This window comes from Symphalangus syndactylus, chromosome 11 (genome assembly GCF_028878055.3).
Source record: "Symphalangus syndactylus isolate Jambi chromosome 11, NHGRI_mSymSyn1-v2.1_pri, whole genome shotgun sequence".
NCBI lineage: Eukaryota > Metazoa > Chordata > Mammalia > Primates > Hylobatidae > Symphalangus > Symphalangus syndactylus.
In genome coordinates, this window is record NC_072433.2 from 86,178,703 (window position 1) to 86,322,881 (window position 144,179).

Below are 144,179 nucleotides of genomic sequence, written 5' to 3' on the forward strand. Positions count from 1 at the left end.
AGTTTTCTTTCCCTGGGCTTCAACTCGAGCTTGGAATTGAGTCTGGGACAAAAGACCTGCCTCAGGGGGTTGCATGGTCTCTTTATCATAAGCTGAATGCTAAGGTGAAGCTGTGGAATTCAGTCCTCCTCCAACAAGGAAGAGAAAAGGAATTGGGGTCCTGACCTGGTGAAACGTCTTCTAAAAGGAAAAAAAAAAAAAAAAAGACTTACATAAAAGTTAACTCCTGAGAGGGTGGAGAAAAGAAAAAAAAAAAAAAACAACAGCTTAAATACAGGGCTGGAAAGATGCCTGAAGGAAGAACCTCTTATTCTTATGCAAATGGGTTTCTCCAACAGGGAGAGAATTTTTTTTTTTTTTTTTTGAGACACAGTTTCACTCTTGTTGCCCGGGCTGGAGTGCAATGGTGCTATCTTGGCTCACTGCAACCTCTGCCTCCCAGGTTCAAGCGATTCTCCTGCCTCAGACTCCCAAGTGGCTGGGATTACAGGCACCTGCCACCACGCACAGCTAATTTTTTGTATTTTTAGTAGAGATGGGGTTTCGCCAGGTTGACCAAGCTGGTCTCAGGTGATCCACCTGCCTGAGCCTCCCAAAGTGCTGGGATTACAGATGTGAGCCACTACACTAAGCCAAGAGAAACTTTTAATTGCTGTTTCTTCCCTGGGGCTTGGACCAAGCTGGAGCCCTCGGTTGGGGGAAGGGAAGACTCTGCGGGTACTTAGCGGGAAATGCTGTCCAGATGGCCACACAAGGCCCGGGCCCCCAAGGCCACCTTGGGCTGGGCGGTGGTGGTGGCTCATTCCTGCTCTGCACGGCCACTGGACATGGCATGTACATGCGGTGGACACTGCCATGCACCTCAGCCGAGAGGGAAGAGGAGCAGGGAGCCACTGTTCACCCATTTGTCCCACATGTGCAACTGCGGCCATTGGGGTGGGAGTGGAACACCCCCAATATTGTAAAAGAAAAGATAGGTGACATTACAGTCCCGAATAAAAAGAAGCAAAATGCCATAGAAAAGGCTGGGTTGGACCGAGACCAATATTCCTGAACCCCAAGAGTGACAAGGGGTCGGGGGTCGGGGGGCAGAGTTTCCTCTACCCTCAGAAGAAGTCTTAGGACAACAAAGCTCAGAAATGAAAGGGAAAGAAATTTTTTTGTTCACATTTTACTCACCATGTCTCATAGTTCCAAACAGGCCACCAAAATGATAGAGAATTTAATCTGGGTTCTTATCTCACAACTAGGAAAAATTAGGCACACTGAAGGGTGAGGAGTAGGCAAAAAGAAAGCTCTCAGCAAAGAAAGAGGTGGCCCTGCCAACAGGCCTCCACCTCACAGACTGAATAGCAGGCCACCATACACAAGCTGAAGAGGCAGACTCCATCCCCTGCATAAGGTGTGAATCCCTGGTGTCTCCACCCCATTCTCCCAGTGCAAGCATGCAGGCCCCCAGTCTGTTGCGGGCATGCCCAGACAAGGCCCTGTGCACCCTTATATGCCTCCTGCATCTATCAGTATTGTACAGGATAAGGTGATGTGACCCTTTTTATAGGACACCAAAGGCACAATCCATGAAAGAAATAATAAACTGGACTGGACTTCATTAAAATTAGTTTAGTTTTTTGTTTGTTTGTTTGTTTTTTTACTCTGTGAAAGACATTGTCGAGAGAATGAGAAGACAAGACACGGACTGGGAGAAAATATTTGCTGAAGACATATGTGATAAAAGACTGTTATTCAAAATACGTAAAGAATGCTTAAAACTCAACAGTAAGAAAACATACCCAATTTTCTAAAAAGGGGGAATTAAAGACCTGAACAAACACCTCACCAAAGAAGATGTACACACGGCAAATAAGCATATGAAAAGATGTTCCGTATTATATGTCATCAAGGAAATGCATATTAAAACAAGTGAGATAACACTAAACACCCATTAGAATGTCTATAGTCCAGCACACTGACAACACAAAATGCTGACAAAGATGTGGAACAGAAACTCATTTACTGCTGGTGGGAATGCAAAATAGTATAGCCACTTGGAAGACAGTTTGAGAGGTTCTTCCGTAAGTAAACATACTCTTAGCATGTAATCCAGTAATTGCCCTCCTTGGTATTTACCCAAACGAGTTGAAAATGTATGTCTGCCGGCAAACCAACATGGCACATGTATATGTAACATATGTATATGTAACTTATGTTTGTTACATATGTAACAAACCTGCACATTGTGCACATGTACCCTAAAACCTAAAGTATAATAATAAAATAAAAGAAAAGAAAATGTATGTCTGCACAAAAATATGCACATGGATGCTTATAGCAGCTTTTTTCATAATTGCCAAAACTTGAAGACAATCAAGATGTCTGTCCTTCAGTATGTGAAGGGATATATAAAACTATGATACATCCAGACAACAGAATATTACTCAGTGCTGAGAAAAAATGGGCTAGCAAGTTATGAAAAACATGGAGGAAACTTAAATGCATATAACTAAGTGAAAGAAGCCAGTCTGAAAAGTCTAGCTACATGCTGTAGGATTCTAACTGTGACACTTGGAAAGGTTAAAAACTATGGAGACAGTAAAAGGATCAGTGGCTGCCATAAGTTAGGGGATTGAGGGAGAGAGGAATGAATAGGAGGGGCACATAATTTTTAGGGCAGTGGAAATACTCTGTATGATACTATAATGAAGGATACATATCATTATGCATTTATCCAAACCCAGAGAATATACAACACCAAGAGTGAACTATTGATTTTGGGTGACAATGTGTCAATACAGATTCACCAATTGTAAGCAAATGTAGCACTCCGTTTATGGGGAGGTTATATATGTGTGGCGACTAGAGAGTATATGTCTGTACCTTCCTCCCAATTTTGCCATGAACCTAAAACTTTTAGACTGACCACAGTGGCTCCTGCCTATAATCCCAGCACTTTGGGAAGCTGAGGCAGGAGGATCACTTGAGGCCAGAAATTAAAGCCAGCCTGGGAAACATGTGAGACCCCTTCTCTACAAAAAATTAGCTGGGCATAGTGGTGCATACCTGTAGTCCTAGCTACTTAGGAGGCTGAGGTAGGAGGCTCCCTTGAGCCCAGGAGTTCAAGGTTACAGTGAGCCACGATGGCACCACTGCACTCCAGCCTGGGCAACAAAGCAAGACTCTGTGTCTCAATAAATAAATAAGCCTTAAAATATATATATTTATAAAAAGACAAGCAATAAAAAATAAAATCAAAAGCTGGTTTTAAAAATATCAACAAAATTGGCAAACCTCTAGTTAGGCTGAATAAGAGATAAATGATTAATATCAGAAACAAATAAAAAAAGGAAAGATCACTACAGAACATACAGACATTTAAAAGTTAAGGTGAAAGAACATATCACCTCAACAGACAACATTTATGATAAAACTTCTCTAAAAACGAAGAATAGAAGGTAAATTACAAAACCTGATAAAAGGCATCTATTAAAAAAACCTAACTGCTAAGATAATAATGAAGAAAGGCTAAATGCTTCCACTGTAAGATAAGGGATAAGCCAGGATATCCACTCTCCACCTCTCCCCCAGGTCAACATGGTATAGGTGGTCATACCTAGTGCAGTAAAGCAAGAAAAAAAAAGTATACAGATTGCAAAGAAGAATTAATGCTGTCTTTATTTGCAGACATGATCGTGTGCATAGAAGAACCTAAGGCACAAATAAAACTTTTCACTAAAGACATGATCATTTATGCAGAAAATCTTAAAAGAATCTGGAACAAAATTATTAGAGCCAATGAGTCATCGAGCAAGATAAGAGGACACAAGGTCAAAGAACACAAGGTCAAATCCAAAACGTGAGCACTTAAAAACTGAAAACAAGAAAACATTTAAATAGCACAAAAATATAATTTACCAAAGATAAATGTAACAATATGTTACAAGATTGTATACATTGAAAAACTATGTGCTGATAAGAAAAATCAAAATACCTAAATAATGTAGACATATTTTTTGTTCATGGGCTAGAAGTCTCAATATTCTTAAATTGTCAGTATTTCCCAAATTGATTATGTAAACAATGCAATCTCAAAATCCCAGCATGCTTTCTAATTTAGAACAAAACATTGTAGTTTATTGAGATTCAATTTTTTTTTTTTTTTGAGATGGATCTTGCTCTGTCACCCAGGCTGGAGTGCAGTGGCGTGATCTCAGCTCACTGCAACCTCTGCCTCCCGGGTTCAAGCAGTTCTCCTGCCTCACCCACCCGAGTAGCTGGGATTACAGGCGCACACCACCATGCCTGGCTAATTTTTGTATGTTTTTAGTAGAGACGGGGTTTCACCATGCTGGCCAGGCTGGTCTCGAACTCCTGACCTTGTGATCCGCCTGCCTCAGCCTCCCAAAGTGCTGGGATTACAGGCATGAGCCACCACGCCCGGCCTGAGATCCAATTTTTTTAATATTAAATAAAGAGAAAGCCAAAACAATTTTTAAAAAGCAAAATAGGACTCACGACTATCTGACTTTATGGTTTACTATAAACTACAGTAATCACCATAGTGTGGTGATGGCATAAAGACAGAAATATAAATTAATGGGACAGAATGGAAAGCCTAGAAACAGACTCACGCATATATGGACAGCTGATTTTCAATAAAAATCAAATAAGCCAGGCGAGGTGGCATTCAGCTATAGTCCCAGCTACTTGAAAGACTGAGGTGGGAGGATGGCTTTGAGCATGGGTGTTTGAGACCAGCCTGGGCAATATGGTGAGACCTCATCTCAAAATAAATAAATAAATAAATAATAAAGAAATATAGTGGAAAAAGGATAGTCTTATTAACAAATGGTGCTGAAAAAATTGGATATATAATATTTAAGCAATAACAAAAACCACAACTTTATGTGTTCCACACAACATACAAAACATCAACTCAAAATGAATCAGACATACTTAAAAGGTCAAGGCTGCAGTGAGCCATGATTGTGCCACTGCACTCCAACCTGGGAAAGGAGGATCACTCAGCAATAAAAGGAAATGAACTACCGATAAATGCAAAATCATGGATAATTACAAAAGCATCATGCTAAGCAAAAGGTAAACTCAAAGGGCAACATACAATATGATTCCATTTATATGACATTATGGGAAAAATAAAAATATAGGAACAAATCAGTGATTGCCAAGGGCTTGGTATAGGGGAAAGGAGCAAAAGAGAACTTACTTGATAAGATGGAAATATTTTATATCTTAAGTACACTGATGGTTACAACAACTGCAAAATCTGTCAAAACTCATCATGCTGTTCACCTAGAGAAGGAGAATTTAACTTGGGTAAACACGATGTAAATTTCTTAATGGGAAAAACCTAGCAAGTAACAGCAAGAGAGATTTTTTTGTTTTTGCAATTTTACTTTAAAAACATCGGAAATACAACACATTTCTCTTAGTGTTTTTACAAGTTGTGTTCTTGTGCGTTAAGAAACATAGTGTATCATGATACCTAAAAACTTACTTCCTTTCAAAAGATAAGGGAATAGACAACCCAGTTACTGTGGCTTGAGTCTGTAATCTCAGCTACTTGGGAGGCTGAGGCAGGAAGATTGTCTTGATCCCAGGAGTTTGATACCAGCCTGGAGCAATATAGCAAGACTCCACTTCTAATTTAAAAAATAATAATGAAGAAGGTTCATAAGAAAGGTAAAGCAATAGACAAATCAAAATGTTTTATATTTTCCTATTATATACCACGTCTCTGCATCTCTTTGCAAAGTATCAATTATATTTCCTAAGTAGATAGTTACAGAAACCAGTTTTTCATTTAAGCATTAGTGTATTATTTATAACAGTGGAATTAACCTCTGTATTAATTATTCAGGTCAATGAAAGAGATATTAAAACCCCATTACTTGGAGCATTTCCCTGCCATTTTAATTCCTAGAGATGAGGCTTACGTTTTTCTATATTTCTCAAGTACCCCCGGTGATTTTTATTAGTCAAGTTTAAAAACTGGAAGTTAGTAAACAGACTCAAGTAATCCATGAAATAGTAAGGCATACGATAATTTCCAATACTAACAAATCAGGTTAACAATGGTAAGACAAAAAGTTTGGTAATGCTGGCCATTTATAGGGCACAGCATTTCTGGGAAGGACATTTAAAAAATGAAAACGATATAATTGATACAAGGCATCGTTTTAAGTACTGAGAATATAGCAGTGAACAAAATAAAGTCCCTGCTCTAATGGAACTTATATTCTAGTGGGGAAGCAGTCAATGGCAAATGAACCAAATATATAAGCAGTGGTAATGCTAGAAGAAAATGCAACATAAGGGATTTTTTAAAATGATGGGGCAGGGTACTAATTTCAAGACTTAAAATGACATTTGAGCTGAAAGAAACCTGAATTGAGGAAACGAGTTTTGTACAAGTCACAAATAAGCATTTTTAATAGAGGGACAACAATGCAAAGATCAAAAAGTATTTTCTTTGCATTGAGAGGAGTGGCTGAAGTGAAGCAAAAAGAACAGAAATAGCTAAGTAGAAGTGCCTTAGGTAGAAAGCTGTGGATGCATTTACCAAAGACTCTAGTTTTTAAAACTTTCTCTTTTTTTTGAGGCAGAGTCTCACTCTGTCGCCCACGCTGTAGTGGTGTGATCTTGGCTCACTGCAACTTATTCTTCCTGGGTTCAAGCGATTCTCCTGCCTCAGCCTCCCGAGTAGTGGGGATTCCAGGTGCATACCACCACACCCAGCTGATTTTTGTATTTTTAGTAGAGACAGGGTCTCACCGTGTTAACCAGGCTGGTTTCAAAGTCCTGATCTCAAGTGATCTGCCCGCCTCGGCCTCCCGAAGTGCTGGGATTACAGGAGTGAGCCAATGCACCCAGCCTTGTAGTTTTTAAAACTTTTAATGTCTTAGTGTAAAAGGGTTGAGTTTGGTTTTACATATTTTAATATTACATATCTACTAGCTGTCTAAGTGGAGATGAGTTCAGGGTAGTGGTTGAAGCTGAAGATAGTCAGCACTAGAAACAGGAAGAGAAAAATAGTACAGCTGTTGAGAAAGAGAGAGATCAGAAATTAAGTCTTATGATAGCAATGATACAGGATTCCATAAAGTAAAAAGAAGTGGGTAAGAGGCAACAGCTGATCAAAAAATAAATTAAAAAAAATAAAATAAAACCACCACACCAGGACTTAATATAGTCAGCCTGCAGAACACTAGAGACAAATCAAAGATTTGAAAAGTAAACAGAAGGAATAAAAACAAGTAACTAGTGGCAGTTCCATAGCTCATTCTAGATTGGAAATCTAATTAATATTGGTCTACAATAATGAAATGACAATACATCACACATTTTTCAGTCAGATAGTTTGCATATCACCAAATGCAAACAATATCCTTAGCTCATTTAATAGAATCATTAGGAGTTTTAGACTGTTCATACCTCTTCAGTTTCATATTTAGATCAGGACTCAAATGTGGAGTAGAACATGAAATTAAAATGATTTCATTCATTTGGGAGTTGGAACTACAAATTTTGTTTCAAATATAGATGTAATTTTTTTTTTAAGCTGAAGGGCACAGTGGCTAGTGGCCTTTTAGTGTAGAAAATCCAGCACATGAAGCTCCATTAGAGAATTTGTATAGGTACTTGGAACAACCTTTTAACATTTTTTATTAATCCTACTTTCCCCAGTAATCTCATCTTTCATCCTTTTACACCATAGCTAAGATTTTCTATTCCTAGATCTTCCTATGATAATTCAAGGAATTTCTGTAACGGAGTCAACCTATTAGGTCCTAATTTTTTAAAGAAAATTAGCATGAAGTGTTCTACAAAATCAATTACTAGCTATTGTCAGAAAATATAATCTCAAACTTTCAAGTATCTGTAATTGAATGTCTTAGAAATTTTAACACACATTTTGACACTATCTCAAAATATTTGTTGTTGCATTACTATCTAGTTGCGTCCTCTATAACATCCTCCATTCACTACAATTATTGTACAGTGCTAAAACGTATCTAAGTTTTGTCTGCATTTTCAAATTGAGTAATGTATATTTAAGAGGCATCTATATTAATGTGCTTTTACATATTAACTCAGAAATATTTTAAAATATTTTTGCAGTTTCCTATGAAGCTGAAAGTTGTTTTAAAAATCTTGTATTTAAATATTAGTTGCTCTTCCAAATCCCTATCCCCTTTTAAAGCTGTTGTATTTATAAAGCTATTTGTATTTATAAAGCTATGACAGCTAATTTGGGGTGCAAACATTATTTTCTAGTTAGAAATAGTAACGGGGTAGAGTAAAAATCATGCCATTTGCCCCTAGAGCATATTCTTGATAAACTTCATGAAAATGAATAACCTACTCAACCTTTTCATATTAACTACAGAGAAATTATATAATTTATATTACATAAAATTAAAAAGGTTCTCATTAAACTACTCACTCTGAAAATAAATGAAATTATTCAAACTCATTTTACATAGTCTGAAAATTAATTTCTAACATACCCTAAACAAAGAATATCTTTATAAGCAAACAAGCTATTGCTTTTAGTAAATTTATTTATTGTATAAGAGTGGAAGGTTAATTGGTACAGTACTATGCATAATCTCTCACCCTTGAAAAATTAAACATAACTGGATAAAAATAACAAAGCAGAATGAAAACAGAATATTTTATGGCGAATGTTCTGCTGTATTTATATACTAATGTGCTTCACCATTGTGTCTTAATTTCTTTTCTTACTGATTTCTTACAAAAAAAGAACATATTTTGTCATTTGATAAATGTACACACAGTTCTATATTTTTCATTCAACTCAGCTAACTAACTGACTGAAACTTTCAACTAAATGTAGCACTATTTAAAAAATTAGAGCCCATTCCCTTATCTCAGAAAATGCAACATTGTCCTGTGAAATTTGCACAATGGAATATAATGCAAATATCTCAGCTACAAAGTAATAAATTAAAAAATGCCAGCCACCTTCTTATGACTTAAGCATTATGAATTAGTCAAATGCTATATTGTGGAATAAAATAGTCATACTAAATGTAGAGAAAAGTGATAAAAGTTTCAAAAATGTGTGCCAGGACTACCTTCATTACTTTTATATTTAATTGTAAATTAGATGTTTAAAAAACTGAGCTACTCCCTCACATGTTATCTTATATACCAGAAAGGAAACAAAGCATCATTATTCTTCAGGGTAACTGTATCAGAAAGAGAAATTACTGCAAAACAAAACAAAACAAAAAGCAAAAAACCCCACAAGCTTTTATACACATAAACCTAATTGGACAAAGGAAAATATTTAAAAATACATCTATCGACAAATATCTGTTAGGTTGCTCCCCAGAGCTAACAGTGACACACATAGCAATACTATAGAAATTATGTCCACATACTTATATTCCTCAAAGATTCAAATTTGTTACATCAAAGCATACATGCAAGAATGTGTGCCACATGACTTAAAAACTTCCCGTTGAACATAAAACAAAATAAAAATCTGTGAATAAATATAAAGCATCCCATAATAATATCTATAGGAAGCCAAAAGGGGCCAACAAAAATGTCTATGACCTAAGTTTTACTTCATAGGAATATTCAGTCTCCAAAACAGATTTAGTTGTAATGCTACACATTACAAATATTCAACTGCTTACCAAAATACTTTTTCTGGCAGCAAAATGTTACTTAAAAAGTGGGGGGGCGGTGGTGGTGGTGGTAAGTGCTTGAGGGAATAAGAATGCAGCAGAAAATTACAGGAGCCCACATATCCTTTTTCTTAAATTTAATTTGTCATATATAAGGTTTTTATATACAATCAGTGTGCATTGTAACAGTTTATATTAAAAGTCAATCAAGTTTATCTAAAATGTTAACCTGGCTGCATAGCACATTTGACATTATTGCCCACATGAAACGGGAAAACAAACGGATTTACAATAACTTTTGGCCATTTTGGATTCTGAAAAGTGTTTATACACCTACCCTTTTAAACCAGATGCATCTGAAAAAAACGTTTCCAGAGCATGCAGTTTAGATTTTACATATCATCTTGCCATTTTTTTAAAACTATAAACACAATATTGACTAAAAAAGGAAAAAAAGGGAATAACATGTATCTAATAAAATATTCAGTATAAAAAGAGGACTAATGGAATTAAGTGGCCCCTTTCCCCATTTTTACATTCTAAACAATGATTCCATCAAGACAAATCATTAAAAAGTGTTATTACACTGATTTTTTTTTTTTAATAAGAAAGCCTGAGTTGGTAGGGAAAGGAACAGTCAAAAAAAGCCTGAGAAAGGGAAGGAAGTAAGGAAAGTTCCTTTAATATTTACAATAATTTACAGCCATTTTTTTTTTTGTAAAAAGGCATAATAGATCACAAACAGGAAATTCCTGGCTATTTTACAGATATAAGTACAGAATTTAAATATTCAAGCTTGTGATGAAAAGCGGCAAGGTGGTCGCAGTGTACAATGTAAACAAGTAGCTTTGGAAATGAACAAAGTCCTTGAGTGTTTTTCTTTATTAAGAAAGAACTCTCTTTCATTCCTTCCTGAAACACGATCACAGGTCAGAGTAAAGTTCATATATAAACATAATTTAAATGGAGGTCAGTCTAAAATCACTGACTTAAAAACAGTTTTATCCAGCCTGTATGGGAGGGCAGTGTTGAGGTCCCTGTAATAGTAAACATTTTCCATTTCTTTAAAAAAGAAAACAAAAAAACGTACTACAGTTTTGTAGTACAGTGCAGCATAATCCTTAAATATAAAAATATTTTCTCTTCTGTTGGGATAATAGACCTTGCATCCTGGAAAGAAGTAACAATACTGCTACTGATAGAAGATCTGTTTATATCTTTCAAGTCATGTAAGGCAATTACTGTGTTGGTTTATGATATATGGCTAAAAGAAAAGTCCAGAAAAACGAAGTATCAGTTTTTGTTATGTTTTCCGACTACTCCAGGTATGCTCCGGTGTACTTTTGTGTTCAACTGAATGTTCAAATGGAGATCTGGAGCCATAAGGAGATCTCTGATCTAGTGGTGACCTAGGGCCACTGCTGGAAGCTCTGTGGTCCATTTGCCAGTCTGAGTGATACCTATAATCCCTGGAAGATTTATGGTGCGTATATTCAGAACTTGACCGGTGGTCTGAATGTAACCGATGATCTGAGTGAGAACGATGATCAGAATGAGATCTATCTTTTAAACTTCCTTCCAAATTTGACCTGTGATCTCTACTCCTGTGATCATCCAGTTTTCTGTGTTTCTCTCTGTCACTGTAATATCTAATAAAGAAAAATTGAGAATTTTAGACAAATGCAAATTAAAATGTTTCCAAATAAAAGATAACTAAAAAACATAAAAATACCTTAAAACATGTTTTTAATTGTATACAAGCTCAGTGTTTCATTATAAAACTTACTAAATTAACTCAAAAATCACTGGAAATATCTCTTTGGAAAAACTATTTGATTCATAAAACTAAAGCGAACCATACAAAACCCCTAAAATAGCATCTAATTTCACATGGCTATTTTAGATAATTAGCTGCTTTTAATTTTACACATCATTTACATGACTGCATCTTAATTGTCTGGAAGCTGAAATTAAGATTATTACAACTATCTGAAATACTCCTGAGACCAGAGCCTTTTATCAACCTCTAAGCAGGAAAAAGTTTAAAAATGCTAGAATGCAGTCTATGAAATAATCTGAAAAATTTTTCACTGGTTGCTGATGCCTATTAAAAGCTTCCTCAAGTTTGACTAGTTATATAGTAAGACTTAACACATGAATCATTAAGAAATTTACTCCATACAAACATGTGACAGCTTGATAAAAAATAAATGTGGCAGTTCAATGAGAAGTATTCTCTAAAATGAGTGCCTTTTCCAAACTGACACACACACAACTGTAACTATATTGCATAAGCCTGTGAAATATACACTACAAATCTGCCTTTTCCTTTTAATTATTTGACCCTTTCAAATAACAGCCATTCTACAACTGATGTGTTCACAGTGTTGACAGAGGTTCTCAAAGAAATTATTGTAGTGAACACAACTAAAATACAAAGAATGTCTTCTAATTTGTTTCTCCTACTTACTATAAAAGCATAAATACTATAAATCTGTTTTCAAGTTTACTTTTATAGTAGTGATCATTAACTACCGAAAATACTTCTTTATCAATAAAGGAATAAAAAGTATTCTGATGTTATTATACTGAGGTTGCTTACTGTTCAAAGGCTTCAAAAAACAACAATAAACAAAAAACCTTCCTGGTTCCAATAATATTCCAGATTGCTGAGGTTAAGTTTTACCTCGATGAGATGTGTTCACATATATTAATTTTTCCCGACTTTTTAAAAATATGGAATGCAAAATTTCCTAAACCAAACCTGAATCACTGTATCAAGCTTTATCACATTTATTATATTTTAAAGAGTATTTGAGCCAATATTCTTCAAAACCAACAATGAACCCCATGCAATTTATAATTATACAACTCCCTATATCAGCTTTCTTACTACATATTTTGATCTCAATTTTATAATTCAAAATCCATTTTAAAGAGAAATTCAGTTCTTAAAATATATTTTTCTTAATTATATACAACAACTTTATTTCCCAAGATTTGTTTTGACTGCATGAAGATTGAATTGGCTGATAGGTCAAATACAGGAACATCATGATAAGGAGAAAGACATGCATAAGCAAAATTTCTAAAGTGACTGCCAAGTTTACCTGCTGTCTTGCTTGTAGTGATCCCAATCACGATGGTCTTTACCATTACTAAAAGAAGAATAGGGTCTTTTCCTGGAATCACTTTTTTTGTAAGAATCTCCCTGATGTCGGTCTTTATGATGATCATGGTACTGAGTTAAGTGTCTATCAGAGGAATAACTGTCCCTGCTGCTATCATCGTGATTTGTATTCTCTTTTAATCTTTCCACATCTGTTAGATAAGTACAACTTTTATTAATGACCTTAAAAATAATACGTGGCAAAAAAAAACTTAGTTGATAGATAACAAGAACTCGTTTCAACCCTTGCCAAAACAAAAATCGGTTCCCAAATGCAAGCAGTTAAAGCATTTAGAAATGGTGTATAAAAGCAGTACTAGGGATTAATTAAAAAGGGTTACTTGATTGAAATGTGACAGAAACTAAAAAATATGGGACCCATTCCTTTCTCAGACTATACTTTTGTGACTCTCATACAGAAAGAATGCATTACTATTCCAAATTACATAAAAAAGAATATTTGTTCATTTTAATAGTCATTCTACAATTTCTAGAAACTGAGAAAAGGATTAAAAGGATAAACTAAAATGAACTATAAGAGAATACATTTTACATAATAATGTAGCTATGTATCAGAATTATTGTATCTCCTTAATATAAAGGTACTTATAAATAAAAACAAGGTAAGAACCTTTTTTATCATTTGGTTTATTTAAAAAAAAATTAAAAAAAATTTTTTTTTAATTTATTTTCCCAATCAGTAAGGCTTACATACCTGGATTTCTAATCATGTGAGGATTCAAGTTGCTGTTTTGATCATTGTTTTGCTAAAATAAATGCACACATGTGTAAGAATCTTTAGGTGACTTCACAAACTTACAAAAAAGGAGAGATAATTCTTAGAAAATACTGATAATGAAGTCTTCACACAAGATATTAGAATGTTTATGTGTATATATATGTGTGTGTATATATACATGTATGACATTTACAGATCTCCACTTTTAAAGTATGAACTACTTGTCCCATGACTTAAAGAGATTTTTTCACTTTGAAATAAATTGACTTAACAGAAAAGTTGCAAAAACAGAGTTCCCACATACCCTTCATCTAGCTTCTCCTAATGTTAATATCTTATATAAACATAGTATAATGATCAAAACCAAATAATTAACATTGGTATAACACTATTAATTGAAGAACAGACTTCATTCAGATTTCACATTTTTCCACTAATATTCTTTATCTGCTCGGGGATTCGATTTGGAAGCCCATATTACACTTAGTTGTCATGTCTTCCTCTGGGATAGCTCCTTAGTCTACTGCATGCTCTTAACACTTTAGAAGAGTAGCAGACAGTTATTTTATAGAATATCCCTCAAGTAGGGCTTGTCTGATATTTTCACATAATAACACATATATTTTTGGCAAGAATTCCACATAAGTGATGTGCCTTTCTCAGTATCAGAGGGTTCATATGATGATATGTCTTAACTATTGGTGACATTAACTTTGATCACTTGTTTAAGGTGGGTCAGGCAAGTTTCTCTATAAAGTTATTATTTTCCCTTTATAACTAATAAACATTTCAGAGGAGATCTGCCAATATCCTGTTTTCTTGCGCATTAATTTTACCTCCCTTCTGTGAATCTTGCCTGCAACAATTATTACTGTGGTATTCAATGGTGATTTTTAAAATTTATCTTACTCATTCCGTATTTATTAATCAAAATGCTCTGTAAAAAGAATGTCTCACGGTTTTAATTATATAAATTCAGGGAAAAAATATGATGGCAAGTTTACCTGAGATTCCTGCCGTTTTTTAATAGCATGCTTATATAATTTATGTAATTTTCTTGCATCAAATTCAGTAAACTTAGATACAAAAATCCACAGGTTTCTAGAAGAATTTAAAAAAAGGCAAATTAAGTTAGTCTGGTGGAACATATTTAGCTTTTTTCATGGAAATCCTTCCCTCCAGGCACAAACACATATACACATACACAGCCCTCTATGGAACAAACTCTTAAGGATATTAATTTTCCTATGCATTTTTTCAAAACTTCATATATGAATAAGACTCCAGTGAAACTAAACATTAAATTTTACTTCTCTTCCAAATCGCTTCATTTTATAGTATTTAGAGTGAAAAGCAGTACAATCCTAATTTGAAATGCACCAAAGACATAAATTAAATCAGGAAGTGACTCAGATTCATATTGTGATCCTGATTATGCATATAAGGGGCAGGTATGTTAATAACTGGAGTGGAAATACCATCAGATAATATGGATTATGCTTGTAAAGAATTATCTTAAATAATGCTTTATTAAAAAGTAACTGTCACTTAATAATGGTAATGTAATGGTCCCAAGAGTAACACGACCAAACCCATAAATGGGGTACAGCTTGCTATCTCTTCCCATCCCAAGGTAGGCATCAGTAATTAATCAGAGACTGTGATTATTTCACAATGCATGTGTGTATCAAATCATCAAACTGTATACCTTAAATATATAACTGTAATTGTCAAATATACCTCCAAAAAGAAAAGGAATGTTAAATTCTAAGGTAGGGTAGTAGTCCCTAGAAGATTCAAATATACACTAGAGGTATAATATTTACCTTGAAATATATTTTTTAAATGAACTTAGAGAATATATTGAATGATACCTTACTGAAATGAAATCCACAGAAGGGGGAAAATTCATCTAGCCTTTATATAAATTCACAGACTATCTCGGACATATCTACATTCTATGGTTAACTCATAGGGGTAAAAGGTAGGAAGTTAATAAAGTACCTTTTTGTTCCTAAGTAAATACCTTATAAAAATATATTTTCCCCCCAAAAAATCTAGTCAGGAATGATTCTGGTCTTAATTATATCATCCAAACGACTGTCTGATCTTGAACAAAGCACCAGAGCTGAGGCAAGCATCAGCACTTACACAAACCTAAGAATTAGTGCCCCTTTTAAACAGTTCAGGTCCTAGGTGTTTCCTTTGTCATTCTCCAGTCCCAGCCCTAAAATGCTTTTCATCTGAATCCATTTTTTTCTTCTGTAAAATGGTATAGTAAATATCTGTTCACACTTCCTACAAGTAATACTATTAAAAGGATCAGCTAGAATGAGGCATATTTGATAAGACAAATAAAATACAAATATACATTCTATTTTGGCCATCACTTTATTACAGTGATCTGTAAGTAAAAACTAGTGTTGCATTTCAGTTGTTTTTAAGAAATCTGGTCAAAAAATATATTGAAAGAAATTGTAAGCAAAAAACAAAAAGATCATTATGGTAACTACGGTAACACTTGCTTAATGCCAACCATTCTGTAATTGTGGTTTAGATCTCTATGGTCTTTCATTCTGTACAATTCCCCAGATGGGGAAAGAAAGGGAAATATCCCATAAAGCAAAATAGCTGCAACCTCTACCTCCTGGGTTCAAGCGATTCTCTTGCCTCAGCCTCCTGAGTAGCTGGGTCTACAGGCACATGCCACCATGCCCAGCTAAATTTTTTTTTTTTTTTTTTTTTTTGTATTCTTAGTAGACCACCGTCTTAGCCAGGATGGTCTCAATCTCCTGACCTCGTGATGCACCCGCCTTGGACTCCTGACATGCTGGGATTATAGGTATGAGCCATTGTGCCCAGCCCACAATGACTGTTCTTGAGGGGATCGGGTCAGCCAATGATAGGTCTTAATATAAGGTACTTTTTTTTCTTGTTTCTGCATTAAAAAAAAATTTCCCCCAGCACTTTGGGAGGCCAAGGCAGGCAGATTGCTTGAGGTCAGGAGTTCAACACCAGCCTGGCTGACATGGTGAAACCCCGTCTCTACAAAAAATACAAGAATTAGCCAGGCCTGGTAGTGTGGGCCTGTAGTCCCAGCTACCAGAGAGACTGAGGTGGAAGGATAGCTTGAGCCCAGGAGGTGGAAGATGCAGTGAGCCGAGATTCGCCACTGCATTCCAACCTGGGCAACAGAGAGAGATTCCATCTCAAAAAAACAAATAAATAAAAATAAAATTTCTCCAAGATAGCAAAAGATATTTTGCTTTATGGGATATTTCCCTCTTTTCTTCCCCATCTCCCCTTTAAGGGAATTTGGTTTAACCAGAGAGAGTGGCAGCAGGAATGAACAATAAGGAATATGAAATCAAAGTAACTGAGAACCAAACAGGGGACAACCAAAAAGGTAATCTGCCCAACTGAGTAAAGAAAAGTGAGGTGAGAGCATAGCCTTAGGATGTAAAGTGACAGAACATAATGACAAGGTTAAGTCTCCTGGCTATTAGTCTCTCTTCTTCCAAAGGTTTCCCCACCCTTTCCTTATAACAAACCGAATTTGAAATGGTACCTATTTGTATTAGTCACTGTGTAATTTTTTTAATTAAAATTTTATTTCAAATTCTTTAATTCTTTGCTCATTTTAAAATTTACTTTCAACCAAATTCACTGCGTAATTTCAATAAGATGTTCCTTATTTCTCATCTAGAAAGCAGAAAAGGTAGACATTCTAACTCTTTGAACCTCAAAAATCTAAGCCCTAATTATAAGGATTCAAAAAATTGGTGAAGATACAACTAAGTATTTTCATTCAGTGGTCCTCCAAAAATGATAACCCATTCTTGGCAAAAGGCATTATTTAAACGAGAAGTTGCCAGGCTTTCAAATTTTATAGTTCCAGTTAAATGTAAAAGATAGAAGCCAAGCATTTTTACACTAATAAAAGTAGAGAAGAATTTTAATATAATCCTTTAGATTAGCTAAATTTAGCTTTAAGAACAATTTGCACTACATTACCTTCATTTTCCTAATTTTTTGCATTTTACATTGTGTGACGATGTTAATTTTTACATCTTTATACATGTATCCAGGAGGTAAATTGCTAAATTCATGCAACAATAAACTTTGTGGGAACACCAACTTCAAAAGACATTACTGATAATAATTAGGTAAATTGCAAAGACTTTTTCAAATAAAATGCAATCTGAATTTTAATGAAACAGCTTTCACTATTTCTTTAAAGGCAGAGATGCCACTTGTTAAATACCATGGTATATAAGTAACCACTCATAAATAAAAAACTTTAACGTTAAAGGGAGAAAAATTAAAACAATCATCTGTAGGTTACCTCTTTAAAAATTATCTTGTTACCTAAACTTCAGGATCAGGAAAGAAAAAACAAAAGACAATTACATAATATAAATTTAACACTTCCTGAAATGTGTATCACTTACTTTCTCCATTGCTTAATTTGTTCAGGATTTGTATACTCTTTTAGACATTCTGTGATATGGTCTCCAATTTTTATTAAACATTGTCTAGTATGTTCTAGTTGTTCTCTTTCTGAAAGGCCTTTCTCAGGCCTATCAAGTTGTTTCAAAGCTGCTTTAACAGGCCTCATTCTTTCTTTACACTTTAAAATGAGAAAACAAGAATATAAACACATGTATTAAAAACCTAAATTCAACAAAATCTACCTCCTTCAATGATATTTACATGAGTATAACAGTTTGATAGCAAAATAAACAATTAAATCTCACACTTCACAAATCTTATACATCAGGGTTCTTTCCCCTTTAGATTTTCTTCAGGAAAGCAAGCCTTTCCGTTATCATTTAAAATCAGTCTTTGAGTAAGTAAAAGTTTTGGATTTTACTTAGCTTCTACAAAAAATGGTTATTTTTTATACTGTAGCACACTATTATAAGGAGTCTTAAATATAGACTATTAAAAGATAGTAAAATATTTCAGAGTATAACTTAATACCCTACTATCCACTAAATACAGGGTAAAATGACTTTAACAAAACTATTAAAATCAATATAGCTAGATATATAAACTGTATTCTTCCAAACCTCTGCGACAACAGAAGGTGGCGATAATGACTTGCTCTTCATATTTTGGGTGGTTGGGGAGTAGAGGGTCAAAGGGTAACTTTTTCCTTGGCCTATACATTCCTGACATGCTAATAGAAGGATGACATATTAAGAACTGTATGTTTTATTGTAGCAATAGGAACTATAACCTTATACCAAAATCAGAATAAAAATATTACTAACAAGGCAACCTTCAGATAAAATTTGTAAATGCAAAAACAAATTAAAATTTAACATCATATTCACAGAAAGCATGCTGGTTTAGTTCTAGCAATGTAAGGATGATGGGTCAACATCAGACAATACATTTAGATAATCCAACAACATTTATTAAGAAATTGGGCCAAGCGTGGTGGCTCATGCCTGTAACCCCAGCACTTTGGGAGGCTGAGGCGGGAGGATCACTTGAGTCCAGGAGTTTGAGATCAGCCTGGGCAACAGTGAGATCCTGATTCTATACCAAAAGAAAAAAAAAAATTAGCCAAGCATGGTGGCGCACACCTGTAGTCCCAGCTACTCAGGAGATCAAGGTGGGAGGACTGCTTGAACCCAGGAGACTGCAATGAGCTGTGATCATGCCACTGGCACTCCAGCCTGGGCAAGAGTGAGACCCTATTTCAAAAAAATAAAATAATAAATCCTCACACCACTGCTCTGAAGGACCTCTCTTACTACAAATAAAATTAAAATTCAGTCAGATCTGATGCTTTAAGAAAGGGAAAATCTTTAATTTCCTTTCTAACTTTTAGTTTATTCATCGCTGTTCTTTATGTTTCCTATTTTTTGTTCAACTTTGGCAGTTTATATTGTTAGAAAATAATTTATCCAACATATGTAAGTTTAGTACATATTATGTTCTAGGCATTGTTCCAGATCCAGGAAATAGAGCTGTAAATAAAACAGATCCTGCCTTTATGGAACTTGGACTCTAGTATAAGAGAGCTAGTAAAAGAACAAGAAATAGTGTGTCAGATGACAACAACTGTGATAAAGAAAAATAAAGGAAGAAAGAGCAAGGAGCTTCCTATCTTATCATAAGCAAGATTTCAGAGAAGGGCAATGTTTGAGAAGACACCTAAAGAAAATGAAGGAGTAAGCCATTCCAAGTAAAGGAAAAAACAAACATGAATGTCCTAAAACTTGTTTGACATGTTTTTTAAAAAAGTATGAATGCCAGTGTCGCTGGAACCAAGTAAGTGAGAGAAGTGGCCGGCAATGATGGGAGGTGACTAGATGCTACGAGGCTGGTTTCAGGCTAAGAATCTTTTCTCCTAAATGAGATGGAAAGCCATTGGAGTGTTTTAAGCACAGAAATATAACGGTGTGACTTTATTCTCCCTCTAAGTCATGATTATTCTGGTTGCTATGTGGAGTACAAACTGAGGTATGAGTAGGATGGAAGCAGTAAGAATAGACCCTGACAATAGTCCTTTGCAACAGTATTTAATCTATTTTATAGAAGAAACTGAAACTTAGAATACAATGACATCTGTCAAACCCAGCTCTAACTGACCTCAGACTCTGCTCTTTCCTGACTGCTAAATTATACTGTCATTTAGGAAGACAACCAGTAAAAGATAAGGAAAATCAAGGTGCCAAACGAAGCAAATATGTTTAGTGACGACCTAGAAAAGACCATTGAATTTCATAATTACTTAGAGCTATTCCCAAATACAACAGGATTCCTTACTTAGAGGTAAAATCCTATACAAGCCGGAAAGTCTGGCTACAGAGTCCATGTTTAAGAACTATTCCAGTCTTCATTTCCATGATACACACAATATCATTTAAGATTAATGGAGAGGAAATTCATGCATTGTGTACAGAGGGAATTTTTCCATTCCAGCAGTTATATGAAAAAGTTCGAAGATTAAAAAATAAATGTAGGGAAAAAAAAGTGGCAAGAGATACAATTTCACCTAATTCATTAGTAGACCACATAGAGAAGGGGAAGTGAAAAGTTTAATGTTTTCACTTCAAAAAAGCAAAAGAATACCACCTACCCTGACTCCCACCCAATACAGAGTAGGTAAAAAAACAAAAACAAAAACAAAAAACAAAAACAAAAACGGTTACCCTTGAAAAGGAGAGAAGAAATACCAGCCTGTGAACCTGCAGAGGAGATAAAAATAAAAGTCCAGAGATAAAAAATATGGCTCAAATAAATAAAATGGAAGATAGGAGCTGCAGCAGCTTTGAATGTCTCCAATACTCTCAGTGACTGGAAGAATGTCAACAGCTCAAAGTATGGAGAACAAGAGGACTGGTAAGAACCAATATATTTAAAGAGCATGAACAATATTTGAACTATATTAGGGCATGTTGTGGAATCAGTAGGAAATACATTAGTGGGTTCATTAAATCAACATTGTCTAGTCATGGTGCAAAAGAAGAGAAAGTAGGACAAGAGGATAAGCTGGGGATCTAGAAGGACATAATGGGTTGAAAACAAATACAATTTTAGAAGGTGAAATTTTCCATCTTTGAAATATAGCATTTGATTAATACTAGTGATAAAACTGACACCCAAGTCTAACAAGTGACTGAAGTATGTTAATTGCTCCAACTAGTATAAAAGACTCAGATGCTAGAAATCTCTAAAAAGGAAATATAGGAATATATATTTATATATAAATTTGTGTATATTGTAACTATATATAAACATGATACATTTATATATCAGACTATAAGTGTTTCCTTCAGTTGTGGCTTGTAAGGAAACATTTCCTAGTCCTAGTTAAAGCCAAACTACATATCTGTCTCATATCACTCAGCCTTTTTTCTCTAACATTATTATTTCTTCCTGGTTTTGCTCTGCAATTGGACTTTTTAGTCTCACTCTATCTGCTTCACATGTCTGAATTTAGGAACAACATCTACAACAATCACTATCAATTTCTGAGCTTTCTGAGCTCTTTTGAAGACGGCACTGATCTGCAAACTTTACATGTACCAATTCATTTAATCTTCATACTTACTTACCAAATAGCAGCATTCTGCCTCAAGAGTCAGTACTATTAAGCACATACATACTGTTATATTATGTAATTACATAAGTATATAATTATATTCAGTAAATAAATTATGAATATATACATTGAGTAAATCATAAATACATAAATTATAATTATCTTCAGTAAATAAGTCTTTAGAATAAAGGCACAGATAGTTTCTCCCTCACTTTGAGGAACACAAAGGCATGACAACATGCAGAATCAGTATATTTGACAAGAGATATTGCCAGTCCAAAACAACATCGGTACAAAAACTGAGCCTGTTTAGAAACTCGTAATTTGACAATGCAACTTTATAGCTACTGCATCTACTAACAAAACATTAGGCTCATATTTTGTACATAATTTTTTCTTATTTCACTTATCTAGTGAAACATTTCATTCTTATTGTATTTTTTTAAAAAATATTGGTCTGCAAAAGACTGGGAAAAAAATTAGTCCTTCACCATAAATAAGAAGCACTATTACATAGGTGTGTGTGTGTGTATACATATTTATTTTTTAATGGCGCTTGGGAATTAAAAAATTTGAAATACAAGCTGGAGGAAAACAAATTCACTCAAAGTACTCGTTAAACCCCTCTTCTTAAAAGTCTTTATTAAAAAGTCTGAGTTGCTTTTAAATTTAAGACACTAGCTGGGTGCGACAGCTCATGCCTGTAATCCCAGCACCTGGGCCCACCTTGGCCTGCTTTTATCTCCCTTGTCTGTTTTTTTTTTTTTTTTTCGAGACAGAGTCTCGCTGTTGTCAGCCCAGGCTGGAGTGCAATGGTGCAATCTCTGCTCACAGCAACCTCAGGCTTCCGGGTTCCAGCAATTCTCCTGCCTCAGCCTCCCAAGTAGCTGAGATTACAGGCGCTCGCCAACATGCCAATTTTTTTTTTTTTTTTTTTTTAGTAGAGTGTCACCATGTTGGCCAGGTTGGTCTCAAACTCCTGACCTCAGGTGATCCACTGCCTTGGCCTCCCAAAGTGCTGGGTTTACAGGTGTGAGCCACCACACCCAGGCTTTTATCTCCCTTTTACGCCAAGGAGTTCAAGACCAGCCTGGGTGACGTAAAAAATCCCCATCTTTACAAAAAACTAAAAATTAGCTGGGTATATGGCACATGCCTCTAGTCCCAGCTACTTGAGAGGCTGAGGCAGGAGGGGCACTTGAGCCCAGGAGGTTGAGGCTGCAATGGGCCGTGACTGCACCACTGAACTCCAGCCTGGAAAACAGAATGAGATGCTAACTCAGAAAAAAAAAAAAAAAAGACACCCTTCAAATTTCAAATACATTGCTTTTATCAATCTAATCTATAATAAATTCAAATGCAGTTCTAAATTAAAAGCCATAAATGACAAACTTCAACTTAAATGTTTTATGAGTTAATACTAATAATCACAAAGTCTAAGGCTTACAATGCTGAATGTCTTCTGATCCAGCTCTTCAGATTCTTCAGAAATGGGAACTGGTTCACCACTTGCCGTGATATGAACTGGAGCATCTGACACTGAAGATTTCTTGGATCTTTCCCTACCATCAGACTTGGATTCACTCAACTAAAGAAAAAGTGAAAAGAAAACAAAAACAAAACCCCAATAGCAACAAAGGCAAAATGACTAACACTTCCAGAAAATAATTACTGTCTCATTTTATTCTACAAGTGCTCATTCTCATTGAATATCCTCCTCTATTTTAATTTGGTTTTTTTCTCCAATTTTATTTGGGGAAACAATCAAAGCTACTCTGTAATGTTACTCTGAAGGTAAAGCATTAAAGAGTGTTCAGACCTATTATTCTCCTCTACTGCATACCCAAACATGCTTCTGAAGAACTCAGTTATTGAGACTAATATGGGCTGATATACAATTTAGTCTCCTAAAATGTAAATATGCTGATTGTTTTTACTTTCTAAATTTTTTATTATGATTTGCATACCTTTTCTTCCTTTATGTCTTTTTCTTTCTGTATAGCTTCTTTTACTTTGTTTTCTCTTTTTTCTTTAAAATCTTTTTCCTTTATATCTTTCTTATCCTCTTTTTCTTTTATCTCCCTTTTAAGTTCTTTTTTATTCTCTTTTTCTTTTGCTTCCCTCTTTTCTTCTGGTTCCTTCTTTATATAAACATCTGGCTCAGGTTTTTCTTCACTGTCTCTTTCTGTTTTAAATTTTTTATTTGGATGTTTCACAGAACTGATCTCATCCTGGAAAGTGCAAGTATGGCCAATGTATTACTAACCAAATTTTAACAACGACTAATTTTTCTTCATATGACTACAGATTGCATGTATGTGGATTCTGAAAGACAGCCCAGAATCCCCCTAATAATGATACATGCAATGTTTACCTTCCTATAAACTAAAGTAAGCCAGTCCCATTCAAGTTCATAATACAATTAAAAGAGACAGAAGCTCATCGAACTGGCAAATGTTTGAAAAGGAAGGACCTTTGTTCTATGCCTCTAGTGCTATATAGTATCTACTGGACAGTTAGAATTCTGTTCTATAATTGAGACTGTTATGAACCATAAGCGTGTGCGTGCGCACACACACACACACACACACGCAGACTTCGGTACCTAAAATATAAATTTTAAGGGACTAGTTCAAATTTTAAATGTAAAGTACACAAAAACATGCCATATTCCCTTTCCATAGAAAAGGTTGTTGTTCTAAAACACATTCTTACTTTATCATCATCTTCATCAGACTTCTCTGAAGGCAGAGGAGAAGAATCACTCTTTATCTCCTCTTTCACTTTTATAGACTTCATTGCTTTATTCTTCTTAGCTCTTGCTTTTCTCCTCTTTGAACTTCCCTAAAAATCATTATTTTAATTTTAACCAATTCTACAGATTTCATTTTTAAAAACTTCATAAACATTAAATCCAATGGCTAGGACACATATTCCTATCTGATCCTTAGTCTATTGGTAATAAGCTGTACCAACATAAGAAACTCAATAAAGGTGATATAACTTAATGAGTCAAATGTAATATTAATGTAAATAATAAATACTAGCCAATTATTATTCCTTTAAAAAAAGGATCAGAGAGAAGTAGAAACAAATTTTTTACCCTCTGAGATTATTATCGCCTTCAGCTTAATTCAATAGCACAAGAGACTGCATTAGGAATGATTTTTAACACTACACAGGTAGTTATTGACATTATGGTCATAGGTAAACTTCTAACAGTTGCTCTAAGTTTCCAATCACCTCCTTTTTGGTGTCTTTTTCCTTCTTTTTCAGTAAGCTTGGCAACCTATGATGCTGTCCCTTAAGCATTCTAATGACTCCGAGTAAAACAGTCATGTAGGCTATGTAAGCTTGACTTCTCAAAAAGTACTCCGCACGCTAAACGAGTTTTCTCTATCCCTCTCCAAAACTAGAAAAAACAGAATCCTACTTCTAAAAGCTATGATTCACCAGTTTTAACATGTATGCTGAGATAATTTAAGGTAAAATTTGAATATGGCAACATCAAATAAAACTACTTAATTACAGAAAAATCCACTTATATAAGCTCATATTGACTTCAGATGTTTAGCATGGTGAAGTAAACAAAATTTACCTTACTAAAAAGTAAACTGGTCTTAGGCATGTGGGCTTTAACTTACCGCACCAGAAAGAGCTTCTTTTTTTGCAAGATCTCTACTAAGTAATTTGATGAGGTAGTCTGCACGGGTCTGCAACTGTTTTGCTTGTGGTTTTTTATCAGGATCATCTGGAAGAATCTGAAAAAGCAATTTTTTCAGATTGTCTTAATAACATGAGAAATGTATTGGCTAAAAAATGCTTAACCATTTTAAAAAAAAAAATATATATATATATATAATTCACCAATGTTTCAATTATTAATATTTGTAGGAATAAACTCAATGCAAAATGTATTTTTTACACCTATGCCAGAGCCAAAAATTTAATTTTTCTGAGAATGAATTCTAAATATACTTTAAAAACCCTCAGATTATCTTTCAAAATGAAAAGTATGAGATTGTAAATTTCCTTCAAATATACAAAAGTGTACTTAACATCCACTATTAAATGTTATATAATCCTCAAACACCTTCCCTTCTCAGTAAAAGTGTATAATGTACGCAAAAACTCCTAGAATACAAGATGTCATCTTTCTAGAAGAAGACCTAAAGCATACACTGGTAGGAAAGTTTTACAGGGGAATCTAGACTACTTAATTTTTTCTTCACAGTAACAAATGACAAAGCACCAATATCTAAAGGTTCCCAACACATAAAGATAAACAATAAGGAAGTTCTCCCAGTGTTTCCCATTTTAGGCAAAAAAAAAAAAAAATGGATTTCAGCTAGCACAGTGCAACCAAATGACCAAAAAATAATAAAATGCCGATATTTTTAAAATATATATATAGAAGATTTTAAGGATTTTGTCTTACTGGAATAATAAAATTAATGATGAATGGGTACAAATACATAGTTAGATGCAAGAAATAAGACCTAGTGTTTGATAGGTGAGTAGGGTGACTATAGTTAGCAATAACCTATACATTATAAAATAGCTAGAAAAGAATCATTTGAATGTTTCTAGTGTAAAGATAAATATTTAAGGTGACAGATGTTCCAGTTACCCTGATTTCATCTTTACATATTATATGATTGTATCAAATTATCACACGCATCCAAAAATATGTATATTATGCATCAAAATTTTTTTTAAAGCTAATGATGGAACAAAACTTTTAACCTAATAATCTGGGAAATAATACACCTAGTGCCTTAATCATATAGTTTCACAGTAATGCAAAATCTCAGAAATCATTTAAATTTGATCCTTTCATGCAAAGCATCTTCTAAATGCACCAAGGTCACACAACCAGCTAGTGCCTTGGTTTCCAGATTTCCATTATTTCCAACATAATTTAAAAGCAAGAATTAGAATAAATTAAATTCAACATGAATGGTCAACAGAATCAGAAATAGATAAGTACCTTGTGTGTTAGACTGAGGTCAGGATCCATTTTAATCATTTCCCAGCTTCCATATCCATATTCATAGATGCCAATTAACAAATTGGAATCATCTTCTTTGCCCCAGTCTATATCAAAATGAGCTGCCTTTGTGTGGCATGGGATAGTATACCTGGCATTAAAGTTAATAACTAATGGTAAGTTTGTAATTGCTTTACTGAAAAATTAATTTTGAAAAACGTTGAATCATTAGAACTTCAAAATAATATGCTTTCTTTTCTTTTTTTCAAAACTAGCCAATAACACCATAAAAATTCAGCACATTCATTTTGCAATTATTGAATAACAATAATCTTACAATGGAGAAAATAAATCACTCACTGCTTTCTTTCTTCTGGATCAGAGGGAATGGATTTGTGCAAAGGTATTAATTCTTCTTCATGGGAGATGACTAGCTTGGCATTCACCTGTACTCCTGATATTCGGAATGTTGGACCCTTCACTTTTCCGAGTCTACCACCTTGATTTTTTTTTAAAAAAACAGTATTTTTAAAAGTATAAAACATAATTCTATAAAACAAGCAGCCGATGCTATTACTTACGTTATTTAACAGTAAGTATTCCTTATTTATATTATTAAGAGATTATTGGAAAACTTTAAATTTCATTACATATGAACAAGTGATTATAATCTAGCAGATGCAGATTCACAAAAAGTATTTATCTAAGTGTTTTACCAATTACATAAGATGGATCAATCTATTAATACCGTCAGCCTCTAAATAAAGAATTATAGGATGTTGACTCAGGGTCTCACTCTGTCGCCCAGGCTGGAAGTGCAGTGGTGCAATCATTGCTCACTGCAGTCTTGACCTCCTGGGCTCAAACAACCCTCCCACCTCAATTCACAAGTAACTGAGACTACAAGCACGCACAATCACACCCTGCTAATTTTTATTTTTTCATTTTTCTTAGAGACAGGGTCTCACTATGTTGCCCAGGCTGGTCTCAAACTCCTGGGTTCAAGCTAAACTCCCATCTCAGCCTCCTAAAGTGCTAGGATTACCGATGTGAGCCACTATGCCTGGCCTGCTTATTAAATCTTATCTAAATATTTTTATTCAGGTAAATGAACAGCAAAATAAGCATAATAATAAAATAATTATGTCTCAAACCAATATCATATGTGTATATTTGCATTATATTTTCCCAGTCATCTATACTAAAAAACCTATAGATACTATACATATTGTATTATGTGTGTGTGTGTGTGTGTATATACACATATATCTATGAATGTATATATGTGTGTGTATAAAACAGTAATTTCTGACCTTACCTCACAGACAGAAAATGTCAGGGGAATTAAAAACAGATTCTACTGCCTTCAAATTGCAATTCTGTTCTCCATTTCCTATTACCGAGAATAGCTTTACTTTGTTTTATAAATAACCTTTTGAGACTGATGAATAAATAATTTAAGATATAATACCTAGCTCAATATAGCATATTTTGAAACTTTCATTTACTTCTCTTTTAAATCACTCTCATTTTAATGTTACCTGTTCGTTCTGTTCCTGAAGAACTATCCTTTAAAGCTTTAATGCAACCATTATGTACCAATTCTCCCAGTCGTCTAAGGTCTGTTTCCGACTTATCAACTAATTCAGCATCTCGAGCAATTGCATCTAATCTGTAACAAAATAATCCAATTTTCAGGTAAATATGTTAAATGAAGTGGCGCCATTTAAGATTAAGTTTCACTCTATTTCAAGATCTGAATGTCACTCTACTGCATGCTCTACATATTCTTGTTCACATAAATGGCAGGAAACACATAAAAACCAGGACAATGTGGCAGACAAATAATTCATTTATATATTCAATAATAATAAGTTTAATTCATTATAGAGCAAATGGAAGATTATATACCAATTCTGTAAAACCTTTTAATAACTGATCAAATTTTAAGATGTTCAAAATGAAGTGGTAAAGCTTTATAATTGTAAACACAAAAGCTGAGTAAAGTTCTGTAACTTTTTATTACTGTGCACCAAATAGATAATATGAATAATATTCAAGACATTTTTTCATCTAAAATAATGATGCAAGTATTTCATTATATTTTAAATATGCCATCTCAAAATAAAACAGAAAATATATCTATTTTTGAAAGGATTTTTTAAGAGTGAAAAAATAAACTAATTTGAGTCTTTGCTGATCTATATTCAGACAGTGGGTTGGCCACAACAAAGGGAAAAGAATATCCAAATCACAATAATTATTGAGATTATCTGGTAACTGCAAAAAACTGTCTTAATTTGAATTTTAATATAGTTTGTATAATAAGAGAACGAATTCGAGAAAATTAAGAAAATATCTCTACTTAGGGAAAGCAGAGCTGGTTAAAAGGCTGGGTTAGCCTTTGGGAGGCTGAGGCGGGCGGATCACCTGAAGTCAGGAGTTCTAGACCAAGCTGGCCAACATGGTGAAACCCTGCCTCTACTGGAAAAAAAAAAAACTTAGCTGGGTGTGGTGGCACACGCCTGTAGTCCCAGCTGCTTGAGAGGCTGAAGCAGGAGAATCACATGAACCCAGGAGGCAGAAGTTACAGTGAGCCAAGATTGTACCACTGCACTCCAGCCTGGGAGACAGTGAGACACTCCATTTCAAAAAAAAAAAAAAAAAAAAAAAAAAAAAGGCTGGGTTAGCAACTCAGCCCCTCTATGGATAAATCTGCTCATGCTACTTTTAAGTTATTGATGAAAAATGAGATAAAGATTGTAAAAAGTGCCTTACAGTAATAAAAGTGCAATTTAAACATGTATAGATAACTTAATTTACAGGAAAGAAATTTGAGACTAGAAATTAAAGGCAGTATAAAAACTTTTTTTTTTTTTTTGAGACAGAGTCTCACTCTGTCACCCAGGCTGGAGCGCAGTGGCGCGATCTCGGCTCACTGCAAGCTCCGCCTCCCGGGTTCACGCCATTCTCCTGCCTCAGCCTCTCCGAGTAGCTGGGACTACAGGCGCCCGCCACCATGCCCAGCTAATTTTTTGTGTTTTTAGTAGAGACGGAGTTTCACCGTGGTCTCGATCTCCTGACCTCGTGATCCGCCCACCTTGGCCTCCCAAAGTGCTGGGATTACAAGCGTGAGCCACCGCACCTGGCCTATAAAAACATTTTTAAAAACAATCTGAAATTTCCCTTGTACATTAATTTTGTGAATGCCGATTAAAAGCAAATTTAACAAAGTAGCTAAACAATGTTAATACAAATAAATAAAGGTGACAGCATGTAACACATTCCATTATTCTATGAGAATAACAAATGTATTTACCTTTCCAGAGGACCACCAAATTTCTTATAGCTCTTGATAAACCTAAGAGAAAATAATTGTTGGGTAAATGTGAGCTTCAGTATTCACTAAAAATATATATATTTCTGATATTTACAGATATAAGAAAATACTTGTTAGTATAAAAATTCAAGGCACTGTTATCTAAGAAGAATGAATAAACTATGCTAAAAACAAAAATGTTAAAACATTAAGATACACCAGGTAAGACAAGGTATATTAACACCCAGGATGATGTTTAGATATCAGTATAAATAAAACAACAGAAGCTAAATTTTGTTTAAAAAATTACTTTATTATTTTCATAAGACCAAAAAAGGTCTGATGTGTGTCTCCACAATAATTATCAATTATATTACACTTCCTCACATTCCAAGTGCTGATAAAAATTTACTGAATGGCTTTAATTCAGATGTGTGGTATTACACCAACAATGCAAAATTAAAATTTTACTTAAGAAAGCTACGGAAGTGGTTAATAAATGAGGAAAAATATCCAAGTAAAGTAGAAGTCGAAATGCTTCCTCAACTAAAGACGAAAAGTCCAGCAATTCAGGTGGTCACGAAAGTGCCTTTTAAAAAGGCTAACAATGTATTAAATTTTCTGGTAGAAAGAATGAGGAAGAATTTTGTCAGGTCTAAGATTTAAAAGAAAAAAGTTACAATGGCTTCAAAGAAACAAACTTTCAAAATACGAAACTGAACAAGATTTTAATAAACGTCATATCCAAAACTATTACATAAACAAAAGTAAGCTGTTATCCCATTCCTCTAAAATAAATGTGTATATATAAACATATTCTGAATGGACACTACAATATATCCTGCCTGGCCAATCTTACCTCATCTCAATTCCTACTCGAACATATCAGAAATGCTTTTAACAGGGTTACTTTCAAAAAGGAAATTACCCTGTTGTTAAGAAACTAGAAAAATACAGAATTTCCAAAAAAATTAGTAACTTTGGGAGTCACAAACGCAGTGAGAATTTTTAAAAATAAAATGCATCAAAAATACTTTTATTATTCAAAAGGATCACTATTCTGAGTCAAATTAATAAAAAATTTTGTGTAGTCTAACTAGTTTAGCAATAAATAAATAACATGCAAAGATCAGACACCAAACTTGTTTTGTTCAGTTATAATACCCAAAAGCAGAACCACCCAATTCCTACTCAAATAACATACATTTGCCTCTTCAAAAACTTCATCACAATTTTTGAAAATGATGGAATTTTTATATTTTAGTTTCACACTCTACTAAAACCAAGTTGAAGCGACTGTCTTATATCATCTTACCGCCTAATTTCTGCATCACTAAATCCTTTAATATTCTCCCGAGGAATAGTCCGTGGTCTTCCACGTTTCTTTGGCCTTTTCCCTTCTGAGATGGAATCACTGTCAGATCCAGAGTATCTCCTACTTCTACTGCGCCTCCCTTCACTTCCATTGAAACTAATCTGGAATTGGAAAATAAATATTTACCCAACCTTAGTGTAAAAACAGCTTGTATCTTAGAAGCAAAAACCATTATAAAAGATGGTAAGAATCTTAAAAATGTTATTCAATGTATCAAAAACATTCCATAAACAAAATTAAAGAGCAGAGAAAAATATATACCTCTGGTGGGTATTTTGATTTAAAGGGTAATTAGACATTATATCAAAAGCCTCAAAAGTTATTCTACTGACCCAGCAACATGGGCATTTTTCCTGAGGAGATCAGAACTGTGAAAAAACATTGATCAATAAAGTTATTTACATCATAAAAGAAAAATGTGGTTGAGCGCAGCAGCTCATGCCTGTAATCCTAGCATGACTGGGAGGCCAAGGCAGGAAGATAACTTGAGCCCAGGAGTTCAAGACCAGCTTAGGCAACATAAGTGAGACCTGTCTCTACCAAAAATTTAAAATATTAGCCAGGTATTTTTGTAGCATGCACCTGTAGTTCCAGCTACTTGAGAGGCTGAGGTGGGAGGATCATTTGACCCCAGGAAGTTGAGGCTGCAGTGAGCCATGACTGTACCACGGCATTTCAGCCTGAGCAACACAGTGAGATCCTGTCTCAAAAACAAAAAGCAAATAATCTAAATATTCATCAAAGAGAGACCAGACAAATCTATAAGACAGAATGCTGAGAGACCATTAAAAACGGGGTTGTAGAATAATTAACATTCAGGACATACTGTCAAAAAGAAGAAAAAGTTCCAAATTAATACAACTCCAATTTAATTTGGCAAATGATAATGAATTTTTAAAAATTAGAATGATGTACACTGTGATAATGTTATTAGTCCTATCTCTGGATGAACAGATTGATTAGCTGTCCTTTTTTTTCCATTCTGCTTAATATCCACATATTGCTATTCTAACTAGACAAATCAGATATTCGAAAGAAAAAAATGCCAGTTCAACCCACATAAAAGGCCATTTGTAATATCCATTAATTTTAATGGGATATATCAAAACATATATTCTGTAAGTCTTGGGAGTTTTTCCAAAGCCTTGGCACATATTCTCAACCTCTAATATGCTGAAAGTTAGATGAAGTAAAAAATGGTATTTAGACCTTATTTTTTCTAACCTCCCTTGATCCTTTCACAGGATCTAATGCAATGCTGCATTCTCACACACTCTAAAACAAAACTACTTAGGGGTTTGAAGAAATAAACAGAAACAAGAAATAACATGCATGGTTACTTTCAGGCCAAAAGCATTATTTTTGGCTCCACTTCTGGCTGTTATGTAGAAACTTGGTAGGTACACTGCTCCTACTCTAACAACAAATCTGATCTACAAAATCATAATTTTTCTGTTTAACATCAGAGAGATGAAATCACAGGGCAACCTACACATCTAAATGTAAGGATATATAGGAGATTACAAAAAGAGAAAAAGAGAACTTGAACAGTGGCTCATTTGTGAAGAGCACAGGTGACAGAAATCAAGTACCATACAAGCAGGCAAGAGGAGATCAGCTAAAATCTGCTAATGGCTGAGTGTACGCTATTGTGAGATCACAGGACCTAACAGCCAAAACTACAGCCTTGGAGAAAGTGAGCAGTCACCTTTGTGTTAATAGGAAGGAAGCCTTGCCAGACCCTTCTCATCTGGTCAACTGAGGGCACAGAATAAGATCTAATATGGTTGCAAGAAAAGAAAAAACAAAAAGCTACCCTTGGGGGAATGGTAGCAGGGCAGGGACTAGAGTGGGGCAAGCCCTCATTTGCCCCAGGTTTAAAATTTAAGGAAGCACCAAAAAACTCAGTAATCAAGACAAATAATCTTATATCCTAAAAACCAAAGGATACCAGAAAAATAAATTAGTCTTAGAATTTTTTCCTTTTTGGCAATATAGCTTGGCATGGCACTACTACAGTTATTTAAAATTTTGGTATTTGTTTATTTAGGCCACTGAATAAACACCAACAAATTTTTAAAAATTAAAATTACATAAAATATGCTTTCTGAACATGACAGAATTAAACTACCAATGATTAACAAGGATAGTTGAAAAATCTCCTAAATATCTGAACATTTTAAAACATACTTCTAAAAAAACCTGTGGGTCAAAGGTAAGTCATATGGGAAATTTTAAAATATTTTTAAATTAAGGAAAATATAAAAATAGATTTGGAAGATTCAGAAAAAGTAACGCTTAAAGAAAAATTTGTAGCATTAAATGCCGATATTAGAAAAGAGAGATTACATTTCTATATTTAAGCTTGCACCTTAAGAAACTGAATAAAAGAGGTCAGGTGCAGTGGCTCGTGCTATAGTCCCAACACTTTGGTAGGCCAAGGCGGATGGATCACTTAAGCCCAGAAGTTCCAGACCAGCGTGGACAACATGGCAAAACCCCATCTCTACAAAAAAGAATACAAAAATCAGCTGGGTGTGGTGCGGCACACCTGTAGTCCCAGCTATTTGGGAGGCTGAGGTGGGAGGATTATCTGAGGCTGGGAGGTTAAGGTTGCAGTGAGCCAGAATTGTGCCACTGCACTCCAGCCTTGGCAACAGAGCAAGATGCTGTCACCAAAGAAAAAAGAAAAGAAAGAAAACAGCAAATCAAAAGCAGAAAGAAATAATAAATTGCGGAAACTCATGAAATTAAAAACACACACACACAAAAAATCAATGAAACTACAGGAGCTGGTTCTTTGAAAAGATGAATAAAAGAGGAAGAAACACCTCTCAACTCATTTCATGAGGCAAACATTATCAAATCAAGGCCATTACAAAAAAAGAAAACTATGGACTGATACCTCGTAGAAACAAACAAAATCAGCCCAGGTTGAATACTCTTACTTTATAGAAATATCTTTAAAATTGCAAAATCACCTGTTTTGCACAATTTCTCATTCTTGGGAGCATATAAATTTCTTCAAGTTCCTTCTGTCTTTCTTCTTCTTCTAATCGTCTTCTTTGATCTTCTGGAATAATTTCCTCCCAATTCTTTGAATTTCTTTCAGGTTCCAACTCAATGTCATCCTCATCCATATTTGAGAAGTTGGCAACCTGATAAATTTCAGAATTTTAAGAGTAACTGTTACAGAAAAATTGATCCCTAAAATTTTTTTTTTAAGGGGAAGAATTGGCATGCTCCTTAGGATAATGAATATGACTGTGGACTAAACCAAATATAACTTCTGAACAACCTAGATTCATTTCTTCATTAGGGCAAAGCAGATCAAACCAAATGACATCTAATAATCCTCTAGGAATGATTTTATTTTGCCCTACTGCTCAACAAAATTAGTAGCATCACAGAACTAAGAGTAGTTAACAGAACAACAAAAAGTAATTTATACTACTAACATGCTAAATAATCTGCAGAAATTCTCAGACCAGTCCACCTATCAAGTATTGTAGAACAATCTAATATCATTTTTATCATCGCAAAAACACTATCTAAAGAGCTACTGGCAGAGACATAGAGCTCTTTGAGAGCACACTAATTTCTGTGAGGATTACATAAGATAGCACATTTAAGGTACTATGCAAGGTCTGGTACACAGAAAGCACCCATTAAGGCTATCACAGCCGGGCGAAGTGGCTCACGCCGGTAATTCCAGAAACCTTCACCTCTTAACCAGGATTACTCAACATTCTATCCTATCTCCCCCTGCTATAGCTCTTTCCTCACTACAGTCAATCATCCACAAAGTAGTCAGAGTGATTCATTAAAATTATAAAAGTTTTTTATTCACTGTGTGGGGTACACTGCAGATGTTCCATAAATATTTGTCAAATGAACACATGAAATGAATTGATCTTTAAAAACCACAGTTCATAGAAAATAGCTAAGATGTAGAGCAACCTGTTTCTTCAAACAAATGGCACTTAACTTACTCCATGAGGTCAGTTGACTTATGTTGTTTTAGGACTCCTTTCAACTCATTGGCACTCAACAAACCAGGGATATTAAGTATCAATATATGGTAGCTTACTGCTTACTTTGACTGATTTACTTGAGTTTTCTTATTTGTGATAAGTTAATGTCAAAAACTGCTTCAAAATAATATCAGCTGAAAGCTTTCAGTCATGGAAATCTAAATAAGAGATCACACTGATGCATTTATTTACCCAAGTATTTAAGGACATGTTATTTGCCAAACACTATTCTAGTTGCTAATTAGGAAACAACAGCTCTTTCCACCCAACTAAATGTAACTTCATAAATGAGTTTGGTCTCTTTCAAATCAGTTTGCTACTGGTTTGTCTGAACAAGAGAGAGTAGTTTTTATATAACACAGCAATCTTCCTGATTATGCTTAAAGAAAGATTAACAAACCACTAAATGACAATAACTCAATTCCTCTCAGTTTATGTAATTATAAGGAAAATTTTGTTTAAATCTACCTTGAACTGGGAAAGTAATTCATCTCCTACAGTTAAAGGACCTGGTTCATTTTCATGAGTTTCAGCTCTCTTCAAGATTTCATCTATATCCATTTCCTATAATTAGAAAAACAATATTTAAATATACTTGAATCCTTTCATCCTGTCAAATACATGACAAATATTCTGAAGCAGGCTTTTTTTTTTTTGTTTCTACCTGGGGCTCTTGTTCTTCTCCTTCAGGTTCCTTAAAAAGTTCCTCAGCACCAAACTTTAAAATGGCTGATAACTCTTCTTTATTGAAAGGAGTAGAACTAAAACAGGAAAAACAAAAATGCTTAACATTAACAGTTAGAAATATAACATTTACATAGCACTTTTATTAATTACTGACATTTTCACCTTTACAAAAGTTACATGAAGAAGTTAGACGAATCAAGTATTAGCATCCTTTTTTTTTTTTTTGGAGACAGTGTCTCACTCTGTCACCCAGGATGAAGTGCACTGGCACAATCTTAGCTCACTGCAACCTCCACCTCCCGGGTTTAACTGATCCTCCCACCTCAGCCTCCAGAGTAGCTGGGACTACAGTTGTGTGTCACCATGCCCAGCTAAGTTTTTTATTTTTTGCAGAGGTGGGGTTTCACTATGTTGCCTAGGGCAGTATATTTATTTTAAAATAAGGAACTTGAAGCATAGAAGTTAAAGAGATTACCCCTAAAATTACAAATCTGTAGTGATGAAACCAGGTATTGAAGTATGTCTTCTGACTAGAAATTAGTCCAAAGTCTTCCAAAATATAAAAAGTACAACTCTGAATACATTTCCTCAATGATCTACAGTGATGTAACATATCAAAAAAATGAGTTTACTGACTCTAAAATGACATTTTTTAAATAATCAAATAACCACCTTGATGGGGCAGAACCTGTATGTAGTACTGTCTTCCCAGTTGTGTCCATTCTTTGAATTACAAGGTGATCTAAAACCATCTTCTTTTTGGCCCTTTCAAGAATATCTTCTTCAACTGATCCCTTTGTAACTAGACGATAAATATTCACCTGTAAAAATACACAAGAGGAAACAAATTGCAGTATAAAGGATTTGTTTTGCTAACCTCAAGTGCCTAAACACTGGCACACAAACTGAAGCTCATTCTACATGAAGTTTTCACTGGTTAAAAGCAAAATGAAAATTTAAAAAACATGTTTAAAGCTAGAGTTCCTCAACTTAAGAGACTATTTTGAAACTATATCCTTCCTTCCTTCTTAATATTTTGATAAGGAGATTGCATTTGCTTATTTTTGTTTTTTTAAAGGAATGACAGTAATTTTTAAGTTATGATTTAGCTGGGGAAAATGGGGGGGGCATGTAAACTTCTGATAGCCTTATTATACTCGTTGCCTTGATTCTAATGTTTCATACTCTATATAATGCAAAATTCCATGAACTACTCCCCAAGTTAATAAGAAGCCCACTATAAAACAAACTCTCCAAAATTGAAAAGAATTGGTGTAGTAAATTTTCCCTATTTCTCTAGGTCAAAGATTCTGCAGTAAATTTTCCCTATTTCTCTAGGTAAAGGTTCAGTACCACCATTTAAGGGTATTTTGTTACAATTATAAAATGGGGTCACATTTGCATGTGGAGAATCTTGTAAGCAAATGGACAAAATATAGACTAACAGAAAGGCAGCATATGATACTCAAACTCTCAAGTTAAAATAAGCAAGTAAAGACATTTTAAAGTTTTTATTATAAGACGAAAAACTGCATTATATAGTTACGACTAGAATACAGGATCAAAACAGAATACATGATCCTATTTATGCATAGTTATCTCAATTCTGTCAGACTCTCCAGGTGATTTTGGTAAACCAAGTTCCTCAGTATCCTATCTGTTAAACAGCAGTACGACTGTTACAGTGATCTTATCCTCTAGAGGATAAACTGAACTCACTTCCAAAAAAAAAAGAATTCTAAAACAGCAACAAAATATAAATTAAAATTAAAAATACCTGTTTCTTTTGCCCAATTCGATGGGCTCTAGCCTGTGCCTGAAGATCATTCTGTGGATTCCAATCGGAATCAAATATAACAACAGTGTCAGCAGAGGCTAAATTAATCCCTAGACCTCCAGCTCTTGTGGACAGCAAAAAGCAAAAATCCTGTAAGAAATTGAATAATCAAAATGAAAAATTTTCAACTGATTTTCTGAATGTAAACAGTATGTTACTAATTAAACAGAAAGACAGTTTTTAAAACTAATACATAAACATCTAGCAAGACCAATCAACAAAAAGACTCCAAAATCAAATACATATGTTATTAACATCAAATTCAATACAGTGTTTACTTCTGGTGAAAAAGAAAGAAAACGGGATAGGAAAGGAATGATGCTTCAACTCTAACTGTAAATTTTATTTCCTTAAAAAATAAAAAGCATATATCAAAAAAAAAAGAACTCTATGGAAAACAGTGTGGAAATTCCTTAAAGGAACTAAAAGTAGAACTACCACTGGATCCAGGAATCCCACTACTGAGTATCTGCCCAGAGGAAAAAAGTCATTACATGAAAAAGATACTTGTACACACATGATTATAGTAGCACAATTTGCAATTGCAACAATGTGGAACCAGCCCAAATGCCCATCAATCAACAAGAGGATAAACTGTGGTATACATAAACAGTGGACTACTACTCAGTCATAAAGAATGAAATAATGGCATTTGCAGCAACCTAGATGGGATTGGAGACTATATACATATATATGTGTATATATATACATATATACACATATATATGTATATATATATATTTTTTTTTGAGACGGAGTCTCACTCTTTTTATCTTGGCTCACTGCAACCTCTGCCTCCTAGGTTCAAGCAATTCTCCTGCCTCAGCCTCCCGAGTAGCTGGGATTACAGTCACGCACTACCACACCCAGCTAATTTTTGTATTTTTAGTAGAGATGCGGTTTCACCATGTTGGCCAGGCTGGTCTCGAATTTTTTTTTTTTTTTTTTGAGACGGAGTTTCGCTCTGTCACCCAGGCTGGAATGCAGTGGCGCAATCTCGGTTCACTGCAAGCTCTGCCTCCCGGGTTCACGCCATTCTCCTGCCTCAGCCTCCCGAGTAGCTGGGACTACAGGTGCCCGCCACTATGCCCAGCTAATTTTTTTTGTATTTTTAGTAGAGACGGGGTTTTACCGTGTTAGCCAGGATGGTCTCGATCTCCTGACCTCGTGATCAACCCGCTTCAGCCTCCCAAAGTGCTGGGATTACCGGTGTGAGCCACCATGCCCAGCCTGGAGACTACTATTCTGAGTGAAGTAACTCAGGAATGGAAAACTAAACATTGTATGTTCTCACTCGTAAGAGGGAACTAAGCTATGAGGATGCAAAGTAATAAGAATTATACAAAGGACTCTGGGGACTCAGAGGGAAAGAGTAGGAAGGGGTGAGCGATAAAAGACTACAAATTTGGTTCAGTGTATACTGCTCAGGTGAAGGGTGCACCAAAATCTCACAAACCACCACTACTGAACTTACTCGTTTAACCAAATATCACCTGCTACCCAAAAATCCACGGAAAAAAAAAATTTTTTTTAAAGGAAAGTGGGCTAATTTGTTGTTTTGGGGGCTTTTTCTTTTCTTTTTTTTGAGACAGAGTCTCATTCTATTGCCTGGGCTAGAGTCTAGTGGCGTGACCATGGCTCACTGCAGCCTCAAATTCCTGAGCTAAGTGATCCACTCAACTCAGCCTCCCAAGTAACTGGGACTACAACCGAGTGCCACCATGCCCAGTTTAGTCTTTTTACTTTTTTTTTTTTTTGGTACAGACAGCAGTCTCACTGTTTCCCAGGGTGGTCTCAAACTCCTGATCTGAAGCGATTCTCCTGCATTGGCCTCCCAAAGTGCTGGGATTACAGGTGTGAGCTACTGTGCCCAATCTGGCTAATTTATTTTGAAGCAAATTAAAATAACTGTTCCATGCTGAAACAGTATTGATAATAAAGAGTAAAATTCTTGGCTGGGCGCAGTGGCTCATGCCCGTAATCCTAGCACTGTGGGAGGCTGAGGCAGGTGGATCACCTGAGGTCAGGAGTTCAAGACCAGCCTAGCCAACAAGGTGAAGCCCCATTTCTACTAAAACTACAAAAACTAGCCAGGCACAGTGGCACGCGCCTGTAATCCCAGCTACTTGTGAGGCTGAGGCAGGAGAATAGCTTGAGCCCGGGAGGCAGAGGTTGCAGTGAGTTGAGATCGTGCCACTGCACTCCAGCCTGGGCAACAGAGCGAGACTCTGTCTCAAAGATAAAATTCTTAGGTTTAAACTAGAATAGTGACTTTAAAACCTCGTTTGCTAATTAAAGGTGGCTAACACTACTCTTTTTTATCAAACTAGATATGAAGATTAAAAATGTCTGAATACAATAATGTAATATACTGATACTAAATCAAAATTATTTATAATTTTAAAAGCATTAATACATACCTCTGATCCCTCAGCATTAAAATGATCTAGAGCTTGTTTCCTCAGTTCTCCTTTTATTGATCCATCTAATCTCTAGAATAAAACACATTAAAATACTGCATATAACAAAATCAAAATATTACAAAGCAATTAAAATCAGTTATAAAATTAAGTAGAAATGTGAAGCATGTCCTTTGCTAAAACTGTAATAGAAGGTACTTATTAGACAGTAAAATAATGCTCAGGCATTCTGTCTTTAGTCTGTGCTCCAAATCACTAAGACTGCACCCTCGAGAGTAAATACAGCATAGGCTGTCATACTATTCTGCCTGAGTCCCCATTCTAAAGGTATGTGATTGAGTACATAGCTGTTTACAAACACCTGAAACAAGTTTCATATCATGACATGATATACTATGTTATACTCTGATGTTTTATCATTTTACTTTCAAAATGTTGGTGCAACCCATTAAACTGATTCACAGATCCATTAACAGGTTACAATTCAGTTTTAAAAACACTGATTAAGTCCAGTGTGGTTACTAGAACAGCATTAGTGTCACCTGAGAACACAGGCAAATTATTGAGCCCTACCCCAGACCTACTGAAGGAGTTTAGCAAAGGCCATCCAGTTAATTCTGATGCACACTAAAGTTTGAAAATTAATGATGTGAAGCATCATGGGTTCTAGTTAACAGCCAGCAAATGAGTATCTTATTCACTGGGTATCTTGAGCAAGTGATCTGACTTTTCTCCACGTCAGTTCTGCTTTAAACAAAACAGACATAATAGTAGTCCCTCCTTCAGACTATAGAGAACTCAGTGAGAGAACACAGGAAAACATGTAGCACAGTGCCTACAACATACTGAATGCTTATTAAACATTAGCTACTATTTCACTTTATAAATGGCAATGATTTTATAATTATTAACTGGTTATAGACTAGAAATAACTTGTCTACTATGATCCATGCATTTAACCGATGATTTAAACTAGTATTTTGGGAAGCCATATGCCTACCTTTGCCTTGATACTATATGAATTTTAACTCTGCGAAGAAAAATATAAACATTTTAAATGATGTATTCTAAGTGGTTTAAGTGAAATGCTCTTACTTATCACCTACTCAAAGTAGGAAAACAGATGTCTATTAAGGTTTTAAAAAATTAAAATAATTTTTCTTTTCCACTTAAATACAAATTAGTACAAATTTTAAGAATAGTGGCATCTCATTACTGTGGCATGACCTAAACCAAATAAAATTAAAAATGATTCTCTCCAGGAAGTGACCTAGGAATGAGAAGGGATTAGTGGCAGAGAAGTGGTGCTTATAAACACTCAAAATTAGTCAAACTAATTTTTTGTTTGACCATGTACACAATAATTTGTTTAAAAACAAATCACCACAGGGCAAGAGAGGAAGGCAAATGAAAGGACAGGAGGAATAGCTAAAGGGCACAGTTTCTTTCTGATGAAAGTGTTCTAAAACCACCTGTCGAGCAATTACACATATCTGTGAACATAGTAAAAACCACTGAATTGTATACTTTAAATGAGTAAACTGTATGATATGGGAATTACTATCAATAAAGGTGTTTTCAAAAACCTCAACTAATGGTACTCTTCTACGTTTTCCCCTAAATGACTGCAATTATTTCTCAATGATATTCATATCACCAAATACCTGTCCTTCTTCACAACACTTACCAGAATTGTAATGTTACATTTATTTGTAATCACCTGCTTGATGTCTGCCTCCTGTAAGAAATTATAAGCTCTGACAAAGCAGGGATTGTGTGTTCAGTCCCATTATCATAATTTTACTGCTATTTTACTATCTGCACTAAATATACACCATTTACTAGCTGTATCTACATAATGTCTGCTATGTTCCTAGTACTGTTCATAAAATTGCTTCGAGAATTAAATAATTAGATGTAAAGTACTGAAAACAGCACCTGACTTTAAACACTCATCGATATTAGCTTTAGTTATATTGAATGAACTTCAATATAAATTTTGAATACATGGAAGGGAATTCTGGTCTTTAGTTTCTCCTCTAAAGTTGTCTAGTTTTACTCAACAAACTCTGTGTCAGATAACTATGAGCACACCAATCATCAGAATCTTGGCAGCATTCACATTCAGAGACTACTGGCTGTTTTCCTCATTCAGATTAAAGACTAAAGACTCCCCTGCTTTTAGATCTATCCAATCAAGAAAACTCTGCCTTAGTTCAGTTTTTAAAATCTAAAGCAAGCATAGAAGGAAAAAGACAAAATCAAAAGAAAATAAAAATTACAGGAAAGGAAGAAAATTTGTTTTGTTGCAATATGTAAAGTCAAGAAAAAAGGAATGACAAATATTTTTTAAAGCAGATGTATCTTTTTAAAGAAAAAGTATAGTTTATATAAAAACCTAAACACTTATAAAATAATTTCAAAGTTAATTCTGTAAAATATGCACAGGAATTAGATAAAATTTAAAACAACAAATACAATTAAATGCTTACTTGAAAGGGGAATTGACGATATTTCAAATATTCTGCAAGTATATCTAACATCCGCACCATTTGTGAAAAAATAAGAACTCGATTGCCTCGTTCTCTTAGGCGAATTAATAGCTTGTCAAGAAGAATCAATTTTCCGCTACTACGAATTAAGTGCTACAGAAACAATAAATTCAAGTTGTTATATGTTAAAAGACATAAATGATAAGTTGTCCATGTAACACTTTAGTTGCTTGAATTATTTTAAATTGAGATTTTAAATTTTCATGTTAGAAAACAACTTATTTCACTTTTCAAAATTTTCTAAGACCTTTACCATTTCACTCCATGACTTAAGCTAAAATATTCTTTGCCATATTACACCTAGGTTTTGTTATATTGTCGGGGAGGAAAAAAGTACTGTTCGCTGTTTGCTAGTTACTATACCACAGTGTTTCTCCAAAAATCTTAGCTGAAGAACAATTACATTGGAAGCAGCAGCAACTAAGCAACCAAAGGTTTAAAAAGAGTAAGCAAATGCATTCTAATGCATTAATTCTAGATGCTGATCCTAGCCCTTCAATGCACTACAGTGGCTGGATTGCACCTGTGCCTTCACACTTCTGACTTATCTTCCAGAAGTACCAGGAAGGGTTAAAATGTGAGGTCAAGATGTCCTTTAGACTACCATTTACCAAATCACAAATGCAGCACAATTACTATTAATGATTTTTTTCATAAGTATGAACATACTGTGGGATTTTCTTGCTGGATAAGTTATTATAGGCCATGGTTTGAGAGACCTATTTTTAGAAAATTCATCAAAATAATTACCTAAATTAGAATTTTAAAATCTTTTCTACAAATTAATAACTGAGACCATTATAGAAAGGCACTACTAACTAAAGAGAACTTTTAACCAATATATTAAAGCACTGAGCCATTTTCGATTGTAAGTGAAATCAACATTTCTAGAACTTTATCACAAAGTAACAACATTTAAAAATTCTTACTTGTAAGGCCTCCTGTTTATTATAGAATTCATTATTATCTGGTGGTTTAATGAGGTAGCAATGGTTACAACATTTCTTTAGCTCCATCATAATGTTCAAAAAGCCTGAGGTACTGCCCTTGGAACCTTTGCTGAGGGCCTTGTAATTCCTAGTTAAAATCCATCTTAAAAAAAAAATTATGAAAATGATGTTTAGCAGAACAATTACCAGGATAAATTCTAAAAGCATTAAAACAAAAAAAAAAAGGCCAAAGGTAGTACCAAAGTAAAACTGTACCATTATGAAATTCACAGCTGGATATACAATGGACCAAATCTCTTTCATAATACTCATGAGAACACAACTTGTTTTCTGAACCATTAGCTATACATAGAACAGGCTAATGTAACATAATTATTACAGTGTATTAATCCTTTTCCCCTCAAATTTGCTAAAAAGATAGTCAGCTGCATTATTTATCTTAATCTTCTTATAACTTTTACTGCATTAGACAGCTAATGAAATTGAATATTTTGCATGGACCTAAAAGAAACCTGAGGATACCTCATTTTAGCCATGACTGTCTTCTCTAGATTGCAATTACACAATACATATGCAACTTATAGAAAACATCTTGGTGCTATTTTTTTTTTTTTTTTTTTTTTTTTGAGACGGAGTCTCGCTCTGTCGCCCAGGCTGGAGTGCAGTGGCGCGATCTCGGCTCACTGCAAGCTCCGCCTCCCGGGTTCACGCCATTCTCCTGCCTCAGCCTCTCCGAGTAGCTGGGACTACAGGCGCCCGCCACCACGCCCAGCTAATTTTTTGTATTTTTAGTAGAGACGGGGTTTCACCGTGGTCTCGATCTCCTGACCTCGTGATCCGCCCGCCTCGGCCTCCCAAAGTGCTGGGATTACAAGCGTGAGCCACCACGCCCAGCCTCTTGGTGCTATTTTACTACTCCAAACTATATGTAACAATTCCTGTGCTCACTTTGGCAGCACTTACACTAAAACTGGACCAATACAGAGATTAGAATGGTCCCTGTACAAGGATGACATGCAAATCCATGAACACTCCATATTTTTGTATATATACCCCATGAATACTACACAGCCACAGAAAAAAAGGGATGAAATAATGCCCTTCAAATAAAATAATGTCCATGGATGGAGCTGTAGACCATAATCTAAGTGAATTAACACAGAAACAGAAAACCAAACACCACATGTTCTCACTTATAAGTGCCAGTTAAACACTGAGCACATATGAACATAAACATGTAACAACATTGTGGACTACTAGAGGAGGGGAAGGAGGGGAACATGGGTTGAAAACTACCCACTGCGTACCATGCTCACTACCTGGACGCAATATTACGCATGTAACTAACCTGCACATATACCTCCAGTATCTAAAATAAAAGCTGAATTTAAAAAAGAAAAGAAAAACTTCCTCTCACCATGACCTTTTCCACCTTTTATTTTCTTCCTTTTTACAAGGTCAGTTTTTGAAGGGCTTGAAAGTCTCAAATATCTAGTGTACATACTCTTTTATTACCATTCTTTACCACTAGTTATACAGGCAGTTCCCCCAAACTGGAATGAAAAGCAAAACAAAACCCATGGACAATGCTCAATGCCCTAAGAGTGGACAATGCTCAATGCCCTAAGAGGGAATCAAGAATAAAGAATTATTTTTCCTTATCCAGAAAAAATTTATTATTAATTTCTCTAGAGGTAAAAATTCTAAGAATTTTTTCCAGAAGTTTATGGCAGTATCTTATTACGTTAGTTGCCAAAAAGTACCCTGAAGAGTTTAAATTCAACATCCATGATATATGACTAGCACTGAGAGAATTACAGGTGAATGTATCTTCTTCCTACTTTGACTTTTCTTTCCAAATAGTCTACAAAATGCATTACTTTTTTTAAAGAACCCCATAACAAAATTAGATAATCGCCATTGTGTACTACAAAATATACTCTTAATTATTAATTTGAATATTATCAAGCACCTAGATCTACCTACCAATCTATAGGAAATACAGGGGATACTGTTAAACTACTTTAGAGGGAAGTACTATGCAAAATTTAGATTGTGGAAAAATTCTACAGAATAACTGTTTTCCCCATCGTATATATTTTAAAAAGAAGTACCTACAGATAATAAACTCAGAGACAAATCAATTGCCATATATGAACCTATCTCAATCCCAATTCGAGTAAACGTAAAAAAATTTTTTGACAAAACTTGAACACTGATACTGAATAATTGGTATCAAGAAATTCATTCTGCTGAGAGAGCAATAATTTCCTAAATTGTGAAAATTTTAAAGTGGGTTATTTATTTATTTAAGATGGGGTCTCACTCTGTCACCCAGGCTGAAGTGCAGTGGCATGACCTCGGTTCACTGCAACCTCTGCCTCACGGGCTCAAGCGATCCTCCCACCTCAGCCTCCCAAGTAGCTGGGACCACATGCACCCACCACCACTCCTGGCTATGTTTTTTGTATCTTGGGTAGAGACAGGGTTTTTGCCATGTTGCCCAGGCTGGTCTCAAACTCTTGAGGCTCAAGTGATCCGTCTGCCTCAGCCTCCCAAAGTACTGGGATTACAGGCATAAGCCACCGTGCCCAGGTGATACTAGTACTTTTAAAAATCAATTATTAGAAATACATAGAAAAATATTTATGGAAAAATTTCTGATCTGCTTCAAAAGGATAGGTACTGAGGGAAATGGGGATGACCAGAGATACATAAAAAGACTGGCATGAGTTGGAAGTGAAGCTGGGGCTGGGCATAGTGGCTCATACCTGTAATCCCAGCACTTTGGAAGGCTGAGGTGTGTGGATCGCTTGGGGCCAGGAGTTCAGGATCAGCCTGGCCAACGTGGCAAAACCCTGTCTCTACTAAAAATAAATTAGCAGGGCATTGTGGGGCACACCTGTAAACCCAGCTACTTGGGAGGCTGAGGCACCAGAATCATTTGAAACCGGAAGGTGGAGGTTGCAGTGAGCCAAGATCGTGCCACTGTACTCCAGCCTGGAGTACAGAGGGAGACTGCGTCTCAAAAAACAAACGAACAAACAAACAAACAAAGTGAAGCTGAGTCATGGGTATAAGAGTTCATTAAATTATCCTATTTTTGTATATGTCTGAAATTTTCCATAATAAAAATAATTATGCAGTAAGTATATTCTTTCAAATGTATGGCACCTATAGATTTACCACAGAATATAAATGTTTCTGAAACTCCAAATGCATGTAGCAATATATTTCCTTTTATGCAATTAAATGTTTAAACAGATATTAGAACAGATTTTCCTTTCTGATTCTTTGAAAAGTCCTACTGTATAGATCTTGACATACAAAATTTATACCACCTATGATTTGTTAATACTCTTCAAAAAGCAGCAGGGCCTAAAATTTTGTTCTAAGTTTCTTTTTTTGGCCTCTATCTGTTAATTGTCATAATCATATAATAACTTCATTATTGTGGAAATCCTAACACTTAAACTCTTTATAAGGTAACAGTATGATATATAGGAAAGCAACTAATTATTGTTAGAAGATGAATTACTCAGTGTCGTCACTCATAATTTTGGATATGTCATTAAATCTCCTTTTGCCTCCTAATGACACAGAATAAATTTATTCTGAAACTCGAGAATTGCAACTGCTCTAAGACACTATTGTAGAGAAGGTGGGGGCACCAACAGCAGGACACAGACATGGAAGGTTTTCAGAATTAAAAGTTCAGAACATGTGTTCTGTGTACAGCTTACTTGTAATATTGTTTCTGTAAAGCACTCATTTCCATTCTTAAAATCTGCTCAACCTTGGCAGGAAGAGATTTTTCCACATCTTTCTTAACTCGGCGTAACAGAAATGGCTCAAGCTCCTTGTGAAGGCTTGCATAACCATATTCTCTCCCTTTGCCATGTTCTTCTTCAAAATCTTCCCAGGAAGAAAACCTTTAAAATTTAAGAAATTGGAACAATTACTAGAAAAAGTCAAATTGTGTATGAGCTTTTTTTTTTTAGAGGAGTCATTTATAAACAAAATACTACAGATTTTTAGAAAAAAAATTAGCTAAACTTAGTTACTTCTAAAAATCTCCCTCCCAAGAAGATGCATGATGAAATATAATTAGTTGTTTTATAAGTTATGATTCTTTTTTTTTGAGATGGAGTCTCGCTCTGTCGCCCAGGCTGGAGTGCAGTGGCGCAATCTCGGCTCACTGCAAGCTCCGCCTCCCGGGTTCACGCCATTCTCCTGCCTCAGCCTCTCCGAGTAGCTGGGACTACAGGCGCCCGCCACCACGCCCGGCTAATTTTTTGTATTTTTAGTAGAGACGAGGTTTCACTGTGGTCTCGATCTCCTGACCTCGTGATCCGCCGGCCTCGGCCTCCCAAAGTGCTGGGATTACAAGCGTGAGCCACCGCGCTAGGCTAAGTTATGATTCTTGAATCAAGTGAATATGAAGTATTTTGAAGTATGGGATAATTATCACTAAAATATTTCTCAAAAAATATACTTTTAAAGTTCTGGACCTACTGAAAGAGAACAAGTAGTGACCTTTGGGAACTTATTTTAGCCTTGTCTAGTCTAGTTTTCCTCATTTAGAAAAAGGGATTACCAGCACCTCATTGTTGTTACTCCTACTATTAAATACAAAGAATGGTACGGTGTTAGTTTTTCAAACAAGGTATATTTCGAACATGTGCAAAATCAACTGTTGTGATTTATTACACATGGCTTAAGTTTATTAACAAAATTGAAAAATTCAAATAGTATTACAAACTACCTGACCTCATTTTCCTTTTTAAAAAATTCTTAGTAATCTGTGACCTAATCTTTTAGGGCAATAAAAACTCTTACTGACCTTATTACCTGGGTTTCTTCCCACTAAACATAACCACACAATATGATTAAAATTGTAAATTTGTCTTACTTTTCTGGCATAATGAAATGTAGCAAAGACCAGAGCTCTTTGAGGGAATTCTGTAGAGGAGTTCCAGTGATAAGGAGACGATGATTGGATTTAAAATCTATTAAAGTTTTATACAGAAGGGAGTCATCATTCTTTAATCGGTGTGCTTCATCAACACCTATAAATGCCCAATTTAGACCTCCAAGGAATGCCTTAAAATAATAGAAAAACAATATTTTGAGACAAAAACGGAATTCAAATTTAGCCTTCCCATTTAATCTGAACTCATTAAAATGAAACGAAAATTAAAAACAAACTTTGTCTAATTTTCAAATAAATTGTAATCTGAAGATTACAATACACAAGTAACTCAGCACATATTCCTTCTATGACAAATTTAACCACTAGAATGTAATATCAAGCCAAAGTTTTTATTAGCTTATAAACTGGTAATTAATAGACAAAAATCAGCAGTGTCATTTAAAATTTTTACAAAAGATTTTTAGCCCAACCACAATAGAAGCCTCTATTAATGTCAATATGAAAAAAAACTATGACACAAATTCAGAACAGTGTCTTATTTCAAGTGTAGGTACAATTCTTTGTACAACTTTTATAAACGGTAGAACTCTCTTAAACTTAGGTCTCTGAGTTAGAGCAGGCCTGATTCCGCTACTTAAGAGCTGTGTTACCATAGCCAAGTTCATTAAATTCTTAGAGACATTCTTGAGACTGATTTTCTTTTCCATAAAGTAGAGAAACTGAATATAAAGTAGATGGAGGAATTAAATAAGGCAGTATCTATCTATAAAGCCTTCATTGCTTCACACAGTGGTAGCTTAATCCTGTTAGGTATCTTCCTCTTCTTTAAAGAGCTTACAAATCAATACACACTATAACAAACTGGTTTCATTAGATTGAGTTGGCAAGCCTTTTCTAAGAAAAGCCAGATAGTAAATATTTCAGACTTTACAGATAAATATATGGTCTCTGTTACATATTCTTTCTACGACCCTTTAAATGTAACCTTTCAAAAAGGTAAAAACCATTCTTAGTTCAAGCACCATTAAAAAAATAAGAACACAGGCTATAGTTTGCTGACTCAGGATTTAGGCTATTCTCTCATCCTGTCCACAGCATATGATAAAGAAAAAACTGATACACAAGAGACAAAAACACGTGCGAAATAACTACATACCTTATCCTTTAATAAAATTTCGTAAGTTGTTAACAGTATATTAAATTTTAACCGTTTGGTCTGATGATGTGTCCATTCATGAGTTCTTATCTATTAAGAAATTTGAAGGACAATTTTAAGACAAACATCAAGCAAATTATACTTTTACTTACGTATCTAAAAATTAAAATCCATTCAAATATGTAAATAACTATTAATATATGTTTATGTAATAAAAGAGTTTTCGTGGTTTTTTTGAGACAGAGTTTTGCTCTTGTTGTCCAGGTTGGAGTACAATGGCGTGATCTCGGCTCACCACAACCTCTACCTCCCGGGTTCAAGTGATCCTCCTGCCTCAGCCTCCCAAGTAGCTAGGATTACAGGAATGCACCACCACGCCCAGCTAATTTTGTATTTTTAGTAGAGACAGGGTTTCTCCATGTCGGTTAGGCTGGTCTCGAACTCCCAACCTCAGATGATCCACCCACCTTGGCCTCCCAAAGTGCTCGGATTACAGGCATGAGCCAGCGTGCCCGGCCAGATTTATTCTTTATATAGTCCAAAATGCTATGTAAATCTTATAAATAAAACACAAATACCACAGCATTTCTTAAAAAATGAAGTAAACACAATTTTAAAGCACATCTTTCACAAAAGGTCTTATTTAAGAAAACGTAAGTGATTAATTCATTTAATAATATAACGTTTATGGATGAAATATGATGTTTGGGGTTTGCTTCACAGTAACTACGAAAGTAGTTGTGTAGAGGTATAGACAAAACAAAACTAGCAGTAAATTTGTGAAACTTGAGAACATGAGGGTTTATTACATTCTTCGATCTGTTCTCACGTATATTTGAAATTTTCCATTAAAAACGTAAAATAGGCTGGCATGGTGGCTCATGCCTGTAAATCCCAGCACTCTGGGAGGCCAAGGCAGGTGGATCACTTGAGGTCAGGAGTTTGAGACCAGCCTGGGCAACATGGTGAAATCCCATCTCTACTAAAAATATGAAAATTAGCCGGGCCTGGTGGCAGGTGCTTGTAATGCCAGCTACTTGGAAGGCTGACGCAGAAGAATCACTTGAACCTGGGAGGCGGAGGCTGCAATGAGCCGAGATCACACCACTGTACTCCAGTCTGGATGACAGACTGAAAAGAAAAAAAAAAAAAAAAAACCACCAAAAAAAAACCAGTCAAATATATATATGAAGTAACAATAAACCAAAACTGACTTTGTTATAGTCAATTAAACATGTACTGAGAACTTATTTGTGGCAAGTTCTATGCCAGAAACAAAGATTGTTATACAGACCAAAACAAAACAAAACCCCTCATCCTCGTTAGGCCAAGAACGGTGGTTCATGACTGTAATCCCAACACTTTGGGAGGCCAAGGGAGGCAGATCACTTGAGCTCAGTTCAAGACCTGCCCGGGCAACACAGCAAAACCCTGTCTCCACTAAAAAATACAGAAAATTAGCCAGGAGTGGTGGCGTGCTCCTGTGGTCCCAGTTGCAGTGAGCCAAGATCATACCACTGCACTCCAGCCTGGGAGACAGAGTGAAACCCCATCTCAAAACAACAACAACAACAATAAAAAACACTTGATCTCAAAGAAAAGTATATTCTGATTTCTACATTTACAGGGAAACAACTTACCATGTTTCTGCTGTTAATATCACCTAAATAAACCACAGCATTCATTTGAGAAGCCCATGTCTGAATTTCCCTTTGCCAGGAAGTAAGAGTGGAGAGCGGTACTACCAATAAAAAAGGTCCATATAATTGATGTTCATGAAACAAATAATTCAGAAATGAGATCGTCTGTATTGTTTTTCCAAGGCCCATTTCATCAGCGAGTATGCAACTATTTCCTCTACAAAGTTAAAAAAAAATTAGCATGCAAGGAAATACTCAAATATACAAAGAAACCTTTTTACACCGTGTATATGTTTACATGAAGTTAAATAAAATTAATCTGATAGGTATTATATAGAATATATCACTTTTATTAACTACAAATAATAAATGTAAAGGTATCTGGCTAAAGACTTAATCATTAATGCTGTAAGAAAAGTAAAAGGAGATGACCGTTCTGGGCCAGAAGAGGCTTAAAGATTAATTTAGTATTATGTTTAATCAATTATGAAGCCAATAATGCAATTCACCTACTAGTAGTAGAGTCCAGATATATTAAATAAGTAAAAAGTGTATAGGAAGAACATACACTTAAAAAAACACTATAGCTAAATTGCAATCGAGATTCACAAAAGTAGAGTGGGTGCCACAGAAGATAGAAAAAAAATGTAGAAGAGTAAATGGATGTTAAAATAACTAGGAAAAAGAGAAATATTCCAGGAATAGCATGGGATGAGAACGGATATGCATTTTGATTTTTAAACTGAATAAAAACATATTTTAAAAAGTCAACAATCAAGTTAAACTCCAACTCCACTGGATTTTCTTCCTAGTATGTAGTATTGTTTATATAAACCAGGAAATAAAAAGACTAGCATATAAACTGCCAAAGAGTCTTATCCTTTATGTAAATGGAAATCTTTTCTGAATCCTGTATTGGTAAAATTCTTATTCTGTCAAATCAAATAGATGATTCAAAATATACTTACTTGCACCAAGAATGAGCAAGCCAATTTAAACCATTTAGTTGATAATCTCTTAATTCTAAGCCCTCATGTCCTCCAATATAGGATGGCTGCTTCTTCAGGGCTACAAACCTTGGCCTTTGTTTTAATACCTTCAGTAGAAATAAACATTATTATGTAGAATTATTAAATATAAGAAATTATACTAAAAGATGAAAGCCTCAGCTTTACCATAAATTCTTAAATTTCATCTCTAATCATCAAGCTCAGAGATTCCATTACTCAAAATGTATCTGAGGATTCAGTCAATACTGTTTTCTACTACTCTACTAAAATGAACAGTGAAATATTTTGCCTTCTTTTTTAAACAAAAATTTAGAGAAAATTAACTTCCTGCCAAAATATGAGTCTCATGTATTTCACAAGCAAAACCTATGTTAAATTGTTCAAAACCATCGCTCCAGCCTTAAGCTACAAACAAGCATAAAACTGGCTTAGCTTACCATTCAATTTCTGAATTCCAAGTTATCCCTATGAAGAATGTAATTCTTGTAATAAGGAAATAAAGTCTAGTAGTCCATAGATCTCAACACATCACTAGTAACTCTGGGTAAGTTACAAGGATGCAGAAAGTATTGTGCAAGGTAGTTCTGGATACTTTCCGATATCACTCTCCTTTTTCTCTACCTTCTAAGAAAATATCCACCATCTTTAAAATTGAGCATATCTCGTTTCCAAGGGTTTTTTTCTGTTTAGTCTCCCAACCCTTCCTGACAATCACCATAACCAACTTATCTTTCTGACATAGTGATGCTCAATAAGATAAAAGATAACACTTGAGACGATACATTGACGAAAACATCAGTTACAATTTTTTTAAAAGAGAAAGTTTGAAATAAAAAATTATAAAACTAAAACTAAAAAACACACAGCAATTGCGGGAAGTTCACTTCCTGTAAGATCTATTATCCAAGAAATATTCTCCCTTAGTCTATCTGAAATCAGGATCCAACTCTTGTATTTAGGCTTGTAAATATTTATAATGCATAAATATATTTTTAATAATTTAAAATGTTAGACAATACTCACTTTGCAATCTTTAAAAGGAGTGGTTTTTGATTGGTTCCTGCTAAAATACTCATCAATGCATGCTTGAAACTTTTTGGAAATGAGAGCTCCATCTTCCCAGCTGCACTCTGAGTATGGAAGGCCCTGCCATTTGCAGTAATAATCAGGATAACCAGCTGCTGACTTTTGATTGGAATGAGCTGTGAGAGAATCAGGCATTTACTTATTTTTTTTTTTTTTTTTTTTACATTTAATCATCGGATACGTAATTCTCAGTAAAGGCTACACAAGTAAAATTTAGCTATCTAGTTTACAATACTGTTTTAGTAAGAGCAAGCTACTGTGTTTGATATATAAGTGGCAAACTTGACTTTTTTCAGATTATTTCAAGCATAAAAAGAAAGTTTTTTAACCAGAATCATTTATCACTAACCAATTATACGTTCCACTATTTGATACTGTTTATGTAGATCATCTGTAAGTTCTTGCTGGCAATTATAATATTCCACATCTTCTGGAGAGGCATTTTTCAACCTGAAAAATTATTAATCCAGGAATAGACTTAAAAATCTCCCATAAATAACCTGTCACTCCCCCATCCCCAACACTATTTGTAGCACAAAATCTCCCATTTCGCCACTGTGTGGGTCAAGTTTGAGTAATAAAGAAACTCAAACAGGAATAAAGCATCATTAGCTTTTAACTAAAAATTTGTAATTTATAATGTATGAGACACAGTCTATGTGACTGTTACCAAGGATAGGTTTAGATAGGTATACCCCTAGGAGTTTTACCTTGAGATGGAATAAAATCATCCCTCAGTACCTGCAGGGGATTGGTTCAGGATCCTCTACAGATACCAGAATCTGAGGATGCTTAAGTCCCTTATATGAAATGGCATGGTACTTAAAACATAACCCACACACATCCTCCCCTATACTTTAAATCATCTCTAGATGGTCTTATAGTACCTAATTTTACATTTACAATGTAAATGCAGTGCAAATAGTTGTTACATTGTATTGTTTTTAATTTGTATTATTGTTGTTTTTTTTCCCCTCCGAATACTTTCAATCCATGGTTGGTTGAAACCAAGGATAGAGAAGCTGTGGACAAAGACAGCCAACTGTATTATAAAGTCTATAGTTATTTTAGGCTATCATTTAATGTTACTATGTATTCTTTATTAACACAAAGGCTTAGTAATCTTTGAACTATTAAAAAAAAGTATATGACATACAGCATACTTACCATCTTTTTGTTTCCTGATCTTTTTTCTTATAATTATCCAATTTTTTCATTCCTCTAACATTCTGCTGCTTGAGGGTTTCTTCTGTCTCCCAAGTGTTGTGGATATGGGACCATCCTTTCCATTTAATTAAATACTGAATCTCTCCTGGTTCTTTGTTTTTTTCAAAGCCTGCATTTGGGTCACCATCTGCTTCAACTGCATAGATGGTTGTAGTAGCACCAGTAGCTGAAAACAAAAGCACAAGATCCTTCCATGTAATTAATTCTGTTGTAGGATTATATTTCAACTCAAAATTTCAAAAATATGAGTACAAAAATATATACTCTTTTAAATAAAGTATCAGGGGTATAGAAACTTATGGGAAATTCTATTGTTCATAAATAAAACTCAGAATTTCAGAATTATCTAATATAATCCCCTCCTTTTTCAAATTAGAAAAAATAAAAAGACAGAGGTCCACCTGAGATCCCACAGCATTATTCTATAATTATCCACAATATATGAAATGTGGTCAGGTGGAGGCCCAGCACGGTGGCTCACGCCTGTAATCCCAGCAATTTGGGAGGCCAAGGTGGGCGGATCACGAGGTCAGGAGATCAAGACCATCCTGGCTAACACAGTGAAACCCCATCTCTACTAAAAATACAAAAAATCAGCTGGGCGTCCTGGCAGGCACCTGTAGTCCCAGCTACTCGGGAGGCTGAGGCAGGAGAATGGTGTGAACCTGGGAGGCGGAGCTTGCAGTGAGCTGAGATCGCGCCACTGCACTCCAGCCTGGACAACAGAACGAGATTCCGTCTCAAAAAAAAAACAAAAAAAAGAAATGTGGTCAGGTGGTTATTAAGAAGATACTCAGGCTAAGCAAATTATGCTTTATAAAACGTAAGTAAAACAACAACAAAAAATCCACCCTCTTAGCTTTCAACATTGTAGAAAAATCTTAAATACTTCACCTTTTTTTTTTTTTTTTTTGAGATGGAGTTTCGCTCTGTCACTCACGCTGGAGTGCAGTGGCGCAATCTCAGCTCACTGCAACCTCAGCCTCATGGGTTCAAGCAATTCCCTTGCCTCAGCTTCCCAAGTAGCTGGGACTACAGGCGCACATCACCTCACCTAGCTAATCTTTTGTATTTTTAGTAGAGACGGGGTTTTGCCATGTTGGCCAGGCTGGTCTAGAACTCCTGACCTCAGGTGATCCATCCGCCTTAGCCTCCCAAAGTACTGGGATTAGACGGGTGATCCACTGTGCCCAGCCCTTTACTCCTGTAAATATTATTTAAATAACCAAACAATAAATGGTTTTTTAAAAACTACCTCCTTTTCTCCCAATCCGACAATCCATAAATCTTTCTATGGTTTCAAATTCCTCTTCCTCAGGTTGAGGAACATCCTCTCCACAGACTTCCAGTAGGTCATCAGAATCTGTTTTCATTTCTTCATCCTCCTTATAGCTAACATTAACAGTTGCTTGGCGACGAGAACTTCTTTTATCATTATCATAATCTTCTTCATCATCATCCTCCTCAGATGAATCAAGCTGTCTCTTTTTTTGTCCAAGAATCTTCTTTCCATTTTTTGACTTAGATCTAGGAAAGCGCAAGGAGAAAAAAAAACAAGATTTGACTATATACAAAAAGAATGAATACTTTCCATGATAAATTTTCAGCACCAACCTGAGACCATACCTATTTTGAGGTTTTCTGCTTTTGACTTTGTTTTTTGGCTCGTAATCAGATTCTGTTTCATCGCAACTGCTTTTATCTCTCTCTTCTTCAGATTCTGAATCTGAACCAGACTGAGATGGAGATCCTGACCCAGACATTTGCCAATCTTCACTGTAGAAAAAATTTATAAAGTATTTTTATTTGTACTTATATGGCAAATTTTATCCCTAATACAAAGATGATCAAATCAACCAAACTATATTCACTATCAAAAATACTGCTGCTTTTACTCATGCTAAAAATGGAAATATTTATAAAATAAAAACACTCTGGAAAATATTCTTCATAGATTTCTCTCACAACTCTAGTTTTGTTAATCACTTAGTTATACATCAGTGAACAGCAAATAAATGATTATTTTAATTTTCATTATAGATGAAAATCTTGTAAAATTATTCTACTTGCCCTCTCAAGAGATACTAATCCATGCCATTTTTATTCTCAAGAGGCTGTGATTTTGAAAAACACCTTTTTAAACTGATTTTTTAAATAGTGCACGTTCATTAAGAAACATAGAAAAATGTAAAAAAAAAAAAAAAAAAAAAGAGCAACAGTAGTACCATCTCAAATATTCAATCTGAGTACCTTCCCTGTATTATTATTTTTAGTCAATTAAGTCTATTTCATTCCAATCAATATGTAGAGAAAAATAATGGATGTTAATATTTTGCTATCATAAGAAGTTCAAATCAAAGGCACATATTGAATTCTTACAAATACACTATATCCTATTTCAGCTATGCTTCTGCTTCGTTGCTCTGTATCTTTTGCACCAATTGTAACTATGATGAAGGCTACATAAACAAGCATATATGATAAAATCTGCTTATGATAAAAACATAGTAGAAGTAAATTTTTTACTTTGAGATCTTTTCAGGGCTTGCATACTGAAAAAAGTCTCCGTTGTATATTTTTATAATGGGGAAAAAAAAACCGGATGATCCAATATACATCTATTAATACGAGGACCAGAGAGATTTGTAAAAAGAGAAAGGAAAAAAAATCCAAAGATAAATGATTGAATTTTCAGAATAAAACACAGAACAGACTAATAAAAGATACGAATCTTCACATTAAAAATGCACGAATCTTTTGGGAAAAATAAGTAACAAATCTAATATGCAGAATATCAAAGGCAAATAGAAAAATAAAAGACAAGAAAATGGAATAATGTTTCCAAACCATTAAAATAAACATGGATTGAGAATTTGAAGTATTCTTAATACCTTCTGGGTCAAGATCTTTAGGAAATTACAGTGAGTTTCTAAAATGAGTTCTACAGTCTGAAGTAAATTTCACATGCAGCTGAATAGTAAGGATAGCTATTAACACAACTATAAGAATCATCCAAAATCAGTCACCCTGTCATCCCTATACTCCTATATTCCCAAGTTATTAAGACTTTCTGATATTACAACTAAGGAGATCATTAAAGTTTAAAAATATATAGGGGGAGTTATAAGAGATAAAGAAATGGCATAATACCCTCAGGTGGTCCCAGAAAGATAAATGTTAAAGATTTATCCTTAAATTGTGTAATGGTGTAACTTAACTTTATAAAATGCCATGAACTAAGAATTTAGAAGAGTCTCCTTTTGGCAACAATTTTCATAAAGAAAGAAATAGGAAATAATCAGGATTTTTCTAAAATAAGAAGTCAGTTGTACAAAATGACGTACTCTTTATGCTTTTTCCTTTTGACTTCACTTGATGAGTCATCGGAATCTTCACTGCTAGAGGAATCCTGTAGAAAAAAAATAAAGTCAGTATCATCCACTAATGATTAGAATTTAACCATATCAAATTTTTATTTGCTATACTATTTAACATTCACTTTACGAATAACAGCACTTGTGAAGCCTTTTTTCAATGTAGTTTTATGTTAACTAGCTGAAAGTAGTAACATTTTTATTGCAAATTAATATAGCCAGTGAAATTAAGTAAACAGCAAAATGTCAGCATTTTGTATAAAACCTTAAAATCTACCCTCACTGGAGACCATTATTGTTGTCTAGTATAGCCAAAACAAGAAATCTTAGGTGCCAACATGCCAAATTTTGAATTTTTCTTCACCATTTTGTTATAATTTTTCCTGAATGTTTTTGTGCAAACATACATGTATGCATGCTTGCACAAACACAGAAACTACATTGTTTATAGTGGCCATCTACTCTTTCAAAAATATTATGTTGAGATTTCTGTTATTATTTCGTACAAATATGATTTAATGGTATAATATTCCTTCATTCATACATGTATAAGGATATATCCGTGTAGGTGCATATCCCATTTACCTCCCACATTTAGTTTATTTCTAATTTTGCTGTGATGAGCAAATGCACACAAATGTCCCACTGCTTATTGTGGATTAATCCCTAAAATTGGAATTATTGGATAATGCAAAATCTGTATTTCAAGATTCTTGATATATACACTTAAAGTATTTCCTACTTATTCTTTCAAAGCACTTATTTTTTGTCATTTCACAAATACTAGTTAAGTGATTCAGCAGCATGTCCACTTTTAAAATAATAGCCTCTGATGAAAATGCACCTCTTCTGATCCACTATTAGATGAGGCTTGATGTTGTTGTTGTTGCTGCTGCTGTTGCTGCTTCTTGAGGATTGCAGATCTCTGAACGGCCAGAATACTAGGACTAGATTTCCAAAACTATAATAGAAATATAAACCAGTGAATGAAGAAGTATTAAGAAAACTGCAAAAAAAAGGTTAATTTATTGAAAAACTGTACCACCATCTTTACTGCCTCAAAGTAATAAAGACTATATTCCTTACCTATATGTAACACAATTATCATTGCAATATAATTAAAATGCTGAGCTTTAGTTATGTATAAAAAAATGGTGTGTTGAGTTCCACAGACAATATTAATCAATATCCTCTTGATGTTAAGAGCATTATTTTAAACAACGAAGTGATAATACACTGTATTAGTGCTACTCATAGTGTAGTTACCTATTTTATCAGTGTGAGGTGAAGAGGCTGAGTCAGAATATACATCAACGATGTCACTAGGCACACTGTTTTAGTTCAGATTGGGGGGGGGACGGTAGCAACATTTTCCTCTATGAAGGAAGCTGTGTGTCGATGTATATTCTGGCCCTCAAGATCTTATCTCATCACAGACTGGTACTCTGAGTAACACTGTATACTACCATGAAGTATAGACAAGTTTTTGTATCTCTTGTAGTTTTTTTCAAACAGAATAGCCCCTTACCCTATTCTATCATTATCTTTGAGGAATCTGAGTTCCATTAAATTATTCTGCTAGTAGCAATAAAGTATCTCCTTTGAAGATCTTGAAAGCAGAGATCATACACATTAAGGTTAACAAGTAGACCTCACAAAGTCTTAAATTTGTATCTATGACACAATGGATATTTATGAAACTCAATTTCTGCCTAAGAGGCAGAAAATGTTTTATTTGCCTGCGTGTAATTTATACTTTGTGTTTTCTAGTTTAAAAACGCATCTATTCCAAGCCAGTTAGTCCACAGGTGTACCACCATGAATGTGAGAATCACTAAAAGTAAATTTCAATTTAAAAATGTTGTCTTCTCTAAAAGCTAGATTAAGAATGGTACAAACCAATCCTCTAAATTTTCCCAAAGTAATACAAGCAATCTACCTTTCATTGGGTATTTTATTGATTACCTCAGCTCCATCAACTTTCGGTGGTTTTGCTTGAACTTTGTTTTCTCGGGAAGTGTCTGACTCAGACTCTGACTGACTGCCTGATTCAGATCCGGAGTCAGAGTCACTGCTACCTGACTGGCTACTGCTTCCATCACTACTGCTTCCAGAACTCGAACCAGATCCAGAGCCTGAAGCTGACCCAGAATCATCATCCGACTGGCTATAATTTGAAAATAAACAATTTCAAACAAAATTCATTAGGAATTTAATTTTTCTTAGACGTCAGCAGAAAGCCCCAAATCATTAAATTTTACTTCATACTTAATATTTCAACTATCTTTGGCCAAAAAAATAGAAAAAGGAATTGATTTAATCTACAGTAACAACTGCCATAGTTGATAATTTATTTATACGTGATAGATTATTACATACTTGATAGATTTATGATATTTTATAGATTATGGCTAAAACATAAGCAATAAGATTGTAATCCTCTTCTAAGACAATATGCAAAATCTACTAAGTACAAAATCCTGGGTTAGAAACTCTGAGAAGTCAAGAAGTTAAAGGCATGGTACCTACCTTTATAAAGCTCTAGCAATAATAAAGTAAGAAATGTGTGAAGAAAAGATTAAATGTGTTAAAAAAAAAATGCTTACAGTAACAGGCAGAAATTCATTTGTAGTTTCTGCTTGTTTTCAAGTTTCCATCTCTATCACTCCAGGAGAATATAATTTATTATTACTGAGCTATGATAAAATATAATTTATTTTAAAAAATCAGTAACACTGCTTGTCTGAGAAAATCACTTATTAATAAGTTCTTCGTGGATCTGTAGCAATAAATCTGAAATAGCAAATTCTCATATTTCCTAACGTGTACACACATACATAAAAAAGCAACTAACATTTCATAAACTATCCTTTTTTCCACTTCTAATTTTTAGTCCAAGATAGAGCAGAAATGGTCTGGACTAAACAGTTGATTATATAATTATCCCCAAGGTCATTTGTTTATATGTTGAAAACTAGGGCATTAAATTTCTGGTACATATGGTTGACTCCGCTTTTGATGTAATTTCATTTGGCTTTATGAGAAACCACAGGTAATATAGTTTACAGATACACAAGAAAATACAAGCTTCCTGTCCTCTTCTGTAATTTTCTAAAATGCCACCAGATGGAGGTATTACTCTAAGACAACACAGTAATTCTCTTTTTCCAGAGCAAGAATTTAATAATTTCTGCACGAAAAAACAGGAGTAAAAGTTTGCAGGAAGAATTTTGATTCTACAGGTGAGATATATAAATGCTTAAAGTATGAATAAGCATTGTTGTGTTTTTCAATCTAATGGAATAAATGTTGTATTCATAGAAACAGTAAATTAAAATTTGCTTCTTAAAGGCGTATGCTATGAAGATCATTTTTGCCATCATGTCTCCTCTCTGGTCACATAGTTTTGAGTTCCAAAAACAGCATATTAAATTTTAATTTTTAAGGCCATATTTTACTTGCATCCCTTGCAAGAAATTTTAGCAAGGATATTAGAAGATTTTTTTTCCTGACATACAACTTTATTTTTCCCTTAACACAACAGGTAAGCAAAATATTTCATTTACTCAATAAACTTTACTGAGAACTATCATGTGTTAGGCACTGGAGACAGACTGAGATGAGATGAAGTCTTTACCATTAAAAGAACTATTTAACCTTGAGACAGTTATATAAATGAATAAATATCATTCTTTGCTATGTTTAAGACAACTGATTCCCATGTATGGGGAGCACTAAAGATACAACCAAGTTTGGTACAGTAGTCAGAAAACACTTAGAAGAAAGTGCTGTTAAATGAATTCTTCAGCAAACAAATAAAAGAGTATCTCTTTCTTTTGAGGAATGTGAGTTCTATTAAATTAATCTGCTACTAGCAATAAAGTATCTCCTCTGAAGATCTTGAAAGCAGAGATCATACACAGTAAGGTTAACAAGTAGACCTCATGATGTCTTAAATTTGTATCTATGACACAATGGATATTTATGAAACTCAATTTTTTTCCAGAGTACCTAGCAGAGTGCCTCACACAGATGGGTGCTCTATAAATATGTGAAAAGTAGACAGATGAATGACTGAATTGTGGGGGTTATCATGGGCCTGTAATTCTTATTAGTCATTAGTCATTCCAAATGCATAGCTAGTAAAAACTGCTTGTTAACAAATCAAAATTCTTAAATGAATATAGAAATCTTTCCTTTCATATTCTTTAGGCAGTAGTACTGGCTGGAGATAAAAGCAACAGCCCGAGGTTAGGCTACTCTAGTTGCACAGGTTTATTGTTAGAATGCCTTTACCTTGGGTATTAGAAATACTGAATAAAGTATTTATTTTATTGAGTTGTTCTTTAGTAGGATAAAGAATATGCAAAAAGAGCCAGGAGCGGTGGCTCACGCCTGTAATCCCAGCACTTTGGAAGGCAGAGGCGGGTGGATGACCTGAGGTCGGGAGTTCGAGACCAGTCTGACAACATGGAGAAACCTCGTCTCTACTAAAAATATAAAACTGGCCGGGCGTGGTGGCGCATGCCTGTGATCCTAGCTACTTGGGAGGCTGAGGCAGGAGAATCACTTGAACCCTGGAGGTAGAGGTTGCGGTGAGCCAAGATCACGCCATTGCACTCCAGCCTGGGCAACAAGAGCAAAACTCCATCTCGAAAAAAAAAAAAAAATATGCAAAAAGAGTAAGGAATATCTTATTTACCGCTATAGAATGATCCAAGATACAGTTTAAGTGAAAAAAGATACAAAATGTTTACAGAATGTTTCTTTTGCATAAGAAAAATATTTATATATATTCACTTGTATTTTTTGAAAAGTAACAATGGCAGAATAACCCAACTAATTCGAAAATGATCACCTAAAGAGAGAGGGAGAGAAGAGTAGAAGGAACAGCAATTGAAATGAGTTCAGTTTTGGAATTACGTGAATGTTTTACATGATTTTTTTAAAAAGAGAGTTTTAAAAATGAAAGATAAATATATATGGGGCCAGAAAAAAAATTATAGACTTAAAACTTTGAGCTAAAATAGGTGAAAAGCCTCTCTCTAATAAAGTAATTTTATTTCCACCTACTGCTGCAAATGCTCTTTCTAAAATAAAAAGCTGATCGTGGCCTTTCTTTTTTAAGTCTTCTGTTCTATAACAACAAAGTTCAACAAACATCTATGAGACCTTTAAGGATCTCTCTCTAATTCTCCAATCTATTTTCAACTAGTTGCTCACTTAAATCCCTAAGTTCAAGCTATGGCAAGCTACATGTAATTCTCTGAAAGACACTTACTCTTTCCACTTCCTGCCTTTGTACCATTCCTTCTCTTTTCTTTTTATTATGTAATTTTTTTGAGTCCCACCTCGCAGCTACTCCTCCAACAAATCTCTGTCAACTCTATCCCAACCCAATGTTAAATCAGGTATACTTCCTCAGCACTCCCAAAACTTCTTGAATATACATCTCTATCTTGGTTACGAGCAAACAATGTAATAATCACTGTAGTGTTTTTTGTTTTCAGGTACCCTACCTAAGACCTTATGTTCCTTGAGCGCTGGGATTGCTTTTTGCTGCTCTTACATTAAACATTAAAAGTACAATGTTTCTCGGAGAGATGAATGACTAAATAAGTAAATCAAAGAGATCTAGGAGACACGGTTTTACATATTTTATGTAAAACTCACAAATTCGGCTATTAAATCTCTGATCTCCAATTAATATTTTATTTTAGGTAATAACCAGTATTACTAATCTTTTATAAAACTGAAATATCTGTACAACACCTGAATTAACCTTAAAATGTATTAAATCTCACCAGCATAACAGTATTAAAGTGGTAGGTAGATTACTAAAAACACTGAATTCTTAATTCAGATAATACACCCACAGAATAAATAAATAAACCCATTGAATTCTTTTCCTCAATTCACGAAAGAAAAACCACAATTAATAGGTACTGTGATAAAATTATAGTGTTTTCTTAGGGTAAATTAAGGAGAAATACCACATTTAAAAGATAAAATAGTAATTCAAATTAAAGTGTCTTTTCAAGTTTATTTTTATATACAATTTCAAATATAAACTATAGAGCAATATGATGAATTATCATGAATCTATCACCCAGCTCCACAATTAGTAACTCATAGCAATCTTGATTCAACTAAGAAACTATTTGTAAACATTTGCAATACCAATATCTCTTAAAAGATCACTTCGTTAATATTACAGACATTTAATATTATTAAACATTAAATTAAGTACACTGAATATTAAATATCCAAGCAGGCTATTCCTTTAGTCTCATAATTGTTTCTTCCACTTTTCTGCTTCCCAGATTTTGCTAAGTGCACCCTTGTGTTATCATTTAACATATTTTTCTATCCCTTGTATTTCTTATAAACTGGCTATTATATCTAGAGGCTTGATCAGATTCAAATTCAGTTCTTCTTGACAAGAATAGTTTATACGTGGTGTTGTGGACTTCTACCAGATGGCATTTAATGTTTTGTTTTTTCTTTTGTGTGAGATTTAGTATAAATCTGTGGATTCAGGTACTGCCAGCCTTATCCATCCACTATAAAGCTCCCCATCACTTCATACCTAGTATTTTTAGCAGCCATTGATGATCATGTCTTCCTCCATTAATCAGAGGCAGTAAAATGGTGACATCATTAATCAGTTACCCAAAACATCTTTTCTTCATTACTAGGTGGAACACTTCTATAAAGAGAAACTTTCCCTAATCATATTTGTTAACTCTGAGGTATAGTTCATGAAGAAAAGGGGTTTTATTTCTTTTCCTTATTTACCAGTTTTCAAAATGAGTTAAAACGCCAGCATCCTTCAAAGTAGACCAATAATTTTTTAAGTCCCGTTATGAACTCATGGATTTGAACTTATTTTATAAATTTTAATCCACTGTCAGCATCTTTGTTGATTTCTAAACTCTCCCATCTTTTGCCAACAGGAAACCCTTTATTAGCTCTTAAGTCCTTCTGACAAGACCTGAGGTAGTCTTTGATAACCTACCTGCCTTTCTAGTATCACAGGATGTACCAGGCTCATCTTGTGTATTTCTTGCCTGAGGCTGTAACCCAGCCATTTTATCAAAAAGCCCTTCTATTTATAATAAATTAGAAACTAAGTTGCAATCTAAGTACTCGGTGAACCTATCACTACTGGACTGGTTGCCTTATTTAGGATGTTTCAATGGAATGAGCTAGGATGTGTGTATTTTTAGACAAACTACATTAAGAATTCATGTAATTCAAATTCAAAACTGCAAGCTTTTTACTTCCAGTGTATGTTCATGTCATCACTCGGGTTGAGTTGGTTGCAAATGGCACTAATTATTTATTTGCTTTATTTCATTTTTAATAGTTTCAAAATAATACCATTATCATAAACAATATCATTATGAAAGTTAAGATGACTACGCAATTCTTTTTGTTTTCAGGACTACTCACTTCTACAGTCAAATAACTGCTATAGTCAGGTAAAATAATTTATCTCTGTGTGACCACCAATTTGGCACAGTTAGGACCATTTGCTTTTTTAAATAGAGACTGCTTTCTTACTAATTTTGATTTTATGTTGCTTTATTTACTTGGATCCAACTTCGGAGCTACAGAACAAGTTATGGTCAGAAGTTCAGCTTCCATACTTGACTCCTCTACACTATGTCCTCTCTTCCCCTATAGTAACCATTCAAAAATTTTTTATCTTCTCCTTTTTTAACATAAGCAAATTATGAATAAGAATGTTTATATTCCCCTTTCATAAATAATCATTAACATATTTAACACTCTTAAATAAATGGTAGCAGATTATATACACATTATATCCTGGAGATCATTTCTGCAGTAGTAGACACATTATTTTTTGTGAAACTGCATATACTCCATTTTGTAGATGCACCATGGTTTCATGTGCCTCAAGGATGTACATGTTGTTTTCAGTTCTTTGATTTACAAATAGTGATAGAAAAAAAAAATGGCCCTCTGCAGATCTTTTTTATTTATGACAGTGTGTATTTTGATGTGCTATTTATCAACCAATGTAAACTCATCCTCTCTGAGGTTTTAAATTTACAATCACCTAGCACCTAGATCCTGACTTCTAAATACTACTCCACACTTTAATAAACTACAGCTCCTTTGAGAAATGGCAGGCTCTAAGGCTGCAATGGGGAAGATACAAGATGAGTCTAACAATCTTCCTGTGCTAAAACGAAAATATATATATATATATATATATAAAAATATATATATATATATGGAGGCATGTCAAAAAGGACAGAGGAAAAACAAAAGGACATGAGAGCCAACTTGAAGGGACTTGAAGGGGCTTCCATTGACCAAATCTGATTTGAGCATAAAAATAAAGACTGTTAAGGATCACCGCTCAGTAAATAAAACAGGAACCCTTGAGTCTGTGCTGATGACAGAAACAGACACACAGAGGAGGGCTCTGATAGAGCTCTGAGTGTCAGCTGGTAAGGTTATTAGTCTTAGAAAACCATACTTATGCAGTCATCACAGAAAATGCTGGTTTGGGCAAAAAGTCGTCAATGGATACTAAATCTAGGGGAAGTTTGCTGAGGGATAATTTACATAGACTCAAAGTGTCTTCTCACAAATTGCTTCTTAGCTGTAACAGATGAACTAGAAATCACAGTGGAGAAACCGGACACCACGTCCTGGTGACTGAATGTAGCATCACTAATGGGGACAGACAGACAATGTGAGCTCCAGCTGTGAAACACTTTAGAAGATATATCATTACCTACACAGTTCTCCAGCCAGGTACGCAGAGTAAGGAATGCATAATTTGGATCTAATGGTAAGTGAATACCAGAAAAACCCAAATTGAGAAATATATTCTATAAAATAACTAGCTTATAGTCTTTCAAAATGCCAATGTCATGAAAGACAAAGAAAGAGGAACTGTCCAGAATGAAGGAGATTAAAGAGATATGACAGTCAAATGCAATATGTAATCTCTGTACGGAAAGACGATTGACCAAACTCGAACCCAGACTAAGAATTTAAGTACTCTTAAATCAGTGTAAATTTTCCTGAACTTAATAAATACAGGCCTTGAGTAAAAGAATTTTTTTTATCCTAAAATACATATTGACTTATAGAGAATGTTCTAAAAGAAAAAAAAATAAAAAAAATATACTGAAGTGTAAGAGGTGTGATTTTTGCAACCTACTATATCACAAGTTTTCTTTATTAACATCCAAGACAGTGAAACCTTCTTTGCAGGTAGTGAAAATGTACAATGATGCAAAAATTTAAAAGCCACAGAAGTACAGTGAACATAACAGGCAAGTAAACATTCAATGTATGAAAAATGAAAATACAATTATCTAATGTATAATGTGTCAATAAATTGGCCAAACTAGGCCAATAGAAATAAAATAACTTAACAACACTTTTAAAAACAAATCTGAAAAGATAAAAATGAACATTAAAGAAGGCAAATGTCAAACTGGGCAAGGTGGCTCACACCTATAACCCAGCACTTTGTGGGAGGATGAAGCAGGTGGATCATTTGAGGCCAGGAATTCAAGACGAGCCTGCCCAACATTGTGAGACCCCTTCTCTACTAAAAATACAAAAATTAGCCAGGTGTGATGGCACATGCTTGTGTTCCCAGCTACTCAGGAGGCTGAGACACGGGAATCACTAGAACCCAGGAGGCAGAGGTTGCAGTGAGCCAAGATTGGGCCATGGTACTCCATCCTGGGCGACAAGGCAAGACTCTGTCTCAAAAAAATAAAATAAAATAAAGAAGGCAAAGTCAAACGTATACAAAAGCCACCTCAGCAAGTACTAGTAGCACTAGAGAAGAGACTGTTTATGTGTATTTAAACATTATATGTAAATTAGACAGCCTATACCAAAGCCTTAGATCTGTTATTTATTTTCAATTATATTAATAACATATACATTTATTTACTTCTGTCCTTAGCACATAAAGATTTTCTTTCTTGTATAATTTCCCTACTTTTTCTTTATTTTTTTTAACCTGTTAATAGTGATTAGATGAATTAGATTCCAATTGGGGGTGCTGGGGAAACCCTGATGGAAGGTAAACTAATTTTCCACAGAATTATAATGGAGGACTGTGTGCTTGACAAAGAGAGCTGTAAATAAATCAAAGAATTTTATTTACTGAAGAATACAGCATAGTGCACTCAATTCTGATCCTACGCCTCTTGTTCCCTTCCACCTATAGCTGCTAAGTGTCAATGTCATTCGAAAGAGCTTCTTGCTAGGCATGGTGGCTCACACCTGTAATCCCAACACTTTGGAAAGCTGAGGTGGAAAGATCACTTGAGGCCAGGAGTTTGAGATCAGCCTGGACAACATAATGAGATCCCATCTCCACACAAAAAAAATATAAACTTAGCTGGGCAAGGTGGCATATGCCTTCAGTCCTAGCTACTCAGCAGGCTGAGGAAGGAGGATCGCCCAAACCCAGGGGTTCAAGGCTGCAATGAGCTATCAACTGTGCTACTGCACTATAGCCTGGACAAGAGCCAGACCCTAACTCTTAAAAAAAGGGGAGGTGGCCTTCTTTTAGGGAATTCTTGAAAGAATTTTTGGACGCACACTTATAGGGTAAATTTGGGACTAACTTGATGTTCTGAAGTTCAACCATAAATTACTTTCCTCTAGCTCTCTAGCCCGTTCTTCTGCTTATAGTTGTATTTATATCTGTACACTGGTTAGATGAGCCTCAGGTTTCTGCCACATAAAACTAATTATTTAATTATTTAATAAAAAAAGGAAAAGATGTTATTAGTTGGTACTATATGCCAGATATTAGGTTCTTATTTAATCCTTTTATTTTCATAATACAGACAAATACATTCAAGCTGAGAAGGCTGTGTAAATAAATGCCAACACTGTAATAACAAGTGTACAAATTACGAATATATATGGAGAACTGAAAGGAAGTTCAGAAAAATAGAAGCCACTAATTTCTTAGGATGAGAGGAGTAGTTTATTTTTTAAAAAATTCCTTAATGTTTGTGGCAGAAAATGTGCCCCTCCCTATCCACCCAGTATCTACTTTGTTTGTCCTCTAGTATTAACAACCATCCCCCCAGTTTAGGTTGACACATGCCCACCCACCTAGATTACCTTTCTCAGTATCTTCTACAGCTCAGTGTAGTCATGTGAGTAGGTTCTGGCCAATGAGATACAGCTAGAAGTGATGGTGATGTGTGATTTCTACATCATAGCCTTAAAAATGAAGTGGCTTGCCTTAAATCCTCCCCCTTTGCATCTTCTCCCTGCTAGCTGAAAAGGGCAACCACTAGTATTGGAAGCCATACATTAAGAAGAGTAAGGCTGTCCAAAGGTTTGAACTCCCTTACCTGGGAGTGAAAGAGAAGTAGTTATATTTAAGCCCCTGTGTTTTTAGTTCTCTAATATAGTACCCTGTTTCTCTAGCTAACACACTGTACTAACATTTGTGAAATAAACATTTTGGAAAGAACAGGTTTTATACATACACAATTTTAACTCACCTGCTCAACTCCTCAACTAATGAGTATTGAGCCAGAGTTTCTATTGGGAACAAAATGCCATAGAAAAAAAAATACCTTCTGTGAAAGTAAAAAGATAAAATACAACTGGTCCGATTCCTGATTGAGGAACTGGAAATAGGGGAAATGCAATTACATGCATGGTTTTATGGGGAATGATTTCAGAATTCAGCAACGGTATCTTTCTCCATACTTTTCCCTCTGTCTGGAGAACGCTTTCTCTCCAAAGCAATCAATGAAACTTTTCACTCTTCAAGACTATTCAAAAATAAGACTATTCAAAACTATGTCCTTTAGGTAGCCATTCCCTGGTTTCCCCAGGCACAGATCATTGCTCTAGCTCATGTTCCCACAATACTTTGCTCATGTTACTAATAATTCCTTCACAATATTACAATTATTATTATTATTATTATTTTTTTTTTGAGACGGAGTCTCGCTCTGTTGCCCAGGCTGGAGTGCAGCGGCGCGATCTCGGCTCACTGCAAGCTCTGCCTCCCGGGTTCACGCCATTCTCCTGTCTCAGCCTCTCCGAGTAGCTGGGACTACAGGTGCCCGCCACCACGCCCGGCTAATTTTTTTGTATTTTTAGTAGAGACAGGGTTTCACCGTGGTCTCGATCTCCTGACCTCCTGATCCGCCCGCCTCAGCCTCCCAAAGTGCTGGGATTACAAGCGTGAGCCACCGCACCTGGCCCTATAATTATTTTTATACATATATCTCTCTCCTAACTAGGTCTTGAAGATCATTAAGTCAGGACCTTTAGTTATTTTATAGACCACTGTCCACTTTAGCATGACTGTAGAAAGAATCTGGAAAGTAGTAGGCAATGACTAAATGCTAAGCATTAACAACAACAAAAAAAACACAATTAGTGGCCAAAGTCAAGCAATGGCTTTCAAACTTTTTGGACCATGACCTATATAATACATTTTACATCATGATGAAGTATGCACACACATAAACACAAAAAGTTTGATGAAATAGTACAAATAAAAACTATAAAAGGTTTCAGAAAACCTGGAAAACATCTTCTCATTTGTACAACTCTGAAAACCAGGTAGTTCCACTGCTTTGTTAAGCACTGACCAGCAAAAACAACAGTTCCTTTCAGCATTCTAAACTACCAATCCAAGACAAAACTGTATTATAAACTCTTCTTAAAGTACAATATGATTCTATCTCCTTAAAGTTTCTAACTGAAGAAATTTAAAACTGCTAAAAGTGGAGAGATACTAGGAAGAGTAACTTTTAACATGACTAATTTCAAAGATGATTACTTAGTTGTGTTGAACCTGGGGTAAACTCAAAAGTAAATATTTTCTAGTAAGCAGAGAATGATCAGATGAGAAATAAGGGCTATGGATACACACATTGAAAAGTCACTGAAAAATAGTTTCCTAACATACATCTAAAATTTATTACAATATCAATGACATGAATGAAAATCTCTAATTCTCTAATTTATAGTTATAACAATGCAAACCTTAATGACTTTTTCCCCCTTTAGTATATTATCAGGCAGAAGTCTAACACAGAGAAATTATGTTTCCAAAAAATCAAGTGAGATGGGAGAGGGTAACAGGAGTTAAGACATTAAATTAGATTGGCTATGAAATGAAATATGTTGAAGCTATTTGGTGTGTACATGGGGCTCATTTTACTACTGCCACTACTTTAATATAAACTTCAAATTATTATTAATAATATTTAAGTTAACACAAATAATGCCTACATTTAAAAGTTCAATTTTGGCTGGGCGCGGTGGCTTACACCCAAAATCCCAGCACTTCAGGGGGCTGAAGTGGGTTGATCACCTGAGGTCAGGAGTTCAAGAGCAGTCCGATCAACATGGTGAAACCCCGTGTTAACTAAATACAAAAAATTAGCCAGGCATGGTGGCACATGCCTGTAATCCCAGCTACTTGGGAGGCTGAGCCACGAGAATCGCTTCAACCCAGGAGGTGGAAGTTCCAGTGAGCCGAGACTGTGCCACTGCACTCCAGCCTAGGCAACAAGAGCAAAACTCCATCTCAAAAAATAAATAAAAGTTCAATGTTAAAGAGATTATTGATATTTAGTTTGCTTTTTAAAAAAGGTGTTGGCAGGGCGCGGTGGCCCACGCCTGTAATCCCAGCACTTTGGGAGGCCAAGGAAGGCAGATCACCTGAGGTCGGAAGTTCGAGACCAGCCTGACCACCATGGAGAAATCCTGTTTCTACTAAAAATACAAAATTAGCCAGGTGTGGTAGTGCATGCCTGTAGTCCCAGCTACTCGGGAGGCTGAGGCAAGAGAATTTCTTCAACCCGGGAGGCAGAGGTTGTGGTAAGCCGAGATTGCACCACTGCACTCCAGCCTGGGCAACAAGAGTGAAATTCTGTCTCAGAAAAAAAAAAGGTTTTAAAATATTTATATGCTTTTAAATTACTTTAATGAATACTGCCACAAAAAAATGAAGTTACCAGCAATATATAATTTTAAACAAAACTATTTGTTATGTGGCATTTCAACTGTCTGCACATACCTATGGGTGTGTACTGCACCTAAAAAAAAACTTCTTTTATTGTGAGTCATTTGGTTAAAAAAAGTGAAATAAACAATGTAGTATGTATCAGACACTAGGTTGGACACTGAGTTAATCCTTCACTATAAAATACATTCTAAAATTGGAATAGATAAAAGATGATTAGGAATTTTGGTATCCCATATACAACTAATTCTGATTCTCTTATTATAAATTTTCTTTTCATATCCAACCTCTGCCTTTTACTAATGTAACTGAGGACTGAATCATTTAGAACTGTGAAAACAGTATTACAGAAGTAATAATAATCAATCTCAAGCATAAAAACAAAAAGACTCCTTGTTTTAGGCTTGTAGGAATTTAGACTGTTACTTCACTCTTTTCCAATGGCCCCATGCCTTAACATAAGGCATGTTATCTTTTACTAACATACTTTTATCTCGTTATCTTTTACTAGTATCTTTTACTAACATACTTTTCCTTAGTATAAAAATTAAATAAAGTATCTTTTACTAACAAACTTTTCCTTAGTATAAAAATTAAATCACTCTGCTTTTTGCCTAAGCCTGTCTAAATGCCTTACCAGCAAAGTCACATCACCAGGACATTTTTAACATATGTGAAATTTAAGATTATCATGGTTTTAAGCCCATTTCTCCAAAAACAAAGAAACAAACAAACAAAAAAAAACCTCTTAATTAATATTGGGCTTCATACTTGTCCTTATGATCAAACTTCACTCCTACATTTGATCGGCCACAGATTTTGGTATCTCTCTGCATTTACAGTATCCACCTGACATATACATGTATTTTTGAAGACTTTTATCTCTTTCTTGATTATAAGCTTTAAAGGAACTCAAATTTTAGAATCCCATGATATCTACCACATAGTAATTGCTCAATCATCTAAATAACTATCTGAAAACAAACACTTGTATTTTTGAAAGCAACAACAGTAGAACTGAGAAATAGCTATTTGGAGTCATTCTCATTAAGCAAAGAGTACCCCACTATTCTTGTGCCTTACGCCTCAGTTCTGAGAGATACTGTAGACACTGAATTCCAGAAGTCAGTACTGTTTGAATAGAACTTTGCACATCTCCCGCTTTGTCTCTACATATTTTAATGTCAGTAACTTAGATCTCAATCTATCTACACCAAAGAAACTTCCGAGTGCAATTTAACATTTAAAGTTGACTTCTGACTCAACAGTCACCTCATACCATAGTGATACATAATATATTTTCAATTATAAACACTAATTTTCTCAGTCATATATATAAGTTGATTCTGGTATGAGATTCCTGGAATCTCTCCCTAAAACTAGTGGTTCCAACCCATTCACATGGGGAATACACTCCCCATTGGCAGTGTTTTTTCTGCTATGCTCCCTTTTTTTTCCTTCCTTCACCTGGAACTAAGTCACAGAAAAACTTTTTTTTTTGAGATAGAGTCTCGCTCTGTCGCCCAGGCTGGAGTGCCATGGCGCAATCTTGGCTCACTGCAAGCTCTGCCTCCTGGGTTCACGCCATTCTCCCGCCTCAGCCTCCCGAGTAGCTGGGAACACAGGTGCCTGCCACCACGCCCAGCTAATTTTTTTGTATTTTTAGTAGAGACGGGGTTTCACCCTATTAGCCAGGATGGTCTCGATCTCCTGACCTTGTGATCCACCTGACTCGGCCTCCCAAAAGTGCTGGGATTACAGGTGTGAGCCACCGCGCCTGGCCAAAAACTTCTAACAATGAATAAACCTCAGGTAAAGAACTGCAAAGCTAGATGTCAAATACATTCTCCTTATTAGGGGACTTGCATACTTCTTTAATGGGGGACTACGACTTCTATAAACATCTTCCTGAGGGGGGCGCGGTAACTCACGCCTGTAATCCCAGCACTTTGGGAGGCCAAGGTGGGCAGATCACGAGGTCAGGAGATCGAGACTATCCTGGCCAACATGATGAAGCCCCGTGTGTACGAAAAATACAAAAATTAGCTGGGCATGGTGGCGCGTGCCTGTAATCACAGCTACTTGAGAGGCCGAGGCAGGAGAATCACTTGGAGGATGCGGTGAGCCAAAATCATGCCACAGCACTCCAGCCTGGCAACACAGCAAGATTCTGTCTTTTAAAAAAAAGAAAACTTCCTCTCCAACACCCTTCTGAATATATATCATTTGTTCTTCCTTCCTTTTCAAATTACGTTTGTCATCATTATTAAAATTACAAAAGTTAAAGCATGTTATGAAAACTTTCAAAATAGCTCATCAAATGACTCTAGTAATGTACCCTCCATTTTCTTTTTACCTCAGTTGCATGCCCATTTGGCCCCACAAATTTGAATATACTCAATAGTATATTTAAACTGGCTATTCCATTATCACCCCTAGATTATAATAATCTTTCTTGAAGTTAATTTATAACCCTGAAACATGGCAAGATGCTGAATGACTATAGGTGAATAGCTTCATATACATGCATATGAATTTAACATGAATACAATTCTCCTGGGAATCTTATTAAAATGGAAATTCTGGTTCAGTAGATCTGGGACCTTTTAAGATGAAGGAATTGTTCTGTACATTACTGGAGTACAAAATAAATGATTCTATGCACTTGTCAAAACCCACAGAACTGTGCATCATGGAATAAGCATTAATACATGCAAATTTTAAAAATCAACCAGTATGATGATCACAGGATGGAATGCAGATTGTCACAAATGAATCTAATTTTATCACAAATTTATCACATAATTACACTCAAAGGGGTGAGGGAAAAATGAACTTGACCAACATCAGAAAACAGTGTTTTGACTAGAAACTTAAAGGCTAAATATTAAAGCGTACTGTACGTAAACACCATATTTTAGTTGCAAAATTAGTTTCTCTTGATAAAGTATATCCTAAAAATTCTAAAACTGCTTTACATATATATATTAGGAGTGAATATATAAGCACATAAATGGTGGATGGTCAGTGCCAGGTTTCTCATTGTTGAATAAGGAAGTTACAAAGGAATATGAAAGGTTAGAATGAACTCTATAGCACAGGATTAGAGTTGGAGCCATCGGTATGAACTCATGTTTATGTATGAGTTAATATGTATACAGATGTAAGGATACAGAGATGACTATACATACCTAGGTATACACAGTATATCTAGATATATTACCTAGCTCTGTCTACTTTGTTCACTGAGAGGAAATAAAAGCAGTGACACTTGAATATCAACAAGCACACCCAGTATCCAAATCTTGGTTTCTAATGCCATTCTCCAAAAAAATGGAACCAAGGCTCCTTGGAGAGTGGCTGATTCTAGGGTAAAAGTAAGGGAGTGTGTAAAAGAAACATACAAGCCAACCTAAAAAAGCTTCCAAGAGCCAAGGCTAGATCAATTTAAGTAACAAAAAAGTCAACTATTATACATTCGATACATAAAAGTACCTGTTATACATAAATACATAAATATTATATACAAATACGTATTTTATAGTGGATTACAACTAAGCTGGATTACACCTCAAAGCACATACATAAATCCATACATGTATAAACGATTTATAAATTTCCTTACAGAAATTCCATTTAATATATGTAAATACTCCCCCCACCAGGAGATGGAATTTAATTCCTATCCCAACCCTCTTGAAAGTAGGCTAGACAAAGTGACTTGCTTCCAAAGAATATATTATGGAAAGGAAAAAACAGTAACTTTACAGTAGAGAAACTTGCAAATACTACCTTGACCAAGTGATAGAGGTTAACACCACCAGTAATGTCATGAGGATAACATGTTTCCCATATGATGTGACTAGCACACTTTATCTTTGTGGTATTCTTTCTAAAAACCAATAACCCTAGTTTATCCTAAGAACAATAGACAAGGCCAGGTGTGGTGGCTCACCACCTGTAATCCCAACACTCTGGAAGGCCAAGGCAGGTGGATTACCTGAGGTCAAGAGTTCAAGATCACCCTGACCAACATGGAGAAACCCTGTCTCTACTAAAAATACAAAAATTAGCCAGGCATGGTGGCACACACCTGTAGTCCTAGTCACTCGGGAGGCTGTGGCAGGAGAATTGTTTGAACCCAGGAGGCGGAGGTTGCAGTGAGCTGAGATCGCGCCATTGCACTCCAGCCTGGGCAACAAAGCAAGACACCACCTCAAAAAAAAAAAAAAACCAGACAAATCTAGATTTCAAAGACGTTCTATGGGATATCTGGCCAGTATTTCTTAAGGTGGTTTAGATCACGAAAACTAAGGAAAGACTTAGAAACTCTCACAGATGAAAGGAGACTGGGGAGATGTGACAACTAAATGCGATGTGGCACTGTGGATTTAATCCTACAACAGAAAAGAGGGAGTTAATGGAAAAATCAATGAAATCCAAGTAAAGTATAGAGTTTAGGTAATAGTTTTTAAAAAAAGAATAAATAAAATGGCTATAAATCTTGTTTCCCCATCTGGAAAGTGGGAATCATAACACTGTATATATCACAGAAGTTTTGTGAGGATGAACTGTGGTAATTCAAGTGATGCGCAATGCCCTATGTGCATCATGCTAGGTTAAGGCACAGTAAGAGCTCAACGATCATCGGTTGCCATTGTTACTGCTTCCGGAGAAACGAAACTTACCTAGCCTCTTGCTAGTCCTGCTCAAGACACAGTTAATTGGAGGTTCCCAGAAAATGAAAACCATGTATAACAACATCAATAACAAAGTAGCAAGACGCTATGACTCCAGACGAATAGCTTCATATAAATGTATAAGAATCACTTGGGAATCTTGTTAAAATGAAGATTCTGATTCAGTAGGTCTGGGAGGAGGCACAAGATTCTACAGTTATAATAAGCTCCCAAATGATGCCAACACTGCTGGTCCACGGACCACAACTGGTGCAACTTTTCTATTTCTGTAGTTTTAAATATTTCTCATTTTAAAAAAAGTTTAAACATTTTCTCCATTCATCATAAAGTAATACTCTTTTTAAAACCCAAACTGCACCATATATAACCCATCAGTCATCAAGATCTTAAACAAGCAACTACTTAAGCAGAGTAAAAGGGGTAACATCACATTACTGTTTGCCCACACATTATCTTTTTTTTTTTTTTTTTTTGAGACGGAGTCTCGCTCTGTCGCCCAGGCTGGAGTGCAGTGGCGCGATCTCGGCTCACTGCAAGCTCCGCCTCCCGGGTTCACGCCATTCTCCTGCCTCAGCCTCTCCAAGTAGCTGGGACTACAGGCGCCCGCCACCACGCCCGGCTAATTTTTTGTATTTTTAGTAGAGACGGGGTTTCACTGTGGTCTCGATCTCCTGACCTCGTGATCCGCCCGCCTCGGCCTCCCAAAGTGCTGGGATTACAAGCGTGAGCCACCGCGCCCGGCCTGCCCACACATTATCTTATGACTATATATAGAAAAGTAATGTTTGAAAGGTAACTCATACACCATTCTGATCTTTAACCATATAGCCATTCCTGAAGTAAATCATCACTCGAGATAACTTATTTAAAACTAAAAAAAGCCAGCCAGGCACAGTGGCTCATGCCTGTAATCCCAGCACTTTAGGAGGCCGAGGTGGGTGGATCACAAGGTCAGGAGTTCAAGACCACCAGCATGGCCAACATGGTGAAATCCCATCTCTACTAAAAATACAAAAATTAGCAGGGCATGGTGGCAGGCACCTATAATCCCAGCTACTCAGAAGGCAGAGGCAGAAAACTGCTTGAACCCAGGAGACGGAGGTTGCAGTGAGCTAAGATTGTGCCAGTGCACTCCAGCCTGGGCAACAGAGTGAGACTCCATCTCAATTAAAAAAAAAAAACAAAAAACACACACTAAAAAAAAGTCTACCAGGATTTGAAAAATTTGCTTGCAAATACCACCACAAATCCACACAGCTGCAAATTGATGCTTTGAAATCTTCCAGCATTATCTTTAAAAAGCTTAACTTCAGTTATATAAAACTTTGTGTTGAACTGTAACTGTTATACAGGTGCATCCTGGCCCACATTTCTTAGTAACTAAATTTCAAGACTGTCAGCAACAGCACAGCCAAAGAGACACATTTTTCCTGTGCATTCTTCTTCCTTTCAGTAAATAGTTATAGAGAGCTCTCCAGACAGAAAGAACACTTAAAAATTTTTTTTCAGTAGAAAGCTAACTGTAACCTGCAAATGCCAAATGAATTCTTTCTTAATTCTATTCCGTTTAATAAACTTTCACAAAGGAGAAAGGAAATTTTGAAGCAAAAATACATTACAGAATTCTAGCCACTAAAAAAACCAAAATTTACTTTAAAAAGCTACTTACAATGAATATCAACTTTGGAAACAAAGTATATTTCTAATCTAATTATATTAGGGGCCAGGAACGGTGGCTCATGCCTGTAATCTCCAGTGCTTTGGGAGGCCAAGGTGGGCAGATCACCTGAGGTCAGGAGTTCGAGACCAGCCTGGCCAACATGACAAAACACCGTCTCTGCTAAAAATACAAAAATTAGCTGGATGCAGTGGTGCATGCCTGTAGTCCCAGCTACTAGGGAGGCTGAGGCAGGAGAACTGCTTGAACTCAGTAGGCAGAGGATGCAGTGAGCCAAGGTCATGCCATTCCACTCCAGCCTGGGCGACAGAGCAAGACTCCAGCTCAAAAAAAAAAAAGAAAAAAAATTACTCCATATTAATATTCATAGTTATAGAAATTTTAGTTTTTTTTGCAAGAAAATCCCTCTACCTCTAAAGTTCACCTCCTCAGTCTTTTAACTAGGCACAATCTCCCTTCTTTGAAATGTCTTACGACAAAAGCTTCTGGGGAAGGGAGTGGGAATTGAGTGTTAATGACAGTAGAGCACAGTATAGCAGCAGTAAGAAAGAAAATGAAGGCAAAAAAGAAGGTCTCTCTCCTGATAAACTCCAAGGCATTTGTAAAAACTAAGTAACTGGGATCTCATTAAACTAAAGAGCTTCTGCACAGCAAAAGAAACTATCATCAGAGTGAACAGGCAACCTACACAATGGGAGAAAATTTTTGCAACCTACTCATCTGACAAAGGGCTAATATCCAGAATCTACAATGAACTCAAACAAATTTACAAGAAAAAAACAAACAACCCCATCAAAAAGTGGGCAGAGGACATGAACAGACACTTCTCAAAAGAAGACATTTATGCAGCCAAAAAACACATGAAAAAATGCTCATCATCACTGGCCATCAGAGAAATGCAAATCAAAACCACAGTGAGATACCATCTCACACCAGTTAGAATGGCCATCATTAAAAAATCAGGAAACAACAGGTGCTGGAGAGGATGTGGAGAAATAGGAACACTTTTACACTGTTGGTGGGACTGTAAACTAGTTCAACCATTGTGGAAGTCAGTGTGGCGATTCCTCAGGGATCTCGAACTAGAAATACCATTTGACCCAGCCATCCCATTACTGGGTATATACCCAAAGGACTATAAATCATGCTGCTATAAAGACACATGCACACGTATGTTTATTGCGGCACTATTCACAATAGCAAAGAGTTGGAACCAACCCAAATGTCCAACAACGATAGACTGGATTAAGAAAATGTGGCACATATACACCATGGAATACTATGCAGCCATAAAAAATGATGAGTTCGTGTCCTTTGTAGGGACATGGATGAAACTGGAAAACATCATTCTCAGTAAACTATCGCAAGGACAAAAAACCAAACACCGCATGTTCTCACTCATAGGTGGGAATTGAACAATGAGAACTCATGGACACAGGAAGGGGAACATCACGCTCTGGGGACTGTTGTGGGGTGGGGGGAGGGGGGAGGGACAGCATTAGGAGATACACCTAATGCTAAATGACGAGTTAATGGGTGCAGGAAATCAACATGGCACATGGATACATATGTAACAAACCTGCACATTGTGCACATGTACCCTAAAACCCTAAAGTATAATAAAAAAAAAAAAAAAAAAAACAACTAAGTAACTTGATAACCACACTTTTCAGAAGCATACAAAATCTGTATGGCAGAATTAACTCTGAATAATTAAAGAAATATGCTTTGCAATTATTTGAGTATGCATTGTAAAAGATTCCTTAAATTTGATTTCGCAAGGTTTAATTTTTTAATTTTTGTTTTTTGTTTTCGTTTTGAGACAGAGTTTCACTCGTTTCCCAGGTTGGAGTGCAATCGCGTGATCTCCGGCTCACCGCAACCTCCATCCGCCTCCTGGGTTCAAGCAATTCTCCTGCCTCAGCCTCCCGAGCAGCTGGGATTACAGGCCACCACACCCAGCTCATTTTGTATTTTTGGTAGAGACAGGAGTTCACCATGTTGGTCAGGGTGGTCTCGAACTCCCAACCTCAGGTGATCTGCCTGCCTTGGCCTCCCAAAGTGCTGGGATTACAGGCGTGAGCCACTGCGCTCAGCCACACGGTTTAATTTTTTTTCATCTGTAGTATCAAATTGCCATATCCTCCTCGTTTTAGATATGGCAGAAGAATATATAAAATATTGGAACAGGTAAGTAGTCAGAATATACCAGCACATGATCTGTCTGCATATCCAACTAGAAGATTTACTCTCAAGTCTTATTTCCTATTTTATGAGTAGTTTGGTTCCTTTGTTTCCTCTAGGTATTTCTACCTACTAACCATTCCATTCCAACTATGAATAAGAAAATGTGAGGCCGGGTATGGTGGCTCACACCTGTAATCCCAACACTTTGGGAGGCCAAGGTGGGAGGACTGCTTGAGCCCATGAGTTCAAGACAAGCTGAGGCAATATGGTGAGACCTCATCTCTACAAAAAATTTTAAAATTAGCTGAGTGTGGTGGCATGCACGCCTCTCAGGATGCTGAGGTGGGAGAATCGTTTGAGCCCAGGAGGTGGAGGCAGAGGCTACAGTGAGCTGAGACTACACAACGTACTCCAGCCCGGGTAACAGAGTGAGGCCCTGTCTCAAAAAGAAAGAAAAGAAAAAAAAAAATTGTGGGTGGACAATATGACTCTTCTATTTACTTAACTATAGTCAGTAGTCAGCATACCAATAGAGATTTGAATCAAAGCTGAGATTCAAAAGTCTTTTAATTAAACCTCAACTCTGGTGATTCTAGTAAAACTTTACTGTTTGAAACTTTACGATGCACTTTGTAATTAATTAAAATGAAACTTTAATATCAGTTCAATCCTTAGAGTTGAGGCAATCATATGAGTTCTATTAATGCAGAGATAGCATCAACTCAGGTTTTATAACTCCTAGACCAATACTTGTTCAAGTAATAATGCTGCTTTCCATAACTGTTCCTTATTTTATTCTCTATGATGTTCTTGTTTATCCAAACAGTACGTATGAAAGCTGATAAACTAAAGTATAACTAGCAAGGTCAGAAAATTCCAAGTGTCAGGCCAAGCATGGTGGCTCACACCTGTAATCCCAGCACTTTGGGAGGCCAAGGCAGCTAGATCACTTGAGGCCAGGAGTTCAAGACCAGCCTGGCCAATGTGGCAAAACCCCATCTCTACAAAAAAAATACAAAAATTAGCTGTGAGTGGTGGCCAGCGCCTGTAATCCCAGCTGCTCTGGAGGCTGAGGTAGGAGAATCACTTGAGCCTGGGAGGTGGAGGTTGCAGTGAGCCAGGATCACACCACTGCACTCCAGCCTGGGCGACAGAGCAAGACTCTGTCTCAAAAAAAAAAAAAAAAGAAAAAGAAAAGTCCAAGTTTCAGATCAAATACAAATACCACTATTTAGTTTTCTATCTAACATTTTTTCTTAATCTTCCTAATTGACAAAACTTTCCTGTTTCTTGTCCACCCCCATGTTTCCATCACTGTAATTAATGTTTTTGTTATATAGTATCCTATGTTACACAAAATATGCTGGTTACAATAAGCAAATATTCAGTGCTCATTATCTCAGAAAATATTTTAAGCCCTTTACATGAAGCATGTCAATCCCCAAATTTTTTTTTTAATTTTATTTTTTATAAATTAGAGACAAGGTCTCACTATGCTGCCTAAGCTGGTCTCCAACTCCTGAGTTCAAGTGATCCTCCTGCCTCAGCCTCTCAAAGTGCTGGGATTACAAATATGATCCAACAAGCCCACCATGAACTTTAAATAAGATAAACAATAGTGTAATCCCCTCTTTATGGGGCAAAAATCAGAGCCTCAGAGATTAAGTAATTTGCCCTAATTCACACAACTAATAAGAGAAATAGGGTAAGTAAATAGTTTGACTCCAATGCCCACATTCCTAATTTCTATATATGATAATGCATATAACTAAATGGATTGTAAACTAATGTGCAGATAACTCAAAATTTGGGAGCTACAGAATTTAAAGAATCTTCTTTGCAAACACTTGACCCAAGCAAGAACTCTTAACTTCTTCACAGATAATTAAAACTCCAATCTGAAAATAAAAAAGGGCCACAGTAATATTTCAACAAATGTCTGGCTCAGCACTGTCTATAACTTTCTCCGGTGATAGAATGTTTTCTGTGTGCTGTCCAATATGGTAGCCACTGGCCACATGTGATTATTCAGCACTCGAAATGTATCTAGTATGACTAAGTAAATTCTGAATATTTCATAATTGAAGTTTAAATAGCCACATGTGGCTAGTGGTTACCACACTGGACAGTACAGGTATAGAAGACAAAATGCCAGAAAAAGATGAGTGAAAAAATTTTTATTGCCTTCATCTAGAAATTTCACTAACAGTCAAAACAATTTAAATCTATTATACATGCTCCAGCTTAATTATTAGCTCAAATATAAACTTCCAAATAGATTTAAGTAAACAAAAACTTTCTATATTTAAGATCTACTGTGTATCTGAATGAAAAAAATAATTAAAACCTCTATTATGAAAAAAGGTTCGTATATCAGAATTTTTTTTAGTATTTGGATAGCTAAGAGGAAAACCTGAAAACTCTGCTACCTATGAGGAAAACTAAATAACAACAATAATAATAAAGAAAAAATAGAGTCAAGTTTTCAACTCTCTTCATAGTAAACAATTGATAACAAAGTGCTTACTTACCTTGATTCTCCACTACTGTTTCTAACACTTTCTTCATCACTGTGTCCATTCATTGTAAATTATTATCAAGAAGTTTTAAAGTAAAATATAAATCTTCCCAGTTTAAAAGATGAATATAAATACTGACTCCTTGAATATAAAAATTCACAGATGAATTTTCTTCAACAGTCACAGGTTTTCTGGGACTCTCCTTTGATTCACCTAAAGAAAATATATTAATAAATTAAGAAAATTTCCTGCAGAAAAAAGGTAAATAAGCCCCGTCTAAAACGTACAAATCTACGTAGGCCAATTAGACTAGAGGTGTTAAGGAAGAAGTGGGGGCCTTTTATTAAGTACTTAAAATATCTAGACTTCTAATAACTACACTCCTGACTGCTAACTAGAATTTAGTATGCAACTGCTAATATACTTCGGACAGAAAAAATTAAAATATTTGTGGGGTGATAAGATTTTTAGAGACTAACTGCAACTAACAATGTTTTTACAGACTCCTAAAGCAAGGTGATACGATGTAACATATGCATACATCCCAAGGGTAGACAACGGAGTCTTATTAGATAACTTGGTCCAATAAATGAAGTGTGGGGGGGGGGCAGGAGGAGGCTACCTTTAATCAAGCCCTCATTCCTATCACCAAGAACTTCATACACTTGAGTGAGAAAGTTCTGAAAACGCTCCCATGGGAGGAACAGGCAAATAGAAGATACCATATAATCTCAACAAAAATGCATTGCTCAAAATAAATGTGTTCTTTAACAGGTAAACGGATAGTGGGATGATAACACTTAAATAATACTTATCCAGTTTGCACTTGGTTTTTATTTTGTGAAAAAAATTGAAAAGGTAATAGAACATACACTATATCTGATTTTTTACGTAAAAAATTTGGGGCAAGAATAATGAACCAAGACACACCATTTCCACCTTTAAAGATTTCAGTACAACACTGAAGAATCACCTACAAGCCATCCACGAATAAACAAAGGAGATCTCTGGCAGGGGAGGGAGAGGAAGAAGCGGGGGAAGGAGACGTCAGATCCTTCCCCAGCCAGAAAGTACCGAGACAGCCAACTGAGAGCAGAGCTGTCCTCCGACCTCAGCAAAGAGAATTCACTCCTACGATTATTTCCATTCCACAAAAGAGGGAGGGAAACAGACTGTTACCAACTCAATGATAGCAAAGTCTGCATCTGGATCAGGATGTTAATTCTCTAGACTACTGTCCAGCAGACTCTGCAAGAACAGTTATCTAAAAAGTAACCGTTCTACTCAACATTTATTTCTAATGTTAAATATTAATCTCAACCCTAGTCAAAGAGCCTTACTGAACAATTAAGTCTTAAAAAATCTAAGTATGTTAACAAACTGCCTTTCCCGTTTCTTCCTTTAAAAACTTCACTCCCCTTTTCGTTCTTTCCTTTTCACCCTCCTTTCGTCCCTCAAAATGGCTTTCTCTGTACATTTTAACTTCCTTTCCCCTCCATCTCCCTTATCCGAATAAGTCCTCTGAGACCCTTTTCACAACCCTGAGTTCTGAAGCTCCAAGCGCACACAGCGCTGTATCCTCTCAAGCGTCTCCACAATGACTACCCTAAGTTATTAAACCTCTTCAATCCTCTCTTTTAGCAGTTGCTTTGCTTCTGCTAAGTTTTTAAAGCGGCACTCGAAAAAGGTTTGGAAACCATCCTCACTCATCCATCCCGCGCGCTCCAATCAGCCTCCCTCGCGGACCTGCCCCCCTCTCCCAGGGCCTCCATCCCGGTCCAGGAGTCCCTCTTCCCGCCTCAAACTTCCCGCAGACCCGCCCCGCGCCCTCCCAGGCTCGCCCGAGCCGCCGCCCCCTCCCCCTCCCGCCGCTCCCCACGTGCTGGGAGCCCGGGTGGCGGCAGGACCCACGCACCGGCTAAGTGCTAGCCATTCGGGGGTCTCCTATCGCGGCCCGGTCGGCACCAAGCTGAAGAGGTCGGGGCAGGGCCGCCAGGCCGGGGCAAGGATGCGTTCTGCGGCCCCGGCCTGTACTCGCCGCTCACACGCCCCCTGCGCGCCGGGCCCGTACACCACCACCGGCACTGAGAGCCACCCGGCCTTCGCCCGGCCGCTGGGCCGCCGCCTGGCCACCGCGCCGCGCCCGCCCTCCGCCCGGCCGGCTCCTGTCCTCTCCGCCACATCCTGACCCGCCCGCCGCCCCGTTTCTTACCGGCGGGCTTGGCGGGGCGGAGGGAGCCGACTCGTGTGGACGGCCTCCCCCGCGCCCAGGCCCGGGATCTCTGCCGCCGAGTCCTAGTGCTCCGGCGTCTCAGGGTAAGCAAGAGTCCGTGCGGGGGAGGGGGAAGGGGACAGACGCGGAGGGGAAGGGGAAGCCCCGGCCCGCAGCACCAACGCGCGATCCCCTGCGGAGTGGAGCTAACAATTCATTATTGAAGCACCAAGGGCGAGGGCAGCAAGAGCTATAAGTAACGAGTCGTCGCCGCCGCTGCCGCCGTCGCGCGCGCGCTCCCGCTCCCTCCGCTTATCTGCCCCCGGCAGCCGCCATGACGCCGAGAGAGCGAGCGAGCGCAACCGTCTCCGTCGTAGCCGCCGCCGCCACCGAGGTCGCCGTCGCCTCCGCCTCCCGCGCGACGTAAGCGCCTCTGCTCACTCCCCTTCCCGACAGAGCGCGAGGCGGGCTGGCGAACGGGCGGGCGCGCGCACGCCGAAGCCTTTCTGCTCGCGCGCGGGCGGCGGGAGGGACTACGTTGAAGAGTCGTGGGCGTAGGAAAAAAGCGATTGGTGCTGGGGCGGGGCGGGGGGGGAGGTGAGTGCGCGCACGCGCACGAATGGGAGTGCGCACCTTGGGTGCGCGGAGGCCGCCGGACTCTGCGCGGAGACCGCCGGACTCTGGTCGCGGCCTTAGTCCGCTGATCCTCGCTTGGGTGCCCGCCCTTAGCGGCCCGGCGTTGAATTCCGGGAAGTGGGAGCTTCAGGCTCGCTCCGTGCGGGTATGGGCGCTAATGTCACTTGGGATGGTTGCGCAAGGACATCGCGGCGGAGACTGACAAGGAACCGGGGAGGAACGGGGTGGGGAGAGACTGCGATGGGACTTGGGAAGCCGGGAAGGGCCGCGCTGAATAAGCCTAAGGGGCCGGGTCGCAAGGAGTGTCGGGTAGCACAGGCCTCGGCTCAGTCGGAGCGCCAGGCCTCAGGGTCCGGGCGGGGGCTGCTGCGTCACAGTAGGCAGCCTGGGAACGCAACTGTTGGGCAACCGTGGTGGCCTCTCGCCACCTCTTAACGCTTGGGCGATCTGCGATTGACGCTCCCTCGGAGCTGATGTCCCGCACGGGCGGGGCGCCTGAGGAGGAGACAAAATAGAGACCTGGTTGTTGACAGCCTGTGATGCCGCTTGATTCATGTGTGGGTGGCCTGGTTTAGAAATGTACCACCCTTCCTTTCTAGGTTCCTCCCCGGAGGGCGGGGTGAAGGGTGCGGCGCCGAATCGCAACAGAAAACGCTACTCGAGGGATGTTAGTAACTGTCTCAGCTTAAGTTGCTGCCTTTTAGCTGACAGTTTGTATCGTAACTGTAATTGTGGGCCTTAGTTAGATCCCTTCAATGTGTTGGAAACATATTTTTTAAGTGTATTTTTGAAACATACTTAGAGCATATTGAAATGCTTTTTTGAAAGCGTTTTTTAAGTCAAAATTCTGTTACACTGTATTTTTTTCAGTCTGCAGATGGACTTGACTCACTCAAGGTTAATGATTTTTGTTTTTTACTTACTTTTATAGAGGCAGGGTTTTGTCATGTTGCTAGGTTGGTCTTGAACTCCTGGGCTCGAGCGATCCACCTGCCACTGCCTTCCAAAGTGCTGGAATTACAGGCGTGAGCCACGGCGCCCAGCGGCGGCGGTCAATAATAATTAAAAGTTTCTAATCCCATTGTTCAGTTATTTGATTTGGTGTAAAGGCCCACTTTCCAAGTCAAATGAGTTTGTGGTAACATGCATTCCCCAAATAATTATTTTTCCCTTGTGGGAAATATTCCAGAGTTTTAGGCTACCAGCTGTTTAAACAGTTGGGTTCAAATCCTTCAAAAAAATCTCAAAACATAACTCCACATATGTATTTACTACATATTGAAGGGTATATTCATCTGGAGAAGTAGGAGAAAGCAAACAGATGGCCATGGCCTTTTTGAAAACATGTATCTATCAGCAATAATTGAATAGCAAAACGAAATGGAACACTACCATCCTTCGCGGTGTTAGGTAGTTTTAATACTGGGTTGTGAGAAATAAAAAGATCATACAAATCTTCATTTCAGAAGTCCCTAGAGTATTATGAACTGAGTGCTAATTTTTCATATTAAGCTTTATGTTAATATCCTTAATGATAGGAACTTCCTGTGCCCCTAATTTCTCCAGAGAAACTATTAACATATAAAGAATGTTGTAATCAGAAGTATAGTTCAGTTAATAAAGTCCTCAATTACAACTCTGACATTTTGTCATTGTCTTATGAAAAGATTTACTGTAAATACAGTCTATTTTACGTTTTCCGGAAGCACGTCAGACTGGTTTTCTGTTTGTTTTTTTACTACTAAGTGTGCCATTGAATATGCTGTTCTGCCATATTGTGCCATCAAACATGCTATTCGAAAAAAGATCTTGCTCAATTTGTAATAAAATACTGAACATTGGAGATTTAGATTTCGAGTAAAATCATACTTTATTGCTTTGCAGAAGTACACAGTGGGTGGAAAATTGCAACAATCTTGCAAGTTCATTTTTTAAAAAGCGTGTAGGTAATCCAAAGATACTTTTTTGATGATTTGTTATCAACGTAGTTAAATTTGCAGTGTCACTTAATAAACTGGCTTTATCTCTACTTACTGGTACTAAAACAATAGCCAAACAGTTGATAATCTCAACACATGACTAACGAAAAATTCCACATAATTAACATTAACCAGGAGGTTTTTGTTACTATTTAATTTCTCATTTTTTAAATTTCATATTGTTTGGAAAGAATATTACTTTTCCAGAATCCAAGACAGCATTTTGTGGGTCCTTAATTGTGATATGCTTTACTAGGCAAAGTACTAAATGGGTATCCTTAGGTGGGGATAGACTGGGAACCATATATCCAGAATTGTGAAATATATAACATAAACAGGATAACGTGCTCCTTTGTTAGCTTTTTGGATGCCAGGGTTAGGATTTTAATTCCATAATTATGTCCTTGTTGTCTGGAGGATTTGCATATGAGAAACCACAAAAACAATCAGGACATTATTAAAATACCCTAGAATCTCAACCTATGACAGTATTTCCCATGTCCTTGCAAAACCGGAGAAAGTCTTTCCAATGATTCTTAAATTTACAAAGTCATCTGAATAGAAACCATGAAATCCTAAGTCATCTTCTAGTGAAGATTTACTGTACATTTTCTGTTTTCCTAATAAGAAATTAGAGGAGTTTAGTTCCCAGTGTTGGGCAAGGGATAGGACTCAGTCACCTGGAAAGTTCTTTTGTAACTACACGTGCCTGACACTCCTATTCTTCCCTTCTTCTGATATGCAGAATTTCTAGGTTCTAGGTAGTATTTGGGAGGTTTCCCAGATTATTCTGATATCTACCAGCGGCTCATCCACCTTCTTTATGGTCACTGTATTTGGGGATTTTGAATGACAAATTCTTGAATCACTAAAAGCTAAATTTCAAACAAAATTCTTAGAGATGATACTAAGAGGCAAGTATGTATAGAATCTAATAGGCATTGAAGAAGATACAAAGATTCCATCCTCTACTGAAAAATTAAGTGTGCACGCAGAGTAAGAAAGGTTAAGTAGCCAACCTCAAAAATATTTAAAAATTGTTGCATTGATGCTGTATCACTCGTTTCCTTGCCCAGATTTTTTTTTTTTTTTTTTTGACACAGAGTCTCATTTTGTCACCCAGGCTGGAGTGCAGTGGTGCTATCTCATTTCACTGCAATTTCCGCCTCCCGGGTTCAAGTGATTCTCATGCCTCAGCCTTCCAAGTAGCTGGGACTATAGGCACGCACCACCACACCCAGCTAATTTTGTGTACTTTTAGTAGAGACTGGGTTTCACCATGTTGGCAAGGCTGGTGTCAAACTCCTGACCTCGGGTGATCTGCCCGCCTCAGCCTCCCAAAGTGCTGAGATTACAGGCGTGAGCCACCATGCCCGGCCCTTGCCCAGATTCTTTATTCACTGCTGTCCAAATACTGTTGGTCCTCTGTACCTGCAGGGATTTGCAGGTACAGAGGCTCAACCATAAGGGACTTGAGCATCCCCAGGTTTTGGTAAATGGGGGTTCTGGAACTAATTCTCTGCAGATACTGAGGGACAAACTGTACCACTCATTTTAATGCAGAAATTTTGTATTCATCCTTTCTTTTTAAATCCCACTACCGGGCTTAGTTTAGGCCTCTATTTTCTCTACATCTTTCCCTTCAGCTTATCCTTTAGGTTTCCTTCAAACTTGAAATCTAATTAAATCAGTCACCTGTTATATACCACATATATTTGTAAACTAAACATATATAAAGATGTACGTACATATCATATATTCCTAGTATTTTAGTTACTTAATTTTTTCACAGACCAATCTCAGTATTGCCTCTCATCATTCCTAACGGACACTTGGTACTCTAGACACTTCTTCAGGTCACTGGAAAGGTATCTCTCATTGTAAGTGGATGTAATCCATTTATCTTATGGGTCAATCTTTCATAAGTTCGTTTAAGTAAATGCTCAAGAACTGTTGAGTACCTTGACACAATTGTGCTGACAACCTATGAGACTTGTCAGAAAACTCTCTGACCTCCCTTTTTGGACATGGAATTGAGTATTCTGTAAGTGCAGCATGTCATTGTATCACAATATAGCATTTGTTTCCATACTACATTGTGAGGTCCTTGAGCAAAGAGCACTGTGTCCCAGTGCATTGTATTGATATTCATTCAATACAAATATAAGAATATATTACATACCAGACATTCTGCTGAAGGTAGGGAGGGATTATGATACAGCAAAAACCAACACTTTCAAAGTTAAAGCCTAGTTCAGGACACAGCCACACTATAAAATTACAACTTAGAAAAATAGTATGAAGAGACATACAGTACTGTGAGAATCCATAATAAAGAACCCTAGTCAGAAAAGTCTCAAGGAAGTGACGTGATCGACGTGATCTAGAGCTGAAGAATTAATATGAATTAGGTAGGCAAGAAAGGGAAGCACAAGAGCTGCTTTCTGGGTAAAAGAAACAACATGGGCAAAGATTCGGGGATCAGAGAAATCATGTCAGTGCACTTGCCAGTTTGCCAAGAACAGGCCGTATTCACTTTCAGAAGTGTTCAGGTTTGGATAGTAAATTACATGGCCATCCTATCTATAAGGGACTCTAAGAAGCATGGTACTGCTGGAGCAAACAGCAGCTGGACAAGATGAGGCTACAGAGACACTAGGCCCAAAGGCTAAGTGAAGTATGTTTTTCAAGACAATGAGGAAGCTACTGAAGGATTTGAAACTGGGTGGTAGCTTGATGGGACTGGCAAATTGAAAGTTTTTACTTTAGGTATAAATCCCAAAGAAGGATTAGATGTGGGTCGAAGTAGATACAGTATTCCTAATTGAGTCAGGAGTCTTTGGCAGATAAGAGAGGTTAGAAATGATATGATAGACTAGGATAGTGTAATGGAGGTGGAGAGAAGTAGAATTGGGAAGGGTGACAAAACTTGATGGGATTGGATTCAGGCAGGGTTAAGAGGAGGAGGGATGTTAGTCGTTTGCAGCTGAATGACATTCACTTATATAGTAATGTATTTGGAGATGTATAGATAGGGAGATTATTATGTTTGGTTTAAGACAGAATTGGGCCGGGTGCAGTGGCTCATGCCTATAATCCCAGCACTTTGGGAGGCCAAAGCGGGTGGACCACGAGGTCAGGACATCGATACCATCCTGGCCAACACATTGAAACCCCGTCTCTACTAAAAATTAAAAATTAAAAAATTAGCCGGGCATGGTGGCATGCACCTGTAGTCCCAGCTATTTGGGAGGCTGAGGCAGGAGAATGGATTGAACCTGGGAGGCGGAGGTTGCAGTGAGCCGAGATCGCAACACTGTCCTCCAGCCTGAATGACAGAGCTAGAATCTGTCTTGGAAAAAAAAAAAAAAGAAAAAAGACTACAGAATTTCCGATGCCTTTGAATTGCCCAGGAGGTTTCTGGATAGAACCATGGAGCTAAGTGAAGTCTAGACTGAAAATTAAAGCTGTTAAGTGTGAAGTGTGCAGGGAAAAATTAAAGTCTTGAGTATTCATGAAGTAAACTTGGAAGACAGCCTAAGTGTGTGCAATGAAGAATTCCAGTTTATTTTTGACTAGGTAGGGGAAGATGAATGGGATAAGGAGGAGTTACACAGTTACTAGAAGGGTGTTGTGCTATTGAAGATGAGTAAGGCTTCATGGAAAGAGTGGTGAATAGTGTCCAGTTGCTGTATAAGAATTAGGTGGAAGGATTAGCACATACTAATCATCTAAAAAACAAATACATTAATATCTTCAAAGTCTGATTTGGGAGAATTTGTTTTCATTTTTTTTTTTCAAACAGGAACTGAACAATACCATCATTTACAGTTATGGGCTATGGGTGGTCACTTAATTGGTGTGCTTTGAAACTGAGAACCTCCTATTCCACAAATCTATACTTCATCCTCTGCTAATGCTTGAAAAGTCATTGATGGAAATCTGTTTTAAAGCATATATTCCTGGGAAGAGTAATATGTTTAGAAGATACGTAATTCTCAGCTGTGCCAAAATTTAGAATTACCTGAGGAGTTGTATACTAAAAAATGCTCAGGATTATATTCCATGGTTCTGAGGTGGGGCCTTGGCACATGCATTTTTTTAAAAGCTCCTCTAGGTGATTCTAATGTGCCATTGTTGAAAAATCATTGACAGCATCCTATTAACACAGTATTGACTCATAATGTTTTGTTTAGATGACATGTGGGTAGGACAGGACACTTATTTATAAAACAGTGGTTGGTAATGGCCATTGAGTAGGGAGGATTTCGCCCAAAAGAGAACATTTGCCAAAATCTGGAAGCATTTTTGTGGTCATCCCAGTGGGTGTGTTTTGCGGAGTTGGCACTATTCATACATAGTAGTTAGAGGCCAGGATACTGCTAAAAATCCTACAGTGTACTGCGCAGCCCCCTCTCCCCCCATAAGAAAGAATTATCTGGCTCAAAATGACAAGAGTGCCCTTGTTGAAAAAAGTTGCTGTAAGTGATGGCAAGCTAGGTAGTATTTTCCAGTGAAATCTTACGCAGATTAGAGTTGTGGTTTGGTAAGGGTGCTAATGAATGAGGATCTACTCTCTACCTAACAGGGTACTCACCCTTTCTTATAACCAGTAACAAAGGAGCCTCAAATAAAATACATTTTGAAGAACAAAGAAATGTGACTAGCATAATAGACTGACTGCAATGTTATTTTTGTTGTTAACAATTTATAGTGTAACAAACTCTTATTGCTGGTAAGGGTGCAAATTGGTTACAACCACTTTGGAAAACTGATGTGCAGTATTCATTATAGCTGAACTTATCCTACCCTGTAATTCAGCAGTTTCATTCCTGAGTGTATACGCAAGACAAATGAATGTATGTGCCTACTAAAAGTTTTGTGTAACAATGTTCATAGCAGTTTCATTCATTATAGCCCCAAACTGGAACAAAGTGAAGCATATTCATAAAATGGAATATTATCTGGTAATAAAAAAGAAAATGCTACACACAGTAACATAGACAAATCTCGCAGTCATTGCATTGAGTGAAATAAACACAAAATAATTCATATTGTATAATTCCATTTATATGAAATTCAGGAACAAGCTAAACTAATCGATGATAGAAGTCAGGGTGGTATTGACCTTTCTGGGGTTGGTATTGACTTAGAAGGGGCACAGTGAGGCTTCTGAAGTGAATGTGTATGAGAAAGTTCATCAAGCTGCACATTGACTTTTTGTGAACTTTATATATGTTATACTCCAGGGTTTTTTTTATTATTACATATAAGAAAAACAGCAAAGCCACTTCTTAACTACTTGAAGTCTTCTGTCTCAAGCTTGGTTAAATACAGGGTCAACTACATACTGTATTCTCAATAAATATAAATAACTCTAATGCATTATTTGGTAAAAGGAATATGGGATTTGGAATCAGATGTAGTTTGTTTGTTTGTTTTTTAAGACTAGTCAAGTGCAGGAGTGAGAAGGAGAGAAAGAGTAGAACAAGAGTTCAATCTAGAACTGACTGAACAACCAATTGAGATAACTCACTACCTTTCGATCAGCTTCAAACCTAGTTTTGTATCACAGCTTCATCTTTCATTAGCTGTATGACATAGAATAAGTCACTTGGGTACTTTTTGTGACTATAAGAGAACAGAAGATAGCTGAGAGAAGTATAAAAAACATTTTTAAAATTTTAGCCTTGATTCATGATCCGTCACCACTGAGAAACGTCCACACACATTCAGGAATGGGCCTCAGCAGTTAAGAATGTATTAGGTGACCTAACACCTGGCTTTAGCTAGTTGAACAACAGAACCCTATCTGAATGAATCAGATTTTTCTGAGAATTTAAAATTAGGATTGAGAGAAGCTTGTCAGACTGCTGATCACTTGAACTGGGAAAATATAAACTTAGGCCAGGGTTGCGTTGTTTGGTAGCAAGCAGCATGTGGAGAATCTGAGAGCTGTGATACAGAACAAGAGTAATCTCAGATTACTTACTGTGTCACCCAGTGTTCTAAGTGCTATAAATCTATGAATTTAGGTACAGGTTTGGTATTCCTTATCCAAAATGGTTGGGACCAGAAGTGTTTAGGATTTGGGTTATTGGAATATTCGCTTATATATAATTAGATATTTGGGGATGAGTACTGAAGTCTAAACATGAAATTCTTTTATGCTTTATATTTTATGCTTTATATATACCTTATACACATAGTCTGAAGGCAATTTTGTACAGCGTTTTCAGTAATTTTGTGCATGAAACACGTGATGCATCATACAAGGTCAGGTGTGGAATTTTCCACCTGCTGTGTCGTGTGGGTGCTCAGAAAGTTTCATGACGCGGAAAGATTGCTTGAATCCAGGAGTTCAAGACCTGCCTGGGCAACATAGTGAAACCCCAGCTGTATTTAAAAAATAATAATAAAAAGTTTCAGATTTGGGAGCAATTCAGCTTTTTAATTAGGGGTGCTCAACCTGTACTATTATCCTTACTTTACAGGTAAGGAAACTAAAAAGCTTGCTTAAAGTAAGTGCTAAAGATAGTAAAACCCAAGTAATTTGACCCCAAAGTCTGCTTTCATGAAGCAGTGCTGACATATCAGACACAGATATCATAGCTGCCTCAGTTCCTGATAGCTTTCTGGTTCCTGATCTTAGCGCTTTGCAAAGATAGGTCTGCTCCCTATCTTTGAATTATTTATAATAATTTATCCTTAAAATAAAATTTTGTGTCTTAATCTAGCTTGAGTGGGTTTCAGCCAGTTGCAACTGAAAGAGCCCTGCCTCAATTTGACTGTGAATGAGGTTGCAAATAACAAACCTCAGAGAAACTGAAAATGGCTAATTCAAGGTGAGATAGGGGGATAATGTGGACTTTCCACCATTAAGATGGAAACTTAGTTTGTGTTATGCAGCAGTGAATCTTTTTATCCAGACTTTCTCCAACAGTGTTTTAGAACTTGGTCATTGAGTGTTGCATTACAGAATTTGGTAGCCAAATATTTTTAAATGTCAAGTATATTGGTTACTATATATGAGTTTTGAAAAGTACATTGGAAAAGAGAGGCATTCTAAACAAGTTTTCCAGAAAAAAAGCAGATTGGAGCAAACTCTGCAAATTTGGCAATTATTGGAAGCCATTTCTGCCTGTAGCCTATGGTCTGAGAATGTAAGACCAGATCAAATTATTCAAAAGGCATGTTTAATTGCAGCATTTTTTTGCCACATTTTTTCTAATACTAGAGTTTTTACACTGAATACCAGAAAGTGAAATCTTAGTATTAGGAATAAGACTCTCAAGGAGGTGCAAGTGGTAATAACTCTAATTCCTCAGCTTCCTCCCAAAATATTTTCTACTGCCTACCCCCTTTCATGCCTCACAGAAATATGATGATACTTCACACCATCTATCAATAGCAACTAGGATTGGAATGCACTGTGTGTATAGGGATATGACTAAAGGGCAAGCTGGCATGCCTGCTTATTCTCTTGTTTGCTTGTGAGGCTAAAACAGAACAATGTCGATGGACAGAGTCCCAGCTGTTGCTAAGAAACAGAAGTTCAGAAGAATTGACAACTTAAGGAGAAAGCTGACCCACTAAGGTCTTCAGCATTAACTAAATACAAAAGGAATCTCCCCTAAAAGAAAATTGGCAGGCAATCCTTCACAGTAGAGCAGTTGCATGCCATAAAACCCCAATGTCTGCAGTAGACCCAGACCACAGACTATCTCAACTTCTCAGGCACCTCCCATTCTCCAATTCAAAGGAATCTGCACCTGCCATAAGTGAGTACCCTTACCCCAAATGAGGAACCTCAGTGTCTTTCACTTGGGAATGTACCTGAAGGACTCTGTAAAAGGGAATCCAAACTGGGTGTGGCCAGATTTTCTAATAACTGGTTAGGAAGTGGGTCAATTAATTTATGCCTTGTAAGTTTACAAGGGCCTATTATGTCCTATCATACTCCTGCTGAATACAGTATATACTCTAATTGAGCTAGTTAAATTTGTATTGAGTCCACAGATTGCAGTATAAATGCAAATATTTCTTGAAAGCTCTCTCTATCTTTGTCCTCAGGCCAAGTACTAGGAAAACAGTGTGAAGGACAGGATTTTTCTCACTTGGAGTTGACATTCTAGTTTGAAATTGAAGGAGGAGAAAGACAGATGAATAAGTAAATAACAGGATTACAAATGGAAGCTGGGTGCTATGGTACATGCCTGTAGTCCCAGCTACTTGAGAGGCTGAGGTGGGAGGATTGCTTGAGCCTACGAGCTTTAGTGGAGGCCCACCTAGGCATCATAGCAAGTCCTTCTATCTTTATAAATAAATAAGATATTGGGATGATTTCTGTAAAGGAAAGGGTACTATCAGAAAGAGTAACGAGACATTTACATGGGAAGAGCAGTTAGGGTGGTCAGAGAAGGCTTCTTTGAGCTGTACCTGGAAGGATGAGATGGAGCTGATTGTAGGAAGAACTGTGGGAAAAGTAGGAAGGAGATCAAATGCAAAGACCCTAAGGTAGGAAAGTGTTGTGACATGGAAAGGACTGGAAGAGGCAGATACTGCTGAAGATAAGTGAGTAAGAAATAGAGTTGATAATAGAGTGAGCACTCATGCAACAATTTAAAAAATTATTTTTAAATTTTCGTCTGAATTCATTTTTACTAATTTTGTGTTAACATCAATTTGAGGAAGTAAAAATACTCATTTGGCTAGAAACTTCTCTCTTTCTCTTCATTTTTTAAGTTCTCTGTACATCTTAATTTTTTAACTACCTGAAATTAGACTCGGTATAACAGGTATAAGGCATGAATATTTTACTTTTAAAAAATGATTTTTCAATCAATTTGATTTTATGGTTTCTTAACATTTGTTATTATGAATCATGTTTCTGTTTTTTCCTCTGACTAGTTAATATCACTTTAGAGAAATGTAAGTAAAAACTGTGCAAAACTGTTGTTTCATATACTGCCATTAACAAAACTTCCCGAGGAGGTAGTATATGAACCTACCTAACTCATCAAAAATAATTAGCCTAGACAAATAGACATATTTGATGGGAAGGGAAAAGAAGTACAGTTAGCTCTCCATATTGTTGCCCTATGGGTTTTCACAGTTAAATCAACATGCAGTTTTCAATGACATTAATAAAATAAACTAATTAGACATTTTGAAAAGGGTTCAAACTTAAAAAAAAAAAACTCTGTATAGCCCCAAATCTACAGTAAAATAGAACTGCTGCAAGGAAGAGAATGGTAGTAGGACTTCCGCCTGTTTTTCATACTTCCATTTCTGTTCTGTGCCCTCCCCCTGCCTGCCACTCTCATATAGAAATCATAGAGAGAGGGGTCTTGAAAAATGTAAAACAAATCATGTTGCTTAGCACTCTTTCAGAAAAATTCACCCTTCTTTCCATTGAGTCTTACAAGAGCCTGCATGATCTCACTTCAGTCTAACTCTCCAAAATCCCATCCCCTATCATTCTCCCCTCTACTCATTATGTTCCAGCCAATTGGCTTGCTTTCTGTCCTCAAGCCTGCCAAATTCTTTTCCACTTGCAGGCTTTTGCTCTGGTCATTTCTGTTCCTGGAATGCTTCCTTGGCTCTTCACACATAGGGCTATTTGTCATCCTTTAGGTCTGAAGCCAGATGTCACTTCCTTAGAGAGGCTTCCAAAACATTTTCCAAAGAGGGCTTCCTCTGTTACTTTTTCTAATTACCCTGTTTATTTCCTTCGTAGTAACGATCATGATTTGCAATTACTTTATTTTACCTGTCTTGTCTGTTGTCTTCTCCCTTACTAATACATAAGCTCCCTGATAAACTGATACAATGAAACATTTGGAAAACTTAAGGATGTATTAAAAGTAAATTTTGTAGGATTTTTAAGAAGCAGCAATTAAAAATTACCAGTGAAGCATAACAATTATACAGAAAGGAAACAAAATCTACCATCTATTGTCAACATGAAGTAAATATTGTTATTGATTTTAAAAAATATGGTGATAGACAGTAGTTCTATTGGAGTGGTAGGGGTGGATGTAGTATGTGAGTGCTAAACGCCCATAGTGGAAGTTGGCATTGTTGATCCAACCTCCATCTGTCTTTCTCCCATAGGATAGTGGCCACATGGTCCAGCTTTAGAGTTTAGCCTGATTAACTTAAATTGATTAGTGTAATCCCATCCTGCTTGCCACTCTACTACATTTACAGATGGGCAGGTCTAAGCCAATAAATTCATGGCGTTCCCTAGGCCATAGAGCATAGTTAAGGAATAGGCATATAACCCAATTTGGAATAAAGAGTTTGAGAGGTTTGTTTAGGAATTGAGAGAGGAGGCTTTTTTTTTTTTTAAACGAAAGATGAGAATGAGCTTCTTTTTTGCCTCTGGGTGTTGGGTGTGTTGTTGTGAAACCAGGAACTGTTACATTTCTTTTGCTCCCACAAGAGATGCAATCAATGTAAAGATGAAGACATCACACAGAAGAGAAGAGAGAAATGGAGCTAGAGCTGCTGGGTGAAGCTGACTCTGAGGCTTCTCATAAACTCTGTGCTTCCAGTTGTGAAAATAAATGCAGTTCTCATTTCTTCTTTTTTTTTTGTAAATTTTTCAAAATTTTATTTATTTAGAGACGGGAGTCTTCCTATATTGCCCAGGCTGTTTTTGAAAACCTGGGCTCAAGTGATCCTTCCCTCCCGAGTAGCTGGGACTACAGGCACGTGCCACTGTGCTCGGCTGTAGTTCTCATTTTTTAAACTAGGTGGGATTGTGATTACTACAAGTTGAGGCATACTAACTGATAAAATCCTACTGATAAGAAGTCAAGAGATAAGTTCTAAAATAATTAAATGAAGAAGTAGCTAGGAATATATATTATTTAGAAAAATGGAACTTGCTAGCAGAATAAACAGCTTTCAGTAGCTAAAAAGTGTCTCTTTAAAATAAAAAGCAGAGATGGGGAGAAGAGAGATGAGGCACAGGCTATTTTTTTTTTAATTGTGAGCCTTTCAACACTTTGATTTGTTAATTGCATATTTTAATTGTTAAGTTTTTTAACCTGATGAAGCTTAGACTTAAATTGAGCCCATTTTAAAAATTGTATCTTAAATTGCTATTTTAATGCAAGCAATTTTAAAATAAAAATATTTGGTGTTCCAGATATAGAGAATGGGTATTAGAGGGGTAGGGTACATGGAATAGACCTAGAAGGAAAGTCAGGATCTTAAAGGATACGAAGTTTGAAGTTTTGGGGTTTTTTTAAGTGCCTAATGGCTAATATTTTTAGCGTATGTACCATGCTAAAAGTACTGCAAAAGTATTGAAAAACAACAAAAACTGATAGATTTGTTAAGATAGATTTCCTAAAACAAATTGAACATTTTATACATAATATGATTTATCAAAGCCCATTTTGGAGAGAGAAGAATATCAGTTTTTCTTTTCCTTAGGTTGATATTGGCAATATGTTTTCCCAAAGTAATATTATAGCCCTGTGTTCCACTTGTAAAATACTCAACTGTTTCTATGAGTAACAAATTTATTACTTCCCAATAGATTTTCACAGTGTTCTCATATTCACTGCATAAAATTCCAGATAGGTATTTGACACTTAACTTCTTTCTCTTACTGCAGATCCACTTTGCATCTAATCTCACCCAAAATTCATATGGCATCTGACATGTATTTTAGTGGAATGTTTCAATATCTCTACGACCACTTAATTTTTATACAGGATATATAGTTGGAGTCACATTGAGCAATTTGTTTTCCTACACAAAAATGTTCATGGGAGGGGAAAGTTGTGAAATCCAGCCTGGTGTCCATTCACCATGTAGTCTGGAATTTGCTGCCAGAAGGAAAGGGCACATTTTGTAACTGACACAAAGTTTCTATATGTGTAAGTGGTGACCAAGGTTAGAGAGAGCAGTAAAAACAGCAATAGATCGTACAGTACATAATAAATTTTAGCTAAGATTTTTGAAGCACACACTGAGTGTTAGGCAGTGAGATCACAGTGATGATGAATTCACTGGGCCAATGATGAGTGGGGTGACCATAGGCTAGTTTGCAGAGTACTACCCCAGTTTGCATCTGCTTTCCCATTGTTTTATTTCATTAGTGTCCCCTTTCTCACATGTGTTACAGTTTGGACAGTAAGTTATCTAATCACCCAAAAAAAGGAAAAATTCATCCCAGACTGAGTGGAAGAGACATGGGTACGTGAAAAAGCATGATCTCCTCTGATTTGGCTTGAAAAAAAAGTTGGCAGTGGAAAATGGCACAAGGTAGAAATTAAGACTGGAAAGATGGTAAGGATCCAAGATGGTATAGGGCCTTATACACTATTAAAGAGATTTCTCTTGAAGGCAATGGGGACTAATAGTGGTTTGGGGCAGGCATATGATAAAATCATATCTGTTTAGAGTTGAAAAGAGCAAAAGTTTCACTCTATTACCCTCTGTCCCCTCCCACAAATCCCCCTGTAACACCCCCCATACAAAGCTGGGAGAAAGAGAGGAAAATCATATTCTTTCTGAGTGTAAATGCACTCATAACTGAGCTCCACTTAACTCCTGGGGATGAATGACAGACCCTATGTATTCTATCCGTAAAACTGTTGTCATCGGCATGATGAATCTATGTGTTTGCAGATTGTAAGCTACTCTAATACAATATGCATTTCTTTTTCTATAAGTTGAATTGTATATTTTAAGAGATTATTGTGTGTGTTGGTAAGCCTGTTAATGCTAGTTGCACATTATTGCAATTATGTAATTGAAAAAAATTATGGAAATTGATGAACTAAGAAGGCAGCTGTTTCTATGAAAATTTTGTTGCATGCTTTTGAAAAACTGAAAGACAAGTGTCTTAGTTCAGGCTGCTATAACAAATTACTATAGATTGGATGGTCTATAAATGACAGAAATTTGTTTCACACAGTTCTGGTGGCTGGAAGTCTAAGATGGTGTTAACATGTTGGGGTTCTGGTGAGTGCCCTCTTCTGGGCTGCAGACTGCCTACTTGTGGGACTCTCACATGGCAGAGAGCAGAAAGAAGCAAGCCCTCTTGGGTACTAATCCCTCGTGGGATTAGTATCCCTTGAAGACCACACCTAATCCTAATTATCTACCAAAGGCCCCACTTGCTAATATTATTACATTAGGGGGTAGGGTTGAGTTTTGGGAGGACACACACATTCAGTCCATAGCAACAAGTTGCTAAAAATATTCGGATAGTTGAGGTGTGGATGGAACAACTCTAAAAAACAAATAAATAAAATTAAAGGAGAGGGTAGCATAACTCTCAAGAAGGTTCTGTGCTCATTTTGCTATACCACATGCTATGTACGTGTGGCCATACTATGCTCTACTAAAGATACAGCTCTGGCAGCTGCAATCAGGGCTACTGCTTGGACTAGCAGTAGCCTCTGGTCCTTGTCTAGGATTTATCTAGTTTTTGTTGGGGGCAGACAGGTGAATTAAATGGAGATATGATAGGGATCGCATCAAGGCATCCTGGAAGTCTTTAAGAGTTGGCACTAATCTTCTCCATCCCCACCTGAAATATGAGATACTGCTTTTGGTTTTACTCTTTTGTCTGAAGTAGACTGGGGATCAGTTTCCAAGACTCTACTTAGCTTTCCCCACTATAATAGGTCTTACTTCAGGATCTAAAACTCAATGTAGAAATTACTCTAACTGCCAAGCATGTCTATGCCTTCCTAACTATAATAGCTCTTACTTCAGGACCTAAAACTCATTGTAGAGATTACTCTAACTGCCAAGCATGTCTATACCAAATACAACATTCAGGGACTGGGGACCATCAGCTGTTCCCATGGACCCAGGGTACACATCATAAGCCAGGATTTGGCCAAGACTAAAGTTTACTATTAGTTTGGTGCAAAAGTAATTGCAGTTTTTGACATTAAAAGTAATGACAAAAACTGCAGTTACTTTTGCACAAACCTAATACCTGGCCCTTATATGCTGCTGCTCTAATAAGAAGGCCAAGATGATACTGTTGGTCTGCAGGTATCAATGTCAACTCAGACCCTGTGTCTGTCTTCCCTGAAGTATCTAAATATTTCCCACTTTCCAGTGTGCCGTCACCTGAGAAAAGGCCTAGATCCCTTTAGGGAAGGATGGGAAGAATCATTACAATATATGATTATGGGATCCTTCCCTCCAGGGATCTGGCCACCTGTCAACAGGTTCCCAGTCTGAAAATTGGCTCAGATCTGGCAATTGAGTGAGGGATCATGATGCCTTTTATTGTGATAACCACTCTTAGTCTCCCCATCCACTCTTGCTTTTTTTGATTATATATATGATTATATATATTATATACTCTTGTTGCCTCCCCATCTGTTTTGCACGTAGGGACACTGAACTCTGTTATCCAACTCTAAAACTTGTTTTGGATTGAACCCCCTTGACTGTCACTCTGATTTTGCTGGTCGTGATAATTGTGACTCCCCCTGACTTCTGGCAATAAACCCTGCCCTCTGGCATTTAATGTGCTTCTGGGGCCCATCATTCCCATTCCTTTTGATAAGCCAAGCTCTGTGATAGTATTTTCTATCGTTAGCTCTGACTATCAAAGGTGAACTGTCACTGAACTTTTTAGTGAAGCTAGTGCCTCTCTTACTAGTACATTCCTGATGGCCTTAGTGAATGGTGTGTCCTCCAGGCCCTTCTATGGAACATAATTCTTGTGTGGGCTGCTGGCCTCACCTAATGTATCTACTCCAGCCTACCCATTGCCTTGATCCCTTTTAATCCTGTTCTTCACTGTCTGCCTTTAGCAGTTCAGGCATTTCAACTTCACTCAACATGGGCAATTGCTTCTAGTAACCATCCTAACCGGAAGTTTGCACCCTCCTCAGGGACCCCGATAGAGTATTAAATCTCATATCCTGAAATTGCCTCCAAGTTAATAATGTCACTTTTTTCCAGTCTTATGTTTCAGCCTTCTTGATCAAACACCCTCAACATCCAGTCCCACATAATCCTCTATTTTCTACCAATATATTCTGACTAATTCTTGCAGCTTCTTTGAGGGGTATACATTAGGCCTAGCACATTCCCATTTGGGCCATGACTTAATCCTAGTTACTGGTCTGACAGTCATGAGAGATAGGGTTGGTTTCCAAGAAGGCCCTCTGTTGCCTTATTCAGGAACTATCTACTTTTGAGTACTAGCTTTCAATAATAAAGGTAGGCAACCTCTGCAGACTGAGTGTTCAGAGGAGATTTGACAGCCAAAATCTTTGGGGGTATCCCCCTAGCTGTCTTCATCCTGTATGCCAGAGTCCCAAGTTTTCCAACTAGCAACCTAACCTTGGCTTCAATTGTATTTTAATCTTCTTGACTGTTAAGTCCTGAGTTTGGTGTTCCAGCTTTTTTCTGTTTTCCCAGGGCAAAAAGATAAGGGCCTCTTTGTAAGCTACTAAAGAAGCTGTCTGGCCTACACAGTAAGTTTTCGCTTGTTTGTTAACAAGCTCTCAGATTTTCGTTAACCTTTTGTAGGCCTTAATGTAATTTTATAATAGCTGGCCAATTCCATTGTTCTTGTAGATATTATTACACACACACACACACACACACACACACACACACACTGAATTTTTGCCTCAACAAGGGCATTGCTTTGCATCAGAACATTCTCCCAAGTCACTCCTGTAAGTTTTTTTTTTTTTTTTTTTTTTGAGACGGAGTCTCGCTCTGTAGCCCAAGCTGGAGTGCAGTGGCGTGATCTGGGCCCACTGCAAGCTCTGCCTCCCGGGTTCACGCCATTCTCCTGCTTCAGCCTCCCAAGTAGCTGGGACTACAGGCGCCCGCCACAACGCCCGGCTAATTTTTTGTATTTTTAGTAGAGACGGGCTTTCACCATGTTAGCCAGGATGGTCTTGATCTCCTGACCTCATGATCCACCCCCCTCGGCCTCCCAAAGTGCTGGGATTACAGGTGTAACCCACCGCGCCTGGCCACTCCTGTAAGTTTTAATGACTGAGCCACCACGTTCTTCCAGGAACTATCCATGCTCCAGCAATCACATATCCCATTGACAGTGGGACAGTTGTAATCTAACCCCAAGCCCCATCTATCTGTTTGTTTGAGTTTGTGGTATAATATGAAATAATTTGGTCTTTGTCTCCAGTTCCTGTCACAGAGCTAAAACCCTTGGAATTTCCTTGTTATTCGTAATATCCCTCTCTTGATCACATCTGAGTTTATGCTAATGAGATAATTTAGGGTGGGCCCCTAAATAGCCTCAGGATCAGGCCAGTCGCCAGAAAAACCAGGTGATTACAGGATGAGAGGATTGGAACTTTTAACTACACCAAACAACCTCCAGGAAAGGGAGTGGAGCTGGATGGATGTCAAGCTCTATAAAAACTCGGACAACATGATTTGATGAACTTCTGGGTTGCTGAAGATACAGAGATGATGGGAGGCTAGCACACCCAGAGAGAGCATGGCAGCTCTGTGCCTGCCTTCCTCCCCTTACCTCGTCCTGTCTATCTCTTCATCTGGCTGTTCATGTGTATCCTTCATAATATCCTTCATAATAAACCAGCAAATATAAGCTGTTTACCTGAGTTCTGTGAGCCAACCTAGCAAATTAAATGCTAGAAGAAGGTTGTGGGAACCCTGATTTGTAGCAGGTCAGAGTATAGGTGACAACCTAATACTTAAATCTGAAGTGAAGGCAATCTTGTGGGACTGAACCCTCAAACTGTGGGATCTGACATTATCTCCAGGTAAAATGCCAGGTGGATTACACTATTCCAGGTAGATAGTGTCAGAATTGAATTCAATTATATAATACCCAATTGGTGTCCAATGGAGAACTGCTTAGTTTTGGGAACAGCCCCCCACACATCTGTTCACAGATGTGTTCTGTGTTGAGTGTGAGAGTGGGGTTGTGGGGAACAGTATGTGTTTTTTTTTCTTTTTTTACAGGGTTGCTGTAAAAAAATAACATAAACTGGTTGGCTAATAAATAAATTTATTTCTCACAGTTCCAGAGGCTGGAAAGTTCAAAGAGCTGGCAAATTTAGTGTCTGGTGAGGGCTGACTTCGTAATAGATGGCATCATCTCATGTGCCTGCACATAGTTGTTGTTTTTTTTTTTTTTTTTTTTTTTTGAGATGGAGTTACGCTCTTGTTACCTAGGCTGGAGTGCAATGGCACGATCTCGACTCACTGCAGCCTCCGCCTCCCGGGTTCAAGTGATTCTCCTGCCTCAGCCTCCTGAGTAGCCGGGATTATAGGCATGTGCCACCACCCCTGGCTAATTTTGTATTTTTAGTAGAGACAAGGTTTCTCCATGTTGGTCAGGCTGGTCTTGAACTCCCCCCGCCTCAGCCTCCCAAAGTGCTGGGATTACAGGTGTGAGCCACCATGCCCGGCAACCCTCACATAGTTTAGGGGACAAACTAGCTCTCTGAGGCACTAATCCCAATCATGAGGGCTAATTACTTCCCAAAGGTCCCACCCACCTCCTAATACTATCACCTTGGAGGTTAGTATTTGAACATATGAATATTGGAGAGACATAAACATTCAGACCACTAATCCTTATACCAACTGGTTCACTTTGGATGTTCCAGGAAGCAGAATATAACATTAACTTAGGAGTACAAGAATACTGGAAAAATGTTGGGGAAAAAAAGACACAGACTGTGGTGTAGATCTAAAAATCAGGCTGGGTTGGATGGCTCATGCCTGTAATCCCAGCATTTTGGGAGGTCGAGGCAGGTGGATCACTTGAGGTCAGGAGTTCGATACCAGCCTGGCCAACATGGTGAAACCCCGTCTCTACTAAAAAATACAAAAATTAACCAGGTGTGGTGGCTCATGCCTGTAATCCCAGCTACTCGGGAGGCTGAGGCGTGAGAATCATCTGAGCCTGGGAGTTGGAGGTTGCAGTGAGCCAAGATTGTGCCACTGCATTCCAATCTGGGCAACAGAGTGAGACTCTAAAATAGATAAATAAGTATATATCTAGCAAAATCTCAGCTAACCCATTGTGGAGCTCTGGGGAAATATTGCTTGTTAGGGAAATTCAACATTGGACAGAAATGACTAGACCCTCATACCATTGCCATGTTCGGTCATTGGCTGGGGGCTGCCAGAGAAGATGTTACCTCAACTGGTATGCTGTGGTAGATCTTGACAGTGCTGCAGATGGAGGCAGTTAGCTTACTGGTATTCATTGCAGCTGAATGGCAAGTTCTATCTAAAAGGGAGATATTAGTGGTGTACCTCCTATGATTGCCCCACTGATCTAACCTGAGAAGGTTCAGGAGGTGCCTGCAACTAGTAGTCTAAGCATTTGATGAGGAAGGAGAGTAAGGCCAAAACAAGGCAGGTTGGTTGAAAGCTGATGACGGAGCAGTTATCCCATTAGATATCCCCAATTCTTGTCACTAGGCAAAGGCCAGTTGAAAACTGGTTTTATCAGTACACATCCACACCTATTCATTTACATATTGCCTATGGCTCCTTTTCATTTTTTCATTTACATATTATCTATGCCTCCTTTTTTTATTTTTATTTTTTTCTTTCTGAGATAGGGTCTTGTTCTGTCACCCATGCTGGAGTGCAGTGGTGCCATCACGGCTCACTACACTCTTGACCTTCTGGGCTCAAGCGATCCTCCTACCTCAGCTTCCCGAGTGGCTGGGACCACAGGCGCACGCCACTACTCCAGGCTAATTTTTGTATTTTTTTGTAGAGATGGGGTTTTGCCGTGTTGCCCAGGATGGTCTTGAACTCCTGAGGTCAACCAATCCACCTACGTCGGCCTCCCAAATTGCTGGGATTAGAGGCATGTGCTACTGCACCCAGCCTGGCTCCTTTTTTCCTGTGATGCAGTGTTGAGCAAATGCGAAAATATTTACTGCTTAGTCATTTCCAGAAAAGCTTGTTGAAAAGTTTGCTGATTCTCAATCTATGCTATTGGGGTTATTTACATCTATGCATTGAGGTTATTTGTATCTATTGTATCTCCATGGTAGAATTACTATATAATGGTGTGCTGCTGCTTATCTCTTCCCAACTGCATTCAGAGGAATCATGTTGGTAGCTTGAAATTGGCTGTAGTGGGGGAATTTTACCACAGAAGTTAGCAAATGCTACAATTCGGGCCTTTTTCTTTTTGGACAGCTGATTGTTAAACATGGACCTGCAGCATTTTTCGCTACAGGGTATTGCAGGCTGAATTGTTTCCCCTCTCCAGAGGTATATGTTGAAGTGCCTACCCACAGTACCCCAGAATGTGGGTGTGTTTAGAGCTAGGGTCTTCAAAAAGGCATTTAAGGCTAGGCACGGTGGCTCATGCCTGTATTCCCAGTACTTTGGGAGGCCGAGGCAGGCGAATCACCTGAGGCAAGGAGTTTGAGAGTAGCCTGGCCAATGTGGTGAAACCCCGTCTCTACTAAAAATACAAAAATTAGCTATGTGTGGTGGCATGCGCCTGTAATCTCAGCTACTTGGGAGGCTGAGGTGGGAGGATCACTTGAACCTGGGAGGCAGAGGTTGCAGTGAGCTGAGATCACACACCACTGCACTCCAGCCTGGGAGACAAAGCGAGACTCCGTCTCAAAAAAATAAAAATTAAAAAGTCATATAAGTTAAAATGAGGTCGTTAGGGTGGGCTCTAATCCGGTATGACTGGTGTCTTTATAGGAAGAGGAAATTTTTACAAACAGGTATTGGGGAAGACCATGTGGTAACACAAGAAGACAGTCATCTACAAGCCAAGACAGAGGCCTCAGAAGAGAACAACCCTACTGATACCTTAATCTCAGACTTCTAGCCTCCAGAACTATGAGAAAATAAATTTCTGTCATCTCACCTGCCTGTTCTGTGGTACTTTGCTATTGTAGCCTTAGACTGATAGAATAAATGACCTGAGAAAGAGTCAAAAGTTCCTGCAGAAGAAATCAGTTGAAACTACTTCCAAAGAGCTTTGGTATAGGGCCAGGAATAGTGGCTCACCCCTATAATTTCAGCACTTTGGGAGGCTGAGATGGGAGGATCACTTAATGCCAGGAGTTCAAGACCAGCCTGGGCAACATAGTAAGACCCTGTCTCTAATGTCAATTTAAAAAACAAATACACACACACAACAACAACAACAACAAAAATGGCTTTGAATATTTAATGCATGGTCTTTTCCAGAAAAATTTGCACCTCATAGAAGTTTGCTAATTTCTGTGGTAAAAATTCCCCCACTACAGCCAGTTTCAGGCTACCAGCATGATTTCTCTGGATGCAGTTGAGGATAAGCAGCAGCACACCACTGTGTAGTAATCCCACCACAGGGATACAGTAGATACAATGCACAGATGTAAATAACCCCAAGAGCATAGATCAAGAGTCAGCAAATACACCTGATTCTTTTTACCCCAACTGCATTTTGGTGACATTTAATAAATTTGTTGAGCACTCTAGGTACCATGCAAGCCTTTTGGACTCTGTAAAGACCAGTTCCCCTAGGAAATCATCTTCAAGACTCTAGAATCAGGGTTATATAAAGGCAGTACAGCTTTGTTCCCTTCCACCTGTACCCTGCCTTTTGTTGGCCTCATTCCTAAGGTAAAGTGATAGCTAGGTAAAAAGCAGAAGATACATACGGCTAATGACAGTCTAAGAGAGAATTTCAGGAAGGATCCAGTAGGCCAGGTGAGTGACACCTGAGCTACTTTTTGTTTAAGATATACTCAGGTAGAAAGCCTTTGAGAGCTGGGCGCAGTGGCTCACGTGTGTAATCACAGCACTTTGGGAGGCCTAGACAGGCAGATCACCTGAGGTCAGGAGTTCGAGACCAGCCTGGCCAACATGGTGAAACCCCGTCTCTACGACAGATACAAAAATTAGCTGGGTATGGTGGCAGGTGCTTGTAATCCCAACTACTCTAAAGGCTGAGGTAGGAGAATCATTTGAACTTGGGAGGAGGCAGAGGTTGCAGTGAGCGGAGATCGCGCCATTGCACTCCAGCCTGGGCAACAGAGCGAGACTCCGTCTCAAGAAAAATAAAAGCCCTTGAGAGAAAGGGGCAAGTAATATGAATGCACCACTCCCTAGGTAGTATAATCTTTGGCCTTAAAAGTTCTCTGTGACTTGCCCTAGGGTGTTTTTAATATGGAAAAGGGCAAACTTATTGGGAAAGTAAATAGTCCCAAGACTTCAGGAGAATAAAATAATCCCAGTGACCTTTTATGCCGTTGTGGTGTGAATACGGCACCCTGAATTAATATGTTGAAATTTATTAGCCAATGTGGTAATATAAAATATGGGGCTGTTCGGAGGTGATTAAGCCCCTTATAAAAGGGGTTGCGGAAGTGGATTTTCTCTCTCCCACTCTTTTGCCATGCAAGGACACAGCATCCATTCCCTTTTTTACCGTTATGCCTTCTGCCATGTGAGAAGGCCCTCACCAGACATCAAATGCCAAAATGCCAGTGCCTTGATCTCAGACTTTCCAGCCTTCAGAACTGTGAGGAATAAATTTCTATTTTGTATAAATTACCCAGTCTGTGGTATTTTGTTATAGCAACACAAATGGACTAAGACATATACCATTAGCACTTTTGAAACATGATTTACTTTACTGGCACAGTACATATATAAAATAAACTCTTATCCTTTTGAAAATCAATAAATATGCATTGAATGCCTGTATGTTTATGTAGATGTACCCAGGCTATAATAGGAGAGCTCTAAGATATTTAAACATTTATTCTCACATCATTAGTTACTTGATAGAGAGTATAAAGGACAGAAAGACTTGAAGTAGTGGGAGCATAGCCACTGCTGATTAAAGACAAAAAATAAGAAAGTAGACAATTATTTGTCAGTTAAAAATAAAATAAAACTTTAAAAAATTAAGAAAATATGTATGTGAAGTTCTACGTCCCTAAAAGGTCAGCTTACATGTAACTTTTCTGGAACAAATATATTTACTGAAGTTACATATATATATATATTTGTTCGGTAAGTGTATATATATTATATGTTATATATATAACATATATAATATATATACTATATATTATAATTATATAGTAACTTTTCTGGAACAAACATATTTACTGAAGTTACATATGTATATATATTTGTTCGGTAAGTATATATATATTATATAGTTATATATATATAATATATATACTATATATTATATATATTATAATTATATAATATTATATATATTATAATATATAATATATTATATAATATATATAATATATTATATATTATAATATATAATATATTATAATATATAATATATTATATATATTATAATATATAATATATTATATATATTATATAATATATTATATATTATAATATATAATATATTATATATATTATATAATATATAATATATATACTATATATACTATATATAACATATATATTATATGTTATATATATAACATGTATATATTATATGTTATATATAATATATATATTATATGTTATATATATAACATATATATTATATGTTATATATATAACATATATATAATATATATACTATATATATATTATAACATATAATATATATATACTTACCAAACAAATATATATATTTACTGAACAAATATATATATATTTACTGAACAAATATATTTACTGAAGTAACATATATATAATATATATATTATATAAATATATAAAGGTATACTTTCATTTAGCACTACTGATATATGAAATTCCACATTTATAAAGTATTCAAACTGTATTAGGGTTCTCTAGAGGGACAGAACTAATAGGATATATATATGGGAATTTATTAAGTATTAACTCACATGATCACAAGGTCCCACAATAGGCCGTCTGCAGGCTGAGGATCAAAGAGATCCAGTCCGAGTCCCAAAACTGAAGAACTTGGAGTCCCATGTTCGAGGGCAGGAAACATCCAGCATGGGAGAAAGATGTGGGCTGGGAGGCTAGCCAGTCTCGTCTTTTCACATTTTTCTTTCTGCTTTTTTATTCTAGTCCCACTGGCAGCTGATTAGATGGTGCCCACCCAGATTAAGAATGGGTCTGCCTTTCCCAGCCCAGGGACTCAAATGTTAATCTCCTTTGGCAACACCCTCACAGACACACACAGGATCAATACTTTGTATCCTTCAACCCAATCAAGTTGATACTCAGTATTAACTATCACACAAACTGAAGTGGATCATTTGGCTTTCCAAATGGTTATGCTGTGAGATTAATCATGTATTTCACAAATTGAGCACCAATAATATTCAAAAATATTTTGCAACCAAACACACTTTATGATACCATTCAATGATTCTTTAATTTCGTGAAGAAAACACAAATTCAGCACGCCCAAAATGAAAATTATGTATACAATAAAGCATAATGTAAATGTCATATAATGGTATGACATATAACTTTTTACTATTAATACTGAGTTACACCATGTTGTGTAGTGAGTACTAGAATATATATTTGAATACAATACTTAGCAAAGCATCTTTATTTCTTGACATAATTTGACTTTAGACATTTTATTTTATTATATTTTTTTAAGACACAGGACCTCACTCTGTCACCCAGGCTGGAGTGCAGTGATATAATCATAGCTTACTGCAGCCTTGAACTCCTGGGCTTGAGCAATCTTTCTGCCTTGGCCTCCCAAAGGGATTACAGGCTGAACCACCGCATGTGGTGTATTTTATTTTATTTTATTTTATTTTATTTTATTTTATTTTTTTATTTTTTTTTTTTTTGAGACGGAGTCTTGCTCTGTCACCCAGGCTGGAGTGCAGTGGCGCAATCTCGGCTCACTGCAAGCTCCGCCTCCCGGGTTCACGCCATTCTCCTGCCTCAGCCTCTCTGAGTAGCTGGGACTACAGGCGCCCGCCACCACGCCCGGCTAATTTTTTTGTATTTTTAGTAGAGACAGGGTTTCACTGTGGTCTCGATCTCCTGACCTCGTGATCCACCCGCCTCAGCCTCCCAAAGTGCTGGGATTACAGGCGTGAGCCACCGCGCCCGGCTATTATTTTTTTAAATATATTTTTCTAGCCTCTTTTGCAGTAACCGGGACCTACCCTTAGGTGAGGCACAGATGGACACGCAGAGCCAACACACTAGTGGTCCCAAGCTGGGTCGGAAAACCTGTGTGATCACAGGGAGACCCTTTGAGAAGTCCCCCTTCAACCAAGAGCTAAAGCTGATAGGCAAGTACGGCCTCCAGAGCAAATGTGACCTCTGGAGGGTCAAATTTACCCTGGACAAGATCTGCAGGGCTGCCCAGGAGCTGCTGATGCTTGTTGAGAAGGACCCATGGCATCTGTTTGAAGGCAGTGCCCTGCTGCGGTGACTTATTCACATCAGATTGCAGTACAGGGGCAGAATGAAACTAGATTGCATCCTAGGCCTGAAGACGGAGGCTTTCTTGCAGAGATGCCTGCAGACCCAGCTCTTCAAGCCAGGAGTGACCAAGTCCAGTCATCATGCCCCTGTGCTGATCCACTAGCACCATATCTAGGTCTGCAGGTGGTGAACATCCTGTTTGTCCTTCACTGACTGCGTGGACTCCCAGAAGCACAGCAACTTCTCCCTTTGCTCTTTGTTTGGCAGTGGTTGCCTGGGCCTCCTGAAGAGAAGAATTCCAAGAAGGGCCAGGATGGGGCTGGAGTGCCCCTGGAGATAACCAAGAGGAGGGTTAAGCACACCCATCCCCTCCTGGGGTGGTGGATTGTCTAGTTTTCCAGTCAGATAATGGGATCAACACTTTGAAAACAAGGATTCTAGGGATAATGCTTCTCTATTTTCCATTGATATCATGGAAAAATGTTTTTGAATGTACATACTTTTATATTCCATTAATAAGTACAATCATCTACCCCAATCATTTTTTTTTTTTTTTTTTTTGAGACGGAGTCTCGCTCTGTCACCCAGGCTGGAGTGCAGTGGCGCGATCTCGGCTCACTGCAAGCTCCGCCTCCTGGGTTCACGCCATTCTCCTGCCTCAGCCTCTCCAAGTAGCTGGGACTACAGGCGCCCGCCACCACGCCCGGCTAATTTTTTTTTTTTTTTTGTAGTTTTAGTAGAGACGGGGTTTCACCGTGGTCTCGATCTCCTGACCTCGTGATCCGCCCGCCTCGGCCTCCCAAAGTGCTAGGATTACAAGCGTGAGCCACCGCGCCCGGCCGACCCAAATCGTTTTTTTCCTGCAATTTCAGTAACTGAATTTGAGGTAAGTAAAAATGCTTTGTTTTCTTTCAAACATGCACAATCTACTTTAAAAAATTCTGCAAGCATGAAAAAGAGGAGCACTTTTTTTTATAATTATAAATTTTTTTTTATTATACTTTTAAGTTTTAGGGTACATGTGCACAACGTGCAGGTTAGTTATATATGTATACATGTGCCATGTTGGTGTGCTGCATCCATTAACTCGTCATTTAGCATTAGGTATATCTCCTAATGCTGTCCCTCCCCCCTCCCCCCACCCCACAACAGTCCCCGATGTGTGATGTTCCCCTTCCTGTGTCCATGTATTCTCATTGTTCGGTTCCCACCTATGAGTGAGAACATGTGGTGTTTGGTTTTTTTGTCCTTGCAATAGTTTGCTGAGAATGATGGTTTCCAGCTTCATCCATGTCCCTACAAAGGACATGAACTCATCATTTTTTATGGCTGCATAGTATTCCATGGTGTGTATGTGCCACATTTTCTTAATCCAGTCTATCATTGTTGGACATTTGGGTTGGTTCCAAGTCTTTGCTATTGTGAATAGTGCTGCAGTAAACATACGTGTGCATGTGTCTTTATAGCAGTATGATTTATAATCCTTTGGGTATATACCCAGTAATGGGATGGCTGGGTCAAATGGTATTTCTAGTTCTAGATCCTTGAGGAATCGCCACACTGTCTTCCACAATGGTTGAACTAGTCTACAGTCCCACCAACAGTGTAAAAGTGTTCCTATTTCTCCACATCCTCTCTAGCACCTGTTGTTTCCTGACTTTTGAATGATCGCCATTGTAACTGGTGTGAAATGGTATCTCGTCATGGTTTTGATTTGCATTTCTCTGATGGCCAGTGATGATGGGCATTTTTTCATATGTCTTTTGGCTGCATAAATGTCTTCTTCTGAGAAGTGTCTGTTCATATCCTTAGCCCACTTTTTGATGGGATTGTTTGTTTTTTTCTTGTAAATTTGTTTGAGTTCATTGTAGATTCTGGATATTAGCCCTTTGTCAGATGAGTAGATGGCAAAAATTTTCTCCCATTCTGTAGGTTGCCTGTTCACTCTGATGTTAGTTTCTTTTGCTGTGCAGAAGCTCTTTAGTTTTATTAGATCCCATTTGTCAATTTTGGCTTTTGTTGCCATTGCTTTTGGTGTTTTAGACATGAAGTCCTTGCCCGTGCTTATGTCCTGAATGGTATTGCCTAGGTTTTCTTCTAGGGTTTTTATGGTTTCAGGTCTAACATTTAAGTCTTTAATCCATCTTGAATTAATTTTTGTATAAGGTGTAAGGAATGGTTCATTTCAGCTTTCTACATATGGCTAGCCAGTTTTCCCAGCACCATTTATTAAATAGGGAATCCTGTCCCCATTTCTTGTTTTTGTCAGGTTTGTCAAAGATCAGATGGTTGTAGATATGCGGCATTATTTCTGCAGGCTCTGTTCTGTTCCATTGGTCTATATCTCTGTTTTGGTACCAGTACCATGCTGTTTTGGTTACTGTAGCCTTGTAGTATAGTTTGAAGTCAGGTAGCGTGATGTCTCCAGCTTTGTTCTTTTGGCTTAGGATTGACTTGGCAATGTGGGCTCCTTTTTGGTTCCATATGAACTTTAAAGTAGTTTTTTCCAATTCTATGAAGAAAGTCATTGGTAGCTTGATGGGGGTAGCATTGAATCTATAAATTACCTTGGGCAGTATGGCCATTTTCATGATATTGATTCACTTCTTAAAACACATACCATTTACTAAGAAATCTGTTAAATGTTCAGGTGGTGTTGCACAGTTTTCTAGGCAGAATATTTAAACCATATGTTCAGTAATAGGCACATATCTCCTTTGGACAATATGGAATCACTTTCCATAAAGTATTTTCAAAAAATATTCATGTATTTTTTAGCAATGGAACTATTTTTAAAACAAAGATTTGCTTAGAATCTTAGGAAGTCAAAGAGGTAAACATAGCAATGCTAGAGTTGAAGCTCGGTTGGGATGCAGAGGCTCTTCCACTCAGCCATCCATCCATTATCCTAGAAGCCCTGTAGGTTTCACCAAGAATCCTGGGTCCTTAAGAAATCGAGTTTGGGAAGTGGTATAAGGAACAAGCACCAGGAAAGAATCTGAAACCTTTGTTCTGAGTTTGAGACTTGCAGCCGGTCATTAACTTTCTCTGGTTTTTGGTTCCGTGATTGGTATAGTGGAGGTGTAAGATGTAGATGATCTCTGAGGTACCTTCCAGCTCTAAAACTTTATGATCTCAAGTGCTACTGTTGATAAATTACTCCACATCTGTCCAATCAATGCCAGAGATTTAATCTAAGTTCATGAGCAAGCCAGGCTGTGCCAAAGAGGAAATAGTTCTCGACTCTGTATTTGGCATTGTTTTTAACACTAGAAGCAAATTTCATTTTTCACATTGGCTACATTCATCCCTGATCATGAACCAATAATTATTTCAACATTGCCTAGTTTATCTGACACAAATAAGGAATGTTCATGTTGTTACATATTTGAAAACTCTGGGCCGGGTGCAGTGGCTCACGCTTGTAATCCCAGCACTTTGGGAGGCCGAGGCAGGCGAATCACGAGGTCGGGAGATCGAGGCCATCCTGGGTAACATGGTGAAACCCTGTCTCTACTAAAAAATACAAAAAATTAGCCGGGCGTGGTGGCGGGCGCCTGTAGTTCCAGCTGCTCGGGTGGCTGAGGCAGGAGAATGGCGTGAACCCGGGAGGCGGAGCTTGCAGTGAGCCGAGATTGCACCACTGCACTCCAGCCTGGGTGACAGAGTGAAACTCCGTCTCAAAAAAAAAAAAAAAGAAAACTCTGACTTCTAGTTCATGAATATCAAGTTGAATAGAAACTTGGCACATAGTAGGTATTCAATAAATAGTTGTTCCTTATGACTATGCTAAAAACCACTGAATTGTACACTTTAGAAGAGTGTATTTTATGGTACATGAATTGTATCTGTTTTTTTAAGTTGTTAAGTGAATAAATTAAATAGTTATATTTCTGGATGTAGAAGTAAGGGAATTTGTTGTAGTTTTAAAATCCTAGTTTCTGGTGCTCAGAATAAAACAACAGCAACAACAAAAACCAAATTAAAAAAAAAAAAAAAAAAAAAGCTGCCACTTGTTGTCAGGAGACATTAAAGATATTGGGGCTGGACACAGTGACTCACACCCAGCACTTTGGGAGGCCAAGGCGGGAAGACTGCTTGAGCCCAGAAGTTCAAGATGAGCCTGGGCAATAGAGTGACACTCTGTTTATATAAAAAGAAACAAGGTCTCACTTTGTCACCCAGGCTGGAGAGCAGTGGTGCAAACACAGCTCACTGCAGCCTTGACCTCCCAGGCTCAAGGGATCCTCCTGCCTCAGTTACCCAAGTAGCTGGGACTACAGGCCCATGCCACCACACCCAGCTAAATTTTGTATTTTTTGTAGAGATGGGTATTTGTCATGTTGCCCAGGCTGGTCTTGAACCCCTGGGCTCAAGAAATCTGCCCATCTCAGCCTCCCAAATTGCGAGGATTACAGGCATGAGCCACTGCGCCTGGCCACATTCCTAAACTTTTTAAGATTTTGGCAAGCATGTTACATAATAGAATTTTCCTTGCTGCTTTTTCAGAGGCAAAATAGTGACTAGAACAACTGCACTCATAAATTTCTATGGCATTTTATAATGTTTTTATGGGCCGGGCGTGGTGGCTCACGCCTGCAATACCAGCACTCTGGGAGGCCAAGGCGGATGAATCACCTGAGGTCAGGAGTCGAGACCAGCCTGGCCAACATGGTAAAAACCCATATCGACTAAAAAATACAAAAAACTAGCCGGTCATGATGGCAGGCGCCTGTAATCCTAGCTACTTGGGAGGCTGAGGCAGGAGAATCACTTGAACCCGGGAGGCAGAGGTTGCGGTGAGCCGAGATTGCGCCATTGCACTCCAGCCTGGGCAACAAGAGCAAAACTCCGTCTCAAAAAAAAAAACAATGTTTTTATGCTTTGTAAGTATTACATTTAATGCCATGAATTCACGATGCCTAATATGTTGCCTATTATTCCCTTGGGTCAGTTTCTTAATGCGGTGAGAGCCATGGGCTTGCACATTAACTGTAAACATTTACAATGTTTGGGAATTGGGTGCAGTGGCTTGCACCTGTAATCCCAGATACTGGGAGGTTGAGGCGGGAGGCTTGCTTGAACCCAAGAGTTCTAGGCCAGCCTTAGCAACATATCTAGACCCTGCCTCTATATAAAAAAAAAATGTATCAATTAGTCAGGTGGGTGGCAGCACGTGCACGTATTCCAAGGCACTTGGGAGGCTGAGGCAGGAGGATCATTTGGGCCTAAGAGTTCAAGCCTGCAGCAATCTATAATCATGCCGCTGCACTCCAGCCCGGATAAGAGTGAAACCCTCATCTCTCTAAAAAAAGAAATTACAATATTCAATCAAATGTACATGAATATAGTATTTTTATATACTTCTTTCTGAGTAAATGAATATTTGCTGGGGGAAATCTTATAAATTAGTTTAAAATAAAAACTCTTTATATTTGGTTTATTTATTATCTTTACTATATTATTAATGAGAGGGCAGCCATAGACTATTTTTAAGAATTCTATAGCCTACATATATTTCAGAGGCAAAAGTCCTTTAATTCTGCTTTAAAAACACTTCATTCAGTAACGCAAGGTACATACTTTTTTTTTTTTTTTTTTTTTGACTCAGAGTCTCACTCTGTCACCCAGGCTGGAGTGCAATGGCACGATTTCAACTCACCACAACCTCTGCCTCCCTGGTTCAAGCAGTTCTCATGCCTCAGCCTCCCAAGTAGCTGGGACTACAGGTTCACGCCACCACGCCCACCTGATTTTTATATTTTTAGTAGAGACAGGGTTTCACCATGTTGTCCAGGCTGGTCTCGAACTCCTGACCTCAGGTGATCTGCCTGCCTTGGCCTCCCAAAGTGTTGGGATTACAGGCATGAGCCACCACGCCCAGCCAGTACATACTATTTAAACTCATTGTTGACACATCATTTATATCTCCGATATAACCCTTAGAACATAGAGGGTCCTAAGTAACTGTCTAACCGTCTCATTTTATAGATAAGAAAAGTAAAGCCCGAAAAGCTTGCATGACATGTCCAAGACTACCTAGCCACTTGATGGCAGAGTTTATGCTTCAGAATTACCTGAAAATTCAAAAGATAATTCAAAAATCATTTACATTATCTAAATTCACAAACAAACCTGATGACTTTTCCTGATCCTATATCCTAATTCTCATTTGCTGTTTTTCTCCTCTTGATATGTTAATATTTACATACATCTTAATTATTTACAGAGTATTTGAGATAACCCAGCAGCATATTGCATAAAACTCTTAGGTTTGCTTTGTACTATAGTAATATGTTTAGATTATTTATTTATTTATTTATTTTATTTATTTTTTGAGGCGGACTTTCACTCTTGTTGCCCATGCTGGTGTGCAGTGGCGTGGTCTTAGCTCATTGCAACCTCCGCCTCCCAGGTTCAAGCCATTCTCTTGTCTCAGCCTCCCAAGTAGCTGGGATTACAAGCATGTGCCCCTATGCCCGGGTAATTTTTGTATTTTTAGAAGAGACAGGGTTTCACCATGTTGGTTAGTCTGTTCTCAAACTCCTGACCTCAGGTGATCCATCCACCTCAGCCTCTGAAAGTTCTGGGATTACAGGTGTGAGCCACCATTCCCGGCCAAGTTTGGATGATTTCTAAAAGTCATTATTTACAGCACATTATAATGACATCTATACGTCTGTTAAAAATTATTGTTTATATAGGCTTTGAACATTTCTGGCAAAAACTGTATTTGTTTTTGTTCTCAATATTGTAGTACTCACTTTAATGCTATAACCTGAGGAAACTGAAGATCAGAAGCATGAGGAGAGACATTTTTATGTACTTGTTTCTCTTAGTTAAAAGATGAGTTCCCTCAACCTTGGTTTTCCCACGCAGGTTTGTCTCTGCCTCAGAGATGAATTGAATAATTATTCTCACCAGCAGCAGGTGTAGTTAGTCAGTTTACCAACATATTTGTTTTATCACCAGAATACTTTGGTCATCAGTAATCATTTTTTATGATCCGCTTACTGACCAACCAGAGATTCACTAAATACACACCACACACACACACACACACACACACACACACACACACTTGCAAAGCTACAAATCAGGTTCTATGGTGGATGATGTGGTATGGCCCCCACCGCACCCCCCAATTCTAGCCCCTTAAGGACTAAGACACTCATGGGCCCATTTGCCCAGAGTGTTGGCTGCTGACTGCTGGCAGCTACATTCTTCTTGTGAAATTGTTCTTTACATAAAGAAGCTGCCTAGCACTATGGATGTGGGAATACAAAGGCTCGGACCCTTGGCTTTAATTTAGAACTTCTCTGAAGGGGCTTCAGAGCTCCCGTGGGTCAACTGAGGCCTCTGTCATAACTTCATCACAGTTCAATTTCTCCCTCTCTAATCCTACTTCCTTACCTCTCACAGATCATGTTCCTGACAGAAACCCTCCTTTCCACAACAAACCTCCTGCATGCGCACCTCAGAATCTCAGTCTATTTCCTGGGATCCCAACTTGCAGCTGCTTACAAATATGTGTGTGTGGAAATGGAAGGAGAGAAAAGAAGAAGTTTGAATGAGTTGATTAGTTTTGCCTATCACATGTGGCATAATCATGGGAGAAAGGCCAGGAAAACAAGGCTTGGATATTAAATTCATTTTCTTATATAATACTACTGGTTCTATTTTATCTATAGTCCTTACATTGGATTATTGTTTAATTACCTCTGAACGTTAGACTACCTCATCCTTCCATTCTTTACCCTCTTTTCTCTCTATAATTCCATAAAGAGGCCAGATGTGGTGGCATATATCTGTAATCCCAACGCTTTGGGAGGCTGACATGGGAGGATCAGTTGAGGCCAGGAGTCTGAGACAAGCCTGGGCAATATAGCGAGATCCAGTCTCTTAAAAAAAATTATAAACAATCTTTTCTATTCAGGTAAGTCCTATGAATTTAATTAGCACCTATACACACATGGATTCCTAAATCTTTAGCTCCAATTCTGACCACTTTCTGAGGTTTAGATAAGAATTTTCAAAACCTATTTGACCTCTGAACTTGAATTTTTGACAGACACTTCAAATTTATTGTGTCCAAAACTAAATTCATTACTATCTAAACCACTTCCCCATATAGTCTCTATGTTTTAATACAGTCACTATCTGCCCAGTTCCCCTAAAGTAAATGATCTAACCATTGTTAATCTTCCCATATGTTATACTAATGATTGATCACCAAGTCTTGAAAATTCTAATCAGAAATGTAAAATCTATTTTTTCCACTACTTAAGTCTTGTCATTTTATTTTCTTTTTTGGTCTGAAAGGCTACCTACATATTCAATTTTAGTTCTTTAACCATCCTCCCAGTTTTTTGGTGTAACTCACCACATACCACCTACCTTTAGGTCTATAAAAGAAACTGTGTCCAGTGGTATTTGTGAAAACCAATTTAGGCCCCACTTCCCTGTTTCTGATCCATTACATATCCTGAGTTCTTATTCTGTCTCTTTTACTTCGAATTGGCATTTATGTGTGTGTTTGGGCGCTTGAATCCTATCTATCCTGTGGGATACAGACTTGGCTGTCTGTACTCTGGACCCCTGCAGGTGATGTTATCATTCTCATACTCTGAGCTGAAGCCTCTGGGTACTAAGGATGTAGCAGTCAGTCAACAAAAATTACTATTCTCGTAGAGTTTACATTCTAGTGGGAAAAGTGCATCTGTTGAAGCTCAGAGATGAGGGAGGGGAATAACCATAATATTTACACTTTCTCACCTGGCTGACCTAGTTTGTTAAAGAGGAAGAGAGACTGTTCAGCAGATTGTACCAGCATTTCCTCCCATAGTTGTCCAAGGGATCTGTAAGCCATTGCTACTTCACCCTCTTCAAACATATCTTGCGATCAATTTAAAAAAAAAAACAGCCTTCCTTGCTTAAGCAACTGCAAATTCATATGAAAGCCTGAGACTCATAATTGGCACGTGTAGTAGGGTGATATTTTACAATATTGTAAGGATACAATGTAATCTTCACAGCTTTCCTTTTCCTTGGTTTGAGGCTTATTACACAAAAGGAGCCAGAAGATTATTACACAAAGGAAGCTACACCAAAAAGGACACTGATTAGCTTTGAGACTCAAAGCTGACTTTCCTGACCTCTCTAAGAAGAGAATTGTCTTGCAAACCTGGAGAATGAAAGGGTTTCCCAAATTCCTTTTGCTGGCATTAACACATCAAAGGCTAGGCCTGATAGCTATTAGGCTCTCACATCACCACTACCCACAATAGGAAACATCATATTGTGACCCAGTTGACATGTACCTAGACCGAATATTATACGTACATGTGAACTGGATCATAATATACATACACACACACATATGCATTATCACTGAAACAAAAATTTAGCATGCATTTTGATATATTCTATCCACTACAATTTTATTTCTTTTTAATACACTATTCACAGCACACTGAACTGTGATGTGCATTAAAAAAAAAAATACCACCTAGGATTTTTCAAAAGGGAGAATTCAGTGAGACAGAAAAAGAAGTTAATTCTGCTTCTGCTGGGGGGAGAATTGGGGATGGTAGGGGTGGGGGCTGTGCTTAGGGAAAGGATCTGAAGAATCAGAATGTTCAAATTCTTGGTGTTGAGTAGGTTTTGATCAGAGGGAAAATACCTTACAGTGAATAGAATTATTTGATGTCGGTTATTAAAAACTGAAAGTTTGAAGTCACTGCATTCAGGGGGAATTGTAAGGTCACCAAGACATTGTAAAAAAATAGATAAGGATGAGGCAACTGTAGAATGTTTACATTCTTACAGGGATAAGCACAGGATAAGCTAAAACCACAGCTGGTGTTTGACCAAAGAAGAACTGGCTATAACTGACATTGCTCTGTGTGGGTCCCTCTTGATGACCTGGGCAATGAAATTCCTCCTTATGATAATGATATTATAAAAAGAAAAAAGTAAGAAAATGAAGTAATTGGTAACCAGTGGTGGAGCAATCTGTGGTCTAGTTACTGTCATCTTGAGGGAAAGACTGGGGAGCACTTGTGTTTGTGGTGGGTTGGGTGGTGGTGGCTGCAGGTGGAAAGTTGTGCAAGAAAGATGAGACCAGGAAAATGATAAACATGAGGTAGGCATAAAAATGTACAGACTTGCAGGCCGGGCGCACTGGCTCACGCCTGTAATCCCAGCACTTTGGGAGGCCAAGGCGGGCGGATCACCTGGTCGGGAGTTCGAGACCAACCTGACCAACATGGTGAAACGCTGTCTCTACTAAAAATACAAAAAATTAGCCGGGTGTGGTGGCGCATGCCTGTAATCCCAGCTACTCGGGAGGCTGAGGCAGGAGAATCGCTTGAACTCAGGAGGCCGAGGTTGTGGTGAGCCGAGATGGCGCCATTGCATTCCAGCCTGGGCAACAAGAGTGAAAACTCTGTCTCAAAAAAAAAAAAAAAAAAAATGTACAGACTTGCATACTTAGAGAAAATGCTTGGGTGCTGTAGACATATTATAATTAACTGACAAGGTTGTGTTCAATAAAGATAATAGAATTTTATGTCTCCACATTGCCTCATCAGTTTCCCCCATCCTACCTTTGAAGCAACAAGTATATTAAGCTGAGGTTTTTCTGGGCTGGGTTAAATTTAGGTTTTTTTCTTCCTTGCCTCCCAAAAGGGGAGGAACTAAAAAGGAAGATGAGATTGTTGACTGCTATATCCTTAGTACCCAGAGGGGACTAAGAGGTTATAGTAAATGAAAAGACCTCGTTGTCATTGTACATTCAAGTATAGTGAGTAAATGTATGACCCCATCCATATGGTCTTTGCTCAAATGTCACCTTTTGGCAGGCCTTCCCTAACCACACTATAATTTACCCCAAGCACTCCTTCTTCTCCTGTTCTCCTTTACACTTCTACATAGCATTTATCATGAACAACAGTGTGTGTGTATGAATAATATAATGAATCTCATATGTTCCCATCACCAAGCTTCAATAATTATTAATATTTTACCCATCATTTAATCTATACCCTCATCATTTTGTTTTGCTTTGTTTGGGCTTTTTTCTGAAATGTTTTAAAGTGAATACCAGACATGACATTTCCCTTCATACTGTATGTTTTATTTATTTAATGTCTGTCTTCTCCTACTAGAATATGTGCTCAACAAGGGCAGGAATTTTTATCTACTGTTCACAGAAACATTCCCAGCATCTTTTTTTCTTTTTCTTTTTAAATTCATTCAAGTTTGAGAAGTTATTCTTATTCCGAGCATCTTTTTTTTTTTTTTAAGACAAAGTCTCTGTTACTCAGGCTAGATTGCAGTAGCATGATCACAGCTCACTGCAGCCTCAGCCTTCCCAGACTCATGTGATCCTCACGCTTCAGCCCCCTCAGAAGCTGAAATTGCAACTGCACGCCACCACACCCAGCTAATTTTGTATTTTCTGTAGAGATGGGATTTCACATGTTGCCCAAGCTGGTCTCGAGCTCCTGGGTTCAAGCGATCTGCCCACCTCAGCCTCACAAAGTGCTGGGATTATAGGCATGAGCCATCGCTCCAGCCCCAGCATCTTAAAAAGGTTCCTGGCACATAATAAGTACACAATAAATATTTTTGAGTGCATAAATATGGAATCCATATTTTTAGTCTCTTGCTAGTTAGGCATTGTCTCAGTCAGTTTAGGATGCTATAATGGAATACCATAGATTGGGTGGCTTAAACAACAGAATAGTTTTTTAGTGTATAGAAATGCAAATAATTTTTTTTTTTTTTCTTTGAGACGGAGTCTCGCTCTGTCGCCCAGGCTGGAGTGCAGTGGTGCAATCTCGGCTCACTGCAAGCTCCACCTCCAGGGTTCACGCCATTCTCCTGCCTCAGCCTCTCCGAGTAGCTGGGACTACGGGCGCCCACCACCACGCCCAGCTAATTTTTTGTATTTTTAGTAGAGACGGGGTTTCACCGTGGTCTCGATCTCCTGACCTCGTGATCCGCCTGCCTCGGCCTCCCAAAGTGCCGGGATTACAAGCGTGAGCCACCGTGCCCGGCCTGCAAATAATTTTTTATGTGTTGGTTTTGTATTCTGCAACTCTCTGGATTTATTAGTTCGAAGAGTTTTTTTATGGCATTTTTAAAGGATTTTCTATACATAAGATGTTGCTCACAAAGAGGGACAACTTTTCTTCTTCCTTTTCGATTTGGATGCTTCTTATTTCTTTTTCTTGCCACGTTGCTCTGGCTAGGACTTCTAGTACTTTGTTGAATTGAAGTGGTGAAAGTGGGCATCTTTGCCTTGTTCCTGATCTTTGAGAAAAAGCTTTCAGTTTTCCACTCATGAATATGATGTTAGCTGTTGGCTTTTCATATATATACTTTATTATGTTGAGGTACTTCCCTTCTCTTCCTCTTTTAAAATTTTTTTAAAATCCCAAATTGTAGTAGAGAGAGTCTATGGGGTTTTTTTTTTTTAATCACAAAAGGATGTTGAATCTCTTAAAATGCTTTTTTGGCATCTATTGAAATGATCATACGGATTTTATCTGTTGATGTGGCAAATCACATTGACTAATTATTTTGTATCTGAAAAGAAAATTAGGAAAACAATCCCATTTACAACAGCACCAAAAATAATAAAATACTTAGGAATAAACTTGATTAAGGAGGTAAAAGACATACACTGAAAACTATAAAACTGATGAAATAAATAAAGAAGACATACATAAATGGAATGATACTATATTCATGGATTGGAAGGTTTAAAATTGTTAAAATATTCATACTATACAAAACAATACAGATTTAATGCAATCCCTGTCAAAATCCCAATGGCATTTTTTTTTTACAGAAATAGAAAAAACAATTCTAAAGTTCATGTGGAACCACAAAAGACCATGAATAGCCAAATCAATCTTGGAAAAGAACAAAGCTGGAAGCATCACACATCCTGATTTCAAAATATATTACAAAGCTACAGTAATCAAAACATATATATAAAAACATATATACAAAAATCAACTCAAAATGAATGAAAGACTTAAATGTAAGGCTTGAAACAGTAAAACTCCTAGAAGAAAACTTAGGGGAAAAGCTTCATGACATTGATCGGCAATGATGTTGTATATACAACACCAAAAAGACAGGCAGCAAAAACAAAAATAAGTGGGACTACATCAAGGTACATAAACCTGCACAGCAAAGGAAACAATCAACAAAGTGAAAAAGCAACTTACACAATAGAAGAAGATATTTGCAAACCACATTCTGATAAAGGTTAATCTCCAAAATATACAGTGATTTCCTACAACTCAATAGTAAGAAAATGGATAACCAGATTTTAAAAAATGGTCTAAGGACTTGAACAGACATTTTTCCAAAGAAGACGTGCAAATGGCCAACAGGTATGTGAAAAACAAATGCTCAATATCATAAATCAGGGACATGCAAGTGAAAACGACAATGAGATATCACCTCACACCTGTCAGGATGGTTACTATCAAAGGAAACAAAAAACAAGGGTTGGCAAGAATGTGGAGAAATTGGAACCCTTGTTAGTGGGAATGTAAAATGGTGCAGTTGCAGTGGAAAACAATAGAGAGCTTCCTCAAAAAATTTTAAAAATAGGACTACTGTATGATTCTGCACTCCCACTTCTGTGTATATATCCAAAACAATTGAAATCAGGATCTCAAAGATGTTAGCACTCCTGTGTTCATTACAGTACTATTTCACCATTACCAAGATGAGGATATAACCTAAATGTTCATGGAAAGATGAATGGATTTTTAAAGTGTGGTACATACAAATGGTAAAATATTATTCAGCCCTAAAAAAGAAGGAAATTCTACAATATGCAACCACATGGATGAACCTTGAGGACATTACATTAAGCAAAGCAAGCCAGCCACAGAAGGACAAATACTGCATGATTTCACTTATTTGAGGTATCTAAAATAGTCAAGTCTGGAAATTCAAGGAAGGAATGGTAGTTTCCAGGAGTGGAGGAAGGAGAAATGGGGTATTATTAATCAATAGGCATGAAGTTTCATTTAAGCAAGATGAGCAAGTTGTATAGATCTGCTGTACAACATTGTGCCTGTAATCAAAAACACTGTTATTGTACACTTAAACATTTGTTAAAAAGGTAGATCTCATGGTAAGTGTTCTTACTACAACGAAATAAAATTTAAAAAAAAGAAAAACTGCCAAGTCTAACACTGCTATCCTACCAGTGAGCACTTTTTTCCTCAAACTTGCAGCAGCCACTGCTCAAAGTTCTCCATCTCAGTATCCATTTGTCAGTAACCCACCATCATAGGCCAATTACTGCACTGGGTTCTAGATCATTTACACTTCTGTGTACTATACAGGCCCAAGGCGTAATTCACTAGAATAGAATTTGCAGAATGTGTTGCTCTACCCATTCAGCTAATTACAGCAGTCATTACCATTACAGCTTCCATCCCTAATTCCCCACTTCCCTGCCCCTCTAAGAACCAGCCTCTGATTGATAGTGGGATAAGCTGCTTAAGAAAACCTACAGGATCCACTCTGCTCTTGGACATCTAATGTTTTAGCATAGTCGGCACATTGTCATTCTTATGGTAAATGCACCAGATTTTTGCTTAGGGCACTGTCTTTCTTTGGTTACCATTCCACATTGTTAGGTTGGGACTGATCCCTCCACCTTTAATCCAGAAGAAATTATGTAAGCCAGTCAGAGAATCTCATTAGCCTTGCCACAGTGCTTGGGTCATAGATAAATGTATAACAGGAAACAGGCAAATCAAAGGCACGAAACCCATTTCTGAGCTATATGTTGGAATTGTTGGGGGCAGAATAGCTCTCTTCACGATAGGTTTAAACCTAAAAAAATTTGAGCTGCTGGTTGCACTTTTGCTATCATCTGTGGAGAGCCTGAGGTGAGCCTATCTGAGACTGAAGATAATGCTTAGGAAAGGAGAACCAAGAAATGACTAGTTAATATCAATTGAGCAATTACTATGTGTTAATCACAATTGATCATTTTAATTCTACAGTAACTCTTAGAAACAGGGTCCACATCGATCATCCACAAGCTAGAGATGAGGTCAATAAGAATAAATGTCTTGCCCAAAGTTTTACAGCTAATGGCAAAGCTGAGATTTGTACCTAGGCAGTCTAGATCTAGAACCCATGTTCAGTACCGCTATGCTACACTGTCTCAATGTATGCTAATATATTGACTAATAAATACACACTTCAGAGACAGCTAGAGAGAGAGTAAGAGCCTGAGAGAGACAATGAGTCCTGGTTATTTGTCTTTGAGTGCCTGGATCTAATCATACCTGAAATCATAAACTTTTTTTTTTTTTTTTGAAACGGAATCTTGCACTGTCACCCAGGCTGGAGTGCAGTGGCACGATCTCAGCTCACTGCACCCTCCGCCTCCCGGGTTCAAGCGATACTCCTGCCTCAGTCTCCCGAGTAGCTGGTATTACAGGGGCCTGCCACCACACCCAGCTAATTTTTTGTATTTTTAATAGAGACGGGTTTCACCATGTTGGCCAGACTGGTCTCAAACCCCTGACCTCGTGATTCATCCACCTCAGCCTCCCAAAGTGCTGGGAATATAGTCGTGAGCCACCGTGCCCAGCCCTAAACTTTTTTTTTTTTTAATTAAATAAACAAATTCCCCTTTCCACTGTTTCTCAGAAGCCAGTTTGACTGTTAAAACTGATAAAACTCCTAATATATCCTTCAGTATGCAAGGAGTGATACACATAAACCTGTATCAAACGTGAAAGCTTACAGATCACACTGAAACCACTGGATGGCTCTACATACTTTGTAAACATTTACACTTGCATCTAGGAGAAATTTGAGGACTATTTCATGAGATTCTTTGAGGTAATTCATTGAAGTAACCAACCCTTCAGTGTTCTCCCTCTATTTACCCCTGCCCACTTATGCTCTCTTTCATTTCTTCATGTCAGGCCTGACTGACATACACCTTGCTCTACATCTAGGGCCTACAGCTTCAGGAAAAATCAGAGTACATAGTGAAAGCAGTGTCCTGGTGACCTGGCATGCTGCAACCCAGGCTCCCATCTCAAAATTGCCCAGAAATGTATCTGTTATCCATGGACCTTCCCCAAAAAAGTTACACTGAGCCTTGTCTAGTAGGGGAGCCTTGCATCAGATATAGTGTCCATCTCAAATTTGTTGCTTTAAGTCATCCTAACACATCCACATGGGGAACCTAAAGGAGCATGACCTGACCCTCCTCATTTGTTCATTTTCTGTTCCTGCTTTCGTCCTGTCCTTAAGTGATTTCCAATTGGAGACGCTCTTATTTAACCTACCATTTCTGTAGGCAAAGATTTCTTAATCAGTATTACAGAGAACACAATAAACAAAAAGATTAGCAAATATTAACAAAGTGATAATATTAAAATTAAGAATTTCTGTTTCTTGAAAGATACAGTTGAGACTGGAAAGGCAAGAAACGAAAAAAACGTTTGCAGTGCATACAGCAAAGAGACCCTACAAATTAATAAGAGAAGTACTTAGAAAAATAGATAAGAAACTTGATTGGCTAGGTGTGGTCAATCCTAGCACGTTGGGAGGCTGAGGCAGGCAGATCACTTGAGCCCAGGAGTTTGAGACCAGCCTGGGCAACAAGATAAAACCCCGTCTCTACAAAAAAACAGAAAAATTAGCTGAGTGTGGTGGCAGGCACCTGTAACCCCAGCTACTTGGGAGCTGGAGGAGGGAGGATCACCTGAGACCAGGGAGCTGCGGCTATGGAGAGCTGTGATCGTGCCACTGTATTCCAACCTGGGTGACAGAGTGAGACCCTGTCTCAAAAAAAAAAAAAAAAGTTAAAAAAAAATCGCAAAACTTAATTTGGTACTCTTCCATATAATGGGATACACAATTGATCAATCAATATATGAAAAGGTACATAGCATCATTAGTCAAAAGGGAATTGAAATTAAAACTATAAGGAGTTAACATTACCTACCCAGTGATCAGAATGGTTAAGAATATCAATACTAAGAGTTATGTGGGCCACCTGGGGTGGCTTATGCCTGTAATCCCAATACTTTGGAAGACTGAGGCAGGAGGATCCTTTGAGGCCAGGAGTTCAAGACCAGCATGGGCAACATAGCAAAACACTGTCTCTACATAAAAATTAAAACATAATTTTTAAAAATTTAACCAGGCATAGTGGCATGTACTTGGAGTCCTAGCTACTCAGGAGGCAGAGGTAGGAGGATTCCTTGGCCCAGAAATTCAAGGTTACAGTGAGCTATGATCACACCACTGTACTCCAGCCTGAGAGACCTTGCCTCTATTGAAAAAGATAAAAAGTTGATTTGGATAATTTGTTGATGATCTGAAACTCTCACACACTTTTGGTAGGACTATAAATTGGTACAACTTTGCAAAAACAGTATTAATCTGCCAAAATTTTAATCTCCTAAAATCTTAGGGATACGCCCACCAGGAATGCAAACATGCATATCAAAGCTACACTGGAAGTTCTTAACAGTATTACTTATCCTAGCTATAAATTGCAAGCAACCCCAATGGAATTAGAATGGATAAATAATATGTGACATATTCATGGAACAAAATACCATTCAGCAGTAAAAGTGAAAACACTATAGCTATGTACACAATGTGAATGCATCCCACAAACATACCGGACACCAAATAATATAAATGCATGATTCTATTAATGTATACTCAGAAATGAAATTTTAGAAGTTAGAATATTGGTTACCTTTGAGGAAAAGAAAAGTGATAGTTCACCTTGCTCCAGAATACCCTGGTAACATACATACTACCATGGCTGTCTGGTGGGTAATTCTACCCTCTGCCCCAAGTCCCATGTCCCACTCCAGACCACAAGCAGATTCCCCAGTCTTTCTACCCGATTCACCAATGGAAGGGATGGTGGAACTGTGTTCTAACAATGGTCAACAACTCAGATTTTCCTAAACATTGCACATACATGCATAACTATTTGTTCATACTGTTCCCTCTGCCTAGCATGGAAATCCCTTTTCTCTCTCAGCAGAGAAACTTATACTCCTAATTCAAAACGCAGATGGCACCACGCGAGGTCAGAGAAAGAGGCAAGAAGTTTTAGTCAACCTGTCTTTGATTATTGGCTTGCCATATGTAGTCTACGTGTACTTGATCATTTATTAACTTTTTAGCCTGTTTCTCATGTATGAAACGAGAATAATGATATCCAGCTCATGGGTTGTTTAAAGGAATACATGACATGATGAGGTAAGAGCTTATTACATATTATTTTTCTTTGTTTTCCTTTTTCCCTTGCAGTATCACTTGCTTTCAGCTATGTACTGGCACCACTCAGAATAATTTTAGAGTCATTAATTTTATTTATTTATTTTTCTCTTTTATTTCTTTTAACTTTTTTTTTTTTTTTAAATTTTAAAGACATGGTCTTGCTTTGTTGCCCAGGCTGGTCTCAAACTCCTGGGCTCAGGCGATCCTTCTGCCTCAGCCTCCCAAAGTGCTGGAATTACAGGCATGAGCCACAGCGCATGGACCCAAGTCATTAATTTTGTTTTATTTAATTTAATTAATTTATTTATTTGAGACAGAGTCTCACTCTGTTGCCCAGGCTGGAGTGCAGTGGTACGATCTTGGCTCACTGCAACCTCCCTCCGCCTCCCAGGTTCAAGCGATTCTCCTGCCTCAGCCTCCCTAGTAGCTGGGATTACAGGCATGAGCCACCACGCCCAGCTAATTGTTGTATTTTTAGTAGAGATGGGGTTTTACCATGTCAGTCAGGCTGGTCTTGAACTCCTGACCTCAAGTGATCCACCTGGCTCGGCTTCCCAAAGTGCTGGGATTACAGGCATGAGCCACCGCCCCTTGCCCCAAGTCATTAATTTTAAAAAATATTTATTTAGCATGAGCATACTTGGTAGGAGCCAGGGTTAGAAAAAGAGCGAGATATGATGCACAAGAAATTATTACTTTGGCCAGGAATAGCAAGTTAGTGAATAAGAAAATGTCTAATGAAAAAATAATTTTCAGGCCGGGCGCAGTGGCTCACGCTTGTAATCCCAGCACTTTGGGAGGCCGAGGCGGGCGGATCACGAGGTCAGGAGATCGAGACCACGGTGAAACCCCGTCTCTACTAAAAATACAAAAAATTAGCCGGGCGTGGTGGCGGGCGCCTGTAGTCCCAGCTACTCGGAGAGGCTGAGGCAGGAGAATGGCGTGAACCCGGGAGGCGGAGCTTGCAGTGAGCCGAGATTGCACCACTGCACTCCAGCCCGGGCGACAGAGCGAGACTCCGTCTCAAAAAAAAAAAATAAAATAATAATAATAATAATTTTCAGAAATTTTAAGAGATTTTAAAGCCATTATTTGCAAGAGACTAAATTTTTTGGATAACCAGAGAGATTAATTAGGAATCTACAGTAGCTATGCTGATCTAAAGTTATTGGTATGTAGCTTAATAGGTATGTCAATGGGAAGAGAAAAAAAAGATATGACACATGAGGCATTAAGAAGGAAGAAGCATTATAATTTTTTAATAGATACTGTATAAAGAATAGTACAGGCCAGACATGGTGGCTCACGCCTGTAATTCCGACACTTTTGGAAGCCCAGGCGAGAGGATCACTTGGAGTCAGGAGTTTGAGACCAGCCTGGGGAAAAACAGCAAGACCCCATCTCTAAAAATAAAAAATAAAAAAAAAATTAAACTAAATTAAAAAAAAAAATTAGCCGGATGTGGTGGCATGCACCTGTACTAGGTGACAGAGTGAGACCCTGCCGAAGGAGAAGAAGGCAAAGAAGAAGGAGAAGGAAGAAGAAAAGAAGAATGAGGAGAAGGAAGAAGGAGGGGAAGTGGTAGGAGGAGGGTGATGAGCAGAAGAAGGAGAAGAAGAAAGAAGAGGAGGAAGAGGAGGAGAAAGGAGAAAGAGAAGGAGAGAAGAAGAAAAGAAGAATAGTACAATGTGAACCTGTTTTGTATTTTTTGGTTTTGTTTTTTTTAGCGACAGGGTCTCGCTAGGTCATCCAGGCTGGATTACAGTGGCTCAATCATAGCTTACTGCAGCCTTCTGTACTACAGGCACACATCACCATGCCAATTTTTTTTTTTTTTTTTTTTTAAGATGAGGTATCTGTGTTAGTCAAGCTGATCTCAAATTCCTAGGTTCATGCAGTCCTCCTGCTTCAGCCTCCTGCGTAGCTGGGATTATAGGCATGAGCCACACTGCACCTCGCAATTTCAAAGTCACATAAAAATTATATTTGTTTCCTCTGAAACCAAAAACCTACCAATATTTTATCAATCTTACTGTATGTGCTTCCAATGGTGTTAGCTGAAAATCTCAAACATTCAAAACAAAACACACTGTTACAGAATAAATTCATCACGTTGATTCTAAATAACATTAAACATGTTTTATTAAACATCGTGATTTTAATTTTTGAAAGATGATGAGACTTTCGTCACTTTTGTCAAAATATCTATCTTGGAAAAAAGAAAATAGGATGCAGGAAAACATCAAGTGGCAACTGTTGCTACATAGCTAGAAGGCTACATATGTTTCAGTTATTAGACAAACATTTCCATGCTCTGTGGCTTTTAAAAAGATTACTGCCCATGTAATGGGACATAAATCTTAACAATACATACGATTTGACAACTTGAAATTTATTGGTATTATTATGAGCTGTTTCACTGACAAAGTTTTACGTTGACATTTGAATAAAACATCTAATATGCAATTTGCTTAACACATACTTTGCATATCAACTGCTCTAATATAAACTTTTATTGTAACAATGGGAATATAAGATATAAAGACATTTTTACATATTAGAAGTGAACCAATGAATCCTTTAAGATGAAATGTGAAATCCTGGCAAGGAGGGGGAAAGAACAGAACATATTAACAGAATGCCCTAAGATGGTCTGGGAATACTTACCCCAAATCAATATTTCGTCAAGCAGATCACATAGCAAAGCTACTAATGTTATTAAGCACTGAACTAAGATACGTAAATAGAGAATAAAAATTTGTAATACACAAAATAAATTACATGTTTATAGTTGTGGATATATAAAAAGCCAGTATTTTAAAAAAAGATCCTGGAAGAATCATGGCTTGCCAATAATCAAAACTGATTCTGGAGTGTTTCATCAATGGAAGATCTTTTGAAGTAACGGGATACTCATAATGGGGAAGATACACTCAGGAGAGAGGAAAAAAACCCTTCTGATATAAAATCTTGGAATATCACAATAACTATTTAATAGGAACAAATATTCCTATTGAAGTACTAAATTTTAATGTTCCTATTAAAATACTGAACTCCTGGATATTACTCATCTGATAGGAGACAGTTGAACCTTACTGTTATGCTTGTACAAATGTTTGGAATGTAACTTCATCTGGAGCAATATTTGCACCTGGAACTTCTTTTATAATCTCATGAAATTTGCCTTATGAGTTTCCACTGCCATTTGGGAGTAACCTACATTCAGTCCTTGCCTCTGTGTTAGTTTGTTGTTGCATTGCTATAAAGAAATACCTAGATGGGCACAATGGCTCACACCTATAATCCCAGCATTTTGGGAGGCTGAGTGGGACAGATTACTTGAGTCCAGGAGTTTGAAACCAGCCTGGGCAACACAGTGAAACCCTGTCTCTACAAAAAATACAAAAATTAGCCTGGTGGTGCACACCTGTAGTCCCAGCTACTCAGGAGGCTAAGGTGGGAGGATCACTTGATCCCAGGAGGCAGAGATTGCAGTGAGCCATGATTGCACCACTGCACGTCAGCAATTGGGTGACAGAGTAAGACCTTGTCTCAAAAAAAGAAAAGTGTGAGACAGAGAGGGGGGAGAGACAGAGAGAGAGAGACAAATACCTGAGGCTGGGTAATTTATAAAGTAGACAAGTTTCATTGACTCACGGTTCTGCAGGCTGTACAGGAACTGAACGCACCCACGTAGGGTATGTACAGAAGCAGATGCTAACGCATCTGCTTCTGGTGAGGCCTCAAGGAAGCTTACAAGCATGGCAGAAGGTGAAGGAGAACCAGCATGTGACATGGAGAGAGAGGGAGAAGATCTCATGCACTTTTAAACAACCAGATCTCATGTGACCTCAGAGCAAGAACTGACTAGCACCAAGAGGATGGCGCTAAGCCATTCAAGAGGGATTCACCCCAATGATCCAAACACCTCCCACCAGGACCCATCTGCAGCATTGGGAATTACATTTGAACATGAGATTTGGAGGTGACAAACATCCCAACTGTATCAGTTTCCACCCTGGTACAGGAATCCTCATTGCATATATTGCCCTGCCATGTTGGGTGCCCTGAATTTCTTTCAGTTCTACTAGGTACAAAAGTTAGCTGCTTGTGGGCAGTAACATTCATGAACTTTATGGAGGCTACAGAATTGCCTAGCTGTTCAGTTGTAGGATGCCCCAGAGGAGGGCTATCTCTTAGATACCTTGATAATTAATCTTTTTGGACATAGCATCAACTTCCCAAAACATAATATTTTATATCCAAACATTAGAACATTAGAGTTCATGAATGTTTATGCCTAAGCATGGACTCTTCTGAAAGCTGTGGCTTGTTTATGTGGGTGTGTCTTTAGTTAGGTACCCTATGTGGGTGTGTCTTTAATGTACCAAGCATTAAAAACCACATCTGTTAGGGTCTAGGACAGGAAACCCAGACTATGTCATGCCTAAGTGCCACTCCAGAGTATACGAAAATTAGAACATGTTAGAAAAGGTCTTATAGCTTCTCAAGCAGCTCTGTAGTTCCTTTATTCCCAATCTTCTCTTAACCCTCATGTGCTGGTGTTGCTGGTCGAGGACAGTTTCAAAGCAATAATTTCAGAGCCTATGAGCTGCCTCTGTTTATACAATGATATGTGTCATAACTCTCCTGGTTCCTGCAAAAGAGCTGGAATTCTCAGGATTGGGGGTGCACACTTTAAAGGAGTATGTTGATAGAAACCTGTTACAGGAATTCATTTTCCCCTCAAGCCACTTCATGGAACCACAAGTACAATTTGTAAATTTAGTGAGAACATAATTCAGGGATGCACTGGATTTGGGCTTCAAACTGAGTGCACAGACATCACTGGAAGACTTACGGGAAAAAAAGGAAGAGACCCTATGAACAAGGGGGAAAAATTGACAGATGAAAAGGGTGAAACAGAATGATAACTGCCAGAGGAAGGGATGAGGTTTTATTCCCTACAACAACATCCTTTCTTGTACCGCCTAGGTGAAGAGGCACAGCTGCTGCCATGAAAGGGGTTTCCTAGAAACTGGTGAAGAGACCATAGCCTAATGCAAGTAGAGAATTGGGACCAGGAAAAATAAAGCCATGAAATAATGAGTTTACTATATTAGAGGTAATTTATTGCTGCTTCCAAGATTTAACATATGGAGTAAAATCCTAAATGCTGAGTGAAAGAATCCAAAAGTTGAACATAACATAAGGTGTCCTAGGATTCCTCAAAAAAATAAATTAAATACCATTGGTTTAGAGAGAGGTATTCTATGGATTGGCGTTTCCTGGGAATTTGGGGGTTTGAGGAAAAAAATATACTATACTCGATGTTTAGTATTTGGTGGTATTACACTATATGTTTAAATACATAAACATTTTAACATAAGTTCGTTGTCTGAGAATTTGCTCTATTTTCACATATCATCAATACTTCTAGGAAAAAGTTTCCAGAACATTTTATGAAACTTTAATCAGTGGGTATCTATAAATTTTATTGGATTATGATGCCATATAAACAGGTAAGAAGCCATTTTTTCCCCTAAAACATTCTCCACACAAAATGTTCTTATAAAAAACTATAAACTTTGTCTTTTCTCCTTGGCCCTACAACTCCACCACCACCAGAGAAGGTAAACAGTTCTTAGGATTCCATGCCTCAAAAATGTACTTTCAGGCTAATCTGTTGTTGTCCAAGAAAAAGCTATATGGCCATCATTACAGGCAATTTGCAGCAAGAGAGACTTGAATTTAAAGTATCTCACCCCTTCGCCCACCACTGGGCCCTGAAAAGACTTAAGAACAGGTCACTGAGCCCCTTTCAAGTCAGGAAATTATCTAGTGAACTAGTACCTCATCGTCCTCTTTCAAATATCTCCAACCTATTTTTCATTGCTTATATTTAGGCTCTTTCTTTATAGATCTCATGTTGCATCCTGACTGTTTTCCTGACAGAGCTAGGAGAGAGAGACAGCATGTTCCATTTATGCTTTCTGGACTCCTGGGATCCTAGAAGCCAGCTAAAGCACATAGTTGTAAGAAGAGCTACTTGCTGTAGAACAGAAGAGCCAATCTTTCCTTGTGTATTCTGCCAGAACAAATTCTAGCTTTCCACTGGCTGGCCCCATTCCACCTCACTCCCATGCCAGGTAAATCTTTTGAGTCATCAAGCACAGCCAGGCTCACCCTATTAGATATGTTTACCCCCAGATTAAAACCTAATGCTTCTCACCTCACCCACTCCACCTGGCTTCTGTACTTTATTTATTAAGGGCCTAATTGTTCTTTTTTTGTGCCTTACCTCCACTTCCTAATTTGAATTATTCAGTTTCTTTTGTTTTTTCTTACTGAACATTTGATACACAGAATGTAATTATTCATAATTCTTGTTTACTACCACAGTCTCATCATTTGTACACACAGGGCTTCCTTCCTTCTCTCCTTCCAACCTTCTTTATTTTTTATTTTTTTACAAATCGGGTCTTGCTGTCACCCAGGGTGGAGTGCATAATCGTAGCTCACTGCAGCCTTGAAATTCTGCATTCCAACAATCCTCCCACCTCAGCCTCCAGAGTAGCTAGGACTGCAGCCATGTGCCACTCTGCCCAGCTAAGTTTTATTTTGTTTTGGTTTTTATTTTTTTAGAGAGAGGGTCGCACTTTGTTGCCCAAGCTGGTGTTGAACTCCTGGGCTCAAACCAGTCTCCTGCCTTGACCTCCCAAAGTGCTAGGATTATGGATGTGAGCCACCATGCCTGGCCTTATTTTTTTTTTTAATTTATTAGCGTAGTCAGGGTCTCACTATGTTGCCCAGGCTGGTCTTGATCTCTTTGGTTCAAGCAATCCTTCTGCCTCAGCCTTCTGAGTAGCTGGGACTGCAGGTATGCACCACCACACCTGGCCAATTTATTATTTTTTATTTATTTATTTTTATTTTAAAATATTTTTGATTATTATTTTTATTATTCAGTTACTATTCCTCAAATATTTTAAAAATTATTTTGTTGAGACAGGGTCTCGTTCCATCATCCAGGCTGGAGTGCAATGGCATCATCATGGTTCACTGCAGCCACAACCTCCTGGGCTCAAGGGATCCTCCTGCCTCAGCCTCCTGAGTAGCTGGGACTACTGACATGTGCTACCACACCTAGCTAATTTTTTTTTTTTTTTTTTTGTAGAGAGGTAGTCTCACTATGTTGCCCAGACTGGTCTCAAACTCCTTAGTTCAAGTGATCCTCCCACCTGAGCCTCCCAAAGTGCTGGGATTACAGGTGTGAGCCACTGCACCTGGCCTTATTTTTTTAGAGATGGGGTCTTGCTATGTTGCTCAAGCTGGTCTCAAACTCCTGGGATCAATAAATCCTCCTGCCTCAGCCTTTTGGATAGCTGGGATTAATAGGCCTGAGCTACAGTGCCTGGCTCAAACCTTTTATTTTAATAATTTTATATATTGCAAAAAAAGAAAAAGACCATTTATGAGTCTACCACAGGAAAACTAGAGCACAGACAATAATTTACATCCACCTCTGTGGTTCTTCCTTATCTTCTTCCCTCCTGCTTTGATTTGAATGTGTTTCCCCAAATTCTTGTGTTAGAAACCTAATCTTCAATACAACAGTGTTAGAATGTGGGGCCTAATGGGAGGTGTTTAGGTCATGAGAGATGGGCCATCATGAATGCATTAATGTTGCTATAAAAATGGCTTGTGAGACTGGGCGTGGTGGCTCACGCCTGTAATCCCAGCACTTTGGGAGGCCGAGGTGGGCAGATCACTTGAGGTCAGGAGTTCAAGGCCAGCCTGGCCAACATGGTGAAATCCTGTCTCTACTAAAAATACAAAAAGTTAGCAGGGCATGGTGGCACATGCTTGTAGTCCTTGGGTGGCTGAGGCATGAGAATCACTTGAACCTAGGAGGTGGCATTTGCAGTGATCTAAGATTGGGCCACTGCACTCCAGCCTGGGAGACAGAGCAAGACTCCCTCTCGAAAAAAAAAAAAAGGCTTGTTAGAGTAGGCTTTCTCTCTCTTCTGCTATATGAGGACATGGTGTTCCTCCCCTCCAAAGGATGCAGCATTCAAGGTGCTATGTTGGAAGCAGAGAGACTGAGCCCTGACCTGCCGGTGTCTTGGTCTTGGACTTTCCAGCCTCCAGAACCATGAAAAGGAAGTTTCTGTTCTTTATAAATTACCCAGTCTCAGGTAGTCTGTTATAGAAGCACGGAACAGACTAAAACACCTTTATCCCCCACTGCATCCAAGGTAATCACTATTCTGAATCTTGTGTTCATGATTATTTTGCTTTCCTTTTACTATGGTACTGTATGTATGCCTAATAAATTAATTATAGAGATAGGGTCTCCCTATGTTGCCCAGGGTGGTCTTGAACTCCTGGGCTCAAGCAATCCTCTCACCTCAGCCTCCCAAAATGCTGGGATTACAGGCTTGAGCCACCAAGACTGGCCATATGTATGCCTTAAAAATTTGAACTGTTACATGACTCATTTTCATTTGACTTCAGACTTGAGCCCTCATATGACTGCAGTGTTCAGTCTCTTAGTCTGTCATGGTGTTGCATGAACTAAAGATGAGCTGAAGGTCAGATAAATAGTAATTCAAAGACACTTGACATGACATCTGTGCCTTATTTGTGAAAGAATCCAGTAAAGATGCCCTAAAGGATAGGAACCAAAGATATACTATTAATATTTGCCTTTTCTTTAACTATATCTATTCCTTTAAAAGCTTTACAGAGAGATTACCTGATAAGTAGCCCTCTGCAGATTTCCGGTAGTTTGCTGTTTTTCTCTTCACTAGTCTTCTTTACCTGAGAGTGTTCTACTCATTGTTTAAGATACAATTTAAAATTCACCTCAGGGCAACAAATGCAAACATAGACAAATGGGATTACATCAAACTAAAAATCTTCATAGCAAAGGAAATAATCAGCAAAGTGAAGAGACAATGTGTAGAATGGGAGAAAATATTTGCAAACTATACACCTAAGAGGTTAATACTCAAAATATGTAAGGAATGTAAACAATTTAATAGCAAGAAGACCACTGAACTGAAAAATGGGCCAAAGATGTGAATAGACATTTTTTTCAAAAGAAAACACACAATGGACAAGTATGCAAAATCTCAACATTATTAATCATTAAGGAATCAAGCAAATGCAAATAAAAACCACAATAACACCCTACACTCCTATTAGAAAGGGTATCATTAAAAATACAAAAGATAAACAAGTGTTGTTGAGGATGTGGAGAAAAAGGAACCCTTCCACACTGTTGTGGGGAATGTAAATTTGTATGGCTATTATAGAAAACAATTTAGGGGTCCCTAAAACAATTAAAAATAGAGCTAGCATATGATCCAGCAATCCAACTATGGGGTATATATCCAAAGGTAATGAAATCAGTTTGTCAAAAAGATACATGGCCTCTCATGTTTATTGCAACACTATTCACAATAGCCAGATATAAAAATCAACCAGGATAGAGAAAATATCGTACTTATATAAAATAAAATACTATTCAGCCATAAAAAGAAATCTTGTCACTTGCAACAACATGGGTAAATCTGAAGCACATTAGGTTAAGTGAAATAAGCCAGGTGCAGAAAAGACAAATACCACATGATCTTACTTATATGTGGAATCTAAAAATTTTATTCCATAGAAATAGAGAGTAGAATGATGATTACCAAAGGCTGGGGTTGCGAGGAGTGAGAGAGGAGATATTGGGAAGATTTTGGTGAAATAAAACATAATTATAGTTAGAAGGAATAAGTTCATGTGCAGAATGGTGACTAGTTAATGAAGATATATTATGTTCTTGAAAAATGCTAAAAGAGTTTAAAAATGCTAAGTGTTCTCACCACAAAAATGATAACTGTGAAGTAATAGATTTGCTGATTAGCTAGATTGAATCATTCCACAATGTGCATATATTCAAAACATTATATTGTACATCTTAAATACATAGAATTTTATATGTCAATTTTTAAAAACAAATAATTTGAAAAAAATAAAACTCACTTCAGAAAATCCTTGTACTACTCTCATAGGCATATAGTTCTCCATCGTTTGTTCTTTAAGCACATGCCCAAATCATTATTCTGGAATTTATCTCACTCTGTGATGATTACTTCTAGAGAAGCCTGTCTTTTCAAGTCACTGAGCTATTGAAGAGATGGTCTCACTCACCTTTGTCTTTTCCAGAAATTAGTCCAGTACCAGGGCAATAGTAAATATTTGTTTAGTGAATGAATGAATGAATGATAGGCACTATTTCAGATTATTAGAAGTGGAAAAGAATGGGGCATGGTGTTGCATGTCTGTAGCCCCAGCTACTTGGGAGGCTGAGGCAGGAGGACTGCTTAAGTCCAGGAGTTCAAGGCCATTCTGGGCAACATAGTGAGACTCTGCCTCAATATATATTTTTTTCTTTTTTATGAAAAGAAAACATTACCAAAATATCTACTTATGGTCCCAGACTACAATAAGAATGTGCCGTAATAGGAGTGAACTTAAAATTGTTTCCGTATCTGCTCACCCTACTAGGCTTTTTCCTTATAAATGGTATCACTGAATAGAAAATGATGGCAAATCATGTTTAACAATCATGCAATAATCACAACAATGGTGGGTACTATAACTGATACTGAGGCTGAGGATTACATTCATTTATGTCCTCAGGAAATTCTGACTAAAATGGCAGATTTGGAGACAGTGGTAGAGGGGACAATAGCAGACAAGGAATTTATTTATTTGTTTGTTTATTTTTTAGAGACAGGGTCTTGCTCTGTCACCCAGGCTAAAGTGCAGTGGTGCCATCCTAGCTCACTGCAGCCTTGAATTCCTGGGTTCAAGTGATCCTCTCACCTCACCCTCCTGAGTAGGCTGGGATTGCAGGTGCATGCCACCGTGCCCAGCTTCAGGCAAGGAATTTAAACAAATATTTGGAAGATGGAACACAGAGAAGGAGCAATAATTAAATTAGTAGAGCAAAGTAAGCTGCAACCTAAATGCCTGCAGAAGGGAATACCAAGAGAAGCAAATAGAATTGTTTCGGGACTCTGGTAAACAGTTAAAATAAGGAGCAAGACAGGACTGCTGGAAACAGAGGGAAACTCTGAAAAATCTATACTCATAGTAGCTAGACTCCCCTAAAAATGACTTCTTATCTCCCACTAGAAACTAGATGTTTCGTCTCTGGATATATTGAATTAGAGAAGCTCTGGGATAGGAGACACCAGCTCAGCAGATGGTGATGGGAGAGGGTTAAGTTGAGATACTGAAGGTGACACCCTGAGTTCATTTGTTCTTTTCCCGAAATGCCAACAATCAGACCTATGCCCTATCGGACAGGAGATCAGGAGATTTCTTCATGGAAAAATTGAATAGCCTTGGGAACCCCCAACCAAAAAGTCAGCTTTTTACCCAGGTAATCGAGAATAAAACTAGCCAATAAGCTTTATACTGCCTTAACCTGAAATGTAGGTGATTAGCCAAAGATCTCCAGATGTTTGAAAATAACCCCTTGACACGAGAGGCACAGGTTCAGTCAACCTAATATGGAAAAGGAACCCAGAGAATATTGAGATAGGGCAAGAAGAAGAAAGGAAAATCTTTGTAAAAAATCAGTAATATTCTCAGAGAAACAAGAGAAGATATTGCATCCTCACAACAAAAAACAATGTTACTTTGTAGCAAAGAAATAACATGTTATATTTTAAAAAGAATAATTTGGGAACCCTCCCCCCAAAAAAGTCCTTTTAGAAAAAAATGACAAATGAAAACTTTAAGAAAATAGAACAACAACAACAAAAGGCAAAGAAATATAAGAAAAAATGTAAGAAAATCCAGGAAGTTTGGGCCAGGTGCAGTGACTCATGCCTGTAATCCCAACACTTTGAGACCAGAGGATGACTTGAAGCCAGGAATTTGAGACCACCTTGGGCAACAAAGTGAGGCCTCTATCTCTACAAAAAGAAAAAGTAAAAAAGAAAATTCAGGACTTTCAATATCTGATTAATAGGAGTTCCAAAAAAATAAAGAATAAAGAAAATGGAAATGAGGGAATTATCAAAGACACAACATAAAGAAAAGTTTTCAAATTGAAAGAACGAGTCTATGTGTTTAAAAGGCCCACTCAGTGCCCATAGTAGCAAATGAAGACCAACAACAAGGCATAGCACTGTGAAATTTCAGAATACTACACGTAAAATGAAGATTCTTTAACCTGAAGAGAGAGGAAAAAAAGTAGTATGTGGAGGATTATGTCATCAGACTGCAAGAGCAGTAAGTACATGTAAGACAGTGCATCAGTGCTCTCAAAATTCTAAGGAAAGTTTTTCAACCTGGAGTTTTATATTCAGCCAAACTATTCATTAGTTATAAGAAAAAAACAAAGGTATTTTCAACATGTGAGTCTCAAAAAATATACTTCCCTTCTGTTGTTTCTTAAGATATTACAAGCCATGGCCGGGCATGGTGGCTCAAGCCTGTAATCCCAGCACTTTAGGAGGTCGAGGTGGGCGAACCACCTGAGGTCAGGAGTTCAAGACCAGCCTGGCCAGTATGATGAAACCCCGTCTCTATTAAAAGTACAAAAAAATTTGCCAGGTGTGGTGGTGTGCCCCTGTAATCCCAGATACTCAGGAGGCCGAGGCAGGAGAATTGCATGAACCCAGGTGGTTGCAGTGAGCTGAGACCATGCCACTGCACTTCAGCCTGAGCAGCAAAGTGAGACTTCATCTCAAAAAAAAAAAAAAAGATATTACAAGCCAGATGTGGTGGCTCACACCTGTAATCCCAGTGCTTTGGGAGGCTGAGGAGGGCAGGAGCCCTTGAGCCCAGAAGTTCAAGGCATTGAACTATGATCACACCAGTGCAGTCCAGGCTGGGTGACAGAGTGAGACCTTGTCTCTAAATTTAAAAATATATATATATATATATTATTTAATGAATTACTCCATCCAAAAATATTTTTGGTCATCCTGGATCTTGGAAATTAGAAACAAATCATGAGCACTGGGATCCAGGATGTCCCAAAATAAAGGCAGGGTAAAGGAATTCCTGGATGGCAGCTATGTATCTGGGTTTGATGGATAATCTGATGCATTTTAACTATATACAAAATAGTATTGAGGATATTTTGAAGACCTTTCTGAGAATTTGGAAAGAATTTTTGATAGGTATGTGGGAAAATACGTAAATTGGACAGATTGATAATTTGTAACTCAGAAAAAAAGAAGAAAAAATGGAAAAAAGAAAACATTTCAAAGTGAAAAACTATCATATTACACAGTGAATCAATGTTAGATTATATTTTAATATT

At 37.4% G+C, this 144,179-nt stretch overlaps 1 protein-coding gene and 1 non-coding gene across 3 annotated transcripts; one reads left to right on the forward strand and one right to left on the reverse strand.

The window, feature by feature from the left end:
• Window positions 1-9,799: 9,799 nt before the first annotated feature.
• On the reverse strand, window positions 9,800-86,064 carry CHD1 (chromodomain helicase DNA binding protein 1). 2 transcript variants are annotated; one of them, XM_055297569.2, is made up of 37 exons: window positions 85,557-86,064; window positions 83,357-83,557; window positions 60,203-60,404; window positions 59,082-59,198; window positions 58,208-58,272; window positions 56,490-56,639; window positions 56,119-56,390; window positions 54,804-55,029; window positions 53,986-54,086; window positions 53,574-53,752; window positions 52,509-52,636; window positions 51,541-51,757; window positions 49,901-49,990; window positions 48,724-48,914; window positions 47,555-47,743; window positions 43,791-43,953; window positions 42,802-42,954; window positions 40,310-40,381; window positions 37,830-37,979; window positions 36,725-36,873; window positions 36,030-36,126; window positions 35,834-35,929; window positions 34,313-34,489; window positions 31,272-31,432; window positions 29,957-29,998; window positions 28,179-28,309; window positions 26,998-27,136; window positions 26,638-26,788; window positions 25,292-25,408; window positions 24,363-24,491; window positions 23,615-23,878; window positions 23,095-23,235; window positions 18,037-18,215; window positions 14,590-14,686; window positions 13,562-13,613; window positions 12,788-12,998; window positions 9,800-11,326 (listed from the first exon to the last, which is right to left on the reverse strand). In XM_055297569.2, exons 2-37 carry the CDS (start codon window positions 83,407-83,409, stop codon window positions 10,981-10,983), a joined length of 5,397 nt encoding a protein of 1,798 aa, XP_055153544.1. In that variant the 5' UTR covers window positions 83,410-83,557; window positions 85,557-86,064; the 3' UTR covers window positions 9,800-10,980. The 2 variants fall into 2 exon arrangements, with proteins under 2 accessions (XP_055153544.1, XP_055153545.1); XM_055297570.2 differs by lacking the exon at window positions 23,615-23,878.
• LOC129457874 (U6 spliceosomal RNA) lies at window positions 44,752-44,854 on the forward strand. Its single transcript, XR_008649422.1, has one exon. It is a non-coding gene; the product is annotated as a U6 spliceosomal RNA (small nuclear RNA).
• Window positions 86,065-144,179: the final 58,115 nt, after the last annotated feature.

Bases quoted from the DNA above. Each gene is read 5' to 3' on its own strand.
- CHD1 (XM_055297569.2), bottom strand. From the start codon at position 83,409: ATGAATGGACACAGTGATGAAGAAAGTGTTAGAAACAGTAGTGGAGAA. The intron at 56,640-58,207 runs GTACGTCATTTT...TTTTTTCTACAG, and splicing joins AAAAGGAAAAAGCATAAAGA to TGAAGATTGGCAAATGTCTG. The intron at 54,087-54,803 runs GTAAGTATGCTG...ATAATTTTTCAG, and splicing joins GATCAGGAAACAAAAAGATG to GTTGAAAAATGCCTCTCCAG.